This window comes from Salmo trutta, chromosome 24 (assembly GCF_901001165.1).
Source record: "Salmo trutta chromosome 24, fSalTru1.1, whole genome shotgun sequence".
Classification (NCBI taxonomy): domain Eukaryota; kingdom Metazoa; phylum Chordata; class Actinopteri; order Salmoniformes; family Salmonidae; genus Salmo; species Salmo trutta.
This window is the reverse complement of record NC_042980.1, coordinates 43,100,751-43,204,234: the sequence shown is the minus strand read 5'-3', so window position 1 is coordinate 43,204,234 and position 103,484 is coordinate 43,100,751. Positions and strand designations below refer to the sequence as shown.

General features: G+C 43.0%; 1 protein-coding gene across 2 annotated transcripts; it reads right to left on the bottom strand.

The window, feature by feature from the left end:
- Window positions 1-13,069: 13,069 nt before the first annotated feature.
- Window positions 13,070-87,612, bottom strand: LOC115161351 (rho GTPase-activating protein 6-like). 2 transcript variants are annotated; one of them, XM_029712269.1, is made up of 13 exons: window positions 86,699-87,612; window positions 38,931-39,090; window positions 37,935-38,006; window positions 34,158-34,420; window positions 32,471-32,666; window positions 32,189-32,244; window positions 31,335-31,485; window positions 28,958-29,106; window positions 27,359-27,538; window positions 16,809-16,906; window positions 15,835-16,097; window positions 15,654-15,728; window positions 13,070-15,534 (listed from the first exon to the last, which is right to left on the bottom strand). In XM_029712269.1, exons 1-13 carry the CDS (start codon window positions 87,182-87,184, stop codon window positions 14,915-14,917), a joined length of 2,769 nt encoding a protein of 922 aa, XP_029568129.1. In that variant the 5' UTR covers window positions 87,185-87,612; the 3' UTR covers window positions 13,070-14,914. The 2 variants fall into 2 exon arrangements, with proteins under 2 accessions (XP_029568129.1, XP_029568130.1); XM_029712270.1 differs by lacking the exon at window positions 86,699-87,612 and adding an exon at window positions 53,836-54,067.
- Window positions 87,613-103,484: the final 15,872 nt, after the last annotated feature.

Here is a 103,484-nt window from a genome sequence, read left to right as displayed (position 1 = left end):
TATGCCTTGGAATGTTAGCTAACATAGCCTTCACAACGTTGTCTCCAGTGAATACTGGTAATGACCTTTGGGGAATGTAGATCTGAGAACCCTAAAGGGGACGAGAAAATTGCACACACTCAACATTTGTGATGATTGGCCAGCCTGTCATTGCAAATAAGAATGTGTTCTCATCTGGATGAATAAAGTTGATAATGCTTCTTCTATTGCAGTCTCACCCGAAACAACACAGGTCCACGGTCTGTAATATCAGTTGCAGAAACCAATATGCACACACTTGACAATATTTCCCAACACTACATTCATATTTTATCGATGACTCCAGAAGCATTACAAAGCAATGGAGAAGTATGGAGAACAAAGAAGAGCTCTGGAGCAATATTTCAGTTTCTATCTATTTTACAGTCACTTCTGAGAAGCCACATAATAAGAAAACATCTGTTTACAAGATCAGGTTTTTTCAAATCATTTGTTAACAAGCAGATGACTGCTCTGGACTGTCTGCAGGAAAACATCTGGATGCATAATATTTGTAGCTCTGAGGAGAGGAGAGCTGCTCCATATTGCAGTTCAGTTTAACAATTCTCTGATTGTTTGAAAGTTGGATGGCGACACAGTTTCTGTATTAGGAACGCCCTTCTGGTGAATATGATGAAGTAGAGTGATAACACATTTTATAAAACAACAATTGTTTAGAATCAATATATTGAGGTTGACCCAAATTGATTTCTTGTTCCACCATGTCCAAGGCATCTGTCTCTCAGTTGTGCTAAAGTATCATGCCATGCAGATGATCTAAGCCAATTAATGGAAACATGATCTCTCTCCTAGGGGATACCAATATTTGAAATGTTTTTCAAGGCACACACATATTTATTTAAGTATATAGTGAGAATTAAATAACGCTTGTTAGCTCAACTACAAAACTTAGACTCATTATACTTCCCTTTGGATCATTAACATGTCATTTAAATAACACATATTCCCTCGGTTTCACATGGAGGGGAAGCTGAACAGAGATCTAGAAGACTGAATATGAGGTTAAAACCGAGCTGCAAACTGAGAACAAAACAAAGCAGATCCTTCCAGTGGTCTGTCAGTCACAGTGGGAGTAAGAATGTTTCACATTAAATGACTCACATTAAAGAAGGAAGGCTGTAGTTATATTTTCCGGCTGAAATATTGAATACATGATCAGGGACTACACTGAGCTAAAAGTAGTAATGTAGAAGTTTAAACAGTCCTAGACCAATGTTAATGTAGCAAGTTGTATTTATTTGTATGGGGACACATATAACCCACCAGTGTTTGTGTCAGTTGAAAGTTATTTTCTTATCTAAATATGAATCCTGCAGTTGTCCCCTGCTATTTAAATACATTCTCTTATCTCAGCACTAATATTTGAATAAAACATAAAGTTAACCAGTTTCCCATAATAGATGTTTTCTTGAGCGTTTCAAATAAAAAGGTCTTGCTCAGAATCAAAAGTTTTGACAACAAAGTGCACCCATTAACTTCAGCCTATCTTTTTTTTTTAATCTTTAAAAGCCTTGGTAATAATCTGAAGTCAAGAAGAAGAAAAAAATCCCTTTAAGAAGATTTTTTTGGGTTTAGAGGCTTAATGCAATCAGTGTTAATCCTTTAATCCGAAAGGAAATTATCTCCAGCATAAAGTTCATAACCCTAACCAATAATGTATAGGCCATCATTGTAAATAAGAATTTGTTCTTAACTGACTTGCCTAGTTAAATAAAGGTTACATAATTTGTTATATATATTTTTAATAATGGGTGTTTCATTGGTAATTAGTGTTTTAGTAGAAAACTAGGAGCAATAGTAAAAGCTAGTTAGTACATAAGAAGTCCTTCTAGACGGGAAGTAATAATATTGCAGTAATAAAGCTTTAACATCATTTCAGGGTTGTTCAATGTCTCCATTGGAAGTTGTCACTCATATTCAGTAATATGTATTGAAACAGCTCAGCAGTTGATCATATTTTTAATAAAACGTGTGACAGGTCTACAAAGTTTGCGTGTGGAGTGCAGACATAACCTCCTGCTCTTGGAGGAGTTCTAATGGATGTTCTGTGGTTCCTGGTGTTCTGTGGATCCTGGATAGCCACCCACTGTCTCGGCTATAACCTTCCTCTGTCCTCCCTACAGCTGCTGCTGCTACCAGTAGACCCAGACAGGATGGACCCCTGTAGACAAATCAGACCCCTCTCCCATCCCCTCGTCTGCTCCCTTCCTCCCCTCCTCTGCTCCCTTCCTCTCCTCTCCTCCCCTCCCAGCCAGTGGATCAGTGGTGGTGGAGGGGGTGGAGGAAGTGGTGGTGGAGGAAGTGGTGGAGGAGGAAGTGGTGGTGGAGGAAGTGGTGGTGGTGGAGGTGGTAGAGGTGGTGGTGGTGGAGATGGGGGAGGTGGAGTTGGTGGTGGTGGAGGAGGTTGTGGAGGTGGAGGAAGTGGTGGTGGAGGTGGTATAGGAGGAGGAGGAAGTGTTGGTGGAGGAGGTGGTGGTGGAGGTGGAGGAGGAGGTGGTCAAGGAAGTGGTGGTGGAAGAGGTGGTGGAGGGAGAAGTGGTGGTGGAGGAAGTGGTGGTGGAGGTGGTGGAGGTGGAGAAAGTGGTGGAGGTGGAGGAGGTGGTGGAGGAGGAGGTGGTGGAGGAGGTGGTGGAGGAAGTGGTGGTGGAGGTGGAGGAGGCGGTGGTGGTGGAGGAAGTGGTGGTAGAGGAAGTGGTGGTGGAGGTGGTGGTAGAAGAAGTGGTGGTGGTGTAGGTGGTGGAGGTGGAAGTGGAGGTGAAGGTGGAGGAGGAGGTGGTGGAGGAAGTGGTGGTGTTAGAAGAAGTGGTGTTGGAGGTGGAGGAGGAAGTGGTGGTGTTAGAGGAAGTGGTGGTGGAGGTGGAGGAGGTGGTGGTGGAGGTGGAGGAGGCGGTGGGGGTGGAGGAAGTGGTGGAGGTGGAGGAAGTGGTGGAAGTAGTTGTTGTGGAGGAAGTTGTGGAGGTGGTGGTGGTAGTAGAAGTGGTGGAGGGGGTGGTTGAGGAGGTGATGATGTTGGAGGTGGTGGTAGTGGTAGTGGTGCATCCAGGCATCCTGTTCTGTCTCTCTGGCCTGGTCAGAGAGTGTGTGACAAGCTCTATTGTGGTCAGAATGGAACAGCACCACAGCCTTAACACAGCTGGCGAGGCAGATGTGGCCCACTAAGTTTAACCACATTTCTCAGTGTTGAGAAAAACCCCTGGCTTTGCCTAACAAGGAGAAGACTGCTGTATTATGACAACAGAAAACTAGATGTCCTATTTGTTCCAACGAATAGTAGGGTGGTGACTGGACATGATGTCAAGCAGCACTTTGTTTTCGAGTGACTTGCTGAGTTTGATCACTACACTGTCTACATTGAGAGACTGAGCTTAGACACATTCTGTAAATATAAAAAAAGTCAAAATAGAAGGATACACAACCATTTTTATGGATGTTCAGCAAGATAACATACAGTGCCTTTAGAAAGTATTCACACCCCTTGATTTATTCCATATTTTGTGTTACAGCCTGAATTCAAAAATGGATAAAATATTTAAAATGATCAATACCCCAAACTTACAAAGTGAAAATATGTTTTTAGAAATGTTAGCACATTTATTGAAAATAAAACACTTAAATATCTCATTTACATACTGTAAGTATTCACACCCCTGAGTCAACACTTTGTAGAAGAACCTTTGGCAGTGATTACAGCTTTGAGTCGTCTTGGGTATGTCTGTATCAGCTATGCACATCTGGATTTGGGGATCTATTTTAATTCTTGCTTGGAGATTTTCTCAAGCTATGTTAAGTTAGATGGGGAGTGGCAGTGCACAGCTATCTTCAAAGATTTTCAATAGGATACAAGTCTGGGCTTTGGCTGGGCCACTCAAGGATTTTTCACATTCTTGTTCTGAAGCCATTCCAGCGTTGCTTTGGCTGCATGCTTGGGGTCAATGAGCTTAGACTGGGGCCCCCACTTATTCACTCTGAAGAAGGTGCCTGTATTTGGCTCCATCCATTGTTCCCTATATCCTTACCAGTCTCCCAGTCCCTGCCGCTGAATAGCATCCCCATAGCATGATGCTGCCACCACCATGCTTCACGGCAGGGAATATACCACATCAGTCACCGGCTTCATTAGTAAAAAAAAGTTTTATTTTTTATTTAACCTTTATTTAACCAGGTAGACTAGTTGAGAACAAGTTCTCATTTACAACTGCAACCTGGCCAATATAAAGCAAAGCAGTGCGACACAAACAAAAACACAGAGTTACACATGGAATAAACAAACATAGTCAATAATACAATAGAAAAATCTATATACAGTGTGTGCAAATGAGGTAGGATAAGGGAGGTAAGGCAATATATAGGCCATAGTTGTGAAATAATTACAATATAGCAATTGAACACTGGAGTGATTGATGTGCAGAAGATGAACGTGCAAGTAGAGATACTGAGGTGCAAAGGAGCAAAATAAATAAATAACAGTATGGGGATGAGGCAGTTGGAAGGGCTATTTACAGATGGGCTATGTACAGGTGCAGTGATCTGTGAGCTGCTCTGACAGCTGGTGCTTAAAGTTAGTGAGGGAGATGTGAGTCTCCAGCTTCAGTGATTTTTGCAGTTCGTTCCAGTCATTGTCAGCAGAGAACAGGAAGGACGGGTGGCCAAAGTAGGAATTGGCTTTGGGGGTGAAATATACCTGCTGGAGCGCATGCTACGGGTGGGTGCTGCTGTGGTGACCAGTGAGCTGAGATAAGGCGGGGCTTTACCTAGCAAAGACTTATAGATGACCTGGAGCCAGTGTGTTTGGCGACGAATATGAAGCGAGGGCATGCCAACAAGAGCATACAGGTCGCAGTGGTGGGTAGTATATGGGGCTTCGGTGACAAAACGGATGGCACTGTGATAGACTGCATCCAATTTGCTGAGTAGAGTGTTGGAGGCTATTTTGTAAATGACATCGCCGAAGTCAAGGACCAGTAGGATAGTCAGTTTTACGAGGGTATGTTTGGCAGCATGAGTAAAGGATGCTTTGTTGCGAAATAGGAAGCCGATTCTAGATTTCATTTTGGATTGGAGATGCTTAATGGCAGCGATCGGTTGAAGAGCATGCATTTAGTTTTACTTGCATTTAAGAGCAGTTGGAGGCCACGGAAGGAGAGTTGTATGGCATTGAAGCTTGTCTGGAGGTTAACACAGTGTCCAAAGAAGGGCCAGAAGTATACAGAATGGTGTTGTCTGCATAGAAGCGGATCAGAAAATCACCAGCAGCAAGAGCGACATCATTGATGTATACAGAGAAGAGAGTCGGCCCGAGAATTGAACCCTGTGGCACCCCCATAGAGACTGCCAGAGGTCCGGACAACAGGCCCTCCAATTTGACACACTGAACTCTGTCTGAGAAGTAGTTGGTGAACCAGGCGAGGCAGTCAGTTGAGAAACCAAGGCTGTTGAGTCTGCCGATTAGAATGTTGTGATTGACAGAGTCGAAAGCCTTGGCTAGGTCGATGAATACAGCTGCACAGTATTGTCTCTTATCGATGGCGATTATGATATCGTTTAGAATACTACTACACCAGCTCGAATACTACTACACCGACACTGATGCTCGTCGCATGTGGCAGGGCTTGCAAACTATTATGCATTACAAAGGGATACCAAGCCGCAAGCTGCCCAGTGACGCGAGCCTACCAGATGAGCTAAATGCCTTCTATGCTCGCTACTAGACAAGCAACACTGAACCATGCATGAGAACACCAGCTGTTCCGGACGACTGTATGATCACGTTCTCCGTAGCCGATGTAAGACCTTTATTTTTGTAATGATCTTTTATTATAATTTTAACAGGGGTTAAATAAACAACCAAACAAAGTGCACCACACAGACCAAGTACAATAAAATGAATATGGATACAGCAAAATATTATACAACAGTCATAAAATGAAGAAATAAAATACAAACATCACAGCTATAACATGGGGCATTTATGGGAGGTTTTCTACATAGGACCACAATGGAGACCAGATTTTTTAATATGTGTCAGACTTCTTGTGTAAATCAAAGGTAAGTTTCTCTAGGGGTAGAATAGCAGAAGCTTGAGAAAGCCACATTCTCGCAGATGGTAATTTAGGTGTGGACCATAATAACAATATAAATGTTTTGGCTAAGTAAACAAGAGTATTGAACAGACGTTCAGAGTCAGGGTCAAACACATTGTTACAATCAAAGTAGAGCAAATATTAATTTGGTGAAAAAGCTAATTGTCTACCCAAGATCCTTCTGGATGTGTAAATGAATATAATTCCAATAAGACTGGATTCTGCTACAGTACCAAAAAACGTGCATGAAATAAAAAAATCAAGGTGCCAGTATCCTGTTTACATCTGAAACATTAAGGGCAATCGGATTAAGGGCAATCGGTTGACAATCAGAGGGATTTAAGTTCTGGAATCTGCAAGTACCATTTAAGGCCAGGATCTTTTCAAAGCCAGTAATAAATGATAAGGAAGCTATGGCTCTTGGATGACATGCTATTAATTCCATCCCAACCCAAAGTAAGTGGCATTTGTTTAGGCACCAACTAAACATGTGCTTGATCTGAGCAGACCAGTAATATAGTTGCAGATTTGGCAAAAGAGACCCCTCTTAAATCCTTGGGCTTAAAATTAGTTTGGTTAATGTGGTTCTATGTTTCTTATTGTTCCATATATATTTAGAGATATTGGCATTCATTTTCTTAAAAAAGGACTGAGATAAATGTCAGGGGATATTTTGGAATAGATAATTTAGCCGAGGAAGGATATTCATCCTGACGACATAAATCCTGCCAAAAAAAAGTTTGGTACGGTAGACCAGTTAACCAAGCCCTGTTTAATCTTTGTGCCCAAAGGCATGTCATTGGAAGTGAACAGGTCTTTAAGATTTGGAGTCATATATATGTCCAAGTATTTTAAGACTGTTTCAGGCAATTAGAAAGGAGATATAGTTTCTAAGTAGATTGTATTGATTCTATGCTCTTCGTCACCAATAGAGACGCCCCTGATGTTATTAATATAACTTATTGCCTCAAGTTTTCAAATCAGTGGAATTAGCTAGTGAGTGAAATCAGAATTAGCTAGGGTGACATCAGCTAGGGAGCCAGCCAGCTAACATTAGCTAGCTAGCTATAAAGTATATTTAAGCTTGAAATGAAAACACTTTCTGTCAAAATTAGAAACGTGTAATATCTGAAAATGTAGCTAGCTAATGCTAGACTATCTTACCTGTATACATCGTCATGCATGATGGACGCATCTCCCTGTCAGGAATGCCATACCACGGTTGCCCTTAGTTTAAAGATGTAATCCGGAGACAGGTGTTTTCTCCATCTCTTTAGCTATCATACTCTAATTCCACTGATTTCAAAATGTGATCCTCCAGAAAGTGGAGAGCAACACTTCCTTGACCGCTGGCTACGTCCCTTCCGTCTTCAAGAGAGCGTGAGTTGCACCCCTTCTGAAAAAACCTACACTCGATCCCTCCGATATCAACAACTACAGACCAGTATCCCTTCTTTCTTTTCTCTCCAAAACTCTTGAACGTGCCGTCCTTGGCCAGCTCTCCTGCTATCTCTCTCAGAATGACCTTCTTGATCCTAATCAGTCAGATTTCAAGACTGGGCATTCAACTGAGACTGCTCTTCTCTGTGTCACGGAGGCTCTCCGCACTGCTAAAGCTAACTCTCTCTCCTCTGCTCTCATCCTTCTAGACCTATCTGCTGCCTTTGATACTGTGAACCATCAGATCCTCCTCTCCACCCTCTCCGAGCTGGGCATCTCCGGCGCGGCCCACGCTTGGATTGCGTCCTACCTGACAGGTCGCTCCTACCAGGTGGCGTGGCGAGAATCTGTCTCCGCACCACGTGCTCTCACCACTGGTGTCCCCCAGGGCTCTGTTCTAGGCCCTCTCCTATTCTCACTATACACCAAATCACTTGGCTCGGTCATATCCTCACATGGTCTCTCCTATCATTGCTACGCAGACGACACACAATTAATCTTCTCCTTTCCCCCTTCTGATAACCAGGTGGCGAATCGCATCTCTGCATGTCTGGCAGACATATCAGTGTGGATGACGGCTCACCATCTCAAGCTGAACCTCGGCAAGACGGAGCTGCTCTTCCTCCCGGGGAAGGACTGCCCGTTCCATGATCTCACCATCACGGTTGACAACTCCCTTGTGTCCTCCTCCCAGAGTGCTAAGAACCTTGGCGTGACCCTGGACAACACCCTGTCGTTCTCCACTAACATCAAGGTGGTGACCCGATCCTGTAGGTTCATGCTCTACAACATTCGCAGAGTACGACCCTGCCTCACACAGGAAGCGGCGCAGGTTCCTAGTCCAGGCACTTGTCATCTCCCGTCTGGATTACTGCAACTCGCTGTTGGCTGGGCTCCCTGCCTGTGCCATTAAACCCCTACAACTCATCCAGAACGCCGCAGCCCGTCTGGTGTTCAACCTTCCCAAGTTCTCTCACGTCACCCCGCTCCTCCGCTCTCTCCACTGGCTTCCAGTTGAAGCTCGCATCCGCTACAAGACCATGGTGCTTGCCTACGGAGCTGTGAGGGGAACGGCACCTCCGTACCTTCAGGCTCTGATCAGGCCCTACACCCAAACAAGGGCACTGCGTTCATCCACCTCTGGCCTGCTCGCCTCCCTACCTCTGAGGAAGCACAGTTCCCGCTCAGCCCAGTCAAAACTGTTCGCTGCTCTGGCACCCCAATGGTGGAACAAGCTCCCTCACGACGCCACGACAGCGGAGTCAATCACCACCTTCCGGAGACACCTGAAACACCACCTCTTTAAGGAATACATGGGATAGGATAAAGTAATCCTTCTAACCCCCCCGCCCCAAAAGATTTAGATGCACTATTGTAAAGTGGTTGTTCCACTGGATATCATAAGGTGAATGCACCAATTTGTAAGTCGCTCTGGATAAGAGCGTCTGCTAAATGACTTAAATGTAAATGTTAAATGTTATGCAGCTGCACTACATAATACATTTTTTAAATGTATTATGTATTAACAACTCAGACTGACGAGCTCAAATAGACAGCAGCCTTCAATTTGGCAGACCGATCCGAACTCCTCTCTCGGCATGTCCAGCCCACTCATTATCTCAGCCATGGCTAGTGGAAGGGTTGCTTGCATTTTCTGTGGCTTAACCAACAAGGCTCGTGATTTAACAATTGTATTCGTATTTACAGATGACATACAAGTTTGTTATTAAGGCACATGAAAGTTCACATGTTCGAGAAGGCATTTTGTATTTTGATAAAAAAATATTTTATACATTCAAACGGCTCTTCTGTTAAGTCTTGACTTGCGACATTCAGCCTAGTTTCCTGAATCGGTTCACAAATAAGCAAAGAGAAATGACAGTCCATCATTACTTTAAGAGATGAAGGTCAGCCAATCCAGAAAATTGTAAGTTTATTCAAGTGCAGTCGCAAAAACCATCAAGTGGTATGATAACACTGGATCTCATGAGGACCGCCACTGGAAAGGAAGACCCAGTGTTACCTCTGCTACAGAGGATAAGTTCATTAGAGTTAACTGCACATCAGATTGCAGCCCAAATAAATGCTTCACAGAGTTCAAGTAACAGACACATCTCAACATCAACTGTTCAGAGGAGACTGCATGAATCAGGCCTTCATGGCCGAATTGCTGCAAAGAAACCACTACTAAAGGACACCAATAAGAAGAAGAGACTTGAGTGGGCCAAGAAACACGAGCAATGGACATTAGACTGGTGGAAATCTGTCCTTTGGTCTGATGAGTCCAAATCTGAGATTTTTGGTTGTAACCGCTGTGTCTTTGTGAGACCCAGAGTAGGTGAGCGGATGATCTCCGCATTTGTGGTTCCAACCATGAAGCACGGAGGAGGAGCTGTGATGGTGTGGGGGTGCTTTGCTGGTGACACTGTCAGTGATTTATTTAGAATTCAAGGCACACTTAACCAGCATGGCTACCACAGCATTCTGCAGTGATACGCCATTCCATCTGGTTTGCACTTAGTGGGACAATCATTTGTTTTTCAACAGGACAATGACCCGACACACCTCCAGGAAGTGTAAGGGCTATTTGACCAAGAAGGAGAGTGATGGAGTGCTGCATCAGATGATCTGGCCCCCACAATCACACAACCAAGTTGGACCGCATAATGAAGGAAGAGCAGCCAACAAGCGCTGAGCATATGTGGGAACTCCTTCAAGACTGCAGGAAAAGCATTACAGGTGAAGCTGATTGAGAGAATGCCAAAAGCGTGCAAAGCTGTCATCAAGGCAAAGGGTGGCTATTTGAAGAATCTCAAATCTAAAATATATTTTGATTTGTTTAACACTTTTTTGGTTACTACATGATTCCATATGTGTTATTTCATAGTTTTGATGTCTTCACTACTTTTCTACAATGTAGAATAATAGTAAAAACATTTAAAAAACTTGAATGAGTAGGTGTGTCCAAACTTTTCACTGGTATTGTAGGTGCACACAGGTCAAGAGACACATTTGTTATAATTTCTGTTTAAGTCTATGGAACCTCCTACGTTTTGTATTGAGGTCAATGTACCCAGAGGAGGACGGAAGCAAGCTGTCCTCCCGCTACACCATGGTGCTACCCTACAGAGTGTTGTTGAGACTACTGTTTACCTTCTTTGCAAAATAGTGTGATTTAATCAATTATTTGGTGACATGATTATGGAGTAAAGTTTTACCTAAAAAGGATAACTTTAATGTTTTATCATTTTAATTTTTATGAAATTCACTGAGGAGGATGGTCCTCCCCTTCCTCCTTTGAGGAGCCTCCACTGGTGTGTATGGCCCAGTACATCACTGGGGCCGAGCTTCCTGTCATCCGGGACCTTTATACCAGGAAGGCCCAAAAAATGATCAAAGATGATCTCTGCTACCGCATAGCAAGCGGTAGCACCAAGTCTGGGACCTGAACAGCTTCTACCCCCAAGCCATAAGACTGCTGAACACTTAATCAAATGGCTACCTTGACTATTTGCATTGACCCCCTTTTTTTAATTCGTATTTATTATAATTGTTTTGCACTGACTCTTTTGCACAGGCTCGATGTACACTCACTGGACTCTAACCACACACTCACACATACTACACTGACACTAACACACACACATGCGCATATTGATGCTACACACACACACACACACATACTGTACATTCACATGCTCTGCTAATAGTCTGTTTATTATCTATGAATAGTCACTACCTCTACCTACATCTACAGTACATATTACCTCCATTACCTCGACTAACCCGTACCCCCGCACATTGACTCGGTACCGGTACCCTTTGTATAGAGCCTCATTATTGTTATTTTATTGTGTTACTATTTTTCCTTAATTTTATTTAGCAGATTTATCTTACTTACTTTTTAATAAAAAACTGCATTGTTGGTTAAGGACTCGTAAGTAAGGAAATTCACGGTAAATTCTTCACGTTGTTTTCTGCGCATGTGACAAATAAGATTTAATTTGATTGATTGAATTAGGAATGGTGTTAGACGGGTGATGAGCTGTCTCTGTCTTTTTCCAGACATAGCGCTTTGCATTCAGTCCAAACAGTTCCGTTTTGGTCTCATGAGACCACAGAATTTTTTGGCTTATGCTCTCAGAATCTTTGACATGCCGTTATGTAAACTCCAGGCGTGCTGTCATGTGCCTTTTTCTCAGGAGTGGCTTCCATCTGGCCACTCTCACATAAAGCCCAGATTGGTGAAGTGCTGTAGAGACATCTCAGCCAAGGAACTCTGTAGTTCTATCAGAGTGGTCATGGGCTTCTTGGTCCAAAGTCCTTCTTTCCCGGTTGCTCAGTTTGGTCGGACATTCAGCTCTGCGCAGAGTCGAGGTAGTTCCATATTTTTTCAATTTCCCAATGATGGAGATTATTGTGATCTTGGAAACTTTCAACACTCTAGAAATTGCTTTATACCCTTCCCCAGATATTTGCCTCATCACAATGCATGTCTGAGATCTACGGACAGTTTCTTGGACTTCATGGTATAGTTTCTGCTCTGACATGCATTGTCAACTGTGGGACTTTGCTATGATTTACTTGAATATAGGTCACGATAACATCAACAAACATTCCTTATCTCAATTTTCAACATCTCTATGCTCCAATATTTAGCATAATCTAATTGAAATCATACTCAACCCTTAAACAGAGTTAATGTTAAAACTTACTGTGGGTGTAAGGCATAGGACTGTATAGAATTGGGCATGATATCTTGCCCGACTTAAAGGTTCAGTGCAGTCAAAAACATTTCTATATATTTCCACACTATGAGGTTGGAAAAATACTGTGAAATTGTGACAATTATGCAAATGCCGTTTTAGTGTAAGAGCTGTTTGAAAAGACCGCCTGAAATTTCAGCCTGTTTTGTTAATAGACCAATAAGAAAGACAATAACAGCACATTTTTTGTTTTCCCCTCCCCACTCAAACCACTCACAGACAGTCCTACCAAAATTATTGCGATACCTTTCTATTTGCTAACAAGCTATTTTGGTTTCTTTTTGACCATTTTAATTGAAAACAATCACAGTAAGGTTGTTACCCCAAAATATTGAGATATTGAGATAAAAACAGCTGCATTGGACTTTTAAAGTTGGTCATAAAAAGATTAGGCAGTAATCAGGAAGCGAGTTTGCCTGTGGTCCAGTCCGGGAGAGGATAGGTGAACTCCCTGTGGCTATGTCTGGGACCCTCTGTTCCACTTCCTGGTTAGTGAGAGAGTTCTCTGAAGGCCAGACAGCTCTGGCTCTTGCACTTCATTACCGTGTTGAAATGTGCCAGAATTAAATCTTAATGGAGTCTGAGGAGCTGCCAAAACAGCCACCTTCCGCTCCAGTTCATTAGAGAATGAACCCCTTTACATTGTTCCTGTCTTCCCTTTACACAGAATGGGAACATAAGAATTAAGAGCAAGAAGAAATCAAGCATTGTAGTAGTTGGAGGATACTGACAAAATTCTGAAGTAGAAGTTAAAAGGCTTTTTTCAAAGAGAGTAAAGGGGTTATTGCCACACGACTTTTCACGTCATTTTCTATGCATAGTTTTACAGATATGATAACAAGACGATAAAAATACTAATATCCCATTACATCCATCACGGAAGTCAAAGGAAAATGCACATACAGTAAAACAATCATGCTGAAGGGTTCAAGCTGGCAATATACAGAATGAAAGCAGCTTAATTGCAATGAAAATACTGATGAGGCACAAGGTACAAAAGCATTACTATTAGCATGTAATGTAATGTTAAATCAACGTGAAAATGAAAAAGCCTTATTAGCATTGCTAGCAACCTCATATCAGAGACATTAACTGTCATTTTTACTGAACAGATCATAAGGCCTAATGTTTACTCCGGACAAACAAGCAACCCACTGGGCACAGACGTTCTTTTCAACGTCTATTCCACGTTGGTTCAACGCAATTTAATTGAAATGACGTCGAGACAACTTTGATTCAACCAGTGTGTGCCCAGTGGGAAGATTTGCCAGCAAATATTCAAACAACAAAATTCTTAGTGAAAGTAATGACTTATATATTAGTACAGTACCTTCATTTCCCCTTAAGATGTGGGAGCAGAAAAAAACTTGGTACATTTCATAACGGTGGCATTCAAGAACAAACTAAGATACTTTGGTTCTATCTTGAATATTGGGGAATTACATTCATAATGTTCTGTATATTCAAGTTTCATTTTCCCCATCATAATAAAAACAACTGGATGGCAGTTACACTCGCGTTTGGATGAGTGAATGGATGACTATTAGAATCAGTTACACTCGCGTTTGGAAGAGTGAATGGATGACTATTAGAATCAGTTACAGCTGTGTTTGGATGAGTGAATGGATGACTATTAGAATCATTTACAGCTGCGTTTGGATGAGTGAATGGATGACTATTAGAATCAGTTACAGCTGTGATTGGATGAGTGAATGGATGACTATTAGAATCAGTTACAGCTGTGTTTGGATGAGTGAATGGATGACTATTAGAATCAGTTATACTTGCGTTTGGATGAGTGAATGGATGACTATTAGAATCAGTTACAGCTGTGTTTGGATGAGTGAATGGATGACTATTAGAATCAGTTACAGCTGTGTTTGGATGAGTGAATGGATGACTACTACAATCAGCTAAAGTTGTGTTCGGATGACTATTACAATCAGTTACAGAAGGCCATGAACATTAGTTGTAAAAGCCAGAGACCAAAACATCACATTTAAGTGTAACGGCAGTAACAAAAAACTACAGATTTTCATTTGTTTGGCAACAGCTCCACCAACAGAGAAATAGCACAAAGACACCTCTTGATGTCATGTTTCAATACAATAATTGTATTTGATTTTGGTTATAATATCAGCATTTTATCTCATAGGATGATTTTAGAATATAAAAATGAACATTGTACGGAAGCCGCTAGTACTGATCCATTCAGATTCATTCATACACCATTATTCTGAGTAGAATAAAAATAGTTATAAAACATATAAATGACATGGTATGAAAATAAAGTATTTTGTTACTACGGCCCCATAAAATATTCTGAAAGTCACATCTCAGTGATGTTAATTTGTGTCTCTGTTCAGGTATGTCTTAGTGACAAAATGTTGGGAGTCAAACATCTGAAAAATTGTAGGTAACACATGAGGACAGTGAAACAACAACATTAACAAACAAACACACCATTACTCACAGACAATTGGCACATCTCAGTAAGTAGCATATCAACATAACCATACAGGAACCCCCCCCATCCCTCCTCTCTCCTTGGTAACACAGTAGTTAAAGTTAGTGGGTGTATTCAACGCATCACACCAGTGTCTCTGGTAGTGTGTCTGTGTTGTCTGTTGATAATAGCTTCCATATCTGCCAACTCTCTCTCTGCCACTCCGGGCTGACTGGCACCTTTCCTTCAAGAGGACTAGAGGAAGGGGTCTTAGGGGCCACAGTCCGGTTCCTGGGGCTGCAGCTGCCCTGGGGGGGCCGTTGGGGGCTCTGTGGGGTCACACACTGGTGCGTGGAGAGGGAGAGGGAAGGTGTGGAGTGAGAACATTCTCTGTGTGTTCCTCTGAGAGGTCCAGGGTAGGGAGGGGGAGGCCTTCCATCCACCCTGCCGCCAGGCCTGCCTCTGAGGGAGGGACTGGCAGGCTGTGACACTCCGCCCCTTAGCGCGAGGTCCTCTGAGCTGCCGGCCCCTGGTTTTCCCTGTGGCCGGTGATGTAATAATGAGTCTGTACCCTGCTGTCTTTTCCCTCTCTCCGTCAGAGGGCTACTACTGCAGCGAGTCACCGGGGGGTGTGGTCTGCACTCAGGCACACCTAATGAGGTATAAGTTCGCCTGACAGGCAGCTTGCTGTTGTTACCTTGGTGACGGTCGAGTCTATCGGATGAGCCGCAGGAGCCGTGTTCCGAAACGTCGCCATGGGAACCTAGGGGAAACCATTTATACACATAATCAACTTCTAACTCCATCTAGTCTACAATGTTTAGGTTGCAAAGTTTCAAAGAGCAAAGAATGAGACATTATGTTTAAAGACAATGAATGTACCAGTGATGTGATGTTCCATAAACCCTTTCCTTAGAGAGGCATGCCAGGCACCCCAGACATGTTCATCGTGTGTGTCTAATGGAAAAAGAAGACATATTCCTCAGCCTAAGTAGCAATATACAATACAGCATATTGTGCTATTTTCAGAAATGGCCAACAACTCGACCATTGGGAAGCTCACCTTTGCCTGTGGATGGTGAGTGACAGGTGATGCTAGGACGACCTTTGACGTGGCCAACCAGTGTGTACTGCTCTGGAACCCTGAACAGCCTATCAGAGAGGAGGTTGCTGTCCTCCTGGGGCTGGGAGAGCAGCCGCTCCGACAGCACTGGTGAGTTGTTGTCATAGGGGGACAACTCCCCACTGGAGGCCTTGTTGGAGTCACTGGAGCAGCGCCTCTCCCTCAAAGAGAAGGGATCCTCAGTCCTCAGCGGGCCTGGACCACTATGGGGGAGAGGAGAAGAAAGAGGCATTATGAAGTATGTAAAATGAGACATATGATGAGCTGTAGATTTACTATAGCAGGTATTATCTGACCAGGAAAAACTCAATGCCCTAGTTACAAAGTATGCCATGATGTACAGAGAAGGGAGAAAACTGAAATTATATGTTATCCCAATGATGTCTAGGTAAGAGAACTGAAACTACATTATATCAAATCTAATATTATTGATCGCATACACATATTTAGCAGATGTTATTGTGGGTGTAGCAAAATGCTTGTGTTCCTAGCTCCAACAGTGCAGTAATTTCTCATGTTTAGGTAAGAACATTAAAACTATGTCATCACAATGATGTTTAGGTAAGAAAACTGAAACTATTTGTCATCACGATGATGTTTTGGTAAGAAGTGAATATACACAATAATACCACCAGGGGGTGCTCGAGTACCTTTTCAGAGCCCCATACATCACTGTACAGGATTTTCACAGAGCTTTTTACATTTTTGTCATGTAGCAGATGTTATCTTATCCGGAGCAAGTAGGGTTAAGGGCATATTTTTCACATAGTCAGCTCAGGGATTCAACCCAGCGACATTTCAGTTACTGGCCCAACGCTCTTAACTACTAAGCTACCTGATGATGCCCATTTGGCAGAGGCACAGCATCATGTCCAATCGTCCATATGTAAGCACACAAAAGGCCACACACTCACGAGTGCTGAGAATCCTTCCTCCTCAGGAGGTAATCCACCACGTCAGGATCCGTCTCTAGTAGACTCATCAGAACCTCATTCTGCAGGTCAGGCGGCACCTGGAAGGGCCAGAAACACACAATCCTTAACTAGACGTCTCAGCTGAACGGACAGTTGTTACATCTATCTCATTCTCTGTTGGCTTAAACTGGATATCTAACTCCTTCACTGTAAATCAAGCTGCTCAGATGTAGGCCAAGTGTTGAGACAGATATTGACACAATAATGTAAATATGTACTCTGAAACGAAAGCAAGAATGTCTCCTACAGACGATGTATAACAAGCAAGCGGTTCAAGTACAGTTTAAAGCTATTGCACCATTGGTTAACACATGCTAATATATATACACTACCGTTCAAAAGTTTGGGGTCACTTTGAAAAGTCATTGTTTTTAACAGAAAAGCTCAATTTTTGTCCATTAAAATAACATCAAATTGATCAGAAATACAGTGTAGACATTGTTAATGTTGTAAATAACTATTGTAGCTGGAAACGGTTGATTTTTTATGGAATATCTACATAGGCATACAGAGGCCCATTATCAGCAACCATCACTCTTGTGTTCCAATGTCACGTTGTGTTAGCTAATCCAAGTTGATAATTTTAAAAGGCTAATTGATCATTAGAAAACCCATTTGCAATTATGTTAGCACAGCTGAAAACTGTTGTTCTGATTAAAGAAGCAATAAAACTGGCCTTTGTGTGTTCGATTACAGGCTTAAAATGGCCAGAAACAAATAACTTTCTCCTGAAACTCGTTAGTCTATTCTTGTTCTGAGAAATTAAGGATATTCCATGCGAGAAATTGCCAAGAAACTGAAGATCTCGTACAACGCTGTGTACTACTCCCTTCACAGAACAGAGCAAACTGGCTCTAACAGAATAGAAAGAGGAGTGGGAGGCCCCGGTGCACAACTGAGCAAGAGGACAAGTACATTAGAGTGTCTGTAAGGCGTCTGTTTCTCAAACTAGACACTCTAATGTACTTGTTCTCTTGCTCATAAACTTGGATTGCTCATAATGGGCCTCTGTACGCCTATGTAGATATTCCATTAAAAATCAGCCGTTTCCAGCTACAATAGTCATTTACAACATTAACAATGTCTACACTGTATTTCTGATCAATTTGATGTTATTTTAATGGACAACAAAATGAGCTTTTCTGTCAAAAACAAGGACATTTCTAAGTGACCCCAAACTTTTGAAAGGTAGTGCATATAGCTTAGATGAAGCAATGCAATGGAAAAGGTAAGGGAGGGATGGTTGTGAGATATTTTGTGTTGAAAGATCCCACAGACTAAGGTTAAAAAAAATAGAGCAAGGTTAGAGGAAATCCACAGTTTCTGTATCTATTCCATCTATTTAATGTCAAATTAATGACATTGATTCATGAAGAATATAACTTATAAATGCCTCATGAGCTAAGTTCAACGGTCGTACCATATCAGAAACCAAAATACACTGAACAAAAATACATACGCAACATGCAACAATTTCCAAGATTTTACTGAGTCACAGTTCATGTAAGGAAATCAGTCAATTGAAATACATTCATTAGGCCCTATGAATTCCACATGTCTTGGAATACAGATATGCATCTGTTGGTCACAGAAACCTTTAAAAAAAGTAGGGGTGTGGAAAACCAGTCAGTATCTGGAGTGAACACCATTTGCCTCACGCAGCGCGGCACATCTCCTTTGCATAGAGTTGATCAGGCTGTTGATTGTGGCCTGTGGAATGTTGTCCCACTCCTCTTCAATGGCTGTGCAAAGTTGCTGGATATTGGCAGGAACTGGAACACGCTTGTCGTATATGCTGTCATACATGTTGATCCAGAACATCCCAAACATGCTGAATAGGTGACATGTATGGTGAGTATGCAGGCCATGAAAGAACTGGGACATTTTCAGTTTCCAGGAATTGTGTACAGATCCTTGCGACATGGGGCCGTGCATTATCATGCTGAAACATGAGGTGATGTCAGCGGATGAATGGCACGACAATGGGCCTCAGGATCTCGTCACGATATCTCTGTGCATTCAAATTGCCATCGATAAAATGCAATTGTGTTTGCTGTCCCTAGTTTATGCCTGCCCATACCATTTCCCCACCTCCACCATGGGGCACTCTGTTCCCAACAATGACATCAGCAAACCGCTCGCCCACACGACGCCATAAACGTGGTCTGTGGTTGTGAGGCCGGTTGGACGTACTGCCAAATTCTCTAAAACTACGTTGGAGGCAGCTTATGGTAGAGAAATTAACATTCAATTCTCTGGCAACAGCTCTGGTGGACATTCCTGGAGTCAGTATGCCAATTGCACGCTCCCTCAAAACTTGAGACATCTGTGGCATTGTGTTGTGTGACAAATCTGCACATTTAGAGTGGCCTTTTATTGTCCTCTGCACAAGGTGCACCTGTGTAATGATCATGAACCTCAAGGATCATACCCTTTTTTTCAATTTTTGCCTAAAATGACATAACCAAATCTAACTGCCTGTAGCTCAGGACCTGAAGCAAGGATATACAAATTCTTGATATCATTTGAAAGGAAACACTGAAGTTTGTGGAAATGTGAAATGAATGTAGGAGAATATAACACATTAGATCTGGTAAAACATGCTTTTTCTATTTTGTATTTTTCCATCATCTTTGAAATGTAGGAGAATGGCCATACTTTCAGATAGGAGTCAAGTTGTAATGTAGATTTTGGCCACCAGATGGCAACAGTGTGTGTGCAAAGTTTCAGACTAATCCAGTGAAGAATTACATTACTGCACAATATTTTGTATCAAGTCTGCCAGGTGTTTGCCCAAATGTGCCGAATTGATCATTTATACATTTTCAAGTACATAACTATAGAGAACATACAAAAATGCTTTGGTAATACAAAATGTAAGTTTACACACTCCCAGGAATGTCATACATGATGGAGCATTAGCTTATACACTAACTTTCACACGTCAAATCAAATCAAATGTATTTGTCACATACACATGGTTAGCATATGTTAATGCAGTGTAGCGAAATGCTTGTGCTTCTAGTTCCGACCATGCAGTAATATCTAACAAGTAATATAACCTAACAATTCCACAACAACTACCTTATACACACAAGTGTAATGGAATGAATACGATTATGTACATAAAAATATATAAATGAGTGATGGCTGAACGGCATAGACAAGATGCAGTAGATGGTATGGAGTACAGTATATACATATGAGATGAGTAATGTAGGGTATGTAAACATTATATAAAGTGGTATTGTTTAAAGTGGCTAGTGATACATTTAATTACATCAAGATGGCAAGATGTAGTAGATGGTATAGAGTACAGTATATACATATGAGATGAGTTTTGTAGGGTATGAAAACATTATATAATATAAAGTGGCTAGTGATACATTACATCAAGATGGCAAGATGTAATAGATGGTATACAGTACAGTATATACATATGAGATGAGTAATGTAGGGTATGTAAACATTATATAAAGTGGCATTGTTTAAAGTGGCTAGTGATACATTTAATTACATCAAGATGGCAAGATGCAGTAGATGGTATAGCGTACAGTATATACATATGAGTTGAGTAATGTAGGGTATATAAACATTATATAAAGTGGCTATTGATAAATGGATTACCGTAATTTCAGGACTATTAAGTGCACCTGAATATAAGCCGCACCCACTGAATTATTATTTTTTATTATTTTGAACATAAATAAGCCGCACATGTCTATAAGCCGCAGGTGCCTACCGGTACATTGAAACAAATGAACTTTACACAGGCTTTAACGAAACACGGCTTGTAACAAAAATAAATAGGCTTTAACGAAACACTGCTTGTAACAAAAAAATAAAAAAATAGCAGTAAGCTTTAGTTGTCTTTGCACTGAGTCAATTCCTCACGCTGCTGTTTCCAACGTCTTATCATCGACTCATTAAGACCAAGCTCCCGTGCAGCAGCTCTATTTCCTTTTCCAACAGCCAGATCAATCGCCTTCAACTTGAAAGCTGCATCATATGCATTTCTCCGTGTCTTTGCCATGATGAGGGTGACAAAATGACTACCGTAATCAGAATGATGGGAAGTTTGAGAGCGCTCGATTTAATTTAACAGTAAACAAAAAAGTTGTTTGACCTTAACCCGTTCGGCAATTTCATTGGTCTAATGAAAGCTTCATGCCGCCACAAAACTGAGCAAGTCACAGAATGTGTTTATTTGAAAAAAAAAAATGAAAGCGGGTAAAATCCATATATTAGCCGCGTCATTGTTTAAGCCGTGAGGTTCAAAGCCTGGGAAAAAAGTTGCGGCTTATAGTACGGAATTTACGATACATACATTTTTCCATTATTAAAGTGGCTGGAGTTGAGTCAGTATGTTGGCAGCAGCCAGTCAATGTTAGTGATGGCTGTTTAACAGTCTGATGGAAGCTGTTTTTCAATCTCTCGGTCCCCGCTTTGATGCGCCTGTACTGACCTCGCCTTCTGGATGATAGTGGGGTAAACAGGCAGTGGCTCGGGTGGTTGTTGTCCTTGATGATCTTTTTGGCCTTCCTGTGACATCGGGTGGTGTAGGTGTCCTGGAGGGCAGGTAGTTTGCACCCGGTGATGTGTTGTGCAGACCTCACTACCCTCTGGAGAGCCTTACGGTTATGGGCGGAGCAGCTGCCGTACCAGGCGGTGATACAGCCCGACAGGATGCTCTCGATTGTGCATCTGTAAAAGTTTGTGAGTGTTTTTGGTGACAAGCCAAATTTCTTCAGCCTCCTGAGGTTGAAGAGGAGCTCCTGCGCCTTCTTCACCACGCTGTCTGTGTGGGTGGACCATTTCAGTTTGTCCGTGATGTGTACACTGAGGAACTTAAAACTCTCCACCCTCTCCACTACTGTCCCGTCAATGTAGATAGGGGGCTGCTCCCTCTGCTGTTTCCTGAAGTCCACGATCATCTCTTTTGTTTTGTTGACATTGAGTGTGACGTTATTTTCCTGACACCACACTCCGAGGGCCCTCACCTCCTCCCTGTAAGCCGTCTCATCGTTGTTGGTAATCAAGCCTACCACTGTAGTGTCATCTGGAAACTTGATGATTGAGTTGGAGGCATGCATGGCCACACAGTCGTGGGTAAACAGGGAGTACAGGAGAGGGCTGAGAACGCACCCTTGTGGGGACCCAGTATTGAGGATCAGCGGGGTGGCGATGTTGTTACCTACCCTCACCACCTGGGGGCGGCCCGTCAGGAAGTCCAGGACCCAGTTGCACAGGGTGGGGTCGAGACCCAGGGTCTCGAGCTTAATGACGAGTTTGGAGGGTACTATGGTGTTAAATGCTGAGCTGTAATCGATGAACAGCATTCTTACATAGGTATTCCTCTTGTCCAGATGGGTTAGGGCAGTGTGCAGTGTGATGGCGATTGCGTCATCTGTGGACCTACTGGGGCGGTAAGCAAATTGGAGTTGGTCTAGGGTGTCAGGTAGGGTGGAGGTGATATGGTCCTTGACTAGTCTCTCAAAGCACTTGATGATGACGGAAGTGAGTGCTACAGGGCGGTAGTCATTTAGCTCAGTTACCTTAGCTTTCTTGTGAACAGGAACAATGGTGGCCCTCTTAAAGCATGTGGGGACAGCAGACTGGGATAAGGATTGATTGAATATGTCTGTAAACACACCAGCCAGCTGGTCTGCGCATGCTCTGAGGATGTCGTCTGGGCCTGCAGCCTTGTGAGGGTTAACACGTTTAAATGTTTTACTCACGTTGGCTACAGTGAAGGAGAGCCCACATGTTTTGGTAGCGGGCCATGTCAGTTGCACTGTATTGTCCTCAAAGCGAGCAAAAAAGTTGTTTAGTCTGTCTGGGAGCAAGGCATCGTGATCTGCAACAGGGCTGGTTTTTCTTTTGTAGTCCGTGATTTACTGTAGAATCTGCCACATACCTCTCGTGTCTGAGCCGTTGAATTGCGACTCCATTTTGTCTCTGTACTGACGCTTAGCTTGTTTGATTGCCTTGCGGAAGGAATAACTACACTGTTTGTATTCGGTCATGTTTCCCGTCACCTTGCCCTGATTAAAAGCAGTGGTTGGCGCGTTTAGTTTTGCGCGAATGCTGCCATCAATCTACGGTTTCTGGTTGGGGAATGTTTTAATAGACGCTGTGGATACAATATCACCGATGCACTTGTTAATAAACTCGCACTCCAAATCAGCATATTCATCAATGTTGTTCGCTGCAATGCGGAACATATCCCAGTCCATGTGATCGAAGCAATCTTGAAGCGTGGAATCCGATTGGTCGGACCAGCGTTTTACAGACCTGAGCGCGGGTGCTTCCTGTTTTAGTTTCTGTCTATAGGCTGGGAGCAACAAAATGGAGTCGTGCTCAGCTTTTCCGAAGGGAGGGCGGGGGAGGGCCTTATATGCATCGCGGAAGTTAGAATAACAGTGGTCTAGGGTTTTGCCAGCCCTGGTAGCACAATCGATATGCTGATAGAATTTGGGGAGCCTTGTTTTCAGATTAGCCTTGTTAAAATCCCCGGCTACAATAAATGCAGCCTCAGGATATGTGGTTTCCAGTTTACATAGAGGCCAATGAAGTTCTTTCAGGGCCGTCGATGTGTCTGCTTGGGGGGGAATATACACGACTGTGATTATGATCGAAGAGAATTCTCTTGGTAGATAATGCGGTCGGCATTTGATTGTGAGGAATTCTAAGTCAGGTGAACAAAAGGATTTGAGTTCCTGTATGTTGTTATGATCACACCACGTCTCGTTAATCATAAGGCATACACCCTCGCCCTTTTTCTTACCAGAGAGATGCTTGTTTCTGTCGGCGTGATGCGTGAAGAAACCAGGTGGCTGTACCGACTCAGATAGCGTGTCTCGAGCCATGAGCCATGTTTCCGTGAAACAAAGAACATTACAGTCTCGGATGTCTCTCTGGAATGCTACCCTTGCTCGGATTTCGTCTACCTTGTTGTTAAGAGACTGGACATTGGCGAGTAGTATGCTCGGGAGCGGTGCACAATGTGCCCATCTACGGAGCCTGACCAGAAGACCGCTCCGTCTGCCCCTTCTACGGCGTTGTTGTTTTGGGTCGCCGGCTGGGATCCGATCCATTGTCCTGGGTGGTAGGCCAAACAGAGGATCCGCTTCGGGAAAGTCGTATTCCTGGTTGTAATGTTGGTGAGTTGACGTTGCTCTTATATCCAATAGTTCCTCTCGACTGTATGTAATAAAACCTAAGATTACCTGGGGTAACAATGTAAGAAATAACACATAAAAAAACAAAATACTGCATAGTTTCCTAGGATCGCAAAGCGAGGCGGCCATCTCTGTCGGAGCCAGAAGTGAAGGCACGTGGGCTGGGTGTGGAGCCAGAGACATCAGTGGGGTCAAACTGTAGACCCCAGTTGCTACATTTGAACATAAACATTTATTTTATCAAACAAAACTATGCTACATTCATCTCTGGGACCCTCAGGATGACAAATCAGAGCAAGATTAATAAATGCATCAAATCAGTTGCCGTGATAAAAGTTTTTTGTTGTTTTGCACTCTCCTCAAACAATAGTATGGTATTTTTTCACTGTAATAACTACTGTTAATTAGACACTGCAGCTAGATTAACAAGAATGTAATATAAGACATATCTATGTCCCAGAAAGTTGGCTGTTTTATACAACGTCATTCTAGTCACATTAGCACACGTTAGCAACAACCGTCCCGGTATAGGGACACTGATCCTGTAGAGGTTTTAAATAATCAACTACTTGATATGCCACACCTGTCAGGTGGATGGATTACCTTGGCAAATGAGAAATGCTCACTAACAAGGATGTAAACAAATTTATGGACAAAACTTTATAGAAATATGCTCTTTGTGCATATGGAACATTTCTGGGATCTTTTATTTTAGCTCATGAAAAATTGGACCAACACTTTACATGTTGTGTTTATATTTTTTGTTCAGCATATACAGTTCATTCTGAAAGTATTCAGACCCCTTCCATTTTTCCACATTTTGTTACGTTACAACTTAATTCTAAAATGTATTAAATTAAATGTTTTCCTTATCAATCCACACACAATACCCCATAATGCCAAAGCGAATACAGGTTTTAATAAGATTTTGCCAATTTAATAATAATAAAAAAAACTGAAATACCTTATTTACATAAGTATTGAGACCCTTCACAATGAGACTCGAAATTTGAGCTCAGGTGTATTCTATTTCCATTGATCATCCTTGAGATGTTTCTACAACTTGATTGGAGTCCACCTGTGGTAAATGCAATTGATTGGACATGATTTGGAAAGGCACACACCTGTCTATATAAGGTCCCACAGTAGACAGTGCCTGTCAGAGCAAAATCCAAGCCATTAGGTCGAAGGAATTGTCCGTAAAGCTCCGAGACAGGATTGTGTCGAGGCACAGATCTGGGCAAGGGTACCAAAACATTTCTGCAGCATTGAAGGTCCCCAAGAACACAGTGGCCTCCATCATTCTTAAATGGAAGAAGTTTGTAACCACCAAGACCTGGAGCTGGCCGCCCGGCTAAACTGAGCAATCGGGGAGAAGGGCCTTGGTCAGGGAGGTGACCAAGAACCCGATGGTCACTTTGACAGAGCTCCAGAGTTCCTCTGTGGACATTGGGAGAACCTTCCAGAAGGACAACCATCTCTGCAGCACTCCACCAATCAGGCCTTTATGGTAGAATGGCCAGACGGAAGCCACTCCTCAGTAAAAGGCACATGACAGCTGCTTGGAGTTTGCCAAAAGGCACCTAAATGACCCTCAGACCATGAGAAACAAGATTCTCTGGTCTGATGAAACCAAGATTGAACTCTTTGGCCTGAATGCCAAGCGTCACGTGTGGAGGAAACCTGGCACCATCCCTACGGTGAAGAATGGGGTTGGCGGCATCATGCTGTGGGGATGTTTTCAGTGGCAAGGACTGGGAGTCTAGTCAGGTTCGAGCGAAAGATGAACGGAGCTAAGTACAAAGAGATCCTTGATGAAAACCTGCTAAAGAGCGCTCAAGACCTCAGACTGGGGTGAAGGTTCACCTTCCAACAGGACAACGACCCAAAGCACACATCCAAGACAATGCAAGAGTGGCTTCAGGACAAGTCTCTGAATGTCCTTGAGTGGCCCAGCCAGAGCCCGGACTTGAACCCGATCGAACATCTCTGGAGAGATCTGAAAATAGCAGTGCAGCAACGCTCCCCATCCAACCTGACAGAGTTTGAAAGGATCTGCAGAGGACAATGAGAGAAATTCCCCAAATACAGGTGTGCCAAGCTTGTAGTATCTTACCCAAGAAAACTCGAAGCTGTAATCACTGCAAAAGGTGCTTCAACTGAGTAAAGGGTCTGAATACCTATGTAAATGTGATTTCAGTTTGACATTTTTTAATACATTTTCAAAAATTTCTAGAACCCTTTTTTGCTTTGTCATTATGGGATATTGTGTTTAGATTGAGGATGGAAGAAAAACAATTGAATCTATTTTAGAATAAGGCTGTAATGTAACAAAATGTGGAAAAAGTCAAGGGGTCTGAATACTTTCTGAATGCACTGTAAGCAGAAACTGTGTATAGCTTCAAAATATGCTTAACTATATTGTTGATATATTGAGTGGTCAGTCCTTGCGTCAAAATAGCTCTGTCTAGGAATTTAAGAGTGATTACATTTCTTCATGTCCATCCCTCAACTTTTTACCATAACAGAGGCGGTGCGTGTGCTTTGTTATTGTTTCAACTGAGGATTGCCCCTTTAAGAAAAATAGAGCTTGGTCCAGAAAGAAACTGTAAAGACACTGTAATCAGTATGCCCAAATCCATAGTCCTCCTTTTCCTGGACCTTATAAGGACCCGTACAGGAGAGAAAAACAAAGGCACGAGTTGATGATCTTCTCTGTGGAGCTTAGTTTTACAAGGCTTAGGCCTTCTCCAAAACGTATAAAGTGCATGTTTACATTTCATTAGATGGAGCCACTCTATTAAAGGAATACATCTGTATTTTGGCAATGAGGCCCTTTTATCTACTTCCCCAGAGTCAGATGGACTTGTGGTTACCATTTTTTGTTGTTGTCTCTGTGTGCAGTTTGAAGGACATTCCTAACTAGAACTACTGCATTGACTAACTACAGTAGCGTTTCCACAATGACTGGAAGTCTATGGTATCTGCTAGCAGATAGCATAGACGTCGAGTCATTGCGCTAACGCTAGTTAGCACTGACTCGCGAAACTACCTCTAATTTCCTTCATAAAAATGTCATCCATGGGGAAGTAGATAACAGGCCTCATTGCCAAATTCCCAAAGTATCCCTTTAAGCACAATTCCCCTAAGAACAATTCTTCTCGGAAAGGAGAGCAGTGACTAAGAGATCTCAGTTGTTTGTCAGCTGTGCCAATTTTGTACTCTGTTCTCTATCTAGTGTGATAAACACTTATATATATCCATCTATTGGTGCCATGTTACAGTGTTTTCCATAAGTGGATAGCTTACCATGAAGAGGGTCTCATATGTGGTGATCATGCTGTGTACCACACCAATGATGGCTGTACTCTCCTCGGCGCGGGCAAAACTCTGAACAGTAAACTCCTTGTCCGAGCTCTTCTGCTTGTGTAGAAGGTTGGGCCCAAAGACGGTGGCCAAGTTGAGTGATGTCATCTTGTTCCCTGTGATCTAAAGACAGCAGTGGGACAATAAGCACAAAAACACACACACACACACACACACACACACACACACACACACACACACACACACACACACACACACACACACACACACACACACACACACACACACACCTTTCTGAGAAGCTCTCCTGCCAGTGCTGGCAAACATGAGCTCCTTCTGCTCGGTAGGACATGAACAGTTTGTTATGCATCGTCATGAAATCCCCAGTAATAACAGGATAATGAAGCCTGAATTGATCTCATTCTGGCTGTCTGGCCAGCAGCCCCACAACTCACAGCCTCACAGGCCAAGTACGTGATTGTTAGCAAGACATTTTCGTCTGATCTTTTGTGGTTACAGGAAAAATCAGGACTATGCTGAAGGTTAGGTTGATGGAGGTTAACTGGAAGGATTAGTTAAGGTAACACTGAATAAAAACATCAGATGACTTTCTGGTCTTTAAGTTGAATGAAAAATGTACATGGATAAGCAGTCATTAATACAGATATTTATTTTTTTATCAGTTATCAATAGAAAACAAATTCATGCACATGGCTGACTCTTGACACATAGAGGTGTATACATATTCAAACCGAGAGGAGTGTGGGAATTAATACGCACTTAAGCCGCTCTTGTCAACATGAATAAAGCTATAAAGTCCGTCAATTTGTTACATCAGAATTTAAATAGATCCTTCACATGTACTCCTCTCTGCACTCGTTTGGGGTGGTGGAATAACTATCACTAGCATGCTAATGACAATGTAGTCTGTGCTGTAATGTAAAATGCTTGCAGTATTTCGATAGATGAATATGACTCATGACCTAGTCATGAATCATAAATAACCAACATCTATGAAAGTTGATCTCAGACAAAATGAGAAAAGGACCGTAAACTTGAGTGAATTAATTACACTACTGACCTCTCATCCTGTCATGCTTTGCCCTGTCCTCCTGCCCTTTCCTCATGTCCTGCCGTGTCCTTCCCTCAGGTCCTGTCCTCCTGCCCTGTCCTCCAGTCTTCCTATCCTGTCCTCCTATCCTGTCCTCCTGTCCTGCCGTGTCCTTCCCTCAGGTCCTGTCCTCCTGCCCTGTCCTCCAGTCTTCCTATCCTGTCCTCCTATCCTGTCCTCCTATCCTGTCCTCCTGTCCTGCCGTGTCCTTCCCTCAGGTCCTGTCCTCCTGCCCTGTCCTCCAGTCTTCCTATCCTGTCCTCCTATCCTGTCCTCCTGTCCTGCCGTGTCCTTCCCTCAGGTCCTGTCCTCCTGCCCTGTCCTCGAGTCTTCCTATCCTGTCCTCCTATCCTGTCCTCCTGTCCTGTCCTTGCCTGCCCTGTCCTCCTGTCCTGCCGTGTTCTACCCTCATGTCCTGTCCTTCCCTGCACTGTCCTGTCCTGTCCTTGCCTGCCCTGTCCATTCCTTACCTCATGTCCGTCCCTGTCCTGACTGTCCTCTGCGTGGGCGGTCACCGTGGCCAGGAACTCCAGGAGGCGTTGCAGGGTATCACTGTTGCATGGTGGCAGCAGATACACCAGTAGCTGGATGGTGCTCTCTTGGTCTGGATGGTCCAGTACTACAGAGGAGGACAACCATCAACACAACTCTCATCCTCACAGATACAGGTACAGACACCTTTTACAATACAGACGGTATAGGAATCAGGTGTGGTCTCTTGGTGTATGAAGTGTATGCTTTCTTAATAACAAACTACTGTAGTGTACAGTGGCTTGCGAAAGTATTCACCCCCTTGGCATTTTTCCTATTTTGTTGCCTTACCACCTGGAATTAAAATAGATTTTTGTGGGGTTTGTATCATTTGATTTATACAACATGCCTACCACTTTGAAGATGCAAATAATTTTTTTATTGTGAAACAAACAAGAAATAAGACAAAAAAACAGAAAACTTGAGCGTGCATAACTATTCACCCCAACAAAGTCAATACTTTGTAGAGCCACCTTTTGCAGCAATTACAGCTGCAAGTCTCTTGGGGCACGTCTCTGTAAGCTTGGCACATCTAACCACTGGGATTGTTGCTCATTCTTCAAGGAAAAACTGCTCCAGCTCCTTCAAGTTGGATGGGTTCCGCTGGTGTGCAGCCATATTTAAGTCATACCACAGATTCTCAATTGGATTGAGGTCTGGGCTTTGACTAGACCATTCCAAGACATTTGAACGTTTCCCCTTAAACCACTCAAGTGTTGCTTTAGCAGTATGCTTAGGGTCATTGTCCTGCTGGAAAGTGAACCTCCGTCCCAGTCTCAAATCTCTAGAAGACTGAAACAGGTTTCCCTCAAGGAATTCCCTGTATTTAGCGCCATCCATCATTCCTTCAATTCTGACCAGTTTCCCCTCCCTGCCATTGAAAAATATCCCCACAGCATGATGCTGCCACCACCATGCTTCACTGTGGGGATGATGTTCTCGGGGTGATGAGAGGTGTTGGGTTTGCGCCAGACATACCGTGTTCCTTGATGACCAAAAGGCTCAATTTTAGTCTCATCTGACCAGAGTACCTTCTTCCATATGTTTGGGGAGTCTCCCACATGCCTTTTGGCAAACACCAAACATGTTTGCTTATTTTTTTCTTTAAGCAATGGCTTTTTTCTGGCCACTCTTCCGTAAAGCCCAGCTCTGTGGAGTATATGGCTTAAAGTGGTCCTATGGACAGATACTCCAATCTCCGCTGTGGAGCTTTGCAGGGTCATCTTTGGTCTCTTTCTTGCCTCTCTGATTAATGCCCTCCTTGCCTGGTCAGTGAGTTTTGGTGGGCAGCCCTCTCTTGGCAGGTTCGTTGTGGTGCCATATTCTTTCCATTTTTTAATAATGGATTTAATGGTGCTCCGTGGGATGTTCAAGTTTCAGATATTTTTTATAACCCAACCCTGATCTGTACTTCTCCACAACATTGTCCCTGACTTGTTTGGAGAGCTCCTTGGTCTTCATATTGCCGCTTACTTGGTGGTACCCCTTGCTTAGTGGTGTTGCAGACTCTGGGGCCTTTCAGAACAGGTATGTATATATAATGAGATCATGTGACACAGATTGCACACAGGTGGACCTTATTTAACCAATTATGTGACTTCTGAAGGTAATTGGTTGCACCAGATCTTATTTAGGGGCTTCATAGCAAAGGGGGTGAATACATATGCACAAACCACTTTTCTGTTTTTAATGTTTTAGAATTTTTTTAAACAAGTTATTTTTTTCATTTCACTTCACCAATTTGGACTATTTTGTGACTGTACATTACATGAAATCCAGATAAAAATACCAGGTTGTATTGCAACTAAATAGGAAAAACGCCAAGGGGGATGAATACTGGCACTGTAGGCGTAACTAAACCCTTCACACATAGAGTTGATTAAGGCAATGAGTAGCGTTGTGGTTAGATTGTGGTAAAGCAACTGAGTTATATAGTGAATGAAGTGTACATGAATGTGAGGTATGGGGCAAATGTGGGCTGTTCATGGTAGTGATGAAGACTCTGTGAAGTGTGGTGGTGAGATTGTGTGTCATATTGTGGTATGAGGTTTAGATGTGAGCGTAAAGTATGGGTTTAGTAATGTGTTTGTGTCTGTCTGTGTCTGTGTGTGTGTGTGTGTGTGTGTGTGTGTGTGTGTGTGTGTGTGTGTGTGTGTGTGTGTGTGTGTGTGTGTGTGTGTGTGTGTGTGTGTGTGTGTGTGTGTGTGTGTATGTCTGTGTGTGGTCAGGCCAGGGTGTGTGTGTGGGTGTGTGTGTGTGTGGCCAGGCCAGGCCAGGGTGTGTGTGTGGCCAAGCCTGTGTGTCTGTGTTCCTCACACATGGTGTTGAGGAATGCGGTGTAGAGCTCTCTGGTCAGCAGGGGTTCAGGCATATCCCTCAGGAACTCCTTAAGCAGCGCGGCCACATCATGGACACTGTTAGCCTCGTCCAGCTGGACCTCCATTCCCAGGTCACACTGCTCTCTGAGCTGGAAACAACATCCCACAATCCACAGTTAAACACTAGAAACATACTGGAGACAACATCCCACCCTCCACAGTTTAACACTAGAATCATACTTGAGACAGCATCCTACATGCCACAGTTTAACACTAGAAACAAACTTGAGACAGCGTCCTACAATCCACAGCTTAACACTAGAATCATACTTGAGACAGCATCCTACAATCCACAGCTTAACACTAGAATCATACTTGAGACAACATCCTACAATCCACAGTTTAACACTAGAATCATACTTGAGACAGTGTCCTACAATCCACAGTTTAACACTAGAATCATACTTGAGACAGCGTCCTACAATCCACAGTTTAACACTAGAATCATACTTGAGACAGCGTCCTACAATCCACAGCTTAACACTAGAATCATACTTGAGACAGCGTCCTACAATCCACAGTTTAACACTAGAATCATACTTGAGACAGCATCCTACAATCCACAGCTTAACACTAGAATCATACTTGAGACAGCGTCCTACAATCCACAGTTTAACACTAGAATCATACTTGAGACAACATCCTACAATCCACAGTTTAACACTAGAATCATACTTGAGACAGCGTCCTACAATCCACAGTTTAACACTAGAAACACACTAGGAATTTCACAGTGTGTTTTGATGAGCACCTCATCGATGTGTTCATCAGCATTTTCCAGAGAAACCTCACCTGCCGCACCCTCTTCTTTGAGCTCCCTACACGGAAGATGCCAACTGTCTGTAGACCTAAATTACATGGAGAAATAAAGGGCAAATTTGATGTGACACCAACACGGAAAACGTGTACATAAACTCCAGTCACGATTAACAATCCTCTGCAAGTCATATCCTCCATTGACTTCAGTGAACGATTTACATGAAAGTCTGTGTTGTCTGCCCTCATTACAACTGTGAATCGGGCCCAATACGCGTAGCACTTTCTGAAGAATGACGGCAATTCCTATGTGTGTACCATATTTCTCCAGATGCAGGCAGCACATCTCCACCACCCTGGGAACCTGTCTATAGATGGGGTTGAGGCTAAGCTTCTTGTCCCTCTGCTTCTTCCTGTTGCTGGGTGTCTCGGCTGGTAGGGACAGCTGCAGGGCTTCCAGCAGGCGAGACTGATTGTCATCCAGGTCAGTGATGCAATCCACAGACACTCCTCCCTGCCAGATACACATAGTTGAGTGAGTACAGTACAGTACAGCCATATGGAGAGGTGATGGATAGCATATGGCGACGAGTGCATGGCATGGAATGATGGATTATATACAGTGTATTTGGAAAGTATATAGACCCCTTCACTTTTTCCACATTTTGATACGTTACAGCCTTATTCTAAAATGTATTCAATCTATATACAATACCCCATAATGATAAAGCAAAAAGAGGTTTTTGGAAATTTTTGCAAATATATAAAAAATTAAAAACTTAAATATTACATTTACATAAGTATTCAGACCCTTTACTCAGTACTTTGTTGAAGCACCTTTGGCAGCGATTACAGCCTCAAGTCTTCTTGGGGATGACGCTACAAGCTTGGCACACCTGTATTTGGGGAGTTTCTTCCATTCTTCTCTGCAGATCCTCTCAAGCTCTGTCAGGTTGGATGGGGACACAGCTATTTTCAGGTCTCTCCAGGGATGTTCGATTGGGTTCAAGTCTGGGCTCTGGCTGGGCCACTCAAGGACATTCAGAGACTTGTCCCGAAGCCACTCCTACGTTGTCTTGGCTGTGTGCTTAGGGTCATTGTCCTGTTGGAAGGTGAACCTTCACCCCAGTCTGAGGTCCTGAGAGCTCTGGAGCAGGTTTTCATCAAGGCCAGATTGGTGGAGTGCTGCAAAGATGGTTGTCCTTCTGGAAGGTTCTCCCATCTCCACAGAGGAACTATGGAGCTCTGTCAGAATGACCATCGGGTTCTTTGTCACCTCCCTGACCAAGGCCCTTCTCCCCTGATTGCTCAGTTTAGCCGGGCGGCCAGATCAAGGAAGAGTCTTGGTGGTTCCAAACTTCTTCCATTTAAGAATGATGGAGACCACTGTGTTCTGGGGGACCTTCAATGCTGCAGAAATGTTTTGGTACCCTTCCCCTGATCTGTGCCTCGACACAATCCTGTCTTGTAGGTCTACGGACAATTCCTTTGACCTCATGGCTTGGTTTTTGCTCTGACATGCACTGTCAACTGTGGGACCTTATGTAGACAGGTGTGTGCCTTTCCAAATCATGTCCAATCCATTGAATTCATCACAGGTGGACTCCAATCAAGTTGTAGATTAATGGAAGCAGGATGCACCTGACCTCAATTTCGAGTTTGATACCAAAGGGTGTGAATAATTATGTAAATACATTTCTTAAAATACTGTTTTCGCTTTGTCATTATGGGGTATTGTGTGTAGATTGATGAAGAAAATGTTTTATTTAATCAATTTTAGAATAAGGCTGTAACATAACAAAATGTGGAAAAAGGGAAGGGGTCTGAATACTTTCCAAACGCACTGTAAGTGGATGGCATACATTGAAGTGAAGTGGGAGCCCGGCCAACAGTATTTCTACCTCTGTCCATCAAGTTATATGAACAAGTTGGTTTGCATATAACAGAATACATTCAGACTCATACTATAGGTTTGTTAGAACAGCCCCCACAGGTGAAAACCTACCCTCCTGCGGGTGTGTGGTGGTGCTTCGGGTGTGCTGGGTGAGGGTGACTCAGTGGCCGTCTCAGAGGTGGAGCTGAGAGACGAGTTGCTGCTGGACAGCTCCTTGTCTTTGGTGCTCTTCCGTGAGGTGAGGTGTAGCAGGGAAGACACCAGGTCACTGGGGTCACGGTGCTCCTCGCGCTGGGGCTCCTGACGCTGCTTGTGGGCGCGATCGTTAGAGATCACCTGCGACAGCAGTATGCCGAAGGCCTGGGGCGTTGACTCTATGATGCGAGGGACAGATAAGGAGGGGAGAATATTCATACATTCAGCATTCAATTAAATTCAATGGTAAATCCCAAGACTTGCTTCAAAGTATGAAGTAACGTACTGTAACTATGCAGTGAAGCCTGGATGGCTATAAACTATGCTTCCTTATTTTAAAAAAATAATAATTCAATTTCCAATAGGCCCTCTAATTGAAAACTCTTCTATATAAAAACGTATCTAAAGGTCCTTGGGGAAATGCAGTGTTTAACCTAAACAGTATCCGTACCATGTATACACTATCCCCAGTCAGGGGACGCATACTTTAGGATTTGTCTCTTTGTATGTTGTTTTACTCCATGTGTAACGCTGTGTTTTTGTATGTTGTCGAACTGCTTTGCTTTATCTTGGCCAGGTCGCAATTGTAAATGAGAACTTGTTCTCAACTTGCCTACCTGGTTAAATAAAGGTGAAATAAATAAAAATAAATAAAAACACAGGGAGAGAAAATGAAAACAGAGCGGGGGTGGGCTAGGGTTGTCCATGCCTGAGGTTAGGCTGAGATGACTGAGGTTAGGCTGAGATGACTGAGGTTAGGCTGGGATGACTGAGGTTAGGCTGGGATGACGGATGACTGAGGTTAGGCTGAGATGACTGAGGTTAGGCTGGGATGACTGAGGTTAGGCTAGGATGACTGAGGTTAGGCTGGGATGACTGAGGTTAGGCTGAGATGACTGAGGTTAGGCTGAGATGACTGAGGTTAGGCTGGGATGACTGAGGTTAGGCTGGGATGACTGAGGTTAGGCTGGGATGACTGAGGTTAGGCTGGGATGACGGATGACTGAGGTTAGGCTGGGATGACGGATGACTGAGGTTAGGCTGGGATGACGATGACTGAGGTTAGGCTGGGATGACTGAGGTTAGGCTGAGATGACTGAGGTTAGGCTGGGATGACTGAGGTTAGGCTGGGATGACTGAGGTTAGGCTGGGATGACTGAGGTTAGGCTGGGATGACTGAGGTTAGGCTGGGATGACTGAGGTTAGGCTGGGATGACTGAGGTTAGGCTGGGATGACTGAGGTTAGGCTGGGATGACTGAGGTTAGGCTGGGATGACTGAGGTTAGGCTGGGATGACTGAGGTTAGGCTGGGATGACTGAGGTTAGGCTGGGATGACTGAGGTTAGGCTGAGATGACTGAGGTTAGGCTGGGATGACTGAGGTTAGGCTGGGATGACTGAGGTTAGGCTGGGATGACTGAGGTTAGGCTGGGATGACTGAGGTTAGGCTGAGATGACTGAGGTTAGGCTGGGATGACTGAGGTTAGGCTGGGATGACTGAGGTTAGGCTGAGATGACTGAGGTTAGGCTGGGATGACTGAGGTTAGGCTGCGATGACTGAGGTTAGGCTGGGATGACTGAGGTTAGGCTGCGATGACTGAGGTTAGGCTGGGATGACTGAGGTTAGGCTGGGATGACTGAGGTTAGGCTGGGATGACGGATGACTGAGGTTAGGCTGGGATGACGGATGACTGAGGTTAGGCTGGGATGACTGAGGTTAGGCTGAGATGACTGAGGTTAGGCTGGGATGACTGAGGTTAGGCTGGGATGACTGAGGTTAGGCTGGGATGACTGAGGTTAGGCTGGGATGACTGAGGTTAGGCTGGGATGACTGAGGTTAGGCTGGGATGACTGAGGTTAGGCTGGGATGACTGAGGTTAGGCTGGGATGACTGAGGTTAGGCTGGGATGACTGAGGTTAGGCTGGGATGACTGAGGTTAGGCTGGGATGACTGAGGTTAGGCTGGGATGACTGAGGTTAGGCTGAGATGACTGAGGTTAGGCTGGGATGACTGAGGTTAGGCTGGGATGACTGAGGTTAGGCTGGGATGACTGAGGTTAGGCTGGGATGACTGAGGTTAGGCTGAGATGACTGAGGTTAGGCTGGGATGACTGAGGTTAGGCTGGGATGACTGAGGTTAGGCTGAGATGACTGAGGTTAGGCTGGGATGACTGAGGTTAGGCTGCGATGACTGAGGTTAGGCTGGGATGACTGAGGTTAGGCTGAGATGACTGAGGTTAGGCTGGGATGACTGAGGTTAGGCTGGGATGACTGAGGTTAGGCTGGGATGACTGAGGTTAGGCTGGGATGACTGAGGTTAGGCTGGGATGACTGAGGTTAGGCTAGGATGACCGAGCCACCTCTCAAGATTGATTTTGTTCTTTCCTTGACCGCCCAGGCGACAGAGTGAACTCACATTCCTGTGAACATTGTTGCAGGAGGCTGGGCAGCAGTTGGCAGTGCTGTTCAGTGGAGGCTGCTGATGGGAGGACGACTCATAATAATGGCCGGAACAGAGCCAATGGAATGACATCAAACACCTGGAAACCTTGTGTTTGATGTATTTGATACCATTCCACTGATTGAGCCTGTCCTTCCCAATTAAGGTGCCACCAACCTCCTGTGGTACAATTGTTGAAGCAGCCCCGGCTCTTTCAGGAGGAGGCTCCTACTGTATATTTTCCCCTCAGAGCTCGGCGGGTTGAAACAGCTGAGAATGCTTGCTCTAGTGAGCTCCACATAGCTCCAGTGAAACGGATCAAAGAGTCAACGGATGGCCCGGCCAGTGTGTGAGATAACGGAACCCAGCTGGACATGAACAAAGGTCTAGAGGACTCAGTGTCTATCCCACAGCCTCCAACTAAAAAGAGCCATGTTTATCTTCCACTGAAACATCAATATTATCACTGACTGTATGTAAGACACTTTTCTCAAATATGCTGTAGTGATAGAGAGAATTTGAGAATCCCTCAATATTGTCATTGTATGGTATGGCAAAGTGAAATGTCTCACCTTTTATACATACTTTCCGAGGCAGTGGATGCTGCTGAGAGGAGAACGGCTCATAATAATGGCTGGAACGGAGCAAATGGAATGGCATCAAACACATGCAAACCCGCTCCCACCATTACCATGAGCCCGTCCTCCCCAATTAAGGTGCCACCAACCTCCTGTGTTCTGCAGGTATTTTGAGACTAGGGCTGCACTATTGACATATGTAATATCCATATTACAAGATATCCATATCACATGCAATATTTTGAAACGTCACTCAGCAGTGTGTAATGTCCGTTTTTATAGTTTACTCGTTTGTTGTTTCTCTCCTCTAGCGGCTGCTTCCCACACACACCAAGCCCTGCCCCCTGTCACTCAAGCAGTACACTTCCTCTGCTGTTAGATCCAATATACGTTTGCATGCTGTTCTGTTAGGTCAAATGCAGTCAACACATTGTTCCAAACAAGAACGATGGTGCTCTCCCTTTTGCTCCTTAATATAAATCATTGTATTTCTATGATTCCAACAGTTCACCAAAGTGTTTTGATCTATATCGCAAGTCAAATTGCAAAAGCAGTATTTGGTTAACAAAAACAAATCGCTGTTGAAATGTTCTTCCCATTTTGTGCAGCCCTACTTGAGACATATTACTACATAAAATAAACATAGCTAATTCATGTGACTAATTAATGTAACTACCTTTGTCTTTACTCATCTCTTTGGCCAGTGAATCCAACTTCCTCCTGAGGGACTTCTTACGCTTTTGACCATCTAAGAAGACAAAAAAAAAAGAAAACACTTCATAACATTCTACCACATCTACTGCATTCTACCATACGTGTAACACGTAACTTCATGACTCAATATTGCATTACCATACACAAATGTTCTCATTTGTTCTCATCTCATCACAATCTGAAAGAAAGGCCTCAAAATATCCTTAAACAGACAACCCAAGCATAAATCATGTAATATTTAAAATGTGGAATATGAATCTTAATCCTAGTTTTCAATAGCACTGTTAAAGTCATATGTGACATTCCACAAAAAAACAGGGCTGGATATACTGTGTCCTGTCTTTCCTAACTCAATCCATATGTAGAAAGGGTGGTTCTAATGTCTGCTACTATTTCAGATGACATTTCATGTGTTTTTCCTACACTTGACTGTTTACTTTTCATGCTAGTATTTTCTAAAGTTTTAATGCTATAGTTACTGCGAGTGACTGTTGATGGCAGTGCATGTCTATAGGGTGCCTGTCCCATGTTAACCTAAAATAGTTAAGGCAGGAGCACATGAGGGAATGTAATCCAAGACAGAGCCTGGCTGACCAGAAACAGACCATGAGGTGAAGATAGACAACCTCACAGCACGACAAGACAGTTGAAATAAATAACTCCTACAGCTACATACCTTTAAGTTACTATCTTCTATACAAACAGTCATTAAATACACAGTTAAAACAGGGTTTTACAAATTGCTATCCATGCAAACGCTAAATACACAGGACATCCTATGTAAATACACAGAATAAACTAGAAATTATATATTACATTCAGTTTTGTTGTCAGTATCTGTTGTGTAACATTCAGACTTGTTGTGACAAGAATGTTTTCCAAGTAGCTTTGCTCATTGAATGGAGAGATCAGGAGATAGCGGATGTTAGATGGCCTCCAAGCCTGAATAGTAGAGTACCTTTGGGGATGGAGATCTGGCAGCCCAGGTTGTCGTCCTGGAGCAGCCTGCTGAAGGCCACTTCCTGCAGGCGGACTCTCTCCAGCTCTGAGAGGCTCTGGAGGGGCACAGGCTTCAGACGAACGCTCCGCCCTGACATGCTGTTCCACGTGAAGGCACCCTGTGGTGAGGAGACAGGACACACACACGTCAGAGAGGAAACAAGGGACACACACGCATACACACATCAGAGACATCTATCAGTACTGTTACTGTGGAGGTACCTGACTGGTCATACATTTGTAAAGCAACAGATATTTCTGCCTGACCTGACAGTTGAGAAACTGGAGCACATCAATCATTTGACAATTCCCATGATTACTAAAGATGAGATCCTCCAGAGAGTCAAGAAGCCAGTTGGTTTTAGCCTAATATGTGTTCAGATCTAGTTCGGTTTCTATTGTACAACAAATTATTTACGGAACATACAAATTCTTCTTTCTTTCAACTCTGTAAGTATGAACCAGAGTTCATGTGAATAATCTCCCTGACAACGGATCTCCCTGACGACGGATCTCCCTGACGACGGATCTCCCTGATGACGGATCTCCCTGACGACGGATCTCCCTGACGACAGATGGTTCTTTTGCCCACTAAGGGAAGAGAATGTAAAAACTGGGTCATGCCAACCACTCTAAAAGGAAACAGACTCATGTACTTTCCGCAAACTGAACAAACCTTTACAAGCGAGACACGAGCAAAACTAGAATTTAAAACACATTATCTCCCGACCTCCTGAATGAGAAGCTTGTAGGTAGCAACATAGGCCTAAGAGTATAAAGAGCCTGTTCTGTTAAGTGAAACCCATTTACTCAGCCATTACCAAATATGTCTCTCTCCCGTCATCTCCCCTGGTCTATAATGAGGTCACAGTCCATGGTTTCAAAAGGCCATCAATAAAAACCTAGTTGTTGTAATTTCCTCTCTGACTGGAGAACTTGGTGAATAACACAGCTGGATGGGCTGAAACTCCCACTGTGAGAGAGCTTGCCAAAGCACCATCCATGCTTAGGAATGTCAGACATTGAGCCCTGTGTTTCAAGCCTCATTACAGCCTCTCCCAGCTCTGGTTGGAGTGGTAAGTGCTGCTGACATACTGTAGGCCAACTCTCTCTGTCTAATGTTGAGATGGTGTTAAGTGTAAATTCATTATCGTCTGACAGTATCCAAGAACTATGACATGGAGAGAGTTCAACACTCATCCAGTCACCACCATGCGTGGAGAACATTCTATACAATACAACTTGACTAACATTTCAGGCTTGAGGAAACACACTGACTTACTTTTATAATGTAAATCCAAGACTAACAAAATAACAGTTAATGATCTATGATGAAAAGGACTCTGCTGAGTTAGTTAATAGGATGAACCCCTGTTGTGATCTACCAGACTAGGAAATCAGGAGTCCTCACTCGCAGCTGACAACCCTGACCTCGGAGCATCTCTCTAATAAATCCAGCCAGCAGATTAGACTTCCTTTGATCTTATATGAGCCATGCTCTGAATCGGCTTACGGGCTCATTATCAGGCTTTACCTACACTACTGAACAGTAGCTTACTCTCTCCTGTTGGGTGAGAAATGTCTTTAATTCACAAAGTCTAACTACTTAACTGAGTTAATATCACACACCTGATACTGAACCATGGACATACATGTACATCTAACAGCTTTGCTCAGGCATGCTCCACCTCTATGGCATTGGCTAACACCTCAACTGCAATCAGAGGTTCTGGGGATGGAGAGTAGAAATAGAACAGCATAGAATAGAATAACTTGTTTTTTTTCTGTTGAGGAAACCAACAAACATAGACACTAGGCGTACTTGGGAGATCTAACGGAGATATAAGGGAGATCCAACGGAGATCTAAGGGAGATCTAAGGGAGATCTAAAAGAGATCTAAGGGAGATCTAACAGGCATCTAGCGGAGCTCTAAGGGAGATTTAAGGGAGGTCTAAGGGAGATCTAACGGAGATCTAAGGGAGATTTAAGGGAGGTCTAAGGGAGATCTAACAGAGATCTAACGGAGATCTAAAGGAGATCTAAGGGAGATCTAACAGAGATCTAAGGGAGATCTAACGGAGATCTAAGGGAGATCTAAGGGAGATCTAACAGAGATCTAAGGGAGATCTAACGGAGATCTAAGGGAGATCTAAGGGAGATCTAACAGAGATCTAAGGGAGATCTAACGGAGATCTAAGGGAGATCTAAGGGAGATCTAACAGAGATCTAACGGAGATCTAATGGAGATCTAACAGAGATCTAACGGAGATCTAAGGGAGATCTAACAGAGATCTAAGGGAGATCTAACGGAGATCTAAGGGAGATCTAACAGAGATCTAACGGAGATCTAAGGGAGATCTAACAGAGATCTAAGGGAGATCTAACAGAGATCTTACGGAGATTTAACAGAGATCTAAGGGAGATCTAGGGGAGATCTAACAGAGATCTAACAGAGATCTAACGGAGATCTAACAGAGATCTAACAGAGATCAAAGGGAGATCTAACAGATCTAAGGGAGATCTAACGGAGATCTAAGGGAGATCTAAGGGAGATCAAAGGGAGATCTAACAGATTTAAGGGAGATCTAACGGAGATCTAACAGATCTAACGGAGATCTAAGGGAGATCTAAGGGAGATCTAACGGAGATCTAACAGAGATCTAATGGAGATCTAAGGGAGATCTAACAGAGATCTAAGGGAGCTCTAATGGAGATCTAACAGATCTAAGGGAGATCAAAGGGAGATCTAATGGAGATCTAACATAGATCTAACAGATCTAAGGGAGATCTAAGGGAGATCTAATGGAGATCTAACATAGATCTAAGGGAGATCTATCCATTCTACAGTATCAACCATGTTTCACAGCCTTGACGACCTCCTGACATTACAGTGTTTACCTCAGCTCATTGTGAGGGTTCCTCCCCTTGTAGGGTGTTGAATCATTGAGTCATTTTCCCCAGTCCTACCCTCCATCGGCTACACAAGTGACTGATACTGTGTAGTACTTCCTTCCCTAATCAACAAACAAAAGATTGTCTCTGTTGCGATTCTCTCCATGTTCTGTCCACTGGAGCCAAGATCTCTGCTGTAGCCAGAGAATGTGTTTAATCTCCCTTCTCTGCGTGCCAACCCATAAAGGCCAAACACACACACACACACACACACGTTTGGTGTTAATTATCCACAGCTGGGAGGCATCAACACCCAGTAATACCTCACAGCACGTTTACACAATGTGGGATTGAACACAGAGTAAATGGGATGATAAGTCTATCCAAACAATCCGGTTCATCAACATTACATCTTATCGTGTGGATACACGTGATATATTGTGAAGATTGTTGTCGGTTTTGCTGATATGAGAAAGTGGTCGAGAGGAAGGAAAATAATATACATTCTATTCTTCTTCTTCTATTATTTTTACAAATCAAACTCAGAGGTAAAGCTCAAAGTTAATAAAGGTACTGCCTCATACTGCTTATCGGTCCCTACTAGTTAATTGGCTTCCGAGTGGCACAGCGGGTTAGGGGAGGGTTTGGTAGGCCGTCATTGTATAACAAGAATTTGTTCTTAACTGACTTGCCTGATAAAATAATAATAAATAATAAATAATGGCTTGAGCAGGTGTCAGTCCGGGGTTGGGATACCGTCAGAAAGTCAAATAAAGCTGTCTATAAAACCCTTTCCAAGATTTAATACGTCTGGTAGGTAACTTAGCAACCATATAATGGTTTACTTTCCCCCTTGCAGTTTTACATATATTTACATAACAGGCTGTAGCATCTGTCCACACAATTACAGGGTATTTGTTTACAACCCACTCTGATTAAGATGAAAAGATAAGTGGGTTATGTACTGTATACATGGCAAGCAGTGGAGGCTGCTGAGGGGAGAATGGCTCATAATAATGTCTGGAACGGAGTAAATAGAATGGCATCAAACACATGGTGTATTTGAAACCATTCCACTGATTCCGCACCAGGCAATACCACGAGCCCGTCCTCCCCAATTAAGGTGCAAGTTACAAACTGAGAACCCATCAAACTGAAAACCCATCAAACTGAGAACCCATCAAACTGAGGGAACATCAAACTGAAAACCCATCGAACGGATAACCAATCAAACTGAGAACCCATCAAACTGAAAACCCATCAAACTGAGAATCCATCAAACTGAGGGAACATCAAACTGAGAACCCATCAAACTGAGAACCCATCAAACTGAGAACCCATCAAACTGAAAACCCATCAAACTGAGAATCCATCAAACTGAGAACCCATCAAACTGAGAATCCATCAAACTGAGAACCCATCGAACTGAGAATCCATCAAACTGAGAACCCATCAAACTGAAAACCCATCAAACTGAGAATCCATCAAACTGAGAACCCATCAAACTGAAAACCCATCAAACTGAGAACGCATCAAACTGAGAACCCATCAAACTGAAAACCCATCAAACTGAGAACCCATCAAACTGAGAACCCATCAAACTGAGAACCCATCAAACTGAGGGAACATCAAACGGAGGGAACATCAAACGGAGGGAACATCAAACTGAGGGAACCTCAAACTGAGAACCCATCAAACTGAGAACCCATCAAACAGAGGGAACATCTAGATGTGTGTGCGTTATAAAAGACTCATTTGTATATTACACCATATCCTATTCATATCAGCTTTAACGACAGCTGTCATCTGCTCAATCTGTTCAGATGTTCCTATCAGATCTCACTACATCAGACGAGACTGTGGGAGGAGTTATAGGATGACAGGCACATTGTAATGGCTGGAATGGAATTAATGGAACGGTATCAAACACATCAAACATATGGAAACCACCTGTTTGACTCCGTTCCATTTATTCCATTCCAGCCATTACAATGAGCCCTTCCTCCTATAGCTCCTCCCACCAGACTCCTCTGCAGTACATGCCATGGTTCACCGTCCTACTCAGATATTGTCCAGAAGCGCATGGTCCCATCGTCCTACTCAGATACAGTCTAGAAGGGCATGGTCCCACCGTCCTACTCAGACACAGTCTAGAAGGGCATGGTCCCACCGTCCTACTCAGACACAGTCCAGAAGGGCATGGTACCACCGTCCTACTCAGTCACAGTCTAGAAGGGCATGGTAGCACCGTCCTACTCAGATACGGTCTAGAAGGGTATGGTAGCACCATCCTACTCAGATACAGTCCAGAAGAGCATGGTACCACCGTCCTACTCAGACACAGTCCAGAAGAGCATGGTACCACCGTCCTACTCAGACACAGTCCAGAAGAGCATGGTACCACCGTCCTACTCAGACACAGTCCAGAAGGGCATGGTACCACCGTCCTACACAGTCACAGTCTAGAAGGGCATGGTACCACCGTCCTACTCAGACACAGTCCAGAAGAGCATGGTCCCACCGTCCTACTCAGATACAGTCTAGAAGGGCATGGTCCCACCGTCCTACTCAGACATAGTCTAGAAGGGCATGGTACCACCGTCCTACTCAGATACAGTCTAGAAGGGCATGGTCCCATCGTCCTACTCAGATGCAGTCTAGAAGGGCATGGTACCACCGTCCTACTCAGACACAGTCTAGAAGAGCATGGTCCCACCGTCCTACTCAGACATAGTCCAGAAGGGCATGGTCCCACCGTCCTACTCAGACACAGTCCAGAAGGGCATGGTCCCACCGTCCTACTCAGACACAGTCCAGAAGAGCATGGTCCCACCGTCCTACTCAGACATAGTCCAGAAGGGCATGGTCCCACCGTCCTACTCAGATACAGTCTAGAAGGGCATGGTCCCACCGTCCTACTCAGACATAGTCTAGAAGGGCATGGTACCACCGTCCTACTCAGATACAGTCTAGAAGGGCATGGTCCCATCGTCCTACTCAGATGCAGTCTAGAAGGGCATGGTACCACCGTCCTACTCAGATACAGTCCAGAAGGGCATGGTACCACCGTCCTACTCAGATACAGTCTAGAAGGGCATGGTCCCATCGTCCTACTCAGACACAGTCTAGAAGGGCATGGTACCACTGTCCTACTCAGACATAGTCCAGAAGGGCATGGTACCACTGTCCTACTCAGGCACAGTCCAGAAGGGCATGGTCCCACCGTCCTACTCAGACACAGTCCAGAAGAGCATGGTCCCACCGTCCTACTCAGACACAGTCCAGAAGAGCATGGTCCCACCGTCCTACTTAGACATAGTCCAGAAGGGCATGGTCCCACCGTCCTACTCAGATACAGTCTAGAAGGGCATGGTCCCATCGTCCTACTCAGATGCAGTCTAGAAGGGCATGGTACCACCGTCCTACTCAGACACAGTCTAGAAGAGCATGGTCCCACCGTCCTACTCAGATACGGTCTAGAAGGGTATGGTCCTCACATTGACAACTACAGACATGTGGACTAGACTCTCACATTACCCCACCACCCATAAAGCATGTCTCGTTTAAATGTTTAGTGTGACAGCAATCTTGGATAAGGTTGCAAAGGGAGGGTATACTTACTGGAAACGTTCTAAATTTACCAGGGTCACTAGATGTCTTGTGATAGATTACATAAAATCCTTGAAAGATACCAACATTTGTTTAGTTTACTGTTAAACTTAGAAAGTTTCCAGTAATATCCCCTCCCTTTACAAGGTGTCTCTAATTATCTCTGGCCCTCTGTGGGCCTTATCACATTTAAGATATATGAAATAATTAAATAAGATGATAAATCAAATAAGATGACAAAACTGTAAAACATTCTCCTAAATATAAATATCAACTAAGTGAATAACATTGATGTTTAATATGAGAGTTTCAGCATTAAATATCCTATATATATATTTTTTTTTTTACAATGTCAATACGATGGCTGTCAATGTCTTGACGTCAAACTGGTGGCAGTTATGAAAAAAGTCAATAGTTGGACTTGTTGCAGAGGTAATTGAAAATAAAGACATTGTTGATTAGATGCTTTTTTCATTAATTAGGCTATTTTCTCTTGAACCATATGGTCTATCTACTAGAAACTAATGGACAATATGGACAGATTTATAAACAACGAATACTATACCGTATATGAATATTTAAAAAGCCAAAAAACGTTATTCAAGCATAATTTACCAAAGTTATGACAGCTTGCCATAGAATTTTTGTTAATTAACAAAATTACTGAAGATTACGGTAACTTTGGTAAATTAGCTGTAGCTTAGCAACCCTAGTCTTGGTAATGAAATGTTTACTATGACCATGTGTGTGTGTGTCAACAACAACAACAACACCAGCATGCAGTGGCTGAGATAGGAGAGCAAGCAGAGGGATGATGATCAGTATAAAATCACTAAGCACATGAGAGAATTTCACTTGAGTGGTCAACTCTAATGTCTAATACAATTTATCTTTAGGTTATGATTGTATGCGTGAGTAGGATGGTACCTAATCGTATCACAGTGGATATAAAAGAGCATTCTATGAAATGTATCAGTCACTTTTCCCTGAACAGCTTGAAAGACATCATGTCACTCTGACTGTGCATTCTTTCACACTAAAAGGAGCGACCTGGTTTTGAAAAGATTGAATGTGTCATTAAAGGGGAATGTTGTTAGTCATACTAACACTGAGTTCAATCTCATCTTAAACATGATATGTGAAAACATTATGCAACTCAGTGGTGTTTTCTGTCCAATTACAGGTGAGAGGAGCTGCCCTGCTCACCCCAGAGGATGAAAGAACATTACCAAAGGTGTCATACAGTACTGTACAGTATAAAACCATATGGTATGCAACACATAGCCATAAACCGCCACGTGTGTGAGTAGGGATGCTTATTCCTGTTACTAACAGTTCTGATAGTTAATAACATAAAACAGAATGGATTTCCATTCAGTTCCATGAAATAGTACTTAAATTCATCATATACTGTAATACTGTAGCATGCTATGTGAGAGAGTTGCCACAATGTGCATGTCCTTCAGTGGTCCGTCCCCGATGCAATTAAAAAAAGAGAAAGTGTTAGCCATCATTCAGTGAAGTACAATGAGCGGAAATGAGCAAGGTAAACACAAAGTAGTGAGACTGACAGCTCAGAATACAGCCATTAACCACACTTGAGATAGGTATGTTGGGTGATGAATATTCCTCCCTGTTCAGGAAGCCATTGAATGGAACATTTCACTAGTCCTGTTCTCTACAAAGACTTCAAACTGCGGCTTGACTAATTTTAGAAACAAATACCGAAAACAAAGTAAAGCTGGTGCTCATTTCCCAAAACCTCTACAACAAGCCCAACACTAATATGATTAACTCAGAAAGTGGAAGAGACAGCCACCTTCCCAATCTGAACTAAACAGGATTCTGCACGCTGATCAATATTTATGACTGCACCTCAATGAGGTTAGTTTCAGGTTGGTTGAATGTTCATTGACTTTCTGATGTCTGGGAAGTTCACAACCTGCCCACACAGCAACCATTTATCTAGATCGAGGGGAAACACACCCACGATTTGTTATTTCCAATCTGATGAGGAGATGATAGATAGGGCATAGTAATAACAGCTTCAGTGGGACCAAAGATAACTAAAGGAAGCTAGATTTTTGGCATATTCAAAACAATACCATAGGATTTTTTTATAGACATTGTGAACCAAAACAGCCTGCAATGATTCATATTATTGAGCTTTTACTAATATAGTGTTGTTGGAATAATGGTGTAAAACAGTTTATCATACTTCATACAGTACTTCTTGCTTTTAAGCAAAAGGTCAAATATTATTCAGCTACAAGGAGACTCCACAATAATGTGTTATCCTTCACACTACATGAAGCACAAGGTCAGATGCACATATTTTCAAGGATAATTAATACAAAACTTTACTTAAAAGTGACCATGTAAGTTGCAGTATAATTTCCCTCCTACAGTTTTTACACAAATCACTGAGGTCCAATAAGATTCATAAAAAATATGGCTTTAGCTCAATGGGCTTCTTACATGTATTTGTTTAGTTTTTACATTTGAGTCATTTAGCAGACGTTCTTATCCAGAGCGACTTACAGCAGCAATAAGGGTTAAGTGCCTTGCTCAAGGGCAAATTGACAGATTTTTCACCAAGTCGTCTCAGGGATTCGACCCAGCAACCTTTCGGTTAACTGCTAGGGTACCTACAGCCAAAGTCATATTGATAACCCTGGTTCGAAACCAGGTCAGTAACATCTGCAATCAGAAAAATCTAAAGCATGGCACAGCTCCAGACTTCACTGAAAGCACTATAGCAGGGATCATCAACTTCACTGTACAAAAATATAAACACAACATGTGTTTGTCCCATGTTTCATGAGCTGAAATAAAAGATCCCAGAAATGTTCTGTATGCACAAAAAGCTTATTTCTCTCAAATTTGGCACACAAATTTGTTTCCATCCCTGTTAGTGAGCATTTCTCTTTTGCCAAGATATTCCATCCACCTGACAGGTGTGGCATATTAAGAAGCTGATTAAACAGCATGATCCTTACACAGGCACACTTTGTGCTGGGGACAAGGCCACTCTTAAATTTGCAGTTTTGTTACAAAACACAATGCCACAGATGTCTCAAGTTTTGAGGGAGCATGCAATTGTCATGCTGACTGCAAGAATGTCCTCCAGAGCTGTTGCCAGAGAAAGTAATGTTAATTTCTCTACCATAAGCCACCTCCACCATCGTTTTAGAGAATTTGGCAGTACGTCCAACCGGCCTCACAACCGCAGACCACGTTTAGCCACGCCAGCCCAGGACTGACACATCTGGCTTCGTCACCTGCGGGATCGTCTGAGACCAGCCACCCAGGCAGCTGATTAAACTGAGGAGTATTTATGTCCGTAATAAAGGCATTTTGTGGGAAAAAACTCATTCTGATTTGCTGGGCCTGGCTCCCCAGTGGTTGGGCCTATGCCCTCCCAGGCCCACCCATGGCTGCACCCCTACCAAGTCATGTGAAATCCATAGATTAGGCCCTAAATAATTCATTTAAATTGACTGATATCCTTATATGAACTGTAAAATCGTTTAACATAATTACAAATATTTTGTAGATAGAAAATTGACCGCAAGAAGCCCAAACAGATACAGTGGGGGAAAAAAGTATTTGATCCCCTGCTGATTTTGTACGTTTGCCCACTGATAAAGAAAGGATCAGTCTATAATTTTAATGGTAGGTTTATTTGAACAGTGAGAGACAGAATAACAACAAAAATATCCAGAAAAATGCATGTCAAAAATGTTATAAATTGATTTGCATTTTAATGAGGGAAATAAGTATTTGACCCCCTCTCAATCAGAAAGATTTCTGGCTCCCAGGTGTCTTTTATACAGGTAACGAGCTGAGATTAGGAGCACACTCTTAAAGGGAGTGCTCCTAACCGCAGCTTGTTACCTGTAAAAAAGACACCTCTCCACAGAAGCAATCAATCAATCAGATTCCAAACTCTCCACCATGGCCAAGACCAAAGAGCTCTCCAAGGATGTCAGGAACAAGATTGTAGACCTACACAAGGCTGGAATGGGCTATAAGACCATCGCCAAGCAGCTTGGTGAGAAGGTGACAACATTTGGTGCGATTATTCGCAAATGGAAGAAACACAAAAGAACTGTCAATCTCCCTCGGCCTGGGGCTCCATGCAAGATCTTACCTCGTGGGGTTGCAATGATCATGAGAACAGTGAGGAATCAGCCCAGAACTACACGGGAGGTTCTTGTCAATGATCAAGGCAGCTGGGACCATTGTCACCAAGAAAACAATTGGTAACACACTACGCCATGAAGGACGGAAATCCTGCAGCGCACACAAGGTCCCCCTGCTCAAGAATACATATACATGCCCGTCTGAAGTTTGCCAATAAACATCTGAATGATTCAGAGGACAACTGGTGAAAGTGTTGTGGTCAGATGAGACCAAAATGGAGCTCTTTGGCATCAACTCAACTCGCCGTGTTTGGAGGAGGAGGAATGCTGCCTATGACCCCAAGAACACCATCTCCACCGTCAAACATGGAGGTGGAAACATTTTGCTTTGGGGGTGTTTTTCTGCTAAGGGGACAGGACAACTTCACCGCATCAAAGGGACGATGGACGGGGCCACGTACCGTCAAATCTTGGGTAAGAACATCCTTACCTCAGCCAGGGCATTGAAAATGGGTCGTGGATGGGCATTCCAGCATGACAATGACCCAAAACACACGGCCAAGGCAACAAAGGAGTGGCTCAAGAAGAAGCACATTAAGGTCCTGGAGTGGCCTAGCCAGTCTCCAGACCTTAATCCCATAGAAAATCTGTGGAGGGAGCTGAAGGTTCGAGTTGCCAAACGTCAGCCTCGAAACCTTAATGAATTGGAGAAGATCTGCAAAGAGGAGTGGGACAAAATCCTTCCTGAGATGTGTGCAAACCTGGTGGCCAACTACAAGAAACGTCTGACCTCTGTGATTGCGAACAAGGGTTTTGCAACCAAGTACTAAGTCATGTTTTGCAGAAGGGTCAAATACTTATTTCCCTCATTAAAATGCAAATCATTTTATAAAATTTTTGACATGCGTTTTTCTGGATTTTTTTGTTGTTATTCTTTCTCTCACTGTTTAAATAAACCTACCATTATAGACTGATCATTTATTTGTCAGTGGGCAAACGTACAAAATCAGCAGGGGATCAAATACTTTTTTCCCCCACTGTATAATATTTGACTAAAACATCATTTTAAACCTTGCTTACATTGTATACTATCGCATATACACTATATATACAAAAGTATGTGGACACCCCTTCAAATTAGTGGATTCAGCTATTTTAGCCACACCCGTTGCTGACAGTTGTATAAAATCAAGCACATAGCCATGCAATCTCCAGAGAGAAACATTGGCAGTACGAAGAGCTCAGTGACTTTCAACGTGGCACCATCATAGGATGCCACCTTTCTGCTATGCGGACAATACACAGCTGGACATTTCGATGAAACATGGTGAAGCCCCAAAATTGCCCTCCCTGGAAGCCTGTGTTTCAGACATAAGGAAGTGGATGGCGGGCACATTTTTTACTTTTAAACTCAGACAAAACAGAGATGTTAGTTCTAGCTCCCAAGAAACAAAGAGATCTTCAGTTGGATCTGACAATTAATCTTGATGGTTGTACAGTCGTCTCAAATAAAACTGTGAAGGACCTTGGCGTTACTCTGGACCCTGATCTCTCTTTTGACGAACATATCAAGACTATTTCAAAGACAGCTTTTTTCCATCTATGTAACACTGCAAAAATCAGAAACTTTCTGTCCAAAAATGATACAGAAAAGTTAATCCATGCTTTGTCACTTCTATATTAGACTATTGCAATGCTCTACTTTCCGGCTACCCGGATAAAGCACTAAATAAACTTCAGTTAGTGCTAAATACGGCTGCTAGAATCTTGACTAGAACCCAAAAATGTGGTCATATTACTCCAGTACTAGCCTCTCTACACAGGCTTCCTGTTAAGGCTAGGGCTGATTTAAAGGTTTTACTGCTAAACTACAAAGCATTACATGGGCTTGCTCCTACCAATCTCTCCCATTTGGTCCTGCCGTACATACCTACACGTACGCCACGGTCACAAGACGCAGGCCTCCTTATTGTCCCTAGAATTTCTAAGCAAACAGCTGGAGGCAGGGATTTCTCCTATAGAGCTCCATTTTTATGGAATGGTCTGCCTACCCATGTGAGAGACGCAGACTCGGTCTCAACCTTTAAGTCTTTATTGAAGACTCATCTCTTCAGTAGGTCCTATGATTGCGTGTAGTCTGGTCCAGGAGTGTCAAGGTGAACGGAAAGGCACTGGAGCAACGAACCGCCCTTGCTGTCTATGCCTGGCCGGTTCCCCTCTTTCCACTGGGATTCTCTGCCTCTAACCCTATTACGGGGCCAAGTCACTGGCTTACTGGTGGTCTTCCATGCCGTCCCTAGGAGGGGTGCGTCACTTGAGTGAGTTGAGTCACTGACGTGATCTTCCTGTCCGGGTTTGGCGCCCCCCTCGGATTCGTGCCGTGGGGGGAGATCTTCGTGGGCTATACTCGGCCTTGTCTCAGGGTAGTAAGTTGGTGGTTAAAGATATCCCTCTAGTGGTGTGGGGGCTGTGCTTTGGCAAAGTGGGTGGGGTTATATCCTGCCTGGTTGGCCCTGTATAGCAGCAAAGGGGAGACCAACTCCTTATTGATGCCCATAATTTTGGAATGAGATGTTGGACGAGCAGGTGTCCACATACTTTTGGTCATGTAATGTATCTCTCTATTATGTGTGGGATTACTTAAGAACATATTTCCAAAAATAAAATTACTTGGCGCTGATTTGTTGGTCTTTTGCATTGTTTTTATGTCATACAATTTAACATTTTAAATAAAAACATTTATATTTTTTTCTCCAAACTAGGGGGACAAAGAAAATCACCCAAATGGGGAACCCTGCACTAAAGTATAGTTACACTGTTTTAGGGGGTGGCGACACAATCTCAGATATGTTATGTTTTCTAAAACCAAACAAACTATATCACAAATTCTAGAGATTCAACTTAGGTTAGCCTTCAGACATACTCCAAGAGGTGGCTGATAATGTCTGAACTGATCATAAATGCTTTCAGTAGAAAAGCAAGTTCTTTTGACACGATGTTGTCAGTCAGTCAGTCCCATAATATTTACTAAGAATTCATGCTGGTTCTGAGTCATCATAACCCACAGTCCTTGTACCACTCAGGGTCCTAAGTAACACGATGTAATATGAGACGCACTGGCAGAACTCCCTCTCATTTCTGTCAGTGAATTACATTCTAAAATCATCTTGAAAAGCGAGAAATTAGCTGTAAACTTAAGCAATTAACAGAGTTGCTTAACAAGTTCCCCCAATGAATCATTAGTGCAAGGTGTCTTGAGCATTAATCCCAGCAGTGATGTAGAACATGCTTTGTGCAGCAATATAGACGGTGAGGAGGACTCACTCTCCCATTGTGGAATTCAGTTTCCCAGTTATAGCCTCAAGTAGGTTCCTTATTAGCCAGGTATGGGGTCAAAGTTCATAGACCCCTGATGGCTTGATCTCACCTAGATTACTGTCTGTAGACTATCACACCCTGTCACCCAGCCCAATTACAGTTTGTGAAGCTACCCACTGGGCGCACACTGATTTCAACGTCATTTCAATGAAATTAAGTTGAACCAACGTGGAATAGACGGTGAATTGAAGTCTGTGCCCAGTGGGTATGCGTATTGGTTTTTAGCCAAACACACCGCTGATATCACATGATAAGAGGTCATGCACGATTGCTTACTAAAATACCCACATGACTGACTCAGAGATCCACCTAATAAATATGGGGAACTCCTCATGGACAAGACAAAGGGGAAGCCACCTGCTCTTCAGCGTTCCTGTTGCCTACCCGTCACTGTCAATTACTGGGCAGCAATGTACTGTATATGAGACGTCACTGTAAAGCCACACGGTCACATGTGCATGTAGCCTTGCATTAAAGACTGGAACACCAACAAAAACAAAACAAACGACGGAGAAACGGAGTCCCATTACATTTTAATTGTGATGATTTCTAGGATATAACACAATGCACTGCATTACATGTGAGGAGCATTACTTTTTTAAACATAATTTGAAGTTATATGTCATATAAAAGTCTGAAGAGAAGCAGACATGAGGCATTTCCAATTACAACTAATATCTCCAAAATGATGTTATCGTTGACACTATCGAACCCACATTTTTTATACAACATTTAGGAAATTCTCAATATCTTGGTTAAACATTTCGTACGCAAATGTTGGTTTGTTCAAAAAGTCTACAAAGCTGACTTGGTACAGAAGAGGACCGTACAATACTTACAAGGTATGAGATGCGCCTGCTGAAGGGTACGAGGTCCCCCATGGTCCGAATACATAGACGGCCCGCTACACAGAGCGTTTGTGGAGTTACATTTTAATTTACATCAAGTTTGCTGAAATGTAAGTCGCTACGTCAATGACTGCAAATAGATAACATGTAAGATGTTGCTATATTTGCCCTCAGTTTTACTTCATTGTCGTTTAACTCTCATTTGCCTTAGGTCCTTGAAGAACGAAGCGCAAGGAAGCCTGACGATAAACGGGGCGGGGAAGTTAGATGCGCTCTCTCTCTATTAGAAAGTTCAACAACTCAGTTATTAACGACGTGATAACAAACACTGTCAAAATCCTCAGAAAAATTCCGACATTTGTGTTTTAACGCATATTAAACATGCCATCCTTCACACAATACATATTTTCCAATCCAAAATGTATCGACTTTTCTCACTGAGATAAAATATATTCTAGACTAGCGGTCATACCTCAACATCATTCAATAGTGTATTTACGTTCCACTATCAATGTGCTGTCCGTGAAATCTATTTGCGTGAATAATCTGCAATGCAGACCATTTGGTTGAGGAAGTTTTGATGGGAGGAATGTCTGTGTCTTAATAAAAACTTTGTTTATACAGTATGAAGTGTCCAGACCAGATGTAATGCATCAGGACATGCAGATAAATGTAAAGACCTTTGTGATGTATTACGTATATGGGTAGCCTACTTAAATTACGTGTTATGCAAACGACAATGCTATGACCCTGCTAAACATGCATTACACTATATATACTATGTTGTAGTTGTATTAACCGGCTTCTCACGCTTGAAAATATATTAAATCCAAATGAGATCCAGTCTACATGGTTACAACATGGTCCCATTAGCCTACTGTCCACAAAGGGTAAACAAATGTCTCTATTGCCTGAGAATGTGGATTGACTCTCCCGTATGGAGAAGATAAACGAACATGTTTATTATTACTGTGACATGCTGACATCTTCAGCAGCTTTGCCCATCTAAACAGGAACAACTCCTTGTTTGAACAAAACAAACAAACTGCAGGTAGAGGCCAAAAACCGTGACCACTCTGTTTTTGCACAACAAATCTAAGTTATAACCCCCAACTTTCGACCGCATTCTTGGGATTAGCCTGAAGATCGAGTTTCAAGACATGAGGACACAGTACTTGTGCAAGGATGAACAAAAATGTAAGTGTTTTTCATGGAATATCAGCTTGTTTGACTGGGGTTGTATTTTACATTGTTTTTCTATAACATTTATTATCATATTTATAAATTGTGGCATTTTTATGATGCAAAGACACAATGTTTTCTGTCATTAGAATTAACAATTTTTCAAGCCAATAACTATTTTTTTGGCTCAGGGGTTCAAAATGATTAGAAGAAACTATCATCTGACTAGGAACATAGTTGTATAGTTAAAGCCTATAAATGTGGAAAATTTGACTTTTAATGAGACTTTTAATCAGACTCATGGGATAGCTTTCCTCTGCAAGATAATGGCTCAGTAAAGTTTGATCCAAAATATATCTGATGAAATGGGGTTACAATTTTAAAAAGCTCTTGAGATTGGCATTGCAATCCTCTGTTTTCTCAGTATAGTGTGGGGCAAAGGAGGCTGCTGAGGGGAGGACAGTTCATAAGAATGTCTGGAACGGAGCGAATGGAATGGAATGTATTTAATATCATTACACTTATCCCGCTCCAGCCATTACCACAAGCCAATCCTCCCCAATTAAGGTGCCACCAATTCCCTGTGGTGTGGGGGAATACCAAGATGCCTAGCCCACCAGAAACAGCCATGCATTGCCTAACATTCAGAGCAGGTTGTGCTTTGCTAGCACACTGATCCCATCGCAAAGCCTAACTAATTTGATAATTTGAAACCATCCAAACAGCTGGATCTTCATTTTGACTACTTTCTTATGTCATTCTCGGTGGCAACAAAAGTTTAAAAAGTGTTAATAGGGGACAGAATGCGGTCGGACCATCAAATAATTGGCATATCCACTACCGTTCAAAAGTTTGGGTCGCTTAGAAAATGTCTTGTTTTTGAAAGAAAAACACTTTTTTTTTGGTCCCATAAAATAACATCAAATTGATCAGAAATACAGTGTAGACATTGTTAATGTTGTAAATGTATATTGTAGCTCAAGATGGCTGATTTTTTATGGAATATCTACATAGGCGTACAGAGGTCCATTTTCAGCAACCATCACTCCTGTGTTCCAATGGCACGTTGTGTTAGCTAATCCAAGTTTATCATTTTAAAAGGCTAGTTGATAATTAGAAAACCCTTTTGCAATTATGTTAGCACAGCTGAAAACTGAGCATCAGCATTTGTGGGTTCGATTACAGGCTTAAAATGGCCAGAAACAAAGAACCTTCTTCTGAAACTCGTCAGTCTATTCTTGTTCTGAGAAATGAAGGCTATTCCATGCGAGAAATTGCCAAGAAACTGAAGATCTCGTACAACGCTGTGTACTACTCCCTTCACAGAACAGTGCAAACTGGCTCTAACCAGAATAGAAGGAGAGTGGGAGGCCCCGGTGCACAACTGAGCAAGAGGACAGGTACATTAGAGTGTCTAGTTTGAGAAACAGACGCCTCACAAGTCCTCAACTTGCAGCTTCATTAAATAGTACCCGCAAAACACCAGTCTCAACATCAACAGTGAAGAGGTGACTCCGGGATGTTGGCCTTCTAGGCAGAGTTGCAAAGAAAAAGTAATATCTCACACTGGCCAATAAAAAAAAAGATTAAGATGGGCAAAATAACACAGACACTGGACAGAGGAACTCCGCCTAGAAGTTCAGCATCCCGGAGTCACCTCTTCACTGTTGATGTTGAGACTGGTGTTTTCCGGGTACTATTTAATGTTGAAGAATGGTCTTTTCCCCTTTGTTCAGAAATGAAATAATATCCAAAATATTGCTATTTTTAAAACAAGCCATAGAAGTTGGCAAATTGGCAAAAAAAACAAGATTTTTTTAGATTTTTTTTTTTAACTGTATAATCTTTGTAAATGTTATCATAAATAGGACTGGTGGAGTTATATCACACATTCAGCTAACAAGAATATATGGAACTGTCTGCTTTACCCAAAATTACAACCAACTAATTGCAGCATTACCACAAAAATGGAAGAGGCAAGTGGAAGGGGGAGAAAGAAAGGAACTTGTCTGTCGGCTCTGCATTAAAGATCAAAGTTGGTTAAAGAAAATAGTGATAAGTAAAAAAGTATACCAGTTTCATTTAAGGATGAAATTAAGAACCAAATTTAAGGACCAAATTCAAATTTTTGCAAATTCATAAAAAAAAGAAGAAATATTTAATTTACATTTATTTTCAGACCCTTACTCAGTACTTTGCTGAAGAGATGTTTGATCGTGTTCAAGTGGCTGGGTCACTCAAGGACATTCGGAGACTTGTCCCGAAGCCACTCTCACATTTTCTTGGCTGTGTGCTTAGGGTTGACGTCCTGTTGGAAGGTGAACCTTCGCCCCAGTCTGAGGTCCTGAGCGCTCTGGAGCAGGTTTTCATCAAGGACCTGTCTGTACTTTGCTCCGTTCATCTTTCCCTCGTTTCTGACTGGTCTCCCAGTCCCTGCCACTGAAAAACATCCCCACAGCATGATACTGCCACCACCATGCTTCACCGTAGGGAGGGTGCCAGGTTTCCTCCACACGTGATGCTTGGCATTCAGGCCAAAGAGTTCAATCTTGGTTTCATCAGACCAGACAATCTTGTTTCTCATGGTTTGAGGTTCTTTAGATGCCTTTTGGCAAACTCCGATGTGGGCTGTCATTTGTGTTTTACTGAAGAGTGGTTTCCGTCTGGCAACTCTACCATGTAGGCATGATTGGTGAAGTGCTGCAGAGATGGCTGTCCTTCTGGAAGGTTCTCCCATCTCCACAGAGGAACTCTGGAGCTCTGTCAGAGGACAATCAGGTTCTTGGTCACCTTCCTGAACAAGGCCCTTCTCCCCCGATTGGCCAGGCCAGCTCTAGGAAGAGACTTGGTGGTTCCAAATTTCTTCCATTTAAGAATAATGGAGGCCAATGTGTTCTTGGGGACCTTCAATGCTGCAGAATGCTTTGGTACCCTTCCCCAGATCTGTGCATGAACACAATCCTGTCTCGGAGCTCTACTGACAATTCCTTCTACCTCATGGGTTGGTTTTTGCTCTGACATGCATTGTCAACTGTGGGACCTTATATAGACAGGTGTGTGCCATTCCAAATCATGTCCAATCAATTGAATTTACCACACGTGGACTTCAATCAAGTTGTAGAAACATCTCAAGGATGATCAATGGAAACAGGATGCACCTGAGCTCAATTTCAAATCTCATAGCAAAGTGTCTTAATACTTACGTAAATAAGGTATTTCTGTTTTTTACTTTTAACAAATGTGCAAAAATGTCTAAACCTATTTTTGGTTTGTCATTATGGGGTATTGTGATGTCATTATGGGGTATTGTGATGTCCTTATGGGGTATTGTGTGTCGATTGATGAGGATTTTTAGTTATTTAATTAATTTTAGAATAAGGCTGTAATGTAACAAAATGTGGAATAAGGGAAGGAGTCAGAATACTTTCCAAATGCACTGTATATATGGGGGATACAACCATCCCAGCTCTGCAGATTTTGCTGCGAAGAGACAGAATCATTAAATCATTTGTTTTGGTACTGTTCATATGTAGCTTGTTTTTGGTCGCATGATCAGGAATGGAGGAAGGATGGGACTTAAAACAAACAAAAGTTAACTATTGTAAATTATACTGTTTCCGTAAAATGTATATAATATGTATAAGCTGGAAGTAGAAGCCTAAGGGTTGTTGTCCATTAGTTTACTCCAATTAGGGGAGGGGTGGTAGGGTTAGGGGAAAATAATAAAGGAAAAAAATATGAAAAAATTATCATATTTTATATATATTTGCAAAAAATATATATGGGGGATTGGAAATTATGCTGACAATTACATGGAAACAACAGTCTATCTGCAATATTAAAACTGATCTACCTCCTAAAGAAATACAATTAAGATTTCAACAGCTGGATCTTGCCAAAAGCTCCGACAACTCAAACACAGTTTGCTCCTTCTTCTAGTTGACTAAACACATTTCAAATCAAATCAAATTGTATTTGTCACATTGCGCCACATACAACCTTACTGTGAAATGCTTACTTACAAGCCCTTAACCAACAATGCAGTTAAGAAAAATAAGAGTTAAGACAATTAAATAAACTCAAGTAAAAAATAAAAGAGCAACAATAAAATAACAATAATGAGACTATATACCGGTACTGAGTCAAGGTGTGGGGGAACAGGTTAGTCAAAGTAATTGAGGTAATATGTACATGTATGTAGGGGTAAAGTGACTATGCATAGATTATAAACAGCTAGTAGCACCAGCATAAAAGGAGGGGGGGGGTCAATGCAAATAGTCTGGCTAGCCATTTGGTTAGCTGTTCAGCAGTCGTATGGCTTGTGGGTAGAAGCTGTTAAGAAGCCTTTTGGACCTAGACTTAGCACCCTGGTACTGCTTGCCGTGCGGTAGCAGAGAGAACAGTCTATGACTAGGGTGGCTGGAGTCTTTGGCAATTTTTAGGGCCTTCCTCTGACACCGCCTGGTATAGAGGTCCTAGATTTCAGGAAGTTTGGCCCTAGTGATGTACAGGGTCATACGCATTACTCTCTGTAACGCCTTGCGGTCGGAGGCCGAGCAGTTGCCATACCAGGTGGTGATGCAACCAGTCAGGATGCTCTCGATGGTGCAGCTGTATAACTTTTTGAGGATCTAAGGACCCATGCCAAATCTTTCCAGCCTCCTGAGGGGGGATAGGCGTGGTCGTGCCCTCTTCACGACTGTCTTTGTGTATTTGGACCATGATAGTTTGTTGGTGATGTCGACACCAAGGAACTAGAAGCTCAACCTGCTCCACTACAGTCCCGTTGATGAGAATGGGGGCATGCTCGGCCCTCCTTTTCCTGTAGTCCACGATCAGCTCCTTTGTCTTGATCACGTTGAGGGAGAGGTTGTTGTCCTGACACCACACTGCCAGGTCTCTGATCTCCTCCCTATAGGCTGTCTCATCGTTGTCGGTGATCAGGCCTACTACCGTTGTGTTGTCGGCAAACTTAATGATGGTGTTGGAGTCGTGCTTGGCCACGCTGTCGTTGGTGAACAGGGAGTACAGGAGGGGACTAAGCACACACCCCTGATGGGCCCCCGTGTTGAGGATAAACGTGGCAGATGTGTTGTTGCCTACCTTTAACATCTGGAGTGGCCCGTCAGGAAGTCCAGGATCCAGTTGCAGAGGGAGGTGTATAGTCCCAGGTTCCTTAGCTTATTGATGAGCTTTGACGACACTATGGTCTTGAATGCTGAGCTGTAGTCGATGAACAGCATTCTCACATAGGTGTTCCTTTTGTCCAGGTGGTAAAGGGCAGTGTTGATTGCAATAGAGATTGCGTCATCTGTGGATCTGTTGGGGCGGTATGCAAATTTCAGTGGGTCTAGGGTTTCTGGGATGATGATGTTGATGCTGATGGGAGCCATGACCAGCCTTTCAAAGCACTTCATGGCTACAGACGGTAGTCGGTAGTCATTTAGGAAGGTTACAGGGACTATGGTGGTCTGTTTGAAACGTGTAGGTATTACAGACTCGGCCAGGGAGAGGTTGAACATGTCAGTGAAGACACTTGCCAGTTGGTCAGCACATGCTCGGAGTACATGTTCTGGTAATCCGCCTGGCTTTGCGGCCTTGTGGATGTTGACCTGTTTAAAGGTCTTACTCACATCGGCTACAGTGAGCGTGATCACACAGTCGTCCGGAACAGCTGGTGCTCTCATGCATGCTTCAGTGTTGCTTGTCTCAAAGTGCGCATAGAAGTCGTTTAGCTCGTCTGGTAGGCTTGTGTCACTGGGGAGCTCGCGGCTGGGCTTCCCTTTGTAGTTGGTAATCGTTTGCAAGCCCTGTCACATCCGACGAGCATTGGAGCCGGTGTAGTAGGATTCAATCTTAGTCCTGTATTGACGCTTTGCCTGTTTGATGGTTCATCTTAGGACATAGCGGGATCTTTTATAAGCGTCTGTGTTAGAGTCCCGCTCCTTGAAAGCGGCAGCTCTACCCTTTAGCTCAGTGCGGATGTTGCCTGTAATCCATGATTTCTGGTTGGGGTATGTAGGTACGGTCACTGTGGGGACAACGTCATCGATGCACTTATTGATGAAGCCGGTGCCTGATGTGGTGTACTCCTCAATGCCATTGGATGAGTCCGGGAACATATTCCAGTCTGTGCTAGCAAAACAGTCCTGTAGCTTATCATCTGCATCAACTGACCACTTCCGCATATTGATTAATTAATGACATAGTATTCATTTTTATGGTTTTAGCAGGAACTGGTTACATCTGGTTTTCTACATCAAACCTCAAACTGCCTTATTACCTTATTATCTCCAATTTTGGCTTTAGCTATTGGTATAATGATATGAGTATAATGATATGAGTTTAATGATATGAGTATAATGATATGAGTATAATGATATTAGTATAATTATTTGAGCATAATAATATGAGTTTAATTAAATGAGTAAAACGATATGAGTTTAATGATGTGAGTAGAATGATATGAGTAGAATGATATGAGGAGAATGATATTAGCATAATGTTGTACGACACAATAAGATGACATTTATGAAACACCTTCATATTTCAAACAATTAGCAGTACTTAATCAAGCCTAGATTTGATCTTGACTTTTTGTATATTGTATAGTCGTGGTCTGTGAGAGCTACGCAGGATATCGTTTATGAAAGTCTCCAGCCCTCTGCTCCTCCTCCAAGCCCTCTAGTCTCCTCTCTTCTCTCTAGAGCTCTTAGGAATGCAGACGGCATTCCGTCCAAACTACCCACACTGCAGTCCTCCAGACCCAGACCCACACCTCTCTCTCCCAGTCAGCATCATATCAATCAATCCTGACTTCTCTCTCTCTGGAGGAAATATACAGATTTCCACTACAGCTTGGAGTCTAAAATCAGAAGACCTGCATTTATTTAATGATGATGGGCATGATGGCCATCTTACAGTACTGATGTATGGCTGATACCGTCTGTGGGTCAAGTATGCCCCTGACTCCCAGCGCACCAGAGAAAGTGCATTGGACCAAAGGTCAGACAGAAGAGTCAGTCTGTTGTTATTCCTTCCATCTGCCAGCAAGCTAGAGGATTAGCACCATCCAAACAGGAAGCTGGAGATGTAGCACCATCCAAACAGGAAGCTGGAGACGTAGCACCACCAAACAGGAAGCTGGAGACATAGCACCATCCAAACAGGAAGCTGGAGATGTAGCACCATCCACACAGGAAGCTGGAGATGTAGCACCATCCAAACAGGAAGCTGGAGATGTAGCACCATCCAAACAGGAAGCTGGATATGTAGCACCATCCAAACAAGAAGCTGGAGATGTAGCACCATCCAAACAGGAAGCTGGAGATGTAGCACCATCCAAACAGGAAGCTGGAGATGTAGCACCATTTAAGCAGGAAAACGTCCAAACATTCCTCTCATGCTATTGAATGCAATGATGCCCTATATAAAAAAGGTGACATTTGGAGTGTGCAATGGCTGGTTTCACATGTTGGGCTAAATTTGACATGTAAAAAAATCTACTTCATTATGTGGAATTTAATTTTCACATATGAAATACATAACATTTACATTTTAGTCATTCAACAGACGCTCTTATCCAGGGCACGGTTTCCCATAGCGATGGAATTTAGGCTTATGAGTGTTTTAACATTGATCCTTTCCTACAACAGCCGAAGATGTAACATGCGTTTCCCAAAACACCACACAGAGAGAACAGTCGCTAAGTGCGTCGTTGGAGCACGTGTCGATGCTGATAGAATTGAAAGAAAGGGAGCGCTGCTCTCAGATCAGCTTTATCCATTCAAATCTTTCCTTAACAATATAATTATTTAACAATACTGACGACGGATCAACTTCTAGAGGGATATTACCACCTATGGCTGCAAATATTGAAGAGGCTTATTCTAGTGCTTACCCAATAAAAATGCAATAAATCACCGATTTGGCACATCATTGAGCACATATTAGGCTACACATCATGACATATGTTAACGGCAGTAGCCTACAAGTAGCAAAATAGAACTCAATTGATTGAACATGAAATGTATTTCAATACGATTGAAATAGGCCTAGCCTTTAGCCTACTGTTTATATTTTAATGTAGTCATCTGGGTTTTCATTTGAAGCATCTTTTTGTACGTTGCTTGTTTGTATCATTTGCAAAGACATTAGCAACTGTGTATTTGTAGTCAACTTTGTTTTGAAGTTATCTGCGGTCACAGAGAGATAGATAAACCATGTGATTCTATGTTTAGCTGAGATCTTCTGTGTATAAAAGTGACACTGGATGGCCAAAAAAAGTCTAACGGCGCACTTAGCTGTTCTACGAGTGGTCTGAGGCGTTAGATTACGAGCATTTTCAAGTGCAATGTTAATAACGGTGGCATTGGGAAACAGCTCGTAGATTTGCTCCTACAAACGATGAAGTTAGCATTAAGATGCTTGAGGGAAAAGCGGGCCTTGAGCAATTAACAGGATCAATAAGTGTGTTACTCAAGGGCTCATCAACATATTTTTCACCTAGTGGGCTCAGGGATTAGAACTAGCGACCTTTCGGTTATTGGTGTACCGCTCTTAACTGCTAGGCTACCTGCCACTAGGCTACCTTTCACATGTGAAAATCGAATTTGCTGTTTTACATGTAAGAAATATGTGGAATTTCTAGTTCACATGTGGGGGTGAAATAGTGTTATTCTCCTCACATGTGAAAAGCTGGTGCTAAAATGTTGCAATATCAATGTGGAACTGCAAAATCTGTAATACCATTCTGTAAAAAGATGACTTAGCCTACTTCTTATTTCTGAGCCATCCACTCCATTATTACTGCAGTCATCTATGGTGTTGCATTGATATACTGTACATGTTACCAATAAAGGGAGGCATTCAGAGTGTTTTGTGCAGGCGCGGGCCTCTTCTTCATACTGAAAGAAGCCCAGTGAAAAGAACAGAGAAGCTCTCTCTCTCCATATCTCCTTATTTTTTGGATCTTGTTTTCCGGTTTGTACGCATGGTTTCATTTTCAAAATCTATAGATAACATGTTTAACTAAACTGTGTTGAGTTTTCTAGTCATTTTGATATATCATTTAATTGTTTTGAGATTTTTCAATTTACTTGAGTGTAGCCAAGCTAAGTAGCTAGCTCATTTTGTATTCAAGTCAATGAGAACATGGCATTTAGGTTGATTTTTTATTTCCGTTAAATGTTTTGGCTCTTAAATAGTTTTAATTTTACAAACAAGGGTACATATTAAGTGTACTTACATGTGGACATATGAACCACGCTAATGACATATATTTAAAGGCTCCTTTATATATGACATTTGTATCTAATGGTCGCATGCTAATTGCTTCCATCTTCCATCTTCCATCCTTCCATCTTGTCCTAGCTAGCTATTTTTAGTTTCTGTTATTGTTAACTGTCCATTTGTTTTTGGCCTAAAAAGGATTTTAATGTATGAATGTGTTTTCTATTGGATTGAATGTAAACAGGTACTTTTACACAATATATTTTTTTATTTAACTAGGCAAGTCAGTTAAGAACAAATTCTTACTTACAATGATGGCCTAGGAACAGTAGGTTAACTGTCTTGTTCAGGGGCAGAACAAAAGATTTTTACCTTGTCAGCTCGGGGATTCAAACTAGCAACCTTTCGGTTACTGGCCCAACGCTCTAACCAATAGGCTACTGGTTCTGACAGCTCCCCTCTCAGAGAGCTGTCAGAAGAGCTGTCAGAGTTAATCAATTAACTCTAGTTAACTTTTTGTAATTTTAGTGGATTTTTTAATTTTATTGTGATTATTTGCATTGTCTGAAAGCGTTCAAAATACACTGAAAACATCCCATATACAGCTAAAAACAACAACGTGATCTCAAAACAAGTTGACATTGAGGAACAAGAAAGTGTGCTTTATCAATTTACCAGATTCTCCTAGTCGTTACTTCGACAATCTTCTAATGCTTTTTACATAAAAAAATCATAAATTACAGCTCAATTTGATCAAATCCTGAATTTGAGATTTTGAATTGAACTGTCTCTGATATGCAGAGTTTGAAAGAAATTGATAGTACATGCTACGTTGGAAGAGAAACCCAGTGTCGGCCCTCTTGGTTTAACGGCCAAGAAATTGGCATCTCCTGGGATCTAATCCTGCTGGTTACAAAAGCACACATCTGAATCGTAGAATATCACATGTGAAATGTTGGGAAACCACGTGGGGGAGTTATGTGAAAAATGTACTAAACTAAATTACAAATATTTTGTCATTTTAAAAATAAGAATGATTTTGTTTTCAAGGATGTTTATTCTGGAAACCAATATTCATTGGACAATTCTTCTTCCAATGACATGTCATTATTACACGTCATTTCATTTAACATTTCATCAATTATAATTGAGTTGAGACAAATGTTATACTATTATAAACACATGTACTGTTTAGATTTTGTTGAGCAGGTTATCAGCAGTGTTAAAGTAATATGGTAAATGTCTCCCTCTAAAGGACTTTAGAGGACTTAAATATTATCTATCTGCTGGGAAATACAGGAGATGCTATGCAATAGATTCAAATATAAAATGTCTTCCAAACTATTGATTAATGAAAGCATGTCAATAAAAAGCCAATCATTGAATATTACTTTTCATACATGTTTTGACGTGGCTAATTAATTGAATACAAAGGCTAGTTTAATCTCGTTATTTATAAGAGATGAAAACAACTCATACAAATTATTTAAGAATTTCATATTGCAAAGGGTCAGGTTAGTTCAGGACATAAGATGGTGAATGAAAGTAAGTAGCCAGTAGATATCAGCATTGGGCTATACCCTGAGATTCAACTGAGCTTTGCCATCATACTGTACATGGAGGAAAAGACAGAGCATCCCCCATAACAGCCATCGTTATGGAAACAGCAACAGACAGACACAGACACACAGTTGTATCATATACAGGCATTCATTTGGGGTCCACAATATTTTGGGTTAAAAAAAAATGACATGACTAAATCTCAACATTTCACATTTTTCTCAAAAGGTGCACCAAGTTTCCTACTGTAGCCGGCAGCAATTTAATAACAAAGCAACGTGATATCCTAAAATCAACCTAAATGAAACCCAAAGCCTCCATAACTAATGCAGCGGAGGTTGCAGATAGACAGAGAATATCCACAGCCACATGAAACATGAATTCACTTACTGTAAGGCTTTGATGCCCAAAGCCGTCATATCAAAGAATCTTTGTAAACATTACGACAAAGCTCTCCTGCTCAGGAGGGGTAGTCCCTTAGAAGCAATGAAAGGTCATGACTTCCTCTCTAGGTCTCTATGTATATTCATATTAGGTTCACTGCCTCATGTGTCTCTCATCTAATCTCCTTCTCTAGTGAGAGATCATCTTTTTTCTCTTAAGACATGGTTGATAAGAGTGAGGTGATTATTAGATTTAATGAGACATAGCCAGCCCAAGCTATTACATTGTGATGAGCCACGGAGAGCAACACACTAATATGAAGCAATATGATCCCTATTGAAGATCCACTCCCTGAGTGTGACGGGAAATGTTCCTTCTCCTCCATTACATTTTCACATCCTCAAGAAGCAGCCACTGTGCCATCTATATTTAGAAAGACTTTCTCACCAAATAACAACAACAATGTTCTGTGGCGAGCTCTCCCAGTCAGCCCATTTACACTGAACTAGATAAGAAATCCATTCCAGAGTCTATTCTCTTTCTAAGAGAGGGAGTAATAAGGCCAGTAATTATGTGAGGAGAAGTGAAGAGTCTTCTCTTAGAAAATAATTCAGGAGACTGTCAACTAATACTATAAATACTGACAAAGCAGGCAAACAGACAGATACATTTGTCACCTCGGCAACTAAAACAGACAGATAAACACCTTTGTCACCCTGGCAAGTAAAACAGGCACTTTCATCACCCTGGCAAGTAAAACGTTAGGAGGAAGTTGTTCGTCTTCATACTGCTCTATTTTTAACGTAGGAAACATGGATTATTTCTAACTGATTAGAAATACTGGCTCGACATATTCTGTGGCAGTCATCCAGGCTGTGGGCTGGAAAGGCTTTCTGGTCTGAAACAGAGCTTATGGTAGTTGCTACAGTTTTGTAGCTATTTTTTTTATTTTATTTCACCTTTATTTAACCAGGTAGGCAAGTTGAGAATAAGTTCTCATTTACAATTGCGACCTGGCCAAGATAAAGCAAAGCAGTTCGACAACATACAAAAACACAGAGTTTTCAGGCAGAACACATTGAGCTGAACTGGCCCTCTGGGTCAGGGACGGAGTGACCGTCTGAAAACATAGCCATACGGACCACGAAATGAAAATAACCGTTGATTTATTTGTTGAAATGTTATTTTCAGGTTCACAGTTTCACTATCTAACTCATAGATTGTATATTTTCACCCCTTTCGGACAGCGGAGGCGTAGCTATATGAGCACTACGCTACTTTGTGTGGTAGGTTCTACAGGCAGGTCTAGTTCCATGCCATACACACTGACCGTCTCCTGTGGGAAGAAATATTTGCCGGAGGGAATGTTGCCAAGGATCAGGTTCAGCAGTTCTGCTGTGAGAAATAAGAGTTGAGATTTACTTCATGTAAACCAGATGTCTCTTTTGCGTTATATTTCAACCCAGCCATCACAGTCCTCAAGTAGATCCTACTCAGGGCACGTTCTATATGAAATATACAAGAATAAAAGTGAAAACTAGACAAGGCCTTCAATGTTATCTAACTAATGAAATATAAATCATGTGTCAAATCACTATGCTAGGATAGGATTGACAGTGATGTGCTTTTTGGGAGATTGTAATGCCATAGCAACCTCGGTCCCTAGGCTAATTGCTACCACATAGAGCCGACTGGGGGACGAGACTAATATATTAGTGGATAGAATAATGAGCATAATAGTCAAATCATTCAGTTTTATTTATTTGTAAAGTGTATTGTAACATGTTAAATGCACTTCAAATACATTGAGATTTGATTTGATTTTGAGTGTACCACTATCCAAAATTACATTGACATCTCCCCTTTTGGATTCCACGTGGTTCATCAATGATTGAACCAGCTTGTTGATCACTTGCATACGACACTCTATAGCAAATCTAATTTTATTGGTCACATACACATGTTTAGCAGATATTAATGCGAGTGTAGCGAAATGCTTGTGCTTCTAGATCCGACAGTGCAGTAATATCTAACAAGTAATCTAACAATTCCCCAACAACTACCTAATACACACAAATCTAAAGGGAGGAATAAGTATATGTACAAAATAATATATGGATGAGCGGTAAAGGCATGGTGCAATAGATGGTATAAGGTACAGTATATACATATGAGATGAGTAATGTAAGACATGTTAACATTATTAAAGTGGCATTGTTTAAAGTGACTAGCGATCCATTTATTAAAGTGGCCAGTGATATGAGTCTCTATGAAGGCAGCAGCCTCTGAGTTATTGAGTGCTGTTGAGCAGTCTGATGGCCTTGAGGTAGAAGCTGTTTTTCCGTTTCTCGGCCCCAGCTTTGATGCACCTGTACTGACCTCACCTCCTGGATGGTAGCGGGGTGAACAGGCAGTGGATCAGGTGGTTGTTGTCCTTGATGATCTTTTTGGCCTTCCTGTGACATTGGGTGCTGTAAGTGTCTTGGAGGGCAGGTAGTTTTCCCCCGGTGATGCGTTGTGCAGACCGCACCACCCTCTGGAGAGCCTTGCGGTTGGGGGCGGTGCAGTTGCCGTACCAGGCGGTGATACAGCCCGACAGGATGCTCTCGATTGTGCATCTGTAAAAGTTTGTCAGGGTTTTAGGTGACAAGCCACATTTTTTCAGCCTCCTGAGGTTGAAGAGGTGCTGTTGCGCATTCTTCACCACACTGTCTGTACAGCCAGCTGCCCTACCTGGACCATTTCAGTTTGTCTGTGATGTGTATGCCGAGGAACTTAAAACTTTCCACCTTCTCCACTACTGTCCCGTCGATGTGGATAGGGGGGGCTCTCTCTGCTGTTTCCTGAAGCCCACGATCATCTCCTTTGTTTTGTTGACGTTGAATGAGAGGTTGTTTTCCTGACACCACACTCCAAGTGCCCTCACTTCCTCCCTGTAGGCTGTCTCGTCATTGTTGGTAATCAAGCCCACTACTGTTGTGGTGTCTGCAAACTTGATGATTAAGTTGGAGGCGTGCATGGCCACGCAGTCATGGGTGAACAGAGAGTACAGGAGGGGTCTGAGCACGCACCCTTGTAGGGCCCCAGTGTTGAGGGTCAGCGAAGTGGAGATGTTACTTCTTACCTTCACTACCTGGGGGCAGCCCGTCAGAAAGTCCAAGACCCAATTGCACAGGGCGAGGTTGTGACCTAGGGCCTCCAGCTTAATGATGAGCTTGGAGGGTACTATGGTGTCGAATGCTGAGCTGTAGTCAACGAACAGCATTCTTACATAGGTATTCCTCTTGTTCAGATGGGATAGGGCAGTGTGCAGTGTGATGGCGATTGCATTGTCTGTAGACCTGTTGGGGCGGTATGCAAACTGAAGTGGGTCTAGAGTGGCAGGTAAGGTGGAGGTGATATGATCCTTGACTAGACTCTCAAAGCACTTCATGATGACAGAAGTGAGTGCTCTGTGGCGGTAGTCATTTAGTTCAGTTATCTTTGCCTTCTTGGGTACAGGAACAATGGTGGCCATCTTGAAGCATGTGGGGACAGCAGACTGGGATAGGGAGCGATTGAATATGTCCGTAAACACTCCAGCCAGCTGGTCTGCGCATGCTCTGAGGACGCGGCAAGGGATGCCGTCTGGGCCAGCAACCTTGCAAGGGTTAAAACGTTTAAATGTCTAACTCATGTTGGCCACGGAGAAGGGGGGGCGCAGTCCTTGTTAGCGGGCCGCGACGGTGGCAATGTATTGTCCTCAAAGCGGGCACGATAACTGTATGTCTATAGGGCATTAAACATCCACTCAAGAGGCAAAATGTATTTTGCATGCATGTTACATCTACAGATGTAAATTTGACCAGTTTCTCACCGCAGGAAAATAATCCTGCAGCAACAGGAAATGTAAATGATTATGTGGATTAAAAAAAACTTTCTAGTTAGGATACATCAAGTCTGACATTTTGAAATGAAAACTAGAAAACTTTAAAAGTATTTTTAAATCTTGAATACACTACAATTATCATTTCCTGCTAAACAGGAAAATTATACATCAGAGTGATCTAATTAAGATAGTCTATCTGTAAGTGAAAGAGAACGCTCCTTACAGAAACAGAATATCTGTGGACATTTTAACACGATTCTCGGATCTGGGTCTGAACCTTTAACAACCCCATGGAAAACTTCACCTTTAACAACCCCATGGAAAACTTCACCTTTAACAACCCCATGGAAAACTAAACCTTTAACAACCCCATGGAAAACTTCACCTTTAACAACCCCATGGAAAGCTTCACCTTTAACAACCCCATGGAAAACTTCACCTTTAACAACCCCATGGAAAACTTCACCTTTAACAACCCCATGGAAAGCTTCACCTTTAACAACCCCATGGAAAACTTCACCTTTAACAACCCCATGGAAAACTTCACCTTTAACAACCCCATGGAAAACTTCACCTTTAACAACCCCATGGAAAGCCTCACATGCTGCAGTTACTTTGTCCTAACCAGGGACCACAGGCTAGTACAGCACAAGTTACAGAACATACTGTACATCTTATTAAAGGAGAGTAAGAGAGAGATGACTCTTGGTGGGGGAGAGGTGCCGTGTTTCATACAGTGGGGAAAACAATGTCAAACTGACTTCACCATTGTTATTCAGTCGGACCACAGTCTCTTAGATACAGCAGGAACACAGGGCCACAGTCTCTTAGATACAGCAGGAACACAGGGCCACAGTCTCTTAGATACAGCAGGAACACAGGGCCACAGTCTCTTAGAAACAGCAAGAACACAGTCTCTTAGATACAGCAGGAACACAGTCTCTTAGATACAGCAGGAACACAGGGCCACAGTCTCATAATGGCACCGTGGGCCTATTACATGTGACTGTGGTTACTGACCTGCACTGAGATATGCTTAAACAATAAGGCCCGAGGGGGTGTGGTATATGGCCAATATACCATGGCTAAGGGCTGTTCTTATGCACGACGCATAAGAAGAAGAAGATGCAGAAATCTCATTGAGCATTTGTAATGAAAATCTGTGCTTCGTATCACCATCACACAAACGACATGAGCCAAGAAGAACATCTCATCATCATTCTTACCGTTGATGAGTCAGTCTTCAACAGGTTTTAATCCAGAAGACTAACATATTTGGTTTATCTTGTAGATTTAGTTTTAAATCAACATTATAAACTGTATGCAAGATGTAACACAACATTTAATTCATGTTACTATAGCATAAGTAAATATGCATAACGCCTGCTAATCAACTCACTTGTGGTGTTGTAAACACAGGCAGCAGATTTCCAGAACATGAGCACCATGTAAGATCTGCAGCCCCAATGACATAATAAATCATATTTAAGTATCCCATTGTCATAGAACTAGTCCCCCTGCTATTAATCAGCCTCAATATAATTTATAGTGATTACATTTCTGAGGGGTCTGGCTTTGGATTCGGTGTGAAGAAACCAGAAGCCTGGTCTTCATTAAAACCCTATCATAATGTCAACCTCTCAATACGTCTCGGTAGTACTAAATAAACAGTACAGCCATGGATACCTTCTTAAGGAAGTGCTGCTGGGACTTGATGTGCACAGCCTCAGAGATCCCTGCATTTATCCTTCACCTTGAAGTACTGACACTGAATTGGTAAACTGCTCCGGCTTTAAACTGCCCTTAGTGTCCTGAGCACAGGAGGTTGGTGGAACCTTAATTGGGGAGGACAGGCTCATGGTAGGAGCAGAATCAGTGGAATGGTATGAAATACATGGCTGGAGCAGAGTTAAATACATGGTTTCCATGTGTTTGATGCCATTAGCTCTATTCCAGACATTATTATGAGCTGTCTTTCACTGGTGCTGAGGGTTTGTGTCCATCAAGAGCTGTAGGAAATGTGTCAATTTACATCTTATTTAGCTAGGTTAGTCAGTGAAGAACAAATTCTTATTTACAATGACAGCCTACTTTTACCTTGTCAGCTTGGGGATTTGTTAACTGCCTTGTTCAGGGGCAGAACAAACCATTTTTACCTTGTCAGCTTGGGGATTTGATCCAGCAACCCTTTCGTTTACTGGCCCAATGCTCTAACCACTAGGCTACCTGCCCCCCATAAGAAGAGCCTCTATCCCTGGCTAAGACCATCATTAAATTAGCTCTGCTTCCTCCAGTCCATATTACACATGGCAAACTTTTGTTGCATTACCGCCACGAACTAGACTGGGATATAAATCCATTATACTTTGATCCACAAAATGGAAAAAAGGGTAACAGAATTAAAAACTAAATTAAAATGTCCATCTAACCCTAAACTCATTGAAACCCACCACCTACCATCTAAACCTACACTCATTAAAACCCACCACCCTACCATCTAACCCTACACTTATTAAAACCCACCACCCTATTCAACCCTATCTGGCCCTACCCCAGTCCAACAGCGGATGATAGGACACCACCACTCAACACGCCCTGTAACTCTTCTGAAGTCCAATCTAGTACCCCCAAATACTTCTCTGCTGCAGCCACCATAACATCTATTTTCTGTGACTTACGTTCCATCTCTGCTGTACAGTTGATAAGCATAGCTATAAACCCTCATCCTTCTGTGCTAGAACAGATTTACTACTCAATGGGATCCTCTCAGGATCCCTCCCCTTGACCCATCTTCCTCTACTTTCTTCACTGCCTCAGTACACAATACCCCCTGCTCTACTCTTACCCTGGCAACCTCAACCTGCCTCTCTCACACCGGACACTTCTGATCCCCAGCCCCATAGGCACCCCTACAATTAACACATACCGTTTCTTTCCCCAATACTACACATTCCTTGGTCTCATGCCCTTCCGCACACTTTGCACTAGGAACCTCCCTCCTACACACTCTTACCACATGCCCATAAGCTTGACACCTGTAACAAAGTAATGTAATCGGCACAAAAGCTCATACTGGATAACTGAAAAATCCTAACATCACTTTGTCGGGCAAAGACTCTACACCACAACTCAAAAGAACTTGTCTCACCGCTCACACCACCCTGTCTGCATCGCACCAACTGACGAGCATCACAAACACCGGGAATCTTTCCCTTCAGTTGGTCCACTTTCACATTTACCGCTACCCCAGTAATGACTCCTTTCAATTGTGTCCTGTTCCTAAGAGCAAATCAAGAAACCGATCTTGGTCCCGAGTTGAGTGACACGGAGCTCCCGCTCCCTCTGGGCGGAAGAAACACACACAAATATCCCATGCCCACTAGAGGGTACCTTTACTCACTCAACGGTCCCCAACTCCTTTCACACCCTGAAACCACAAATGGATCTGCCAAAAAGTCAAGGATCCACTTTCTCCAAAAATGTCACTCCTACTGGACCAGATTCTTCTTTATCATGTCTATTGATGCCAGGCTCGGGTTCCGAGCTCTTCACCACACCTTCCACTCACCCACAAAACATTAAGAACACCTGCTCTTTCCATGACATAGAGTAGACTGACCAGGTGAATCTAGGTTAAAGCTATGATCCCTTATTGAGCCAACTTGACACATCTGTGGGAAGCATTGGAGGCAACATGGGCCAGACACCTGGCAGAGTGTATATATATGAGTGCATTCTAAGAAAAAGAAAGTTACATTTGACAATACATTGAATACCTGAATAACCGCAAAATTCCCTGAACTCCATTATTTATGCTTTAATTAATTGAATATCTGATGAATTTAAAAAAAAAGTATAAAGGTTTGGAGTATCTTCATCCTTTATCCAACTGTTGCAGTTATTAGAATTGTTTTTAAATCCTTTTGATGACTGTTGCTACAACTACAGACTGGTACTGCCTCTGGATATTTTGTTTGGAGGTAAATAAGTGTGTAGATGATATTGCTAATTTATACCATCACAGCAATTCCTCGCTTTGAGACTTCCAAGTTAATAAAGTTAAATCACGACGGATCTTAGGATTTCCAAAAGCTACCAAGACTTGAGGGGAATGAGCTTGCTATCCTGTCGCTTACCAAAGTCTGTGTCAAACCAAAGTTAACCAATTATAATAGTTTCTTTGCAGAAATGACAGGAAGTGAAATGCCTGCGCTGCAGTAAGAAAGTCCATGAAGAAGAAACAACACATTACTCCAGGCAGAGTAGTCACAGGGATTTGGGTTTTCTGACTCATCTGCAATAAGCTATTTATAACTCTTACTCTGTATCTGCTAACAGTTACTAGGCCCAGTTTTAAGAACTGCCAGATTGAACGAGACAATGCAAACAGACACACAGATGTGCAAGAATGGGTGAGAGAGGGTGGGCTATCTACAGTACCATATCGTTTGAGTGCATTGGCTCCACGACACTTTGGAGCAAAGGATACCTACTGCACGCATCTGTGAGCTGCATATCCCCCCCAAAAATAACACATGCCAAATGTGCAGTTTCACATGTGAAATAGCTGTTTTCACATGTTGAAACCATATTTTCACAGGCATCACCTTTCACATGTGAGGAGAATAACATTTGCAGTTTCACATGTTAAAAACGTTCACATGTGAAAATCGAATATGCCGTTTCACATGTGTGAATTGCAAGTTCACATGTGAAATTCTCACTTTCAGATATAAAGAAAATGTCACGTGATGTGTGTTCACACGTGTTCCGAAAACCATGTTTTTTCACATTCTTTTTTTCATGTGGATAATTTTTTTGTAAGAGGCCTCCTTATTGAAACACATAGAAACAATGTAATGCTGTAACACTTTACAATTGCTCTTAAACTTGTGTAGTAACACTGCAATTACTACAGTAGCAACATTATACTTTAGATGTTGCTACTGAGGTATGTTGAGATGGAGATTAAAAAAGCTGTATTCAGAGCTGGACTTTTGAAACTGCTCAACAAGTAGACTTATTAGGAAGGAGTGAACTGGATGGAGAGGGGTGAATGATCCCACACTGCCCTGGCCCCAGGAATGCAGCTTGTCCTGATTATGCCAACAAGGACTACATCTGCTTGAAACTTTAGAATTTAGGGAGAGCAATGCGGCGGATTGGGGGCTTCAGACCCACCTCTACTGCTACATTAGACCTCCTAGACATGTCCTTACTAGCATTTTTTTTATAGAGATGAGACACAACATGGGGTGTGTGTGTGTGTGTCTGTGTGTGTGTGTTTGTATGCGTTTTTTTGTGTGTGTGTGTGTGCGTGTGTGTGTGAATCCATAGAGTCAGGTGTTTGCTGAGTGTCTATATCCTTGTAATGTGATTGAACTCGATGCAGTGCGCTTGGCAGCAAGCTACAGACAGAGCTAAACACACCAATGATCCACAACAAAAACTCACACGCACCCCCCCCCCCCTTTTATACCTAAAATGTATCCACATATGCAACAACTCCACACTTTATATCATGATAACGGAGACACCCCAATTACATTAAGTATTTAAAGTGCAGCAATATGCAAACACAGTAACCATACTGAAATGGAAACATCATGCAGTAACTGACACCAACCCTGCTCTGTGTTTCAAGACACATTCCTGGCTATAAAAGTTGATATAAAAAAATAGTACAACATTCATTTAAGAACTGTTACAAACATGTTACAACACTCTACATTCTAAAAACGGGTCCTGAAAAAAAACAAAAAATAATATGGCAACAACAACAACAAAACAAAAACACGTGAACTAGCTGTTCTCACATGTTGAGCTTAAATTTCAGATCTATTACATTTAGAGTTCACATGTTACACCACCTTTTCACAAGAAAAACATGTGAATTTCATTTGCATATGTGAAATTTGAAAATCGGATATGCTATTTCACATGTGAAAATCAATCACATGTGAAAATCTAATTTGCTGTTTCACATGTAAGACAACAGAAATCTCACATTCACATGTTGAATTGCAATTTAACATGTACTGGTGAAATAGTGTTATTCTCCTCACATGTCAAAAGATTTAACATGTTGCAGTAGCAATGTTTCCACATATGGACTTGAACATTCTGTAATGCCATTCTGTCAAAAGTTAACTTAGCCTACATCAGTGTAATAATTCAAGTGTATTAAAAATAATTCTTTCTTACTTCTGAGCCATCCATTCGGGGGTGGTACTGCTGAAGGCACCTCTCTTCTTCTTCATATGTTGGTCAGTGACCGTTGGAAGAAGCACAGTGTAAAGAACAGAGAAGCTAGAGCTCCATGTCTCCTTATCCTTTTTAACATGTTCAAATTACCGCTGTCAGAGTTAATCAGTTAACTCAAGTTAACTTTTTGTAATTTTACTGACTTTGAGGTTAAAGAAAGTGTGTTTATCAATTTAACGGATTTTGCTAATATTCTTGTAATGCTTTTTGTATAAACATTTTCAAATTACAGCTCAATTTGAGCAAATCCTGCGATAAAATCTCGATTTCATTTTTTAATCATTCGACGGCTCTATTTGACATTAAAATGTGAAAAATGCACCTGTGAAAGTGTAGCGGATATGAGTTGGTCATGGGTCACTTGGTGAGGTAGCCCCACCTGCGACTTCAAAATTAGTGCTGGCGATGTCATTTGCAAAATAGCCCCAACACTCTACTCAACAAATTGGATGCAGTCTATCACTGTGCCATCCGTTTTGTCACCAAAGCCCCATATACTACCCACCACTGCAACCTTTACGCGCTCATTGGCTGGCCCTCGCTTCATACACGTCGCCAAACCCACTGGCTCCAGGTCATCTACAAGTCTCTGCTAGGTAAAGCCCCGCCTTGAAAATAAGGGAGAGCCGCACACTCTAGGAGCTCAGATGCAAAAATGTAATAGCCAACGTTTCGACAGCCAAGCTGTCTTCATCAGGGTATAATCACAAACACTGAGAGATGACTCGTTTATATAGTGTCAAAAGACACACAGGTGTCTGTAATCATGGCCAAGTGTGGCCTAATATCGTTGGTTAATTCTCAAATATAAAAATGGCATACAAAGAACAGCAAACAAAAAACAAATGGATAGCATACGATCATAGATTCATTTTAGACTACACAAGCTTACAAACAATTACAATGGCAAAGTCACAATAATCACAAGAATGGGTTCAGATCAAAGTCTATGTTGAGCCTGAAGGGAGCAAGGGTCTTTAAGTTAAAGATCCAGGCAGATTCTCATTTTACCAATAAATTATCAAGGTCACCCCCTCTCCTAGGGAGGGTGACATGTTCGATGCTAATATAACGCAGAGACGAAATCGAGTGGTTTGCTTCCAAAAAGTGGGCCGCAACTGGGTAAGTCAAGTTTTTGCACCTGATGGTGCTACGATGCTCTGAGATAGGTACTTTTAATTCGCGCTTGGTTTTACCCACATCATTTTTTGTTTTACCCACATAAAGCCCTGCCTTATCTCAGCTCACTGGTCACCATAGCAGCACCTACCCGTAGCATGTCCTCCAGCAGGTATATCTCACTGGTCACCCCCAAAGCCAATTCTTCCTTTGGCCGCCTCTTCTTCCAGTTCTCTGCTGCCAATGACTGGAACGAACTGCAAAAATCACTGAAGCAGGAGACTCATATCTCCCTCACTAGCTTTAAGCACCAGCTGTCAGAGCAGCTCACTGCACCTGTACATAGCCCATCTGTAAATAGCCCATCCAACTTCCTCATCCCCATACTGTATTTATTTATTTATCTTGCTCCTACGGGTGGGTGCTGCTATGGTGACCAGTGAGCTGAGATAAGTCAGGGCCTTACCTATCAGAGACTTGTAGATGACCTGAAGCCAGTGGGTTTGGCGACGAGTATGAAGCGAGGGCCAACCAATGAGAGCGTACAGGTCGCAGTGGTGGGTAGCATATGGGGCTTTGGTGACAAAACGGATGGCACTGTGATAGACTGCATCCAATTTCTTGAGTAGAGTGTTGGGGGCTATTTTTTGAATGACATCGCTGAAGTCGAGGATCGGTAGGATGGTCAGTTTAACGAAGGTATGTTTGGCAGCATGAGTGAAGGATGCTTTGTTGCGAAATAGGAAGCCGATTCTAGATTTAATTTTGAATTGGAGATGCTTAATGTGAGTCTGGAAGGAGAGTATACAGTCTAACCAGACACCTAGGTATTTGTAGTTGTCCACATATTCCAAGTCAGAACGGTCCAGAGTAGTGATGCTCTCTATTATGCGTGGGAATACTTTGGAGCCGAATCCCTAAAATAAAATCACTTGGAGTTGACGTGCTGATGTTTTTATAATCTTTCAGGTCAAAGAATTTAAACAAAAAAAAACTGGGGGGCCAAATAAATTCACCTGTCAGTTGGGGAGCCCTGGTATAGTCTACCACCTACCATAATAGCAGACTCAGTCACTTTGAGCTCCCAAGAATAATAGGCCTTTACATTTAACACAGGTGTTCCTATAAATTTATGTATTTATGTAATTCACCACACATAAAGTTCTGTTGATTCTGACCGGTCATTCTAACTGACCACATTGTTTGAATGCATTGAAGAGGAAATGGCCCTGCTGCCTTAGATGAAAGGTTTTCTCTAAACACATGGTTCTGTTTATCTAAAAACAGGACATACAGTCCACAGGGACAAGAGTCCCTCTCTTAGTCTCTTCTGCAAAACTACTCAGACAGAGCTGTAATCACACCGCCAAATCCTGGAGAAAGATTATTTTTATCTTTGATATACAGTACAAGTCAAAAGTTTGGACACACCTACTCATTCAAGGGTTTTTGTTTATTTGTACTAATTTCTACATTGCAGAATAATAGTCAACACATCAAAACTATGAAATAACACAAATGGAATCATGTAGTAACCAAAAAAGTGTTAAACAAACCAAAATATTGTCACAACGGTCGTATTGAGGAGACCAAAACGCAGGAGGTATAGTGATCATCTTCTTTTATTAATTACTAAATAAAGTGAACACTTAAACGAAAACAATAAATGACAACCAACAGTTCTGTAAGGTAACCCAACTATACAGAAAGCAACCACCCACAAACACAAGTGAAAACAAACACAACTAAATATGGCCTCCAATTAGAGGAAACAACAACCAGCTGCCTCTAATTGGAGGTCATTGCCAAAACTCACATAGAAATAAAAAGCTAGATTTAAACAAAGAAATACAAAAACTAGAACCTAAACCCACAATACCCAAACACACAAAACAAACACCTCCCTGCCACGCCCTGACCAACTATAATGACAAATAACCCCTTTTACTGGTCAGGACGTGACAAATATATTTTAGATTTTAGATTCTTCAAAGTAGCCACCCTTTGCCGTCATGATAGCATTGCACACTCTTGGCATTCTATCAACCAGCTAGACCTGGAATGCTTTTCCAACAGTCTTGAAGGAGCTCCCACATATGCTGGGCACTTGTTGGTTGCTTTTCCTTCACTCTGCGGTCCAACCCATCCCAAACCATTTCATTTTGGTTGAGGACGGGTGATTGTAGAGGCCAGGTCATCTGATGCAGCCCTCCATCACTCTCTTTCTTGGTCAAATAACCCTTACACAGCCTGAAGGTGTGTTGGGTCATTATCCTGTTGAAAAACAAATAATAGTCCCAATAAGCGGAAACCAGATGGGATTGAAAATCGTTTTAGAATGCTGTGGTAGCCATGCTGGTTAATTGTGCCCTGAATTCTAAATAAATCACTGACAGTGTCACCAGCAAAGCACCCCCACACCATCACACCTCCTCCTCCATGCTTCACGTTTGGAACCACACATGCAGAGATCATCCGTTCACCTACTCTGCATCTCACAAAGACACAGCGGTTGGAACCAAAAGTCTCAAATTTGGACTCATCAGACCAAAGTATGGATTTCCACCAGTCTAATGTCCATTGCTCGTGTTTCTTGGCCCAAGCAAGTCTCTTCTTCTTATTGGTGTCCTTTAGTAGTGATTTATTTGCAGGAATTCGACCATGAAGGCTTGATTCAGGCAGTGTCTTCTGAACAGTTGATGTTGAGATGTGTATGTTACTTGAACTCTGTGAAGCATTTATTTGGGCTACAATTTCTGAGGCTGGTAACTCTAATGAACTTATCCTCTGCAGTAGAGGTAACTCTGGGTCTTCCTTTCCTGTGGCGGTCCACATGAGAGCCAGTTTCATTATAGCGCTTGATGGTTTTTGCGGCTGCACATGAAGAAACTTTTAAAATTCTTGCAATTTTCCGGATTGACTGAACTTCATGTCTTAAAGTAATGATGGACTGTCGTTTCTCTTTGCTTACTTGAGCTGTTCATGCCATAATATGGACTTGGTCTTATACCAAATAGGGCCTTCTTCTGTATACCCCCCTACCTTGTCACAACACAACTGATTGACTCAAACACATTAAGAAGGAATGAAATTCCACAAATTAACTTTTAACAAGGCACACCTGTTAATAGAAATGCATTCCAGGTGAACACCTCATGAAGCTGGTTGAGAGAATGCCAAGAGTGTGCAAAGCTGTCATCAAGGCAAAGGGATGCTACTTTGAAGAATATTAAATATTAAATATATTTTGATTTGTTAAACCCTTTTTCGTTACTACATGATTCCTTATGGGTTATTTTCTTAGTTTTGTTCACTATTATTCTGCAATGTATAGATAATAGTAAAATAATGAAAAACCCTTCAAGGACTTCTTTGCTCGCTTTGAGGACAATACAGTGCCATCGACACGTCCCACTATCAAAACCTGCGGGCTCTCCTTCACCACAGCCAACATGAGTAAAACATTTAAACGTATTAACCATCGCAAGGCTTTCGGCTCAGACGGCATCCCTAGCCACGTCCTCAGAGCATGCGCAGACCAGCTGGCTAGTGTGTTTACGGACATATTCAATCAATCCCTATCCCAGTCTGCTGTTCCCACATGCTTCAAGAGGGCCACCATTGTTCCTGTTCCTAAGAAAGCTAAGGTAAATGAGCTAAACAACTATCGCCCCGTAGCACTCACTTCCGTCAACATGAAGTGCTTTGAGAGACTAGTCAAGGATCATATCACCTCCACCCTACCTGACACCCTAGACCCACTCCAATTTGCTTACCACCCCAATAGGTCCACAGACAACGCAATCGCCATCACACTGCACACCGCCCTAACCCACCTGGAAAAGAGGAATACCTATGTAAGAATGCTGTTCATCGACTACAGCTCAGCATTTAACACCATAGTACCCTCCAAACTCGTCATTAAGCTCGAGACCATGGGTCTCGACCCCGCCCTGTGCAACTGCATCCTGGACTTTCTGATGGGACGCCCCCAGGTGGTGAGGGTAGGAAATAACATCTCCACCCCGCTGATCCTCAGCACTGGGGCCCCACAAGGATGCGTTCTCAGCCTGTTCTCAGCCTCTCTCCTGTACTCCCTGTTCACCCATGACTGTGTGGCCATGCACGCCTCCAACTCAATCATCAAGTTTGCAGACGACACTACAGTGGTAGGCTTGATTACCAACAACGACGAGACGGCCTACAGGGAGGAGGGGAGGCCCCTCGGAGTGTGGTGTCAGGAAAATAACCTCACACTCAACGTCAACAAAACAAAGGAGATGATCGTGGGCTTCAGGAAACAGCAGAGGGAGCAGCCCCCTATCTACATTGACGGGACAGTAGTGGAGAGGGTGGAAAGTTTTAAGTTCCTCGGCGTACACATCACGGACAAACTGAAATGGTCCACCCACACAGACAGCGTGGTGAAGAAGGCGCAACAGCACCTCTTCAACCTCAGGAGGCTTAAAAAATTTGGCCTGTCACCAAAAACACTCACAAACTTTTACAGATGCACAATCGAGAGCATCCTGTCGGGCTGTATTACCGCCTGGTACGGCAACTGCTCCACCCAGTAGTTGTCACGAATCCCACCGAAGGTGGCTCCCCTGCCTGCTCGGGCGGCGCTCGGCGGTCGTCGTCGCCGGCCTACTAGCCGCCGCTGATCCCTTTTTCCTTTTCGTTTGGTATGTCTGATTGTTTGCACCTGTTCCTTATTTGTGTCTCTTGATTTATGGTTATTTAAGCCTGTTTAGACCGCCCAGGTTTGTGCGGGATTATTTTCGTCAGAGTGCTTTTTTTTTTGGGATGTGCTGGCGATCTGCATGTGTTGTTTTATATGCGTACTGTGGACCTGTTGTATTTGGGCACTTCGTTATTCACGCCGGTTGTGTTGGCGTCGACCGTTTTCGTATTTTAAGGAATAAACACATTTTTCCTTACCTCTGCTCTCTGAGCCTGAGTCCTACCACCACTCCTAGCAATCGTTGACAGTAGTGAGGTCTGCACAGCGCATCACCGTGGAAAAACTACCTGCCCTCCAGGACACCTACACCACCCGATGTCACAGGAAGGCCAAAAAGATAATCAATGACAACAACCACCCGAGCCACTGCCTGTTCACCCCGCTAACATCCAGAAGGCGAGGTCAGTACAGGTGCATCAAAGCAGGAACCGAGAGACTGAAAAACAGCTTCTATCTCAAGGCCATCAGACTGCTAAACAGCCATCACTAACATTGAGTGGCTGCTGCCAACATACTGACTCAAATCTCTAGCCACTTTAATAATACAAAATTGGATGTAATAAATATATCACTAGTCACTTTAAACAATGCCACTTTATATAATGTTTACATACCCTACATTACTCATCTCATATGTATATACTGTACTCTATACCATCTACTGCATCTTGTCATCTTGATGTAATGTATCACTAGTCACTTTAAACACTGCCACTTTATATAATGTTTACATACCCTACATTACTCATCTCATATGTATATACTGTACTCTATACCATCTACTGCATCTTGCCTATGCCGTTCGTGTCACGGGTGTGCGTACTGGTAGCGAAGTGCAGGAGAGCAGAGAGAGTTGTGAACAGGCGCACTCTTTATTTGGGCAGAAGCACAACAAACGGACGCAACAGCGTCAAACCTCCAGCAAAAATGAAAAAAGAGAAATGCAAGACAAAACAAGACAAAACGAATGGAACAATGAAAAATGGAGCGGTGATGGCTAGAAAGCCGGTGACGTCGACCACCGAACGCCGCCCGAACAAGGAGAAGGACCAACTTCGGTGGAAGTCGTGATAGTTCGGCCTTCGCTCATCCATATAATCACATGTTCATATTCTTATTCATTCCTTTACACTTGTGTGTAAAAGGTAGTTGTTGTGAAATTGTTAGATTACTTGTTAGATATTACTGCACGGTCGGAAACTACAAGCATTTCACTACACTCGCATTAACATCTGCTAACCATGTGTATGTGACCAATACAATTTGATTTGATTTGATTTGTCCAAACTTTTGACTGATACTGTATGTACAAGTAGATTAAGAGCTTTGCTTGTTTGTTTGTTTGTTTTATAAAGCAAGATTCCCTCCAGATTTTTTCAAAGGGTAGCTACAGCTAGCCTGGTCCCAGATCTGTTTGTGCTTATCCCTAGGCCTAATCCATTGTCATTGTCAAGACAATTCAATAAGGAGTTGACAAGAGGGCTAAAACAGACTGGCACCCAGGCTAAGCTATAGATGGTACAGATTTCTATACGTTTCTATAGGCTATAGCTATAGAGTTCCATAGGCTTCTATAAGCTATAGCTACAGCTTCTAAATGCTATAGTTACTCTATGCTTCTATAGGCTATAGGCTATAGTTACTATATGCTTATATAGGCTATAGGTTATAGGCTATAGCTCAATTGTGACATTGTTCCATATTTCAGAGACTAACAAATATGCATTAGAAAGTTGGATGTGAAATTTGAGGACAACAGGTGTAACTATTACTCATGAGTCATGACTCTAAATACATGTTTTTGCATGTTGACAACTGACACTGTCACACTGTAAAACTGTGGTCTTGTCACCATACTACTACAAATGCTACTACTTTCTCCACCACCTTCAATCATCATCATCATCAGCTTTACTAATTAACTAAGCTTCTTTAATTTGATTATTATTGTGTAATACAGCCTAACCTGGTCTCAGAGCATTTCGTATAGTACTGTATGTAAATCGGAAACACTCCATTTAGTGTGATATGTTACATTTCGTACGGTTTATTTTAATTTGTGGATGTCCATCATCCATTTCGTATGATGTGTTATGAATTACAATTCCTATGATATGTTACAATTTGCAAAACCTATGATATGTAACGAATTCTAATTTGTTGTGGTTAAGATATGTAACGAATTCTAATTTGTTGTGGATAAGGAGCTTCAATGCCATTCAACTCTCCTTCCGTGGTCTCCAACTGCTCCTAAACACAAGTAAAACTAAATGCATGCTCTTCAACCGATCGCTGCCTGCACCTGCCCGCCTGTCCAGCATCACTTCTCTGGATGGTTCTAACTTAGAATTTGTGGACAACTACAAATACCTAGGTGTCTGGTTAGACTGTAAACTCTCCTTCCAGACTCACATCAATCATCTCCAATCCAAAGTTAAATCTAGAATTGGCTTCCTATTTCGCAACAAAGCATCCTTCTCTCATGCTGCCAAACATACCCTCGTAAAACTGACCATCCTACCGATCCTCGACTTCGGCGATGTCATTTACAAAATAGCCTCCAATACCCTACTCAACAAGCTGGTTGCAGTCTATCACAGTGCCATCCGTTTTGTCACCAAAGCCCCATATACTACCCACCACTGCGACCTGTACGCTCTCGTTGGCTGGCCTTCGCTTCATAATCGTCGCCAAACACATTGGCTCCAGGTCATCTACAAGACCCTGCTAGGTAAAGTCCCCCCTTATCTCCTCTCAATGGTCACCATAGCAGCACCCACCTGTAGCACGCGCTCCAGCAGGTATATCTCTCTGGTCACCCCTAAAGCCAACTCCTCCTTTGGTCGTCTCTCCTTCCAGTTCTCTGCTGCCAATGACTGGAACAAACTACAAAAATCTCTGAAACTGGAAACACTTATCTCCCTCACTAGCTTTAAGCACCAGCTATCAGAGCAGCTCCCAGATCACTGCACCTGTACATAGCCCATTTATAATTTAGCCCAAACTACTACCTCTTCCCCTACTGTATTTATTTATTTTATTTATTTTGCTCCTTTGCACCATATCATTTATATTTTAACTTTGAACTTTCTTCAAACTACAAATCTACCATTCCAGTGTTTTACTTGCTATATTGTATTTACTTTGCCACCATGGCCTTTTTTGCCTTTACCTCCCTTATCTCACATCATTTGCTCACATTGTATATAGTCTTATTTTTTTCTACTGCATCATTGATTGTATGTTGTTTTACTCCATGTGTAACTCTGTGTTTTTGTATGTTGTCGAACTGCTTTGCTTTATCTTGGCCAGGTCGCAATTGTAAATGAGAACTTGTTCTCAACTTGCCTACCTGGTTAAATAAAGGTGAAATAAATAAATAAATAAATAAAAGGTTAAGAGTCAGGTTAAAGGGTCATGGTTAGGGGAAGGGTTAGCTAAAAGGGTCATGGTTAGGGGAAGGGTTAGCTAAAAGGGTCATGGTTAGGGGAAGGGTTAGCTAAAAGGGTCATGGTTAGGGGAAGGGTTAGCTAAAAGGGTCATGGTTAGGGGAACGGTTAGCTAAAAGGGTCATGGTTAGGGGAAGGGTTAGCTAAAAGGGTCATGGTTAGGGGAAGGGTTAGCTAAAAGGGTCATGGTTAGGGGAAGGGTTAGCTAAAAGGGTCATGGTTAGGGGAAGGGTTAGCTAAAAGGGTCATGGTTAGGGGAAGGGTTAGCTAAAAGGGTCATGGTTAGGGGAACGGTTAGCTAAAAGGGTCATGGTTAGGGGAAGGGTTAGCTAAAAGGGTCATGGTTAGGGGAAGGGTTAGCTAAAAGGGTCATGGTTAGGGGAAGGGTTAGCTAAAAGGGTCATGGTTAGGGGAAGGGTTAGCTAAAAGGGTCATGGTTAGGGGAACGGTTAGCTAAAAGGGTCATGGTTAGGGGAAGGGTTAGCTAAAAGGGTCATGGTTAGGGGAAGGGTTAACTCACATGCTAATTAGTTGCAAAGTAGCCAAAAAGTAGTAAGTAGTTGAAAAGTTGACAATTAGCTAAAATGCTAAAGTTGTCCGTGCTGAAATTTGAACACGCAGACCTTCACGTTATACTGTGACTCATCCACCCCGATAACCTTCCTCTATTTGTGTTTGCCTTTAATAAGTAACTTTCTGTCTTATGTAACCACAACAAACATAACATATCATACTAATTTGAGTGTTTTCGATTTACCTTTACTATGTTACATCTAGTATATGAGACTAGGCTGTACAACATGAAGTCTACATAGGGTTGCAAAAATCTGGTAATTTTCCCAAAATACCCAGGTTTTCCATAAATCCCGGTTGGAGGATTCCTTATTTTTGCAATATTCCGGGAATATTCCAACCATGATTTCTGGAAAAACTGGGATTTTAGACAATTTACCGGAATTGGACAGTTTGAACAACAGTAGTATGATCATGATCACCACCAGCATCATCATCATCAACAACAACAACAAAAGTGGAATTTTAACACTTACTTACCTCGGATTTCCATACAGCGTATGATTGAGGGATGGATGATGGAGATGGCTTCTTTTGAAGCCACTTTCTAGGTGAAAATAAAGTGCTTGAGCTTCCGGTTGGAGTAACGGGGCTTCTGACAAGAAAAGGTAAATCCCATGCCGTGCTTCTTTTAGTGGCCTTGGAATCGTAGTCGAATTGGCCAGAAGTATCCAAATATATTGACAGGCTTGAGGATGCTGACTGACATTGTTTTGCCCCAGCTGTGAGTGGCGCATCCAGTTTGCTGAGGCTTTCGTTTGAGGCTCGGAGGTAACGACCATGATTTCCACTTAGGTAAAGCGACTTTTGATCTGTTTGACCCGATGTCCCATTCGTTTCGGTCCCATAGTGTCTTATCAAAGTTGAATCCAAACTTCTAGTCTGTCTCAGTCTCCGTTTGGACATTGTTTTGGATGTTGGCGAGGAGCATGAGAAAACGCTGCTCAGCAACCCTTGCGCGGACATATCATATATCAGTAGGCTATTCTCAACGTTCCACAGATGATCCTACTTGTAAATATCGAGTTCATTAAAGCGATCAGAGATTAGATTGTTACCTTGAATAAACATCATGTAATGTATTCCATTCTCACAGTGATACTGGCTACATGTTGCGCGCCATAAGGAACCCGATGTTCAACCAAGAAACCACACAGACTGAAGTCATTGACTCTGTTAGTTCTTCGTTAGTCCTTCGTTAGTTCTTCCTTCTCGGAATTCACAGGAACAAGGATGGGGGGTACATAGCCTCTCCCGGGTACAGTTTCACAATTCTGGCCCCTTGCGCGTCACAAAGCTTCGCCCCTCTGAGTAATATGAAATGAATGCGTCTGTCTCCTCGCTTGAGAGCCGCTCTGCTCCCGGTTCCGCCACCATCATACATCAAGGCACCCCAGGATGGTCCTAATCAGATGTGATTTCCCATCTAAATAATGGAATAGAATAAAATAGAATTCCAAGAAAAATGACATTGAAAAGACGTCTTTAAAGCCTTGTTCACACTGCAGGCCTTAATGATCAAATCCGTTTTGTTTTTCAAATCCGTTTTGGAATACTGTCTATCAAAACAGCAAGTTACAAGTGATCAAATCGGATTTACGTGCTCAGACAGCAGTCATTTGCTGACATGGCTACACTAGTTGTCATAGTACTAATGGGTCTGTGTGCAGTGGTCTATGCTGATTGGTGGTGGTGCTCATGCTTCCTATCACTCAGAACTATTTGGCAAGCTATAAGGTGCAAACTATGCCCGCCATGGTCGTTTCCTAGTTGCTTTGAATGTTCAAAATCATAGTGTCAGAACACTTTTCCTCAAAGGATAAAATGATCCAACTTTCAAAACAAGTATTTTTTGACTAGCCACAACAGTCAACTAGCTAGCTACATAGCTGCTTAGTTTTCTAGCACATTCACTAATTTCTTTATAAACATTTAACAAGTTAGTTAGCAACCACATGTTCTTGTCAAACTTTCAACAGAGTATATGGCAAGCAACAAGATATTCCAAATAACCGTCTAAAAAAAATCCGATTTGACCATTCAGGCACAAGTTGCATGGCCTGGAATCATGTTAGTATCTGACTTCAAGGTGGTTTGAAATGTGACCTGAAATTTCAGACTCCATGTGCCTTTTCGCTGTTCGGACTGCAGTAAAAAGAACAGATTCTATTCAGATATGCCAAAAATTGGGTTTTGAATCACTTCATACTGTCAATGTGAACAAGGCTTTAGAAGTCTTTGCCAGACATTGACACCATGTGCACTTCAGGTGCTGAATAAGACGTCAAAACACGGATGCCTCTTAATATGAAAGAGGAGCAAAGAGAAGATCGCAATAAAGTATTTATTATTGCTTCTATCTATCACATGCACTTATGTCAGGTTTTTGAAAAACTTTAAAAGTGACAACTGACGGTTTAGGCAATCAATCATATAGAATAAACCAAAAGACCCCTTCAACTATAATAACATTCTCACTAACGGTTAGAGATGTATTTTTCTTGCTATGACTGTGATATGTTGTTGTTTATCTACCTTAGTTGAATGTACTGACTGTAAGTCAATCTGGATAAGAACGTTTGCTGAATGACCAAAATGTAAATGTAAAATAAACACTTGCAATGAGCTCCGCCCCCAAACAAGTACACATTTGGTCATTGTGGACCAGATCCAAATCTGAACGAATCATAGACGTCTAGGCTATGTTTCATAAGTTTGAACATCACAAGCAACTGAAGATCTCGTACAATGCTGTGTTCTACTCCTTTCACAGAACAGCGCAAACTGGCCCTAACCAGAATAGAAAGAGGTGTGGGAGGCCCCAGTACACAACTGACCAAGAGGACAAGTACATTAGAGTGTCTAGTTTGAGAAACAGATGCCACACAAGTCCTCAACTGGCAGCTTCATAAAATAGTACCCACAAAACACCAGTCTCAATGTCAACAGTAAAGAGGCGACTCCGGGATGCTGGCCTTCTAGGCAGAGTTCCTCTGTCCAGTGTCTGTGTTCTTTTGCCCACCTTAATCTTTTCTTTTTATTGGCCAGTCTGAGATATCGCTTTTTCTTTGCAACTCTGCCTAGAAGGCCAGCATCCCGGAGTCAGCTCTTGACGTTGAGACTGGTGTTTTGCGGGTACTATTTAATGAAGCTGCCAGTAGACACTCTAATGTACTTGTCCTCTTGCTCAGTTGTGCACCGGGACCTCCCACTCCTCTTTCTATTCTGGTTACAGTTTGCGCTGTTCTGTGAAGGGAGTAGTACACAGTGTTGTACGAGATCTTCAGTATCTTGGCAATTTCTCGCATGGAATAGCCTTCATTTCTCAGAACAAGAATAGACTGACGAGTTTCAGAAGAAAGCCTTTGTTTCTGGTCATTTTGAGCCTGTAATCGAACCCACAAATGCTGATGCTCCAGATGCTCAACTAGTCTAAAGGCCAGTTTTATTGCTTCTTTAATCAGAAGAACAGTTTTCAGCTGTGCTAACATAATTGCGAAAGGGTTTTCGAATGATCAATTCGCTTTTTAAAATGATAATCTTGGATTAGCTAACACAACGTGCCATTGGAACACAGGAGTGATGGTTGCTGATATTAGGTCCAACTACAATAGTCATTTACAACATTAACAATGTCTACACTGTATATCTGATCAATTTGATGTTATTTTAATGGGCGAAAATGTGTTTTTCTTTCAAATAACAAGGACATTTCTAAGTGACCCCAAACTTTTGAACAGTAGTGTAGATGTCTATGATTGGCTTAGATTTGGTCCGGACCACAATCTGAACCAATTATAGAGGTCTATGTTTGGGCTAAATCAAGGCCAGTCCGGACCAAATCCAAACATCTATGCTTGGGCCAAATATAGGTCGGTCGATACCAGACGTCTGTGGAAGTTGACATTAAGGCCGGCCTGGGCCAAATCTGAACCAAACATGGACGTCTATGTTTGACCCAAATCAAGGCCTGTACGGACTGGGCCTAATTTGAAGCAATTATGCACATCTATGTTTGACCGAAATATAGGCCGGTTCCGGACCGGATGTCTGTGGAGGTTGAAATCAGGGCAGTTCTGGACCGGACCAAAAAAAAAATACCTAAAAAAGACTGCCGGTCTAGACAGTACCAAAACAATACCTAAAAAAGACTGCCGGCCTGGAAAGTTCCAGAAAAATAGGCTGCCTGAAATGTTTAGTGAGATGTGTTCATGTGCTGAGTGATCTTAATTTTCCCCATGCATAATCATAAAATGAATAGTGTACAATATTCCTCAAAGCTAATAATTTTTTTACACATTTCCAAAAGCAGCACAATAATCGCTTTCAAATGTTATCATTTGTCTCTGTTTGGATTAAAACTCACCACTTAGCTCACCAGCAAATAAACTTTGCCATAGCCCTTTTCCCCTCCAGGAAAGCTGCTGATGCTGCTGAGACATGTGGCATATGGTGGCATGGGAACAGGCTCTTCCTGTGGGAACCCCATGGAAAGGACATGTCTGATAACATAGCTTGTTAACCAGGACTGTGTAGCTCTGATAAACATTCATCAGATACTGGAAACCACTAAGCAGACACAGGAAGGGATGTTAAGATTGGCTTCACGTTTGATCCACTTATTTGCTCACAAGGTTGAGTATGACCCCCGAATGTTCAAATCAGACTTCCCATTAGGTCATTCCCTCTACAGGATAACTACTCCCTGGGGAGCTTACATCCATTGACCTTCTTAAACCTACTGACCTAAAGGCTATGGGTGGAGGTGGACACTGTATGGGGCAAATGTATACTCTACTGTATATGGAAACATGCACTTCCCTGTCCAAGGGAGTAAGGACAGTTCTAAATGGTACATTTCAATGTCCCGTATTTGCTATATCTGAAGCACTTTGGGAGCCACAGGTTCAACATAAACATCCAGCACATGTAAGGACAAACTGTTTGACATGGACATATCTATCACCTATCTCTGCTACACAAGCACCACTTTGTTTATCCGCTTTTTGCCTCAGGGTTGGACGCTGTTTATTAAGTCATGTTGAAGGGGATTTTGCGTTGCACTCAATTCTGGCCCTGGTTGGTCATTCTGTTTGGTGTGATGTTAGGGTTCGTCACTGTCATTCATTCTCTACAGAACAGAGCCACCTTGTGGCTTTACAACGACATTAAATGCTGCACACACACCTTGAATACAAACCCTGAATAGCCTACTTGATGTGCCCTTGATAAACGGGGAGCTTAAAGCAGTCGTAAGGGCAGACATGTTGCAGGAAGCAGGCAGGATTAGGTGCAGAAGTTATGCTCTTTTTTAGACTACAGTTGAAAATCGTGGTCTAGGGATGCATTGGGGAAGTATTTACAAAATAATTCTCCGTATGACTAAATGGAACTCTCTGCCACCCCAGGTAACTCAAGATAGAAATAAAACCAGATTAAAAAAACCTAAAATAACACCTTACGGCACAAAGGGGACTGTGAAGAGACACAGAAATTTCTATATATTATGTATTGTATTATGTATTGTATTTTGTATTGTATTATGTATTGTATTATGTTGTGTATGATGTATTGTATTTTGTATTGTATTATATATTATATTATGTATTGTATTTTGTATTGTATTATGTATTGTATTTTGTATTGTCCTATGTATTGTATTTTGTATTGTATTATGTGTTGTATTTTGTAGTGTATTATGTTGTGTATTTTGTGTTGGATTATGTATCATATTAGGTATCGTATTATGTATTGCATTAGGTATTGTATTTTGTATTGTATTATGTATTGTATTATGTATCGTATTTTGTATTGTATTATGTAGCGTATTTTGTATTGTATTTTGTAGTGTATTATGTATTGTATTATGTTGTGTATTTTGTATGGTATTATGTATTGTAGTTTGTATTATATTATATATTGTATTATGTATTGTATTATGTAGTGTAGTTTGTATTATATTATATATTGTATTATGTATTGTATTATGTAGTGTATTTTGTATTATATTATATATTGTATTATGTATTGTATTATGTAGTGTATTTTGTATGGTATTATGTACTGTATTATGTATTGTATTGAATTAGGTATCGTATTTTGTATTGTCACGTCCACTACCGCTCCGGTGCTCAACGTCGCCGGTCTACTATCCACCGATCCTGGCAACCCTCATTACGCAGTTCTGCACCTCATCATCACTCCACTCCCTGATTACTCCCCCTTTATCTACCACTCTATTGTTATCACCCATCAGGCAGTATTGTTTCTGTGTTATGTTCAGATGCTACTCTTGTTCTTGTATTCTTTCTATGTTCGTTCATATTAAACTCACCGACTGCACCTGCTTCCTGACTCCCTACGTCTTTTTCACAGTATGATGTATTGTATTATGTATTGTATTGTATTATGTATAGTATTATGTATAGTGTGTATTTGAGTTGTTTTGTTTCCTGTTTGGACCCCAGAAAAACTAGCCGATGCCTTGGCAGCAGCTAATTGGGGATCCTAATAAAATACAAAATACTAATGAAAGAGAATGCCCTGGAGCAAGCAAACCTGTCTATTCCTTAAAGAACAAGATTGGAGTGTACTGTACCAGGCTCATGTCAGCCTCCCCTCATATTTACCAAAATAAATCTGTCAGTAAACCCTTTTCCTGGGACATACCACTGTCAAAATTATAATTAACCACACTTAATGTAAAAGGCATATTGCAAAATCCTTCATTCCATTGAATAATAATAGTCATAAAAATGAACTTATTTGTAAAACACATTTTTTTACATTATAGTCATTTAGCAGATGCTCTTATCCAGAGCGACTTACAGTGGTGAATGCATACATTTCATACATTTTTTTCCGTACTGATCCCCCGTGGGAATCAAACCCACAAGCCTGGCATTGCAAACACCATGCTCTACCAACTGAGCCACACGAGACCACGGGACATTCACACATGCAAATTCACAGCAACATTCAGAATGTTGACGTCCTCCTTGTGTAACGTCTGCTTCCAACTCACACCCTCAAACACGTATATCCCCTGAACGCAGCTCACTCTCCACATCTCAACCACCTGAATTCTAATCACCTGTTCACACACCTGTATGTCATTATCACACACTATTTAGTTCAGTTCTTTGCACCCTATCACAGTGAGGTATTGTTTGTTTTGTGACACGTCTTTTAGTGCGCTGTGTTTCCAGTAATTTACACCTCCCGTGTATGATAGTTTTTGCCTGCCTCACTAACAATGCCTTTTGCCTATTCCCTGCCTGTACTTTAGCCTATTGGATTTCCTGTTATCTACCTATTGCCTGATCTCCCGGACTGCGTTACTAGCCTTTTCCCTGCCTGTACTGTTGCCTTTGGACCCCCTGTGTATGACCTTCTGCCTGCCCCTGGACCCAGCTACCTGCCTCCTCCTGTGTATGACCTTCTGCCTGCCCCTGGACCCAGCTACCTGCCTCCTCCTGTGGTCCTTTACAAATAAACACCTGCTGCGCCCTGCGCTTGAAACCAGCTCTCTGTCTCCCATCGTATTCATTACACCTTGGAAGGCCTGCAGTTGTCCTCCTTGGAAGGCCTGTAGTCATCCTCCTTGGAAGGCCTGTAGTCGTCCTCCTTGGAAGGCCTGTAGTCGTCCTCCTTGGAAGGCCTGTAGTCGTCCTCCTTGGAAGGCCTGCAGTCGTCCTCCTATACCAATCGAAACGTGCTTGCACTCAAGTTGATAACTTTGACCAGATATTTGACAGAGTTACTCCCAGGGCTAAAAGTGCTGTAGAGAACAGTGGTGGTTGGTGAGTATTGAGGATGGGGGACATGGAGAGAAGGTTGGAGACGCAACAGCTGGAAGCAGAAGGGCTGGTTGATTCTGATGATGCGTTGTTGAGCATGCAGGGCTAGAGTGACTGGAAGACTGTGGCAATGGAAAATAGAGCCAAAAGAGCAAAAGCTGTAAATGATCATCACTTTCTTGAAGGAGTGTGATTTGTTAATAATTATGTATACTTGAGAGATCTATTTGAGGTCACAAAGATGATAACGGATGCATTAGTAAAGATAGAATCAGTCAGTTACCAGGAAGGGTTTTGTTCTGATTTCATGCATCTCGGAAGAGCAGAAGGAGAAGCTTTGTGGCCCCATATGTTGGCAACATCTGAAGTAGAGAGCTTTGATTTTTGGAGCAGGGAACCGATTAAATTGAAGGTGTTATGTATTGCTGGACTTTGAGGCTTCGTGTCTTGAAGAAGATTCCAGGGGTGGTGGGAGCACGATGCTGGTACGTGTAGTGGATGGACAGAAGGAAGAAAGCCAGTCGGTTTTACTGATGTTTGATGAAGAGTATCTGCCCACACATGTTAAGATGGGATACGTAAGAGCCTTCTTAAATAAACAGTTACAGTGCCGAAATTGCAAAAAGTATAGTCATGTCTAAAGAAGATGGATTTATTGGCGTTTATTGTGCAGTTGATTAATTGTACTGCCCAAACGAACAAGAAGTCTAATAAACTGGACAGAATTGTAGGTGGGCTGAAAGGTTTTTGCGTCTGCGGGAATTAACAGCCAGATACTGAATGACGATGTTCCCCCTTCCCAGACCCCTGAGCCTGTGTAGGGAGTTGATACTATACTGTACAAAAATGTAAACATAACATGTAAAGTGTTGGTCCCATGTTGCATGAGCTGAAATAAAAGATCCCATACGTACAAAAAGCTTATTTCTCTCAAATTTTGTAAACAAATTTGTTTACATACCTGTTGGTGAGCATTTCTCCTTTGCCAAGATAATTCATCCAGCTGGCAGGTGTGTGCAACCTTGCCCAGTCATGTGAAATCCATAGATTAGGACCTAATGAATTCATTTAAATTGACTGATTTCCTTCTATGAACTGTAACTCAGCAAAATCCTCGAAATTGTTGCATGTTGCATTTATATGTTTGTTCAGTATAGATCTATTGATGTTAACAATGTTGCAGCAAGGGAAAGGAATGGTGTAATGCTATTAATTTTTTTAACGGGAAAACTAAAATGGCGGGAGTTTGGTGAGTGTGAATCGCCACAACCTTGATGTAACAGTTGATGCTTGGTCTCATGGTAAAACTATTGAGGTTAGTATTTCAACCAACCATGGGCGTCGCAGCTGGTGTTCTGCTAGCCCAATATTAGACTATAGAAACCTAATGTTACACCTTATAGTCCAAGGACCTTACATGTTCTGTTTAGAGATGAATTGGCTCTGGAAGTCAAAACAGCCACCCCATTAAAACATGAATTGATTATCAATTGAGGTACTGTTCTAGAAACATAACACCCTTTACTTTTATATCACATCAAAATAATTTCCCAAATGTAAAATACACACTTTCATGTTTGTAGTGTTCCTCTTCCATTTACACACAGGTGTTCAGAGAAGCAGATAGCTAATTAGCACAGGTTAGCACTCTGTCTTACATTTGTTTTCCGTAAACAAGTGCTGTAACATGGAAATATAAAGGTGTGCATCAATTTAACCTTTTGTTTTTGTAAAATGATATGAAGGATAAGGTCCTTATGCTTCCAAAACCGTACAGCAAGCGGTGCTGTTAATGTTCAGACCGAGCATCGGGGCTCTTAAGAAAACTCCCACCTACAGAAGACGCCTTCACCCAATGACTCTTATGTGTAATGTAATGGAACTGAGAGTCACGATGAAGGCCTAGTATAATGCTATCCATTGATTACCCTGTTGATTTATCATCTTATTACAAACCCTGAATAGGCCTACTATTTCACCAATTGCTTTAGCAGTTGTTTTTTTCTCAAAGTAAAATGGTTGAGACTATGACCCATGAGTTTTGCAGCTGTTGCACTTCTAGTCATTAACATAGCCTACCCTTTCGCTTATTGTTTGATTCGAAATCTCCACGGTCTAACTGGTAAGGTTTTCCTCCAGAAATAAATAAAAAAATAACCTATTTACCAGAGGCTCCTGGCATTGTAGCCTACCAGGGAGCTGGGACTGGAACATACAGTATAGTGCTGTGTGTGACTAGCAGGGGGTGTTCATATGCTGCCAGGGTTGTTGTTGTCTCACTGGAGCCTGCTGCCAGGAGCCTGCTGCCTGGAGCCTACTGCCTGCTGCATGGAGCCTACTGCCTGGAGCCTCCTGCCTGCTGCATGGAGCCTACTGCCTGCTGCCTGGAGTCTACTGCCTGCTGCCTGGAGTCTACTGCCTGCTGCATGGAGCCTACTGCCTGCTGCATGGAGCCTACTGCCTGCTGCATGGAGCCTACTGCCTGTTGCCTGGAGCCTACTGCCTGCTGCATGGAGCCTACTGCCTGCTGCCTGGAGCCTGCTGCCTGGAGACTACTGCCTGTTGCCTGGAGCCTACTGCCTGTTGCCTGGAGCCTACTGCCTGCTGCATGGAGACTACTGCCTGCTGCATGGAGCCTGCTTCATAGAGCCTGCTGCCTGGAGCCTGCTGCCTGGAGCCTACTGCCTGCTGCATGGAGTCTGCTACCTAGAGCCTGGAGCCTACTGCCTGCTGTATGGAGCCCACTGCCTGGAGCCTGCTGCCTGGAGCCTCCAGCCTGCTGCCTGGAGTCTACTGCCTGCTGCATGGAGCCTACTGCCTGCTGCATGGAGCCTGCTGCATGGAGCCTGCTGCCTGGAGCCTACTTCCTGCTGCATGGAGCCTGCTGCATAAAGCCTGCTGCCTGGAGTCTACTGCCTGGAGCCTACTGCCTGCTGCATGGAGCCTGCTGCATAGAGCCTGCTGCCTGGAGCCTGCTGCCAGGTGGCTGCTCCCTGGAGCCTACTGCCTGCTGCATGGAGCCTGCTGCATAGAGCCTACTGCCTGCTGCATGGAGTCTACTGCCTGCTGCATGGAGCCCACCGCCTGGAGCCTACTACCTGCTACATGGAACCTAGGGCCTGCTGCCTTGAGCCTGCCTGCTGCTTGGAGCCTACTGCCTGCTGCCTCGTGCCTGCTGCCTGGAGCCTACTGCCTGCTGCCTGGTGCCTGCTGCCTGGTGCCTGCTACATGGAGCCTACTGCCTGCTGCATGGAGCCTGCTGCATAGAGCCTGCTGCCTAGAGCCTGCTGCCTGGTGGCTGCTGCCTGGAGCCTACTGCCTGCTGCATAGAGCCTGCTGCCTGGAGCCTGCTGCCTGGTGGCTGCTGCATGGAGCCTACTGCCTGCTGCATGGAGCCTACTGCCTGCTGCATGGAGCCCACCGCCTGGAGCCTACTACCTGCTACATGGAACCTAGGGCCTGCTGCCTTGAGCCTGCCTGCTGCTTGGAGCCTACTGCCTGCTGCCTGGTGCCTGCTGCCTGGAGCCTGCTGCCTGGAGCCTACTGCCTGGAGCCTACTGCCTGCTGCCTGGAGCCTACTGCCTGCTGCATGGAGCCTGCTGCCTGGAGCCTACTGCCTGCTGCATGGAGCCTGCTTCATAGAGCCTGCTGCCTGGAGCCTGCTACCTGGAGCCTACTGCCTGCTGCATGGAGCCTGCTGCATAGAGCCTGCTGCCTGGAGCCTGCTGCCTGCTGCATGGAGCCTACTGCCTGCTGCATGGAGTCTGCTACCTAGAGCCTGCTGCATGGAGCCTACTGCCTGCTGCATGGAGCCCACTGCCTGGAGCCTACTACCTGCTACATGGAACCTAGGGCCTGCTGCCTGGAGCCTACTGCCTGCTGCATGGAGCCTACGGCCTGGAGCCTACTGCCTTCTGCATGGAGCCTGCTGCCTGGAGCCTACTGCCTGCTGCATGGAGCCTGGAGCCTACTGCCTGCTGCATAGAGCCTGCTGCCTGGAGCCTTGTGCCTGGAGCCTACTGCCTGCTGCCTGGAGCCTACTGCCTGCTGCATGGAGCCTACTGCCTGCTGCATGGAGCCTACTGCCTGCTGCATGGAGCCTTCTGCCTGCTGCATGGAGTCTGCTACCTAGAGCCTGGTGCCTGGAGCCTACTGCCTGCTGCCTGGAGCCTACTGCCTGCTTCATGGAGCCTACTGCCTGCTGCATGGAGCCTACTGCCTGCTGCATGGAGCCTACTGCCTGCTGCATGGAGCCCACCGCCTGGAGCCTACTACCTGCTACATGGAACCTAGGGCCTGCTGCCTGGAGCCTACTGCCTGCTGCATGGAGTCTGCTGCCTGGAGTCTGCTGCCTGGAGCCTGCTGCCTGGAGCCTGCTGCCTGGAGCCTACTGCCTGCTGCCTGGAGTCTGCTGCCTGGAGCCTACTGCCTGGAGCCTTGAGCCTGGAGCCTTGAGCCTGCTGCCTTGAGCCTGTTGCCTGGAGCCTGCTGCCTGGAGCCTTGAGCCTGCTGCCTTGAGCCTGCTGCCTGGAGCCTTGAGCCTGCTGCCTTGAGCCTGCTGCCTGGAGCCTGCTGCCTGGAGCCTTGAGCCTGCTGCCTGGAGCCTTGAGCCTGCTGCCTTGAGCCTGTTGCCTGGAGCCTTGAGCCTGCTGCCTGGAGCCTGCTGCTTGGAGCCTTGAGCCTGCTGCCTGGAGCCTTGAGCCTGCTGCCTGGATCCTGCTGCCTTGAGCCTGCTGCCTTGAGCCTGGAAGGCTTCTGGGCCTGCTGAATGTGGGAGGCATTTATCAGGTTACCTTTTACACCATTGCCCTGGTATTTCAAGTGGGGTGCAGAGTGAAAAGATGAGAGGAGGTCTGAACTTCATTATCCCAACTCTCCTGCACTGACTCCTGTCTTTGAGAGAATGTATATTCACATCAGTTAGGCTGCGTTTACACAGGCAGCCCAATTCTGATCTTTTTTCCCCCTAATTGGTCTTTTGAAAAATATCTGATGTGATTGGTCGAAAGACCAATTAGTGAAAATAATATCAGAACTGAGCTGCCTGTGTTAACGCAGCATAATAGGCCAACATCATTTCACATCATGAGGTTCTTTGTTTGACTGTAAGAGTGTCATGGATGTGACATATACATTTTGAGGTATAGATTATTAATTTAACGAATGATGGCCTTCAGATGGATTTTCCATATTAATATTGTTAAACTGTAGCAAAAAAGATTAATTCCGAAGGTGTTCATTTGCCTGTTTTCAAAATGCAGTTCTCCCGTTGGACACTTGTCAGTGCTGTTGTTTGGTCTAGAAGGGCAGTACATGCATTCAGTGTCAACATTTCTCTTGAATTGTGAGATTCGCTGGCCTATAAGTTCTAACTTTTTGCACATGACTCAACGTCTTCTTTTAAAATGAAAGTAGGTTACCTTTAGGCATACTTTGGAAGGCCACCTTTCAAGACTCCCTATGTTTCTCAATAAACAACATACCTTCACAGATTGAACTGGAGCATTTCAGATCCTTTCCCTAATTAGCCTAAATCCCCGTGGAAGAAAGGACAGACATTTTCCACATGAGTTCAGTTTATGCTGTTTTATTATGTAATACACCTTAATTGCTTTTCCCATTTTTACATTTCAGTAATTTAGCAGACACTCTTCTCCAGAGCTACTTGCAGTAGTATATGTAAAAATACATTTTTTAAAACTTTATTCATTCTGGTCCCCCATGGGATTCAAACCCACAACCCTGACTTTGCAAGCACCATGCTCTACCAACTTAGCCACACAGAGCATTCCCTTGTAATTGTAGAAACATGTTATATTCTCCTTAATCAACTCCTTTGCACTTTGGAAATTGATTAGTAAACTGGATTCTTGCTTTTGTTTTGTTTAAATGATTGAATGGTTTCCTATTTTATTACTCGGTTTTCCATGTAGCTTACCTAATGTTCCCAAACATCTTGCATCACTATACAGTCCTCTGTGTTCTGGTATAGGCTGCAAATGTAGTCTTAGGAGACTACCATACCTCAATGATGTGTTTTGCTATTTGATTGCATCATCGAGAGCATCCTGAAAGGGTTGCATCACTGCCTGGTATGGCAATTGCTCGGTTCTCCGACTGCAAGGCACTACAGAGGGTAGTGCGTACGGCACAGTACATCACCGGGGCCAAGCTTCCTACCATCCAGGACAACTATACCAGGCGGTGTCAGAGGAAGGACCTAAAAATTGTCAAAGACTCCAGCCACCCTAGTCATAGATTGTTCTCTCTGCTACCGCACGTCAAGCAGTACCGGAGCGCCAAGTCTAGGTCCAACAGCCTTCTAAACAGCTACTACCCCAAAGCCATAAGACTCCTGAACAGCTAATCAAATGGCTTCCCAGACTATTTGCATTGCCCCCCCCCCCCCTCGCCGCTGCTACTCTCTGTTATTATCTATGCATAGCCACTTTAAAACTCTACCTACATGTACATAATTACCTCAATTACCTCGACACCGGTGCCCCCCGCACATTGACACATTGACTCTGTACCGGTACCCTATCATGACACTAGGCGAGACCCAAATACAGACACAGGAGGCAGATGGTTGGAGTTTAAGATGTTTAATAAATCCAAAGGGAATAGGCAATAGAATGGTCGTGGACAGGCAAAAGGTCATAACCAGATCAGACTCCAGGAGGTACAGAGTGGCAGGCAGGCTCGAGGTCAGGGCAGTCAGAATGGTCAGCCAGGTGGGTACAGAGTCCAGAACAGGCAAGGGTCAAAACCGGAGGACTAGCAAAGGAGAAACGGCAAAGCAGGAAAACGGGAAAAAACGCTCGTGGGCTTGGACATACAAGACGAACTGGCACAGGAAACACAGGGATAAATACACTGGGGAAAACAAGCAAGACCTGGAGGGGGTGGAGACAATAACGAGGACATGTGAAACAGATCAGGGTGTGACAACCCCCTGTGTATAGCCCCACCATTGTTATTTACTGCTATTTACTTGTTATTCTTATCTCTTACTTTTTTTGAGATTTTCTAAAAACTGCATTGTTGGTTAAGGGCTTGTAAGTAAGCATTTCACTGTAAGGTCTACTACACCTGTTGTATTTGGCGCATGTGACAAAATACAATTTGATTTGATTTGATTGCTTCTCTTGACAATATTTGTGTCTGTCTTCACATGAATGTTTGCAATGACTGGGTGTGGGCAATTGTTTTATTTACAGCTGCCAAAATGCTAAAATGTCTCACTGCTTGCCACTACAGGAAGTGATGCATTTCCCATGCCATCTCACCCATGTTCTTAAATTGAGTCATCTGCAGTTATACGGAAGTACTGAATAATATTTCTAAGTAGAGGACTTTGGAACATTGACCTTCAATAATAGGTTGATATCATTCTCTCACGAAATACACCATATTTTACAGTCATTCAGATGGTTTCAGACATATTTGTGTATGGGAAATCAATGGCAAAAATATCATTGGATTAGATCCTAAATGTTTCCAAAGTACCAACAATAGTCTGGAAACAGTGTTCAGGTGCCCGACTCGGTGCTGAACAATATGCTACTATTGAAGTACAATTGCTATCAGTATTATGACTTTGTAATTATAGTTATATTGTAGCCTAAAGCCTCTGTATCTGTTCCATGGTTTTCCAAGTATGAGATATTTGCTAAACCTCTGGGAGGCGTTTTAATATATTTAAATGGCTGGTAATGTGGGGGAGCTATCAGGTCTAATTACCAGTCACTTGATAGTCCATCTCCTCTACAAAGAAGAGGAGAATGGGAGTAATGGTGTGAACAAAATGCAATTTAGATGTCGGATAAAGCTCTTGGTTAACCACTTACAACAGCTACCCCAGCGTCAGGGGCAAGGCCTTGAACCTTGAAACATAACTGGCCCACATGTATTGATTTCCTCGTTCTGGCTACTGACAGGATTTATACTTCTGGTCAAAAGTTTTAGAACACCTACTCATTCAAGGGTGTTTCTATATTTTTACTATTTTCTACATTGTAGAATAATAGTCTAGACATCAAAACTTTGAAATAACACATATGGAATCATGTAGTAACCAAAAAAGTGTTAAACAAATCCAAATATATTTTATAGTTGAGATTCTTCAAATAGCCTGTCACGAGCTGGCTGGAGAAAACAACAGGAGAGGTAGAGTCAGGCGCAGGAGACAGAGAGTTCTCGACCACACTTCTTTATTAAAAGCAACTGGATGTGGTCGCCAAAAGTACAGGGGCGCAGCCCTTAAATGATTCTGCGGTGGTGTACAAACAATGAAAATAAACCACAGGCAGAGGGAAAAACCCAGTACACGTTCCTCTAGCACAAAACCCCCGGACAAGCAACACAATCACGTACAACACATACATCCTACGCTAACCTAAATAACCCCCCCTTACTAATGACTAACCAAAAACATGTGCGTGCCTAACTAGACCTAACCAACAGAAAGTGAAACAAAAAGGGATCGATGGCAGCTAGTAGGCCGGCGACGACGACCGCCGAGCTCCGCCCGGCCGAGGAGGGGCGCCACCATCCGTCACTGTCGTGACATAGCCACCCTTTGCCTTGATGACAGCTTTGACATTCTTGACATTCTCTTAACTAGCTTTATGAGGTAGTAACTTGGAATGCATTTTAATTAACAAGTGTGCCTTCTTAAAAGTTAATTTGTGGAATTTCTTTCCTTTTTAATGCGTTTGAGCCAATCAGTTGTGTTGTGACAAGGTAGGGGGGTATACAGAAGATAGCCCTATTTGGTAAAATACCAAGTCCATATTATGGCAAGAACAGCTCAAATAAGCGAAAAGAGAAACGAAGAACTTTGAATATTTTTTCAAGTGCAGTCTACTGCCTGCTGCATGGAGCCCACTGCCTGGAGCCTACTACCTGCTACATGGAACCTAGGGCCTGCTGCCTGGAGCCTACTGCCTGCTGCATGGAGCCTACGGCCTGGAGCCTACTGCCTTCTGCATGGAGCCTGCTGCCTGGAGCCTACTGCCTGCTGCATGGAGCCTGGAGCCTACTGCCTGCTGCATAGAGCCTGCTGCCTGGAGCCTGGAGCCTACTGCCTGCTGCCTGGAGCCTACTGCCTGCTGCATGGAGCCTACTGCCTGCTGCATGGAGCCTACTGCCTGCTGCATGGAGCCTTTTGCCTGCTGCATGGAGTCTGCTACCTAGAGCCTGGTGCCTGGAGCCTACTGCCTGCTGCCTGGAGCCTACTGCCTGCTTCATGGAGCCTACTGCCTGCTGCATGGAGCCTACTGCCTGCTGCATGGAGCCTACTGCCTGCTGCATGGAGCCCACCGCCTGGAGCCTACTACCTGCTACATGGAACCTAGGGCCTGCTGCCTGGAGCCTACTGCCTGCTGCATGGAGTCTGCTGCCTGGAGTCTGCAGCCTGGAGCCTGCTGCCTGGAGCCTGCTGCCTGGAGCCTACTGCCTGCTGC

What these genes read in the sequence shown, in the direction of transcription:
- LOC115161351 (XM_029712269.1), bottom strand. Translation starts at nt 87,184, where the DNA reads ATGTCCGCGCAAGGGTTGCTGAGCAGCGTTTTCTCATGCTCCTCGCCA. An exon ending in CAAAGAAGAGGGTGCGGCAG is followed by an intron (nt 31,486 to 32,188) that starts GTGAGGTTTCTC and finishes TGTTGTTTCCAG; the next exon opens with CTCAGAGAGCAGTGTGACCT. An exon ending in AGGAAGGATTCTCAGCACTC is followed by an intron (nt 16,098 to 16,808) that starts GTGAGTGTGTGG and finishes TCTCCCCCATAG; the next exon opens with TGGTCCAGGCCCGCTGAGGA.